Genomic DNA, 138665 nt, shown 5'->3' with positions numbered 1-138665 from the left:
CTGGTTAAGGTAGAGCGTTAGACGTCTTCCAAATCTAGGGTAGATTTAAGGTATTTCCGAGTAAGGTAGAGCGTTAGACATCTTCCAAATCCAGAGTACTTTAATTCTCTTTAACTGAAATAGGGCCTTTGTAAGGTAGAGCGTAAACGTCTTTTAAGTAAGTGCATATCTCCTAATTTATGCGCGCTTACTAATTAGTGTTAGTATGACTTTTATAACGTGTAGAATATATATATTACAATAATATGTACTATGCGGTGTTGTAAATGGATAATTAATTCTTTAAGATTTACGAGTCGCGAGAGGTAAGGCTTGTTACGTGTTCTCCTGTAACCTCTGTTAACTAATTACGATTTTCCATGCCCGGCATGGAAAATCGTCATTGGCTCGCTTACTACTAGCGCCTTAGCCGCCCTCACGATGTGTCTAACACTTCTAGCTACATTAAGATACTATATATAGAACCGTAAAATACTTTCTGTTACGGCTTAAATAAATGCCTCTGAACTAAAGCTTGAACGAATGCTGTATTACAAAGATACTAAGCTAAAGAGAAGGAAAAGGGGTTGCCAGGACCGATGTAAACAAATATATAGGGTGAGCCGCTAAGGCGCTAGCTTTAGGCGGGCTAATCGCAGGTCGGCAGAATATGGCAGAATTTAGCAGGTAATGTGCGATAGCGCCGTTATATTACCCCCCTCTTTAAAAGAAAGCCTGCCCTTAGGCTTAGTTAGAAAAAATAAGGTAGTACTAGGCTTATAAATGTAGGATTATAAAAATATAAGATGAGGAGATAAAGGGGATATGAGTCCGTCCTAACTAAGTATAAAGGGCGATTGTGGGCTAAGTGGAAGCACTAGGTTAGAAAGAGTAGCCGCTAAAAGTTTTAGTACGGATCTAACTAATTAGATAACTTTAACCGGCGGTTAAAGTTCCTGGATATCTGAAATTTTATAGTACTGGTAGAAAACGGCAGAATATGGTAGAATTTGGCAGATAGCTGTATTAGGGCTTTAGGGCGTTTTTGTCCCTATATTCTTCCGGTAACTTATTATCTTTATTATACTAGCATTTTATCTATTTATCTAGGTACTTTGGGGGTCTAGGTGTATTAGGGTATTAGTTATAGAATTTTTTAAGCTTTTGGGGGTAGCCTATAAAGTTCCATATAGGGTACTAGGTTAGGTTAGGATTGTAGCCCTTTTATTAAATATAGTATTTTAGCGCTCCCTATACTATCTTGCAGGCCAATATTTTGTTAACCTCCTATTTATTATTACTGTTTACTTAAACTGGTAGGGGAGGCTTATTCTTTTGTCTAGGCAATAGGTTGTTTATAGCTTTCTATAACTTATTTAGCGAGAAGATAGGGTAAACCCTAATTAAGTCTGGGAGCTTTATCTTATATAAGTTGCTTATCTTCTTAAGAACCTTATATAGTCCTGCTATCTAGTAGTCTAGCTTATAGCTAGGTTGTTTAGTCCTCTAATTCCTTATTATAACCTAGACTATATTACTAGGGGTAAAATTGGGCTCTTAACGGTGTTTGTTTGCCTGCTATTTTATTAACCTTTAAGCTTTTTTTAGGTTTTTGTGGGCTACTGTTTAGGCCTCCTCTAATTGTTTAGTGTACTGTTGGGCCTTAGTATAGGATAGCTTCTCTTATATAGTCTAGGGTTCTTCTAGCCTTTTTTAGTTAAAGCTTATATAGGGTAAGTATTCTATTTCTAGCTAAATTGGGGTAAACCCTATAGAGTTATGGGGTAGGGTTACTTGCGTATAGTCTATTAAGGGTAGTAATTTAGACTAGTTATTCTAGAAATAGTTAATAAAGGGCCTAAGCCTTTAGTTTAGGTACTAATTTATGATCTCTGTCTAACCGTCTGTTTAGGGGTAATAAGCCGTAGAAAGCTTTAGCTTAATGTCTAGGATTTGGGTAAACTTATTCTAGAAGGCCAATATAAACTATAGCCTATAATTGGATATAATAGTATCTGGTAGTCTATAAATTTAGTAGACGTAATGGATATATAGCTAGGCTGCCTCTTTAGTATTAATATTTTTATAATATAGAATTAAGAACGGGCGTTTACTAAAGCGGTTAACTATAACTATAACTATATTATATCCGTTATGGTCCCTAGGTAGTTTATAGAAGTCTATAAAGATATACTGCTAAGGGCGCTCTAGTATTAGGAGTGGCTTAAGTAGTCCTAGGGTCTTATTTTGTGGGATTATAGCTCTTTAGTAGTCTTCGTAGTTCCGTATATATTAATTAATATCCGTAACTATTCTTGGCTAGTAGTAGCGGCAGTTAATGATTTTATAGGTTTTATTCTTGCTAGGGTGTGCTATAGAGACTTAGTAATAAGCTTCGCGGATTAGTTTAATCTATAGATTATTAATGTTAGGGACTATAAGCCGCTTTTGGTATAGAAGCAATCCTTCCTCTATCTTAAAATTGGGGTCTTTTTTTACAGCTTATTCGCGGAAGGCTCTTAAGGTATTAGCCGTGCGGTTAATTAGCCCTATTAGCTTATCTAAGGACTCCTCTATTAATACTAGCTTGTTTTACTAGAAGTCTAGCTCCTTAAGGATTTATAGGTTAAGCTGTTCTAAATGGAGGAGGGCGTGTATCTAATATTAGGTCTTTAGCTTATCCTAGGGTCCTATATCTTGTTCTTTTTAGGTTAGGGTATTAGCCTTAGAGTTTTGCTTGCTAGAATGATATATAATTATAAAGAAGAATTAGGAGAGTATTTTAGCTTACTAGGTTTATTACTCTATAAGCTGCTTTATAGTTATAAAGTACTTTAGGGCTTTATAATCTGTATATATCTTAATCCAGGAGTTCGTACCTTTAAGCTTTACGCGCTATTAGAAGAGTAATTAAATAATAGCTAGCATTTCTTTGTTGTGTACTTCGTAGTTATACTTAGCTAGGTCTATTATCTTTAAGAAGAAAGCCATAGGGTACTATTCGCTATCTAAATATAACTGTAATAGGATTCCCGCTATGACCCTATTAAAGGCATCTGTTTTTAGCATTAATTTAAGGTCCGGGTTATAGTGATAAAGGATTAGGGAAGAAATAAGCCGATCCTTTACCTCTTTAAAGGCCTCTATACAGCTATTATTAAAGATAAAAGGCGTATCCTTCCTAGTTAGTCGTATAAGAGGTTTTGCTATAATTCTATAGTTATGGATAAACTAGTGGTAGAAATTATAAAAACTAAGGAAGGACTGGATTTCTTTTACTGTATAAGGGGGCTTCTAGTTATAGATTGCCTCTACCTTCTTAGGGTCGACCTTAATTTCTTCCGTAGTTACGATGAACCTAAGGTATTTTATACGTTTTACCCTAAACTTGCATTTCTTGATATTAACTTATAAGCCTGCGTTCCGTAGCCTCTTTAGGACCTTCTTAATATAAACTTAATGCTTAAGTTTATTGTTTAAGTATATGAGAATGTCATCTAGGTATACCATGCAGAATTCGTTGAGGTAATTAAAAAGAATGTTATTTATATACCTTTGGTACGTAGCCGGTCCGTTTATTAGTCTAAAAGGAAGAACTTTATATTTATAGGAACTATAGCGGGTATAGAACGTTGTTAAATCTTTAGATGTAGGGTCTATCCTAATTCGGTGAAAAGCTTAGCGGATATTAAGTTTAGTAAAGATCTTTGCCTAGCTTAGACGTGTAAGGGTTTCGTCAATTAAAGGAATAGGATACCGGTCCTTTTAAGTAATAGCGTTTAGCTTCTAATAGTTAATATAAAAATAAAGGCCTCTATTAGGCTTTTTTATAAATAGGATAGGGGAAGTAAAAGGGGCTTAACTTAGCTTAATAAACCCTTTATCTAGGTTGTTAATTAAGTACTACTTTATTGCTTTTAGCTTATTTATTAATTAATAGTAGAGGGAGCTATAGCTTAGCGAGTTATTGGCCTCTAATTAAATCTTATAATTGTATGTCTAGTGGGGGGGTAACTTATCTAAGGCCGCCTTTAAGAATACATCCTTATAGCCTATATAAATGGTAGGAAGAAGGCGTTTAACTAGTTCCTTATCAGTTTCCTTATCTGGCCTTTCCTCTCTATTATTAATAATTTGGTTAATCTTATATAGGCTCATTATAAAGACCTTATTGTCCTTCCGGTATATATTAAAGTGGAACGCTATAGCGCTAATTATGGTAATATCTATAGTAAAAGGGTTAACTGATAATAGGGGCGTATATAACTTTAGGGACTTTTAGGGTACTAGCGTTATTATTACTCCTTTTAGCTCCTATTGCATCTTTTAGAGGTTATCCCTTATATCCTATTAATACGTTCTTTTCTATAATGGTTAGATCTATATAATTTAGACGTTATCTATATTATTATCTGTCCCGCTTTTATATATAGAGTCCTCTTTAAATATAGCGCTTTAGGAGAGTATCTTTATTAGTACGGAGTTCTTTCTAGCTTTACGGCGGGCGTCCTCTTAGGTAAAGGCTAGGTCACGGGCCCAAACATCCTACTAGTAGGTAGGGTTACCCCTTACGGCTAGTGTCTTACGGTTAGTTCGGATCTCCCTAATAAAGGAGGGCAACCTTAGTCTATCCTCTGGCTAAACGAACTGTCTTTTTTATACGTTTAACTAAATATTAAAATAGGATATTTATTTTTGTCTAAGGATTATATTATGGGACCCTAGGTCTAGGATGTAAAAGGGGATGCCGTATTAGCGTCGTCTATTAAGAGCGATATATAACTTTAAGACGTAGGTAACGGGCCGACTGGCTTAGCCGTTGTAGCCCTTTACCTAGACAGGCTTCTTTAGTTAGATAGCTTCTGTATTTAGAAACTTGGCAATATTATTTACATAGGTAGTATTTATAAAGGTGAAGCTATTTGCTTTAGTGTTAATAAGGGCGGTTATATTAACTCTATATTTATTTTAAGATACTATATATAGAACCGTAAAATGCTTTCCACCCATTAACTAACTAAGATTAATCTCTTTAAGATTAATAGGGTACCTTAGGGGGGAGTCTTTCCCTAGGGTTCTTTTTTTCCTAATTTATTGGATATTTCTCCTTCCTCCATCTCCTTAATATCGCCTATATCCTTTAGCTTCGGGCAGGATAAGGCAAAGTAACCTTATTTATTGCAGTTAAAGCACGTAGCCGAGGTAGGGTTAATTGGAGTATTACGGCGAATACTAGTTAATAGCGTGGTATGTGGCTAGTTGGGCAAGGCTCGCTAGTGCGTAGTTGTAACCGCCTTTAGTATAAGAGTAATTATAACTTGTCTTTCTGCTTTAGCTCCTGTAGGTATAGCTAGCGAGTTCTAATTATTATAGAGTCGCTTCTGCCGATTAGGGCGGGTGTTAATCTGCTTTAGTTCTAAGTCTAATAATAGGCAACGAGCTGCAAGTCTTTTATAGGTTAGTAGGTTATTTAAGGTTATAGCAATCTTTTCTTATAGCTGGATTGTTAGCTTATTGTATAGGTCTAATTAGTAGTTCTTGAGGGGAACCTAGCCTTCTCCTACAAGGTGTAGGAATTAAGTCTGGAATTTAATAAAGGGTTGGTTTAGTTTTATTATTAGGTGATTATAGTTATAACGGGTATCCTATACTTTATTTAGGTTAATATAGATAGCCGCTAGGTGCCGTATTATCTTATTAATAGATATAAATTAGATAGGGGAGTCGTCCTTAAACTTGGCTTAAAGGTGCCGTTAGGCGTCCCTAGTGGTTTAACCAAAGAGGTAGAGTATTTTGGCTTCTTTAGAAAGGAAATAGTTATAGTTAACACGGAGCTTTCCTCGTACTTAAATCCTCTAATTCTTAAAGGTAGGGTCTATCCTGTTAGATAGTGGTGGGGGGTTAGGGAGCTTGACGGACTTTAATTGCTTTGTTATTGTATCCGTACTCCCTAGTATATCGTATTTAGTAGAGTAAATAGGTCGGCTAGGGCTTCGAGAAGGGGAAGCTAGGCTATTTTATAGGGCTGTAAGGCTTTCTAGGATCTCTTATAGGGTCTCTTGTATATTTCTCGCTTTAAGATAATTAGCTTCCTAGCTGGCTGCAAGGGCGCGAATCTGCTCGCGTATGTCTATAATATTATTATTGTCTTTAATTTCTAATCCTAATTAGATCTTAGGTTCCTCTCAGGTAGAGATAGCTCTCTTAAATGAGCTTACTTTAGGTACCATCGTTAGCTTCTTAAGGTTTATTGGTATTATACGCTTTAGTTTTGATTTTAGGGGTACAGGTCTAGTCCTGTCTGGCTTATAAGGTGGGATATTATCTAGGCCTTCCTAGGTAATGTAGAGTTGTTTTAGTGTCTAAGTATAGCGCGTTAATACGTTGTTGCAGACGAAGTTTCTTTGGGGTGGGATATTATTAAGGCCTTCCTAGGTAAGGTAAGGAGAGCTTAGTATAATGTCACGGCTTAAATAAATGCCTCTGAACCGAAGCTTGAACGAATACTATATTACGAAGATACTAAGCTAAAGAGAAGGAAAAGGGGTTGCTAGGACCGATGTAAACAAATATGTAGGGTGAGCCGCTAAGGCGCTAGCTTTAGGCGGGCTAATTGTAGGTTGGTAGAATATGGTAGAATTTGGCAGGTAACGTGCGATAGCGCCGTTACACTTTCCACCTATTAACTAACTAAAATTAATCTCTTTAAGATTAATAGGGTACCCTAGGGGGAAGTCTTTCCCTAGGGTTCTTCTTTTCCTAACTTATTGGACGTTTCTCCTTCCTCTATCTCCTTAATATCGCCTATATCCTTTAGCTCTAGGTAGGATAAGGTAAAATAACCCTATTTATTATAGTTATAGTATATAGCTAAGATAGGGTTAATTAGAGTATTGCGGCGAATACTAGTTAATGGTGTAGTATATAACTAGTTAGGCGAGGCTCGCTAGTATATAGTTATAACCGCCTTTAGTATAAGAGCAGTTATAACCTATCTTCCTACTCTAGCTTCTATAGATATAGCTAACGAGTTCTAATTATTACGGAGTCGCTTCTACTAATTAGGGCGGGTGTTAATCCGCTTTAGTTTTAAGTCTAATAATAGGTAATAAGCTGCGAGTCTTTTATAAATTGGTAGGTTATTTAAGGTTATAGTAATCTTTTCTTATAGCTAGATTATTAGCTTATTGTATAGGTCTAATTAGTAGTTCTTAAGGGGAACCTAGCCTTCTCCTATAAGGTATAGGAATTAAGTCTAAAATTTAGTAAAGGGTTAGTTTAGTTTTATTATTAGGCGATTATAGTTATAACGAGCATCCTATACTTTATTCAGGTTAATATAGATAGCCGCTAGGTACCGTATTATCTTATTAACAGATATAAATTAAATAGGGAAGTCGTCCTCAAACTTAGCTTAAAGGTGCCGTTAGGCGTCCCCAGTGGTTCGACTAAAGAGGTAGAGTATTTTAGCTTCTTTAGAAAGGAAGTAGTTATAGTTAACGCAGAGCTTTCCTTATACTTAAATCCTCTAATTCTTAAAGGTAGGGTTTATCCCATTAGATAGTAATAGGGGGTTAAAGAGCTTAATAGACTTTAATTAATTTGTTATTATATCCGTACTCCCTAGTATATCACATTTAGTGGAGTGGATAGGTCGGCTAGGGCTTTAAGAAGGAAAAGCTAGGTTATTTTATAGGGCCGTAAGGCTTTCTAGGATCTCTTATAGGGTCTTTTATATATTTCTTACTTTAAGATAATCGGCTTTTTAGCTGGCTATAAGGGCGCGAATCTACTTACGCACGTCTACGACGTTATTATTATCTTTAATTTCTAATCCTAATTAGATCTTAGGTTCCTCTTAGGTAGAGGTAGCTCTCTTAAATAAGCTAACTTTAGGTAGTATCGTTAGCTTCCTAAGGTTCGTTAGTATTATACGCTTTAGTTTTAATTTTAGGGGTATAGGTCTAGTCCTATTTGGCTTATAAGATAGGATATTATCTAGGCCTTCCCAGGCAATATAGGGTTGTTTTAGTGTCTAAGTATAGCGCGTTAATGCGTCGTTGTAGATAAAGTTTCCTTTAGGGTAGGATATTATTAAGGCCTTCTCAGGTAGGGTAGGGGGAGCTTAGTATAATATTACGGCTTATATAAATGCTTCTAAACTAAAGCTTATAGAATGCTGTATTACGAAGATACTAAGCTAAGAAGAAGAAAAAGGGGTCGCTAGAACCGATGTAAATAAATATATAGGGTGAGCCGCTAAGGCGCTAGCTTTGGGCGAGCCAATTATAAGTTAGCAGAATATGGTAGAATTTAGCAGGTAATATATAATAGCGCCGTTACATTAAGCTGTTCTTTATAGCTTAGAGTAGAAGGATATTAGAGATTAGGAGGCCTAGATTAATTAGGATTAATTATTGTATGATTATAGCACGTGGTACACCAAACGCGTGGTTACGCGTTTGGTGCACCAACCACTTAGGTGCTAACTAATTAGGGGGAGGCGCGTTAGTATATAGACCACGTAGTCTACCTTAATAGAATCGACAGTCACCACCATCCCAAAGAGCATACGATACTATACGTATTTCGTGCCCCGGGATATAACTTACTTATATCATTAAGTTAATATAAATACTAATTAGTGAGCGCGCACAGATCAGCAATCACTTGACACCTCCCCCCAAGCGATACACGACAGCGACTACCCGTTTAGACTCCTAGTACGACCTACTAGAAGGTCGGAAGCCGGGGATTACGGAACTATCACCAACTCTGTATACTTATTTAAGTCTTAGTACAGTTTACCAGAAGTTTATAAACGCGAATACAGACCCTTACAGAACCCCCTATCCTTAACCCCTTAAACCTTAAACCCCTCCGGACCTTTTACGGAAACCCCCTACCCCCCTACAAACTATTACGGACCTATTAATCGCCGTTACGGACTATTATAAGACCTCTCAAACTATTACGAACCCTTTAATTAATTTTACGGACCGTTATAAGACCTCCCCTACCTATTATAAGCTACTACCACCTGCTACGTATTATACTACACAGTATAGCAGATATAAGCAAGCAGATTAATAAAGGTCGAGAGAAATGGAGATAAGGAGTCAACCTTACGTCTATAGCTGACGTTAATAACTATATTAAGTACAAAATCCTCAAATACGGATATTTTAAGCTTATAAATGATGACCTGTAGGAGTAATATAAAGAAGACTTTACGGACTTTACGGAAGATATTCTTAAGACTTATAACCCTACTGCTATCCGTAACCTATGAACCCTTTTACATTACTAAGGTGTATAGGTTAAAAAGGATAAACGAGTTACTGTTGTATGGTCCTTATATAATATAATATAGGAGGAGGACCAAACGGAATGGACTAAAGAGGAAATCCTAGACTAGGTTAAAGTTACTAATAAACTCTTTGCTTCTCCTAAACTTAATAGCATCGCTAGCCTTATACCTAACCTACTTAACTAAATTCGTCCTATAAACCTAAGCGATTTTAGAATTAATCTTACGGGCTAAAGTATACCTAGTACTTAAGTTACAGACCGTAATACCCCCGTAACCCAAATTATAGACTATAATACCCCCACAAACCAAAATACGGACTAAAACCCTCCCGTTACCTAAGCTATAGATCTATAAACCGCCTAAGTTATAGATCCGCAACCCACTTAAGTAAAGACCTATGGTAAGGAACTAGCTAACTTGGCTAAGCTCTATACCGACAAATCCAAGTATAGCGGTGAAAACGATAACTTTAACTTTAAACTCACTATTTTTACGGACCTCTGTTAGAAGGCTGATATTCCTAAACAGGAATTCAGCCAAGCCTATTCCACTATACTGCGCGGCCTAGCCCTTAACCACTACTACACCAACCTTAAGAGTAACCCCCTTGGTGTCTCCTTTAATAAGCTATGCGAAGCTATATATAACTACTTTAAAGGGCTAGAATATAGGCGTGATATCCTTACCTAATGGAATGCGATTAAGTTACGGACCGTAATTGATAAGAATACCGAAAAGTTAACCATAGAGTGCCTGCAAATTCTTATTAAAGACCTCTGGCACCTATAGCACGGCCTTAATATTAAGCTTTAAACGGACGACTTCCTATATAATAAGCTTATTATAGCTTACTAGGAAGTAGAACCCTATAAATACGCCTACTATAAGCCTATAGACACTATAGCTAGTCTTATTAACGATTTACGGTCCTCTATTGTAATGTATGAAGTCTTAAACCCGCTAGATAGTACCTAAGCCTTTATTACGGACCTGTAAAACCCGTAAACTGACTTAAACGCCTACTTTATAGACCGCCGCTACCGCTAGCAGCACCTGTATCGACCAGGTCCTACCCGTAACCCCTATAGTAACTCCTGTATAAAAGTATACCCCCGTAAATAAACTAGCCAAAAGTGCTTTATGTGCGGCAAGGAAGGATATTAGTCTATAAGGTATACCTAGGAAGAACGTGCTAAGTCTAGGAAGAGACTTAATAACTATATTAACTAGTTTATTTTGGAATATAAAGGAAAGGAAGTAAAAGAGCCTCCTGATAAGTTAATAAAAGCCCTTATAATTAACTTTAACTTAAATACTTAGGAACAGGAGACCTTAGAGACGTTCCTAACTACTTTTAAACCTTTTATAGACAGCTAAGCCTTTAATATTACGACCGTATTAGCTAACCGCTCCTTTATACACTTAATTGCACCTAAAAACTAGCCCGTAAATACACCCGTTGGACCCGTTATAGATGTTACGGACCGCGAATAGGACCTATTTGCATATATTACTACTAAACGCTATACCCCCAAAGAATTCTATAGCGTTATAATTAATATAGGTGCCTCTAAGAAATCTACTGCAGGTTATAGATAATACCTTGTATATAAGACTACTATAAATAATAATACGGACATTAATACTATGTAAACTGGGGCCGTAAACGTCTAATTCGGCATCGGCTTAACTATATTAATTAGATTAGTGGTAGTTAAGACCCTAATTGGCCTAGTTAACTTCTACGTAGTAAAAGCGGATACCCCTTTTCTACTCTGTCTTGCGGATATGGATAGGTTATAAGTTTACTATAATAATGTTACGGACACCGTAATTGGCCCTATAACTGCCCTAGGAAGTAAGCATATCACCCTACTAATTGTATAACGATTTAGACACCCGTTCCTTATATAGGGAGAGACTTTACGGACCTATATTTAGGAATCTTTTGACTATAACCCGTACTACCTTACCAGTACTAAAATCCACCGACTGTACCGCCGCTTTGGCTACCTGTTAGCCGAAAAGCTATATAGAGTCCTTAAACGCTTTAGATATAATGACGTTAATAGGAAGGCAATTAACCACCTAACTAAATACTGCTCTTTTTGCTAGAAATACGGACGTTCCCTAAGTAGATTTAAGTTCACCCTTTGTAAGGACCTTAACTTCAACCACTTAGTATACGTGGACATTATGTATATTAACGGCAGTCCAGTATTACATATAATTGACGAGGTAACCCGCTATTAAGCCGCCTGTTAGTTGCAAAATATATCTATAAAATATACTTGGGACATTTTACGGACCTGCTAGATTAATACATACCTTGGACCTCCTAAGTATATTACCCATAACGCTGGTAAGAACTTTATTAGTAAGGAATTCTAATAGTATGCTATAGCTATAGCTATCTTAACAAAAGCCGTTCTAGTTAAGGCGCACTAGTTTGTTAGGCTTGTTAAATAAGCTTACCTAGCCCTATAGAGAGCTTACTAGATTATTACGGATAAGTGTAAGGATATTTAAAAGGAACTGGCTTTACAGATGGCCGTAAAAGCCGTTAATAACACCGCTAGCCCTAACGGACTAGTACCTACCCTCTTGGTTTACGGAGCTTACCTAAGGATAAGCAACCTAGGCTTTGCTGCCCCGTCTATTATGGAACAAGCAGCTGTAATACAGAAGGTAATAGCTAAAATAGTTAAATTACGGGCCAAATAAGCCGTTAATAGCGCTTTATATTACCGCAACGGACCTAACACAACTTTAGTTTATAACCTCCCGCTTAATTTTAAAGTCCTCGTATGGCGTAAGAGCGGCAATTAGACTGGACCTTACTGTTTACTGGCTATAGAAGACGAAACGTGTTATATATAACTCCCTAGCGGACCGACCAACTTTAGAAGCACGTCCGTAAAACCCTATTTTTGGTCTAAAAATACCTATGCCGTCGAACTAGATAAACTGGAAGCACCCGCCGAACCAGATGAACTAGAAACACCCCTACCTACTCCGGAAGTCCCCCGTAAACCTACTAAACCTGCCGTAAAGCGTGGCCGAGGATGCCCCTAAAAGCACCCTATAATGGAGAACCCCGTAATAGAGAACCACCTAACCTCCATAGGCACATCCGTAAAGTAATCTTTACCTATAGATATATTAGTTCTGGTATAGGAAACCCCTTTTACAGACTTATAACGCAAAGAGATTAACGGACTACTTAAGAAGGGCGTCTTTGCGGTTGTAACGGAGAAAGACGTTCTGTAAGGCGTCTGTATATTTAACTTATGCTTTATTAATAAGATTAAGCACCCTAGTACTGATAAAGCCTTTAAGAAGTTAAGGCTCGTTGTATAAGCCTATAATGACTAGGGAAAGGGCTTAGTCCTTACGCAATTGCCTATAATTTAACGAGTTAGTTAATAGATTATACTTGCACTTATGCCTGGACTACAGTAAACTAAGCCCGTAGCCCTCTACTTACGGGATATCTTATAAGCCTATGTATAATCCAATACCTACCTAAGTAGGGACATCTTTATACGACCACCCCTTGAGCTTAACTTATAACTAGAAACAATTTTATAGGTTGTAAAACCCCTTTATAGAGTGCTAGAAGCTAAAAACCACTGGTTTAAGATATACTACTAGTATTATATCCGTAAACTTAAAACGGAATAGTTGACCTACAACCCCTACCTTCTATATACACTATTAAACGGCCTTAGTATTGTTGGACTTTAAACGGATAATACCCTCTTTATAGCGGACCGGACTTTTGCGGACGCTAAAGAGAATAAATTATAAAAGGCTAAGTTCCTAGTAAAGCCGCGAAAGTAGTTAACTAAGTAGACCCTAGTTAAGTTTAATAGAGGCTTAATTATATAAAAGGGCAACCTAATCTAGTTAACTTAGGAACGCCAAACTTAAAACCTAAGGCTTGTTATAGTAAAGCCTATAGACCTTACTAGTTCCCGTAGAGAGACCCGTAAGACTATAAATACGAAGGACTAATACGTTGTATAGCGTGCAAGAGGCGCCTATATTACTATAGTCTGTTAACCCAAATCTGCCTACAACTTATCCTTTGCGGCCCAGGTAATAGATCTATAAGAGGAAGATATTAAGCAGCTAAATAAGCGTATTTAGTGGCAAATTAACAATGCAATAAGAGGACTTACTTTTGTACCACTGGACCTAAATTCCCTTAGCGTAATAGTATTTACGGATGCCTCCTTTGCCAATAATAGGGACCTATTATCGCAAATCGGCTTCGTAATTGTACTTACGGACCGTAATTAGGACGTAAATATACTATATTGGTCTTTAATTAAATATAAACGAGTAACCCGTAGCGTACTAGCTTCTAAACTATATATACTAGCCCATGGCTTTAATATAGTAGCCGCAATCAAATTAACAATCTAGAAGATCCTATAATTGGAGCAGCTACCCCTGGTTTTATGCACCGATTTAAAGTCCCTCTACGACTGCCTAGTTAAACTAGGTATGATACAGGAGAAGAGGCTTATGGTTGACCTAATGTGCTTACGTTAGGCCTACAAATGACGTGAGATTACGGAGGTTAAATGGATTAGCACCGAAGATAACCTAGCAGACGCTATAACTAAGGTAAAGCCGTGCTAAGCTCTTAAAACCCTAATTAATATAAATAAGCTCAACCTAAGGGTTATAGAATGGGTGGAACAAGACTAACAGAGCACTTACGGTTTATTTACGGCCCGTTGGAAGGCCGTACGGTCTACTTTACGGACCGCAAGTAGGACTTATGACTAGCTTAGAGCACCGTTTGGAAGGCAGCCCAGAAGGCACCTTAGGAGGGATTTCCTATGTATTTCTTTTGTGTTTTACGGCTCCATTAAAGCGATTACGGAGGTTAGATATAATTGAGTTATTTCTAAGTACCGCCAGTGTATGATTATAGCACGTGGTACACCAAACGCGTGGTTACGCGTTTGGTGCACTAACTACTTAGGTGCTGACTAATTAGGGGGAGGCGCGTCAGTATATAGACTACGTAGTCTACCTCAATAGAATCGACAGTTACCACCATCCCAAAGAGCATACGATACTATACGTATTTCGTGCCCCGGGATATGACTTACTTATATTATTAAGTTAATACAAACAATTATAGATATAAAAGTAGCCTAGTACTTAGTAAAAGCCGCCCTTAATTTAATAGCTAATAGATCTAGCCTTAGGGCTATTAAACTCTATAAGAAGTTATATATATAGCCGCTACCTTATACCTACATCAGGAAATTTTTTTTTAGGCACGTTGTCGCAAGCGAAAATCGGGGTCTGCAAAACCTGCGTAAGTCGCAATTTTGGCAATTTGCGGCAATTTGCGGCAATTTGCAGCAATTTACTATAAATACGCAAGTAGCCTGTGCAAATTGCTGNAAATACGCAAGTAGCCTGTGCAAGTTGCTGCAAATTGCTAAAATTGCTAAAATCGCGACTTAAGCAGACCCTAATTTTTGGCTGCAATAAAAATACCACAAAGCTCCGCACAAAGCTCTACTAAGGCTCTGCACGAAGCTCTGCACGAAGCTCTACACAAAGCTCTATATAAGCTCTACACAAAGCTCTACACGAAGCTCTACACGAAGCTCTACACAAAGCTCTACACGAAGCTTTGCACGAGGCTCTACACGAGGCTCTACACGAAGGTCTGCGTACAGAGGCTCTGCACGAAGCTCTACACGAAGCTCTACACAAAGCTCTACACAAAGCTCTACACAAGCTCTACACGAAGCTCTACACGAAGCTCTACACAAAGCTCTACACGAAGCTTTGCACGAGGCTCTACACGAGGCTCTACACGAAGGTCTGCGTACAGAGGCTCTGCACGAAGCTCTACACGAAGCTCTACACAAAGCTCTACACAAAGCTCTACACAAAGCTCTACACGAAGCTCTACACGAAGCTCTACACAAAGCTCTACACGAAGCTTTGCACGAGGCTCTACACGAGGCTCTACACGAAGGTCTGCGTACAGAGGCTCTGCACGAAGCTCTACACAAAGCTCTACACAAAGCTCTACATAAAGCTCTACACGAAGCTCTACACGAAGCTCTATACAAAGCTCTACACGAAGCTTTGCACGAGGCTCTACACGAGGCTCTACACGAAGGTCTGCGTACAGAGGCTCTGCACGAAGCTCTGCACGAAGCTCTACACAAAGCTCTACACAAAGCTCTACACAAAGCTCTACACGAAGCTCTACACGAAGCTCTACACAAAGCTCTACACGAAGCTTTGCACGAGGCTCTACACGAGGCTCTACACGAAGGTCTGCGTACAGAGGCTCTGCACGAGGCTCTACACGAAGCTCTGTACGAAGCTCTGCACGAAGCTCTGCACGAAGCTCTGCACGAAGCTCTACACAAAGCCTGCACGAAGCTCTACACAAAGCTTTGCGCGAGGCTTTACACAAGGCTCTACATAAAGCTCTGCGTACAGAGGCTCTATGCGAGGCTCTGTACGAAGCTCTGCACGAAGCTCTACACGAAGCTTTGCACGAGGCTCTACACAAGGCTCTACACGAAGCTCTGCATAGGGCTCTACACGAAGCTCTACGTACAGAGGCTCTGCACGAGGCTTTGCGCGAAGCTCTGCGTACGGAGGCTCTACACGAAGCTCTGCATCGGGTCCCCGCTATATTCCCGATAGCCTCTACACGTGCCTCTGCCAAGATACCCCTTATATACACCTAGGTAGCCACCTTATTTTCTACCCTTCCTTATATCCTCCCTACCTAGGGAGACACCAGAACGACAGCTAGNAGACGACCGTCGCCAGAACCAGACGACCACCGTTCGAACGACNATCCAGCGAACGCCACNAACNATTNAATCAACCGATNGATCGAATTGAACCAGAGCTTTAATATCGGCCCGTCGCCGAATCGAATCAAGGCCTCCTAGGTAGGCACCCCAGACGACCACTGTTCGAATATACAGCCAGCGAACGGCCGTAGAGAACGATTCGAATTAATACGATCAATCGATCAATCGAATCAGGCGGAGCCTTCGATCGGGCCGACCTTTCCCCCAAATTACAGACAGGTAGGCATAGACAGTAGCACAGACAGGAGGCACAGACGGTAGGCACAGACGGTAGGTATAGACAGGTAGGCATAGACAGGTAGCACAGACAGGTAGGTACAGACAGGTAGGCACAGACAGTAGGCACAGACAGGTAGGCACAGACAGTAGGCATAGGCAGGTAGGCATAGGCAGGTACAGACAGATAGATAGACAGACAGACAGACAGACAGATAGATAGATAGGCAGGCAGGCAGACAGGCAGACAGGCAGACAGACAGGCAGACAGACAGGCAGACAGACAGGTAGGCAGGCAGGTAGGCAGGCAGGCAGGCACTAGGCCTAGTTAGGAAATCGGTACACAGCCAGCAGATCGTCAGGAATACCGCCAATTGATNATTTGGAGCCTTTGTCTTAATTGCTTAATAAATAGCTCTATATTTTATATAGTTATGCAAAATATAAAATNTATAAAATATGCAAAATGTGCAAAATATATAAAATATATAAAATATACAAAACGTGTAAAATACATAGGCTCTGCGCGTTTGCTGCGAGTTGCTGTAAAATGCGTAGGCTCTGTGCAGTTTGCTGCAAGTTGCTGCAAAATACGCAGGCTCTGTGCAGTTTGCCGCAAAATGCGCAAACCGCACAAGACCATATACGACTGCCGCGACCGTACAGTTTGCCGCAAATTGCCGCAAACTGCAACAACGAGCCCGAAAAAAATTTTCCTGATGTACTACTTATATTAGGACTAAAAGTTAGTACTATTAAATAGGCCTATAAGCATATACTTTCTAAACAGATTAAGGTGGTGATATAGCTAGTAAGCAGCAATATGCGGGTTATTATTAAGATTTTAAGAAGCAATCCGGTAGCGCTAAGCCTTATTAATAGCCTTATATTCGTTAAATAGAGGTATATAAGAGTGTAAATTATACTAATATAGATTAGTAGCGCTAAGTATAAAGAATAAAGACCCGCTTTTAATATTTTTAGTATAAGCCGTAAGCTTATTTCTCTTCTGCCTCTAGTAAGGTCTAGTGCCCTTAAGGTTCTATATATACTATATAATCTTATTTAGTAACTAGCCACCCCTATTACTATTTATAATATTACTAAGCTTATTTAAAAATAGATTATTCTTATTTAATTGGCCGTAAAGGAAATAGGTAGCGTTAAGGGCTTACTTTCTTATAATCTAATTAAACACGTAGTAGCGAAATAAGGGGTAGCGGCTAAACTAACCGTCCTAATACTTAAGTATATGCTTAGCGTACGTAGCTAGAGTAACCGTACGGCTTTATAGTATGTTAAAATTGGCTTTGCTATAAGGAAATAGAGTAGGAAAGGCGCTGCGCATAGTAAAACTAGCTAATCGCTTAGAGAGAGGTGTCTATTATATAGTAGGAATCTCTAGGCCCGCTTATAGGTCTTATTAGTATTAAACCTCGCGACCTAAAAGCTCTAATTTACTAAGGTTAGGTACTAGATTAGGAACTAAAGTATCTAATACGTTATTATTAAATTCGCTATATAGTATATTACTGCCAAGCTTAATAGGCAGAGGATTAATAGCAGGAGGACGTTATATAGGAGTAGTAGGGTAAGCCGTTAGGCTACTAAAATTAGACTCTAACTTATTAATATAAGGTAGCTAATTTAATATAGAGCTATTTTTAGGTAAGCTAGTAAGCTAGGTGCTATATATTTTAATATCGCGATAATTAGGATAATTAACCTTTAGAAAGTAAAGCCACTATACTATAGTAGAGCGCCTTATAGTATACCGCTTAGTAAACCGCCAACTTAGGTATTTACCGCCCTCTACTACCATAGGCCTTACAACTAGTATATTAAGTTTAGTAGGTAGCCGCGGTAGCTGCCTCTAAGTCTTTAGTGTGTTCTAGCCAAAGTAGTAGACGTAGCTAGTATAGCGATGTTACTGGCCGCGTATACGCACGACTTGTAGATAAACGTATACGCGCGTAATTAGAAGCTCCTCTACTACGGTAAGTATAGGTAGGAAGCTAGAAATAGGCCCCGGATTAAGCCTATTGCTTTTACCAAATAGGGGAAAAAGGGTTAGATATTTAAGGCTATTGGCGTCCTTAATGTAGGCTTTATATACACCTATATTGTTACCCTCCGTAGCTAGGCCCATTTAGAACCACCGCTCCTTGTAACAACTGCACGTCTCTATATATTCAGCCTATAGTATACTCCTAAACTTCTTAATTCGCTCCCAATCGACAGCCAAAACGGGCAGTGGTGTGGCCGTAGTTGGAGTAGGTATAGAAGCTAGTTCCGGCAAGGACGCATTTAGGCCATTTAAAGTGCCTCTTCTGCTGTATGGAGCTTTATCTATAGTATATAGCGGAGGAGTAGGCGAGTGAGCTTTACCCCGCCGATTAAGAATGCGGTGCTCCCGTTGTATTATCCTAATTGTCTTCCACCGTTAAGCTATTTTAGGGGTATCTTGGCTATTCTGCCCGCGAGGTAGGAAGGTGTTCTCGGTATTATTTTTAGGTGGAGTACTTCACTAGCGCCTTATAGGATAATTCTTAGTAGTAGAATCTAACTCTATAAGAGCTTTCCGCTTATTTAAATTATATTTGGAGGCCTAGAAAAGTAAGCAGAAGTAGAAGTAATATATAGGGAAGACGCGCCTTTAACTGATATAACTAGCACAGCTTTAAAATCTTCTTTAAAGGGCCGTCTTTAACAAAGTTAAGGCGGGGCTTATAGATATGGCACTTACTGCACTTAATTGCAGTAGGATCTGCTATATTTATTATATATAGCGGTATTAATAGAGGTGTCAACAAAAAGGAAGGCGCAATACTAGGATATTTTGATGTTCATAATATTTTGACGTTCGTCACGTGGATTCTGCCATGACTTACCGCGCGCAAGTTTTTTTCTAACCAATTAGAAGCCAGCTTGGCGAAGTTTGAAATCTTAAACCCGAAAATATAGACCACTCGTACCTTGGGTCAATAAGGAGTAGTCCGCGTAGGCCCAATAGGGATCCGAATCGGACGTTAAGCAATGAATTATTATTATTACGACGTTATACCTAAGTCTTGCGTATCGTCTAAATTTGTATAGGAGCTATATATAATCTTTAACAAAATTATTAAAGCTACCTACGTAAGGTCTAGGGCTGTATATAGGCTTAAAATAATCGCACAAGCTAGGTCTATAAACGATTAATATTTGGCTTTTATACGTATACTTGTTATAATATTTTAGGTAATGTTACAATCCTTAATAACTATTATAGCACTAACAGAACTTGGCAGAACTACGCACCGGCAAGTTGCCACAGATTGCCGTATATTACGGTCACGTGACGCGAAGATCGTATATAGCTTTAAGCGGCGCTCCCCTTCTTCTCCTTTCCTTTCTTTAGCTTTAGATTCTCGTTTATAGANAATCNAATNNTANAGGCTTNCNCGNCCNTTNTNCNNTNCTNATGNCTNNATTAACTNAGTNGCTAANATTATCTAAAGCTNACTCTACTCTTTCTTCCTAAGAAGGAACTTAAATATATTTACGAGAACATAGAATAGGACCCTAAGGATATTACTAGGACTATAAGAACAGGACCTAAAAGAAAAGAACAGAACCCTAAGGAAAGGACCTATAAGATACGCATAGACTAGAACCCCTAAAGAAATTACCCGGAATTACCTAATACCCCTACTACTATGCTATAAACCACAGCAGCAGGTAAAGCAGCTGTAGGACCCTTAAATACTTTAGATAAAGAAATAATTAATGTTTTAACCCCCTAGGCGGAGCTTGCGGCTATTAATACTAAAATTAAATAATTATAAGAGCTACTTAAAGCTAGAGATACCCCTATATCTAATAATAAGTCATTATTAGACAACTAAAGACTTACTATAGTCCTTTAGGCCCTATCTTAGCGCCTTAGTAGATCTACTAAGGCCTATATAGCNCTAAAGCGGTTAGTAAAGGTCGCGGACCCCCTACTACTTATAGATGGAACTGACCCTATATTTAATAATTAGAAGCTTTAATTATAGGATAAGCTTAAAGTTAATATAGACTACTTCCCTAACGCCCGAGCCAGAATGGCCTATGTCTTTAGCTGTACTAGTGGAGACGCCTAGACGCATTTACGCCCGTAATATACTAAAGACTTAGCAGACCCCTTTATCTCTAAAGAAGAAATAATTAAATACCTGTCTTCTATTTATAAAGACCCTTTTAAAGTATAAAACGCCCGCCTTAGCTATAAAAGCCTAAATATAAAAATAATAGAGACCTTTTTAGCCTTCTAACCCCGCTTTCTATACCTAGCCGGACAGGCCTAGATCCCCTAGGAAGACCTACTACTAGACCTCTTTAATAAGCTTACCCTAGACCTATAACGGGCCGTATTACTAGCTTATACTACGGTATAGACGTTAAAGGAACTTATAGACTATTGCCTAGCTATTAACTAAGGCCTTTATTAAATTAAGGCACGCGCTAACTAGCTAAAAACTAGAAATCTTATAAACTAGGCCATAAGTACTGCGAGTACGGCCTATAGTACCCTAGTATAATCGGCAACTCCTATAACTAACTTAGCAGCTAGCTGCGCAGCTACCCCTACTGCGGGCCTAGTATACACCCGGCCTATATATAGCGACCCCCATATATAGGCCCTTAGCGATTAAGGAGCTTACTTCTTATATAGTTAAATAGGCCACCCTATAAGGAACTGCCTAATAAAGGCAAAGATAAACAAGGTCCTATTAATTTAGAAGGATAGTATAGAGCCGGAAAAAGAGAAACCCTAGAGGAAGACTCCTCTCTAGGGTTAAAAGGGATTAATATGTTATATATTAATCTGGGTTAGCTAGTTAGTAGAAAAAGCTACACTATCCCTTATACTTTATTTCGTAATAGATATTAAGTTTTAACCTTTACTTTAGCTAACTTAGGAGTAAATACCTTTACCTTAATTAATATAAAGTGCGCTGCAAAACTGGCTAACTTTTTAAATACACCCCTTAAAGAACTGCCTAAACTAATCCCTATTTGCGGTTATAACGGATAGATAGGGCTACCTATTATAACTATCTTATAGATCTACCTCCGCGTTAACGGACGAAGGTAGTATAATATCCCCTTTCTTATTACAGACTTAGGAAGCCACAATATAATCTTAAGAAGAAAATAGCTAGCCTATTTAGGCTTACAGCTTAAAGTACGGAGTAGATAGCTTATTTAGCCTAAAACTTTACCCCTAACCCCTTCCTTTATAAAAGAAATCAGTATTATAATAGAAAACCTTATACAGCCCTAGATTAATACTATTTACTAGGCCGATGCTATACATAGAGACTAGGCCTTTAAGAAGGACATATAGCTTAACCCGTAACGAATCCGTATACTACGCCGCCCTTAAACTACCTATATTACGCCACCCGCACTAAAGACCTAGAAAGTTAGTAATAACCTAGCTAAGTTCCTAATAGAGAACCCTATAAAGCCATAAAGGAAAGCTAGGGATATTAGACGCCATACTAAACTAATAGATAGAAAGGATAACTTATAGAAAATAAAACGTAAGCTAAGGAAGACTATAAACCCTATACCGTAAACCATAGCCTAATAGACGCCAAAGAAACCTACGGACCTCCCACCAGTTAATATCTGCTGTATTAGCGCTATAGAATTCTACTAGAACCTAGTTTAGCCTAATACTATTATCTTTACGACTAGCCTATACAAAATTAACTAAATAATTAAGGAAAAGGAAAGTAAGTTTAGTGGATAGGAAAGCGGGCTTATAGATAAAGAACTAGTAGAGTAAAAACTGCCCAATTAATACCGGAAATTTAAGGACGTATTCTCTAAGGCAGCGTCTAACATGCTTCTACCCTATTAACCGTATAACTATAAGATTAAGATTAAGTAAGACAAAGAAAGCACCCTTAGCTTTAGCCCTCTCTACCTATAGTCTATTGCCGAATTATAGGCTATAAAGTAGTACCTTATTAATAACCTAAATAAGGGCTTTATTGAGCCTAGCTAAGCCCCTTTTAACTTACCTATTCTCTTTATCAAAAAGCTAAATAGAGGACTGCGCTTCTGCATTAACTACTATAAGTTAAATAATATAACCTATAAGGACCGCTACCCGCTGCCCTTACTTAATAAGACTCTTCCCCAAATAAGTAGAGCTAAGGTTTTTATATAGCTTAATATCCGCTAGGCCTTTTACCAAATTAGGATAAACCTTAGGTCTAAGGATCTTACTATATTCTAGACCCGTTACGGAACGTATAAATATAAGGTACTTCCTTTTAGACTAACTAACAGACTAGCTACGTACCAGCGGTATATAAACAATGTACTCTTTAACTACCTTAACGACTTCTATACGGCCTATCTAGATAATATTATAATCTACTTAGAGAACGAACTAGAATATAAGGAGCATATCTATAAAGTTCTATAACGGCTCCGCGAAGCTAGCCTCTAGGCTAATATTAAGAAGTTAGAATTTAGTGTTAAGCGTATAAAGTACCTAGGTTTTATTATTAGCACAGACGGAATTAAGGCTAACCTAAAGAAAATAACTATAATTAACTAATAGACGCCCCCACGGACCATAAAGGGGGTGTAATTGTTTTTAGGTTTCTGTAACTTCTATTAACGCTTTATTAAGAACTACAGCAAAATTACCTAGCCTCTTAACCGCCTTACTAAAAAAGACCAGCCCTTTTACTTTAACGCTATATATATACAGGCCTTTAATAAGCTTAAAAAACGGCTAGTGTCGGCCCCCCTACTTACCTACTTTAACCTAGAACGGCCCTTAATACTAGAAACTAATGCCTTAGACAGCGTAATAGCTAGTATTTTTTCCTAGAAGCAACCGGATAGAGAATGGCACCCTATTGTATACTATTTAAAGACTATAATAGATGCTAAACTAAACTACTACATCTATAATAAAGAAATGCTGGCTATTATCTCTAGCTTTTAGTACTGGCGTATATAGCTAGAGGGGACCCCTAAACCTATTAAAGTAATATTAGATTATAAGGCCCTAAAATACTTTATAATAACTAAGGCCCTTATAGCCTGGTAGGCACGCTAGGCGGATATCCTATCTTAGTTTAACTTCTTAATTATATATAAACTAGGCGCTATAAATCATACAGATGCTCTTACTAAGCGCGAATAAGACCTAGGTAACTATACGGCTATAAAGATCTTATTATAGACCTAGACGCTACTATAACTAGAGTACCTTAACCCCCAGATATAGGCAGAACTAAGCACAGACCCCTTAGGCGCTAAGATGTATCCTATTAACCCTTTAGGACTTAACTTAATTAATAAATTGCTATAGATAAACCGTACGGCCCCTTCTCTACAGGAGTACCGTAAAAAGGTAAAGAACGTTACTAGCCTATAGTCCCTCAAAAATGGATTACTTAAGCATTAGGAACGGCTAGTAGTAGTAAAGAAATAGAACTTACGGACTTAGCTTATTACTAAAGCATATACCTAGGTCTCTACAGCTTACTCTAGAAAGAATAAGACCCGCAGAATTATTAGTAACCGCTATTACTAGCCCTAAATAGTTATGGATATCGACCACTATATACGGAACTGCAACGACTGTTATATAACCCTTAACCCGTCAGCATCCTACGTTATCAATAAGAATATAGTCCGTGCATAGAATAATAAAGCAGAGCGAGGGCGGCAAAGACTCTTTACGGCTGCAATATTTACAGGATTCCGTTCTGCATAAAGACAATATACTAGCAGCCTTATATTAATTAACTTAATATTNGGAATTAAACCTATATAGGGCTTCTGCAAAAGGGGGGTCGGGTATTAGGGACTTTAAATATCTCAGCACGACCAAATATCTAAGCTACGTNATTNGCCAGTTCTTATCGATAACGTAGGACGAAATTTGACGGGTTAAGGGNTANCCCTTAACCCGTCAAATTTCGTCCTACGTTATCGATAAGAACTGGCNAATNACGTAGCTTAGATATTTGGTCGTGCTGAGATATTTAAAGTCCCTAATACCCGACCCCCCTTTTGCAGAAGCCCTATATAGGTTTAATTCCNAATATTAAGTTAATTAATATAAGGCTGCTAGTATATTGTCTTTATGCAGAACGGAATCCTGTAAATATTGCAGCCGTAAAGAGTCTTTGCCGCCCTCGCTCTGCTTTATTGTTCTATGCATGGACTATATTCTTATCGATAACGTAGGACGCTGACGGGTTAAGGGATAGGTCTATAATTCTATAAGATAAGACCCTAGGACTATTAAAACCCCTTCTAATACCCGACCGCCCCTAGTAATATATCTTTATAGACTTTTATAAGCTACCTCTAGACCGTGACGGATATAATATAGTTATAATCCTGGTTAACCGCTTTAGTAAGCGCCTGTTCTTAATTCCCTATTATAAAAATATTAATACTAAAGAGGCAGCCTAACTGTATATCTACTATATTTACCAAATTTACGGATTACTAGACACTATTATATCTAACCGTAGGCCGTAGTTTATATTAGCCTTTTAGAATAAGTTTACCTAGATCCTAGGCATTAAGCTAAAGCTTTTTACGGTATATTACCCCCAGATAGACGGTTAAACGAAGATTATAAATTAATACTTAGACCAAAGACTTCGGCCTTTTATTAACTACTTTTAGGATAACTAGGCCAAACTATTACCCTTAATAAACTATACCTAAGCAACCCTACCCCACAACTCTACCGGATTTGCCCCTATTTAACTAGAAATAGGTTACCTACCCTATATAAGCTTTAACTAGGAAAGACTAAAAGGGCCCTAGACTGTACGCGAAAAACTATCTTATAAGGAAGCCTAGCAGTACGCTAAGCGCTTAGAAGAAGCCTAGAAAGTAGCCTATATAAACCTAAAAAAGGCCTAGAAATTAATAGAACAGCAGGTAAATAAGTATAGGCGCGAGCCTAACTTTACTATAGGCGATATGGTCTAGGTTATAATAAAAAACTAAAAGATAGAACGGCCTAGCCATAAGCTAGACTATAAAATGGTAGGACTATATAAGATTCTTAATAAAGTAGGCAACTTATATAAGGTTAAGCTCCCAGACTTAATTAAAGTCTACCCTATCTTCTTACTAGATAAGCTATGGAAAGCTATAAATAACCTACTACCTAGACAAAAGAATAAACCTCCCCTACTAATTTAAGTTAACGACGATAATAAATGGGAAATTAAAGAAATACTAGCCTATAAACTTATAAAGGGAACGTTAAAGTATTATATTAGTTGAAAAGGATATAACCTAGACCCTACTTAGTACCCTATATAAAACTTTATAGGTAGCCCCTATAAGCTTTAGGAGTTCTATAGCCGTTACTCTAATAAACCCAGACCGCTAAAGTACCTAGATAAGTGGATAGAATGCTAGTATAATAAAGACGATAAGCTACTAGAAGAATATAAGGACAAAAACGCTCTAGAAATTTCTTAGTTATGTAAGGTGTTAAGATATCTAGGAACTTTAACCGGCGGTTAAAGTTGTCTAATTAGTTAGATTCTCTTGCTAAGACTTTTAGCGGCAAAGCCTAAGGGCAGGCTTTTTTAGAGGGGGGGGTAATGTTACGGCACTAGCAGAACTTAGCAGAACTACGCACCGGCAAGTTGCCACAGATTGCCGCATATTGCGGTCACGTGACGCGAAGATCGTATATAGCTTCAAGCGGCGCTCCCCTTCTTCTCCTTTCCTTTCTTTAGCTTTAGATTCTCGTTTATAGACAATCCAATCGTACAGGCTTGCGCGACCCTTTTGCCGTGCTTATGTCTCGATTGACTAAGTCGCTAACAATAACGACTTTTTATTTAGCGAAAATAAGCACAGCTCTGGGGGGTTATGGGCTAATTTAAACCTAATATCTATAAAATATCGGGTCGTCTCTCTAATCGATGAACTTTTAGTAGTATTTTAAGTCATTATGGTTGAGAAATTCGACCGCGAGTATAGGGAAAATCTTAGACGTGATTCCGGTGGTTTCGCACAAATGTAGTTAGTCAGTAGAGGGGTTTCGATGAAACGATATATTCGTTCGATATTTAGTGTAAGCAAGTTAAGACGAGCGATCGACACGTACTAGCAGTATTTAGTTAGTTGTCTAAAATATTAAACCTAGGTCTTGGCAAATATCATTTGAAACGATGTTGTATAACATCGAAATCTTTAAATATTTATATGTTTTGTTTAAGCCGTCTAAATAGCCTTATATTTTCCACATTTTGTTTTTACTATTATGCCTTTTAATCCTATACGCGACGTCTAATCTACCGTTAATATGGTAGAGTAGCAGCGCCGCGTATATGGCGCCGCCCTGGTTGCGTTAAACTAACCTTTGCAGACACCTAATTTTATCTACTAAACTGTTAATAAAGCTATTTAGAGCGAAGCTCGTGTGGAGGATAGGCTAATATATTGTAATGATTCGCCGAATTTGAGTAGAAGTGAGGAAGGCGGCCGGAAGAAGAGGTTATATATAGGGAAGGCGGAAAAGAAGGCGCTGGCTCTATTAGCTACAAATATCTGTTAAGCTGAGCTTCGCCCTTAAGGAAAGGATGAGTTCTGGAGAACCCTTATAAGGAAACGCGTTAAAGAAGGAGGCCTAGAGTATAACTTCCATTTAATTAAGGCCCTATTTAACACGCTTATAAGTAAAAGGAAGAAGGAAATTGAGGAGGATGATACTTCCGGTAGAGAGATTTGCTATGGCGAGTTTTTTGCCTACCTTAATCTCCTTATTAAATAAGTTAATATTGTCTCGTAACCTTCCGAGAGGACTTAATAGGCCTAACGACGGGCGGCTTAAAGAGAGGTAATTTGGACGAATTTTATACAGAATCTAGGTAACAAACGGCGTGTAGATGAGGCTCTATCTGACTACGAGGACGAAGATACTAAATCTACCCGTAGAGTTAGTGAAAGAGGTGAAGTATCTAGCTATAGTAGAGCCTCTAGTTCTTCTACTTATAGCAGTTGGAAGGGACGCCAGAACGCCGTAATGATGTCCCGTGTAGTAGATAATCTAGCCGCGGCTACACTAGAGTCTGTGAGGGTCGTTGCTGCTGCTATGAGGGAGCCTCGTGCATTTACTTTTGCTTTATTAGCTGAGACCGTTACCCGTACAAAACTGCACGAAATTGTTAATTAGATGAGGGACGAGACTGGCCAACGCTTTATGGCTATGGAGAGAAAGCAGGACGAGTATCAGAACGAGGTGTTGAGTCTTCTGCGTGGTTTGGCAGCTAGGGGAGTAGGCAAGAGAGGGAGAGAGCAGCAAGAAGTTTAACTTGATGAGGAAGCTCGCGATATGACGTAGGTCTTCTCCGTTGACGACGGGGAATAGGAGGAAAGTCTTAGTGTAGTTACATAGAAAAAGAGGCTATTTCTTCTCTTCTTCCCTAATATTCACTAGAGAATAAATTAAGCTTATTTTAACCTTAAATCTATCTCAATCTACTACTGCGTTCGCCCTACTTCCTCCTTACTACCACCACCAGCTAAATAGTCCTCTAATGAAGGCGGCGATAGCTCAAACATTCTTGATATTTGATTGCCCCCTCGTAGACAGGTTTGATAGTTTTATAAGAAGGTAAAAACGGGCATATATAAGCCGATTGGGCATAATCTAACTTCTAGCACCCGACTATAAGTTAATAATTTAAACGTACTTTTAACACCTCCAAAGCCGTGTTCTACCATAATCCTCTTTATTAATAACTATTGATTAAGCGCTCGCTGACTTGGAGTTAGTGTCCTATTTCTAGATTTTTTATAGGGCCCTAAAACACAATCCTGTGAACCAAAAGCTGCGTTACCATATACAAATTAAGCTTAATCCTCTGGCAGATAGCTAAGCAAGTCCTTTAACCTCTCGCCAAGACGAACCTGGATGTAGAGCGTAGCGTTGCCGCTAGTAGCAGGTAAGCTAGTAAAGATCGCACCGAATAAACCGTTTGGAAGAACAATTGCTAAGTGTCTGTAGGTATGCTGTTTATAATAGCCGCTATAAAAGAGCTCTTGATCTTCTTTACCTGGACGATAGACACGAACTTCTATACCATTAATAAAGCTAAATATTGAATTGTTGCCTAGCGAACTGCTAATAGCCGTTGTATACTACTCGATTATTTCCGGCGTTATTATATGCTTATTAAGTTAAATCCTTACTCCAAACTTCTTCCATATATCCTGCAGAACACTATTCTAAACTCGCGATAGCTAAGGTTGGCTGCGGCCAAAGAATAATATTATATAGCTAAGAGGGAGAGGATAAGCTGAGCGCCAGAGGAAGATAAGTAGGGATTCGTCAGGCGAACTTATTAACGCGTTCGGCTAGCCAGAGCGTAGATCAGTTGTAAATTTGGTGGGTAGATTAAGCTTACGTGCGAGCTTTCTAACCTCGTCTTTAGTAAACCTTATAAAGAACTTAAATAAGTGGTTGCTAAGGCCTCCTTCGTCCTCCGGTTTCTAGATGTTAATTAGCTTGCGGATAGGGCTAAGTCGCTTATACGGCTTCTAAGGCCAAACTGGATTATCGTCGCTGTAGAGGGTGGTTGCAACTGCTAAGGCATTGCTGCTGTTTGTTTGGATCAGCTAAGAGACAGCAGCAGCGAACGCCTGGTGCTTAAGTTCGTCCATAAGGGTATCACGACTTCTGGTGTTAAGGAAGATTTAGTGAGGAACAGAATCTATTTTTGGTAATAACTACTCGTCAAATAATCTGTATTGAAACCCCTAAATAATAAATCAATATTTAATGAAGCTGACGTTAAAGTAAGCGCTAAATATTTAGTACGTCGATCTATCGAACGAATATATCGTTTCATCGAAACCCCTCTAGTACTAAGTGCGGACCGATTGAAAATCCGCACCAACGGAATCACGTCTGAGCCTGCTGAGGTAAGCCGGACCGTGATTTTGCAATTCGGAAGACGGCGTAGGTTATTCCGACGCTTGCTAAAAAATCACGTCTGAGCTCGCTGAGGTAACTGCGACTCAGCCTTAGAACAGATCGTAGCCTTCGAAATAGCAGGAACACCGAATGCCTCTGTAGTCTCTATTTCCCTCTTCTCCCTTATCCTCTCTGTCATTTTCCCTAGCAAAGTCGAGCCGTACTTCGTATCCCGCTTACGGTCTCCGCAGCGACAGAGGCTCGGCGTTAATGAAATTTCACAGCCTTTTGACGAGGGGTATTACTCATTATTTTTCGCTTCGAGTTCCTGGATGGGCCGTAAATCGTCCTGCACAGGCTCAAGTTCGTTGGGATAAGTTTTCATGATATTGCTCACTACTGGGGTTGTGTTTTTTCTCCTGCCATCCAACCTGGAGTTATGCCCGACCTTCCGCCAGAGGTTGTTAGGCTCACTGAAGAGTTCTGCGAGAGCCAATTTAGCGGAAAAAGTGGTATAAGAGTCGCCCGGGTTGGTTTAGGGATCTCGGATTTGCCTTGGTCATGTCTTCCGGATATTACGCCACTTCGCCGATCCTCCAGGAGGCTTGCTGACAAAGGAGACGGACTACTGATTACCGAGAACATGATCCAATCAGCAGAGCTTTCACTGAGTACGTTCATTGATCATTGTCACCGAATTAGGATCCGGCTCACCTCTCGGAGTGGCCTTAATTTTGCGGCTTTGTCAGGAATGGCCAGAATATGTCTTATCTTACAAGTCCTCGAGAAGAGAGAGCTACTTGAGCACTTTTTAACCGCGGGAATACTAGACTCTTCTATTCCGCTTCCACAGGCCAGACTAGAACAGATCCTAGGAGAAAATCGCACTCCTGAAGATGTAGAGCTATTCCTCGCAGAACAATACCGAGCGTGTCCGAGGAACTGGGAAGAAGGAGAACATCTAACACTAGAGAAAAGGGAACCTCTTCCTTTCTATCACTACCGATCCCTAGGCCATGGAGGTCAGGGTAGTGTCGACGAGATTAAATCTGCTCTTGATCAACGGATATTTGCCAGAAAAGTGTGGTCAAACATCAATCGGCAAGCAGAGCAAAGGTTCTTTGATGAAAGGGTACTCCTCAAACGGCTGGATCCCGCATACCACATCATTCAGATTACTGGAACATACACTCGCGGAAGAGAGCTGGGACTCATCCATCTTCCGGTTGCTCAATGTGATTTATGGGAAGCGCTTTCCCTACCAGAAGTAGAGAGACGGTCCATTCTACCTGATCACGCGCTTAGACAAGCTCTTGGCTGTCTCTCTGTTGGGCTTGCCCATATGCATCAGCATGGCATTAGGCATAAAGATGTTAAACCTCACAACATACTCATCAACGAACAGAGGTTCGTGTACACTGACTTTGGGCTCTCCAAGGATATCTCAGAGTTAAGCAATTCGATTACAGGCGGAGGACAAGGTACCGCTAAATACCGTGCTCCTGAGCTGGCACGCTACGACATGGAAGCTCACCAAGCACCAGCAGATGTCTTTGCCTTGGGATGCGTGCTAATGGAGGTATACAGCGTTTTGCGAGGCTGGACTGTCGATGATGAGCATAGTTTCTCTCACCTGGCTCCATTCCACGAACATTTGGAAGCAGTGTATGGCTGGATCGATACCAGGATCGACTTTGATGAACAAAACAGTACGTGGCTTGAGTTGTGCTCGAGGATGCTTCAAAAGGACCCCAACAACCGACCACGGATGAAAGACGTAATCACCACTCTCATAGCGGAGATACCGGAACCGTATTGTTGTGAAGGCTGCCTTCGACTGCTCTATGGCTCCCTAGACGGCGAGTTAGAACATGAACCACAATTAGCAACTGCCTTCGAGGGCGAGGCGGATGTTGGCGACACTCTAGAAAATCCATCAGGTCCGAATGAAGAGTTAGAGACCAATATGTTAACATCGACTTCAGATCTAGAGCAGCTGTCACTCGGTTTAGCCCTGCAAATGGCATTGCAAAGTGACTTTGAAACAGCTAGGCTACCTCTCTTACAACCAGGACCCCAAGCATGTACTCCTCCTGCCAGCGGAGAAACCATTGATACTACCAGGAATCACTTTGACGCTACAGAAAGTCCAGCTTTGATCTACCAGGACTGCTTCTCACGTCGCTTTAGATTCCCATATAATTTATGCAAGTACTGGAGAGTAAGCTAATCTTCCTCATCCCATTAACCAGCCTAGTCTTTAACCTTAACTTCTACTAATAATCACTGCACAGAATATGGAACCTCTCATCCGAGAATCTCTCCCAGCCACTGCGGACGACCAACTTCGTCATGCGATCGAATTCGGGAATTACGATCTCATGGCACCCAACGGTCCCATTCACAAGCATCTATGGGAGCAAACTGTCCAACCCGGCTGGACGATCAAACTATCTCTATGGCCGTCCACAGCTAACGAAAACGAGTTACTCCGACAGAACGAAGACCGCTCTCAACTCCTACCGAATTTCCGAAACCCTCGACAACCTCAGACGCAGCAGAGCCAGGAGAGATTACCTCAGCCCGACAATCGTAGTCCGGCCCAGGAACCGGCAGAGCAGACCGCGACGACCCCGCGGCTTCGATCACCTGCAGTAGCCGTGGTACCCCAACGCAGGCGGTCTCCATCTCCACGACGGCGAAGGACCAATCAGCCGGTTTCGCCCTTGACCCACTGGATATCTGCGAGCATGAGGTCAGGAGGCAATCGACGACGACCAGCCGGTTAAATGCTGTGCTGCTCTGATGCACTGTCCCTGGGCAGCAATACCAACTACCTTCAGCCATTTTCTCTGCTGCCCTTATGGCCCTTGACACCCGCTGGTTCTCGGTTCACTCCTTAAAGACAGTCAGGCATCCATCTCTTTCGATAGCTTGGACTTAGTGAACAAATGCGTAGGTTAAATACTGATTATCAGTATCCCCCACAGGAGTTTATATGCTAACCTATCTAGCAGTGCTATAGTGATCTGTCATATACATATACAGCCATTCCTACAATCTACCCCTTGACTCGTCAATTCGCGTCTAACGGTTATCGATAAGAACTAGCCAATCAATCGAGCAGAATTTAACGCCCGTACTGAGGAATATAAAGCTTTTGATATATAGTAATTTGATACACACGCCTAATTTTAGGAGTTAAGTCGCTCGATATGAGGTTGCTAGCACTTATCCTTCCTATAGAACCGTATTTGCATTGTAGTAGGTAATAAATTGATGGAATCTATATAGATACACGCGTTGTTTAAAACTAGTGTTTGCACACGGTCCTTACTCATTAGACGCTGACAGGCCAAGGGGTAATTACACATTTATAGAGCACGTACCATACAAATGTTCATACAGATCTCCGAGAAATGCCCTAAAAGCGCCGCTTAGCCTGTCTACGAGCCCGCAATGGGCCCACCGGCCGCCTGATGCGTCCGCCGACACCCGCCTTACTGAAATCGGCGACTTCAGGGAAAGCATCACCACTGTTCCGGTCCGTCCCGCGGGTAGCTATGGGCGATTCGGCGGCGGCGGCAGACGCGGCGGAGGATGCGAAAGCGCCTTTTGCTTCGCGGTATGTGCGGCCGCGCACAGTACGAGGTCGGTCACCACTCCACCCCCGTGCGTCGCGAGGTCTCTCGCCGTACTTCTTCCTCTCCTGTCTACCATCTCCGCCATCAACGAACGGATCCCTCACCACCTCTTCCTTTTCTCCTTCCCCGCCTTTCCCCTGCTCACCCTGCACCTCCCACGCCTCCTTAACCTCGACCTCCCCCTCCCCCTCCTCCAACCTCCTAAACTGATCTCGAAACCCCCTCCTCTCTTTCTTCTTCTTGTCCTCCTCCTCCCTCCGCTCCCCCCTCTGCCCATCCTTCCACACGATACGGTTAATAAAACTGCTCAGCCGCGCCCTCCTCGCCTTCCACATCGTCGCCTCCTCCCCCGCCACCTCCCCCCTCAATAGCAGCCGATCATGCAGTCGATAGACCATGCGCACAGCCGCGAGCGCATCCTCGCGCCTCTCCCCCCGCAACGCCGCCGTGCCCGCGACGCCATCCCAGCGCTCAGCCCCAAGCGTCAGCTGGGTGCGCAGACTCCTCAACGGGACCTCGAGGCGCTCGAGCGCGGCCACGACGGCGGCGCCCGCGCCCGCACCCGCGGGGGCGTCGAACGCCAGGCCCGCGTACATGGCGACGACCTTGGCGTCGGCGTCCGGCAGCGTCGCCATCATGATGTCGAGGATCGCGCCCGCGTGCGCCAGCGCGTGCGGGTTCAGCTTGTCGCGCACGCACGCGCTCATCGCGATGCGGAACGTGCCCGCGTAGGCTGCGATGCCGCGGCCGACGATGTCATGCTGCAGCGTCTCGAGCGCGGCTTGCGAGGCGCGGTTCTGGCGCAGGATGCGCAGCCGCATGTGCAGGTTGTTCAGGTCCGGGACGATGCCGTAGGCTTGTGGGTCCGTGAGCAGGTTCCAGTACTCTGTGGTCGCGTTGCGCGCGACGATCTTGAGGCAGGCTTCCTGGATCAGCGAGAGCGTGTTGTTGGAGGGTGTGGCGTAGGCTAGGGAGGTGGTTTTGGAGCCGCCGACCATTCTTGGGGTGAGATGGAGGAATTCTTCCCCGCGCGGCTTGTCGGCGCTAGGGCTGTCGTGCTTGTCCGGGTTGCGGTAGGCTTCTGGGACGGAGGGAGCGCGGAGGGTGGGCAGGCCGGCGGCTGTGCGGGCTTCGCTGCCCAGACGCGGGACGAGGCGGGGGATGTTCATTGTCTGCTCGACGAGGGAGAGCACGTCATCCCAGTCTCGAGGCCGGCTGCCGATGAGAAGTAAACGGCCCATGGCGCACACTAGCTCTTCATCCAGGAATATATCTGCTGCTCTCCACTTGCTGATCACGTCTTCCCATATCCGCCTGCCTTGAACAACGGCCTCTTCTCTCCGTGCTGCCATCTCTTCCTCACTCAACCCTACAGGCACCCCAACCAGCAAGCTTTGCCGTATAGCATTGAGGATCGTTGTAAAGGTGAGATTGTTCGCTGCGCCGGGTCCTCTTTCAGGGATCTTGGAAGCCACACCCCACAATGCGTCCATGTTGTTTGCACGCGAGCAGACCTTTAACATAGCATTAGTGTGGAGGATAGCAGGGGCGACTTTCGAATTGGGCGCCGACATGGAGTGGTATGTGGACAGCGCATGCGTAAGAGCATTGGTGTGGTGTGCATTGTTTGCTAGCCCCCGGAGGAGGATTAAGTAGGTATGAGAATCCGGAACCTGGGCGCGCTTCTTCATCTAGAGAGGCAGAGGTTAGCCAGCAGCCCGGCCTCCAAATCAAGCGATATATAGCTACCTCATTATATATCTTCAATGCCGTAGAAACCTGCCCCCTCGCCAACCGATCGTCTACTAAATGATTCCAAGCCACAGTGCATAGCATCTGCTTGCTCGCCAGCCTGACCAGATCCAGCATCTCCTTCTGCTTCTCCTGCTTCAGCTTGTCCCGCACGAAATCCGCCAGCTTCATAGGGTCCGGCAGGTACTTTAATTCCCTCAGACGGGTGGAATACTCGGTCGGCGAGATGCTCGGGTCGCGCTTGATGAGCCTTGTCGCCTGCTTCTTCATGCCCTGCGCCTTCGTCGACGCCTTCCACGGGTCTCCATGCTTCTTGATCGCCTCATCTTGAAATGGCGTCGCAGAAACTCGCGTCACTTTGCGCTCTGGGTTGGGTACAGAGGTGCGGAGGAATAGCCGCTGCTGGTGCTGGGTAGCGAAGAGAGTCGAGCTAGCAACAGCGCCGCGGCGCAGGTTGCTGCTGTACGCTATCGGAACATCATGATGGAGCAATCGCAAACACCGCCGTGGGCAGGTGCGGCAGTTGAGCATGAGTGGGAAGAATAGTGGTGGTGTTGCACGCGGCGATGGAATTATATTTGGGGGGGTTACGGGTAATTTTTTTTGGGTAGGTTGACTTTTTCAGCCTCATCATCCGAAAGCCGATCACGTGATTGCCGAACGGGATGAAAAGAAGGTTCCGAAATCTGATACCGTTTCTGGAGTGCTGAGGATCTCCAGAACCACTAGAGCGTCCATTGCAGGCAATTTTCTAGAAGAACACACGAGATGTACGCAATAGCCACTTCGCAGAGCAGCTGCACCATCACGGTGTGTAGTTGCTGTAGGAAAAACGCTTCACCGGTTTGCATGGCTCCTCCGTCGAGCTAACGGACTGGCGGACTCGTCCCCAGGCAAGGCCCGTCTTAGTCGACCCCATGCCGTCCTTAGCAAACCGGGCTGTCGGGTGCGGCGTAGGGCTGGCTTGCTGCTGGGCCGGCAAGCCCTAAGGCAAGGCATCCAGTCCAGTCGTAGTGCGGCCTGCGCCCAAGGCCAAACATGATGAACCCGGGCTAGCTAGCTAGGCCAGCGAGAAACAGCCCAGCGCGGGAGCAGCAGCCAGATCTGCCAGCGGGCGGGAGCGATCCCGTAGTCTTGTCACACTGAAGCTACCGCCATCACGGCACCCGATGATGCTTTGGGGCTGGCGCCCGTCTCTCTGGTCCGTCGTCCGTTCGAGTGGTGAGAGGACTGACCGGCCCTCTTGTGCGGCGATGGCGGGCGTGCGGCGACGGCGGCGGGCTTTCGCTGATCGAAATAGCGACCTGGCTTTCCCTTATGGCGTGCTTATGAGCAGCTGCAGCCGTCGGACCGCAGGCGCCTTTTTCATTTTACCTCAATGGTTATTAATCGATGGTCGCGATGTTGGACGTTTTGCGGCATCGTTTGACCGGCTTCCCGAGCGAAGAAAGGCAGCCAAGCTGTGCTGCGCAGGCCCAGTTCTTGCAGCGACTCGACCCGCCCTCCACCCCAAGCCCCAAGCCCCAGGCCGGCTCCCAGGCTGTGTAACCCACCCGTCATCTCATTGTCAAGTCACACACATTAGCTGCCGCCGTTTGCTTGCAGGGGCCATGCCCCGCCCCGAAATCTGCAACGAAGCCTAGTAGTGCGCTTCCCAGGGTGTGGATGAGGCTTGGTAGTTTGGGGGTAAGTGTGATCACTATTTGCGCCCCGGCGGCTGACCAGGTATTCGTCCACGACTGTCCCTCTCACCGACACACAAGAGACGAGCAGCGCAGCAGTGCAGCGCAGCGCAACGCGCACCACCGCCTGGGAGCAAAAAAAAAGACGAGCAGTCGCGTGACAGCTCCTCCCAAGCGAGATTCTGAGTCGCGCACACACGGCCCTGCTGCGTCCATCAGCGATGCATGCAAAAGGGCGGTGATGGGCCAGCTAAACCCACCACTCCCCCAGAGACTTCCCGCCATTGGATACGAGCCCCCCATGTCATGGGAGCATTGATTCATCATGTACTACCCGTCTTACCGAATGCTTTTCCGGGCTTTCCTCTTGCGCCCAAACTTTCACCATTGGCCGAGGGCAGCATTGCATTAGAAAATGCCGGAGGGGAAAGGCATGGCCGGCATTTTAGCAGGCAGCAGGTCGTCGTGTGGCGGCTCGAGAGGTCCTTTGGCTGGCTGTATGCTCTCGATTTGATATCGCCAAGTCAACTGCAACCCATGAGGCACAAGTATACGACTTTAGCCAGATAGCCGAAATGCACCCCTCGAGCTCATGTTTGTTCCGCTTGCAGGCTTTCCTCACGCGCCCATGATCGGCAAGTCCGGCGTCAAATTTGGACTTCGTTGGCTTTGTGAGCTCTCACTTTCTCACATGCAGAGTTTCTCACATGCAGAGCGGGAAGAGCCCATGGGGCTCGCCAAGGGGGCCAACGAACGGACAGATAGTCAGGCAGACACGGCAAGGTAAAATGTTGCTCTATTATCGTTCGCTCCACGTAGCAAAAGTAAAAGCACACTGACAGAGCACGGCTGGTAACGTAAGGTACGTACTGATACACGGTGAGAGTAAAACGGCCCGAAAAGACAATCCCTTTTGCCCCTCCCAGGAACCAGCACTGCAGCAGTTTTAAACAAGAAAAAGAATACGACACAAATTGTTTCAAAGCGCCGTGTACATGCATGATGTCTAAGGCCGAAGAATAAGAGAAGATCGCACCAGCTTTTGAGAAATAACAACCCTCCCCCCCGGGTCCGCCATCGAAAATGGGGGAAAAGGGTCGAATCCGCAAAGGTCGACGCAAACGTATCTTTTGACAAACTGTCAGTCTGATGAGCCGGCCGTTACCAGATGAAGGAACGGCCGTCACATTATGTCATCACCCTCCAGCCCTCCAGTTCTCCCCAAACACCAAGATATAGAGAGGAAAATAGATAGAAAACACATACAGCCACCCCGTGAAAATGCAAGTCGGAACAGATCCTTTCAATGCACCCCATATGCTTCCTCGCCCGATCCGATAATCGGAACCTTGAAATCCTCCAAGTGAAATTCGTTCGAAAAGCTGTGCACGATTGGAGAGGAAATGGAAGACAGCAGAGCCTTCTGAAGCGCTTATTGTTGGAAGCTGTTCGAGCCAGCGTCGGTCGCTGCTGAAACGTCAGCTTTGTGTCGTGACAGGGAAATTTGCTGGGGGGTTAGTGACCCTGTTGATAGATCTGAGTGTTCTGGCCGTACGGCGATTGCGGGTAGCTGTTGCTGTTACTACTGGTACTGTTGTACACCTGATTGTTGGCAGCGTACTGTGCCATTCCTTCCATTGCACCCGGGCTCTGAGTCCCATACTGAGGCGCCGTCGGGCCACCAGCCGCAGGTTGATAGCCTATAGGCGGGAGCTGAGGACCGCCCATCTGAGGAGGGCCGAGGTTGGTTCGCATTTGGCCATACACAGGAGTTTCAGATCCGTTGTCGTGGGCCGCACGACCATCAGCGGCACGCTGCCTTTCCTCTTCGGCCTTGCGCACAGCTTCCTCTTCCTTCTTCTTGGCCTTCCACTCCTTGCGGATCTCTTTGAATTCTGTAAAACAAGTATGTGTTAGCATCGTCTTGGCCAGTGCTGGTGGGCGTTGTGCCAAGCTAAAGTTAAGGCAAGGGTGCTAGCTTCCGCAAACCTGAGGCTATCCGAACCAACGGGAACACCATCGCAATATTTGCGACACCGACACGAGCTCAAGGGCGAACCTAGCTGGCTAGCTAGCAGGGCAAGGGCAAAACAAGCGATTGGGCCCCGTCCCAGAAAATTGTAAACACATACCTTCAGGCGTTCGCTTCGCGCCGTGCGATTGCATCGTAACGTGCGCATTTAGATGATTAAGAGTGCCGTAAGCCTTTTCGCATCCGTTCCAACCGCATTTGTACATTCTCTCGATTTCTTCATACCGCCGTCTGGGGCGCTTATGCTGCTGCGCACCTGGAATTGGAACAAACGAATATACGGTCGACAATGGATGTCCGCCCTACCAATGCATTAGCTAAAGATCACGAATAAAAACCCACGGAGAATTTCTGCATGTCCTCTTGGAAAACCCGTTGCAGAAGTCTATCCAAGCAAAAAATCGCATACCGCGGGAGGTCGCTGTACCGGTGAGACCATCGATTGCGCGGGCGGGCCCGATGACGCTGGATGGCCGTATTGGATGTTGTGAGGAGGGTATTGACCACCCCATTCAGGTCGCGCGCCGTACATTGGAGTCGCGGGGTGTCCTGGATAGTGTTGCATTTCGTGCTGTGGCGTGTACGGCGAGTATTGGCCGTGCGGTGGGTATGTTGGACTCGTAGCAGCGGCGATTGATGGATCTATAGGAACTTCGGGGTCAGACTTGATGTTGTGTGCGTGATGGTTATTGGCTTGGCCATCTGTCAAAGGCATGGACGGACTTGTTGCTTGCGCCATACCTCCAGCGTTCGCACCTTGCGCGCCGGATTGATATGATCGTTGTATGTATTCTGGAAACGAACCGGAGCGAGCAGACGAGGGATTGATCCCGTAGTCGGAGGTTGGGGTCGCAGACGAAGAGAAGTTGGAGGCTCGTGGATCTTGCCCTTGAGGGTATTGCGCAGCAGATGCTTGATCTGCAGAAGAAGAACCTTCAGAAGGAGGTTCAGGGAATGACGGGTAGGGCGAGCTCAAACCTGACTGCGGATAATCCGTCTGTCTTCCGTCCATAGACTGAGTCTGACCGTTGCGGTGGAAGGGTTGCGTTGCACCTCGCGTTGGAGGGCTGGTAGGGTGCGCGGAAGAAGTGGGATAGGCCGTGGACATATGACGGTTTAGCAATCGTCGCCAGGTGATTCGCCGCGGTCAAAAGAAGACAGGCAGCTAGAGCGCGAACGCAGAAGCGGATCCGGCCAAGAAGCTTGCCCAGCCGAAACCCCGGAGAATGGAGTGGTGTTGACAGGACGCGATAGCGTGCACCTTAAACGCGGATGATTTGCAGACGGTGCGGTTTCCAGCGTGCCCAGAAGAGGGGACAGGGCGTTCGGCAGATTTGCGCCGTCAAGATAACGCACGGGAGATGTAACTCGAGACCGTCAGAGGGATTAGCTCCTCCCGAGTCACGGATTTCCGGTATGAGTGCGACGCAAAGTTGCACGAATGCTCGAGCGGGCAAGGTGGAAAGAAGAAGCTAGCGGCAGGGAAGGAGTTACGAAAGCACGGTGGCGTGTGCCCTGAAAATATTGTGGCACCAATGGAAGAGTTGGGGAGGGCGGCGAGCGAGAGCCCAGCGAGAGCCAGCTAAAGGATGCGCGAGCAAGAGAAGGGCCCAAGAAGGTCAAGGGAGGGCCACTCGCGCAGCCTTAGCACACACGATGAGGTAATGCAGCCGGAGCCTTTCGAGACGGGTGATGGGTTGAACCGAGCCGCGCTGATGGAAAGCGTGCTGCGTCTGGGACGAGCGGCGAGCGACCGAGGGATGGGAGGGGCTGGGTGCGCGAGAAGAAGAGGAATGGTGCGGGGAGGGTTCGCGCAGCGCCTGGCAACTTGGGGGGGCTAGCACGTCCTTGCACCCTTTTCCCTGGCACTTCCTGGCAAAAAAACCTCGAAGCAAAAAACCTCGAAGCCAAAAAAAAAGAGGGCCTGCCTGAACCTGCCTGAGCCTGCTTGAGCCTGGACGAGGGGCGCCGCGGATCAGCTCAAAGCCTATGGCAAAGAAGGTGTGACCCTACGCTGGCCCTGGTGGGCGAAAGGGGCCCAGAGGTGAGTCGGCCCGTTGTCGGTGGGAGTGGATTTTAGCTTTCACTCCACCGAGCCACACCACAGTGACCAACCCAGATTTTGCACCGACTTTGCACCGGTTTTGCACGCTATTTGCAGTTATTCGCACTGCCAGGCCGTATCAGGCCGTATCAAGCCGTATCAGCACGTATTTTATTTCCCAACCCTGCTGCTTTGAGGATCTTCCTCCCTGTCTGACCGAGGTTTGGTTAGTAGTCTCCACAGGGCCTAGAGCACGCGCCTGGAGGATTCCTAATTCCTGATTCCTAGGCGATTTGATTACGCTCCCGTTGACGGGCGCGCGAGAGTGCGGGTGAAGGTCCGGCGCTGGCCCCAGGAGGGAATGGTGGGCGACGGGCGACGCGCTGCGGGCGATGCGCTGGGACGAGCAGTAGCTGGCGGCGGGTAGCACGTGTAGCACGCAGGCGTAGATCTGCTTAATGGCGTGGCCGTGGTGCGCTGGTTCGCCGGTTGGGAGCGTCGTGGTAGTGCTTGGAGCAGAGCAGATTCGCGATGTGGTCTAGGGACAGAGTCGGGAAGGTGGCAAAGAGCTGGAGGGCAGCGATCCGAGGCAAGCTGCCGCCGTTGTCGAATCAAGCACCTCGTCGCCCCGTCTTGCAGCTTCGAGACGAAGGAGCACCAAGCCTGCAGCAGCTAGCGGAAGGCTTGTCTGAATCGGCCTCTGCCTGGAGGGTCAGGAAAAGGCTGGGGCGCTGATGAGGCTGATAATTTAGCTGGCCACGCTAGAACCTCGCCAGCAAGGGCAGGGTGTTGGCCGGCGCGAGGTAACGTCGGGCGGAATGTGATACGAGACACAACCAGGACGAAAGATGGGAAAGTTTCTGGGTAAAGCTGAGAATGCTGGGACGGGTAGAGGGACCCACGGAGAATCAGCGCGCAGCAGCAGCAGCAGCAACAGGCGATGGGCACGGCGACGAGCGAGACGGGCACACTGGCAGACTGGGTGGAGCGAGGCGGAACGGCATCTGTCTGCTTCTAGGCTATTCTGGGAGGGGGCATTCAATTCACTGGGCAGCACGATGCGCAGCTGCGCCCGCCGAGGACGATGACTTTGATTCATTCGACTCTGCATTTCCCCCATTGTCGACAAATGCACTCACCGACAGAAATGACACGATTGCAAGCGCCCACCTGCCTCTCCCAGTATCAACACCATGATGAGGCCTGCGCGCCCATTTCCCCTCTCCACCCATTGCCGGTCCTGACACTTCTCTGCAAGCATCACTCCCGCACCGGCTTTTCCTCTCTCGGCACGTCCTGCTTATTTAACCCCCTCTCCGTAACACTTGTAGCAAAAGCATACCAGACATAGCCACAGAGTCAGCAGACTCAAACTGCACGCAGGGCCGTTTCCACGGGTCCTAGCAGCATACGCGACGGGGGACAAGGGGAAGGGGACTTGTTTTTCGGACAAATTATTGTCGGCGACATAAAGCGGGGCTGGGCCCTGTATTCACCCCCAATTTCCCCCCAATTTCCCCCCCTCAATTCCATCCATGGTGACTCTCTCCGACATGACTTCGTCGGCCGCCCCCATGTCGGCCCAGCGAAGGAGCTGTCACGCTGTCTGTGAAACATCAATACTTTTGCCATGTTTGAAGGCGCCCGTTTAAGCCCGAGTCTGAGTCTGAGTCCCGTCCAAGTGCGCGTAATAAGTGCCTGAGTCGTGCGCTGCTGTCTTCTTCAGCCACGTTCAAGGAATCCAAGTCATGCTGCTGTAAGCCGCTGAGAGCAGCGACATTCCCGCGCAGCACAGAATGGCGAAGAATGGCGAATTGGCGGCCCAGAAGGGCAATGCTGATGACTGTGGCGCTGGATGAATATTGCTCCAAGAGCCAAGGCTGAGCAGAACAAACTAGGTAGTAGCTCCGTGGGTTCGCTGGGTTGGAAAAGTGCCGACAATGATTTCCAAATACCCAGCTCCGGTTGCTTTTGGGTCGCTCTTAGGTCACTCCTGGGTCTCTCCCATCGACTTGTCGACCAAGGACGGGCCTCCGGTCTTCGAAGCTCTCTACGGGCTCGTGCAATTGGCGGGAACCCCGGCCTGACTCGACGCCTGCCGCCCGTCCATGACGTCTGCGATGCCACGCGGTGGTGTTGAGTATTGTGCCATTGGCTCAGTCGCCAAGGCATGCCCGGCCGCGATCTTTGGGACTGTGAGATGAGACGAGGGATTCAACAGCAGAAATTCAAAAGGGTGAACGGAGGCGACGGCGCGCTGCAGCAGCCGTGATTCGAGGAACGACACACGGTGCGTCAAGCATGGGCTTGGCCGCATGGGCTTGAGGCCTCCCGCGGACCTGTCGCCGGCCACTCTCTCTCAGCGCAGCGCTGCTGGAAAATGCTGGCTGAGCGGCAAGGGCCACAGCCTGGAATCCGATGTGCGATGTGTTGCGATGTGCATCCACCAGCCACAGCCCTGAAACTTAGTCAGGTTCGCGCACTCGTAGGCAGCGGGAGCTTGCGAGAGCGCGAGAGGCAGCAGGCAGTGGGTGGGCAGAGAGAGTGGCTCGCAGGCCAGGGGGGCAACCCCGGGCGGTGGCTTCGTGGCTTCGGCGTAATTAGCGTTGGGAGAAAGACCGAGCTGGCGCTCACGTGGGGATACGCAAGGGTTCCTGGGCAGATCAGGGTGGGTAAAATGCTCCCATCCGGGACTCCGGGCCTTCTGGCTTTGGCAATCCCGCAGCCAGCTGGGTGCTCATCTATCTTGCCTGCTCCCATGCGGAAAAGACGTCCTGACCGGGTGCGCTGCTGCAGGTGCCCACCTGGGCGTGTGCGTGGAAATGCATCGAAATGCGTCTGCGCGTTCTGCTTGTCTGCTCTCTTTGGCACCGCCTGGCACTGCCTGGCACCGTCTGGCACCGTCTTGCATGGTCGGGTACACAGCTGGGATACATGCAACCTGCCTGTTGCGGCCGTTGATGATGCTCCCAAGCCGTCTCAGCCATTGAAGATCATGCCCGCAGCACCTTTCTGCGCGTTTTTCCTTTCCGCTTTCCTCCCCTACCGCCAAGCCTATTGTGTCGTGTCAGCGCTGATGGGGCTGTTGGCCCTGGGAATATCGGATGAGGATCACCGCGGAACCACCGAGAGCGATCAGTGCAAATTAAACCCTCGTCGGGAATTCGCTGGAAGCACTCGAGTCAGATGGCGATATCTATGACAGACATCCCCCCACCTTTCCTCCGATTCAATTCACGGCCGCGGAAAATCAAATTTAAAAAATTAAAAATAAATCTTAATCCCGGGTCCCAACCCGCTTTTCTGTTTTTCTGTTTTTCTGTTGCGTCACCGCACAGCCACGTCTTATCCTAATCTTGCACTAATCTCGCGTCCAGCTTTGCCGTATTGAAATTTAGTCTAGCTAACTAAGAAAGCTTTTCTCAAAAACAAGCCCAATATCTATAAGTAAATAGCGTGCTTGGCGGAATATCGCCTTGCCCACAAAAGCCACCGCCATAACGTGACTCAAAGGCCACTCGAAAACATGCCAGTCTAATTTGATATCGAATCTCACGTCGAGCAAAGCCGCCTTTCACCTCGCAAAGAACACGTTGCAATGTCGCCAGACTGCTGCATGTTGACGCACGAGGCAGTCGTATCGGAGAAAAAGAAAAAGTGGATATGGAAATGGAAAAGCAAACCCCACAAATGAGATCTCTATGTCAGTACGCCGGAACCGCCAACACCAAGTTTGCTGGTATCGAAGAGCGCATGAAAGCCGAATGGGTCTAGTATCTGTCGCATGGGCAGTGACACCGTCTACCATCGGTTATTGCGAATCGGCGCGTTATTAGATCCAGAAAAGCCTGAAGGAAGGTCAGTTTTGTGCCAAAAATAGCCATTCGATATCGGAATACGTACCTCCACCTCCACGACCTCCTCCTCCTCCTCCTCCTCCACGACCACGTCCACCACCCCAGCGACCACCGCCGCCACCTCCGTTGTACCGCGCCATTTCATGGAGACGAGGATCAATCTGTTGCTTTGACTCTGTAAGTACTGACACTAGATCACGAGCCTGCTTCGAGTCTGTATTTTATTGTTAGCGTTAGCACCACAAATAATTCCCATGTGAAAGACTCACTCTCAGTGGTAAAGAACGTGATTGCGGTACCCTTAGCACCTGCACGACCGGTTCGCCCAATGCGGTGAACATAATCTTCCGAGTTATTGGGATAGTCATAGTTCAACACATGAGTGATGTTACGAACATCTTTTTTATATAAATTAGCAATCTTTGGGTAAGTGATTTGAGCAAAACGATCTAGCTGTTGATCGCGTGAAGCTGCAGTATGTTGCGTGCAATACTCTCAATGCGCTACGATAATAGGTCATGGCATCCGGGTCCAGTGGAAAGGCTGTGGAAATCTCGCGGTCCGGGACACCTTGGAAACGCAACTTGAACAATCAAGAAATGCTACTCCGCCTCAGTACCTTAATGATACCTGAAGAAGCGGATAAATGCGAAAGAGGGCTCGCAAATTATGTCCAAGGATCCCGAGAAGCAGACAAGAAACACGAAAAGCCCTGGACGATGTCATGAATGCAGGTAGAACGAGCGCACGAGACGTAGAGAGCAGAGCATCACTTCAGATCACGCAGGAGCAGACAAGCAAAGGGGAGGAAAGGGGTTATGTGAGAACGGGGGTGTTTCAATCATACCAATACCACGAGAAGCCACATCTGTGGCAACCATGATGGGGCTCTTGCCAGTCTTGAATTCATTGAGCACCCAGTCGCGTTCGTTTTGCTGCTTGTCACCGTGAATAGCTACATGCCCATTAGTTTTGTCGTATAAAACGCAGTCTAAACGTCACTACTTACAGAGTGCTGGCCAGCCATCTTGACGAAGGAATCGGGTGATATCATCTGCGACGCGCTTGGTACCTGTAAAGATTAAAATCTTATTGTTTTTGTCATCCATGATACGTTCGAGATGTTTGGTCATTCGATCACGCTTCTCGAAATCAGAGACGACTTCAACAATTTGGGTAATACGATGATTTGCTGAAAGGTCCATGGATCCGATATTGACCTGGATGAAGTCATTCTGGTAGTCAGATGCGAGCTGTCGAACTTCCTTGGGCCATGTTGCAGACCACATGCAAGTTTGGCGATCCGGGCGGATCTGTCCGATGATCTTCCTAATCTGCGGTTCGAAACCCATGTCTAGCATGCGGTCAGCCTCGTCAAGGACTAGATAAGTTACACGACGCAGGTTAGTCTTTCCAGATTCCAGCATATCGATCAGACGGCCTGGCGTAGCGATGCAAACCTCTACACCCCGCGCGAGGTCGCGGATCTGACCTCCTTTAGGAACTCCTCCGTACACACACGTGTTGCGAATACGGGACGATTTTCCAAATTTGCTAATTTCTTGCTGAATCTGGACTGCCAACTCACGAGTAGGGGCGAGAATCAGAACGATAGGACCGTCACCGGGGGCAAGGAGGGGCTGGGCATTGATGTGGACAATCGCTGGAAGGCAGTAGGTTAGGGTCTTCCCAGAACCAGTCTCTGCAATACCGACTACATCGCGACCGGAAAGAGCCATGGGCCAACCTTGGGACTGAATAGCAGTGGGCTTCGTGAATCCTTGCGCCTTAACCTCGTTCATGACATAGCTCGGAAATCCAGCTTCATCAAAGGTAGTGACAGGTTTTGGGACATTTCTGCCTTGGACGGATACCTGGAATTCTTTGCGGAATGCATCGACTTCAGCCTGTGAACGAGCAGCTACTGCGGGATTTTCATTGTAGAAGGATTTTTCGAACTTGGGGAGGGTGTTGAGATCTGGAGAAATAATTAGCTACGTCCTCCTCCGCGACGAATGCGTTTTCACTTACCCCAGTGCTGCTTCTGTAAACCGGCACCAAGGTTAGACATTCTGTCACCTCCGCTTCCACCTCCACCATAACCGTTGCTTCCACCTCCATATCCGTTCGCACCGTTGGAGTAACCATTACTGCCACCGCCATAACTATAAACAAGTCAGTCATCTGCACTATACTTGAGGTAGTCTGATGAGGAAACTTGCGACCACATCAAGTAAACTGCGCTTCCTGCGTGATGCTACAGCCACGCGAAAGCGAGCAACTCGGTGTGGACGCAGACTTCCGGGGAGAAAAGAGATGAAAAGTGATGCCAGCAAAACACTGCCAATGGCTAGACCTGAGGGCTTTCGCATACCCGTTGGAATAGTGACTGGAGTAGTCGTACGAGCCGTAACCACGATTCGAGCTACCGTACCCGTTGGAATACCCGTTGCTTCCGCCGTTGCGAGACCCGCCGCCATACCCGCCGCTGTAAGACATGGTGGACACGTTCAGTAGAGACGGTGAAAAGAGTGCGTTTCAGGGAGTGTAGGCGTTTGTCGTGAGAAACGCCGAGTCAGACTGCAGATGAACGATCGCGGCAAATAGCTGAGATGGATCAAACAAACAGAAAGGAGAGGAGTTGTTGTAGATGAGGTGAAGTGGAAGGTCGAAGTCCAGGCATGAGCGAGAAACAGAAGGAGGCGAAAGTCCAAATAATTTTCGCCGCTAGCCGGCTAACCGAGCTGGAAGTTGCCGGGACAAACGTCTTTCTAACAGCATGGCAAGCGCACTTTCGCCTAATTCAAATTAAATTTTCACTATACATCATCAACTCCTTCCATTACGTACTTCTGACTAAACTAATCGGCAATAGTGCTTCTACGGATAGCATATGTCGAACTGAATACCTTCAAAATTTGACTGGATGTTCCACTTTCACCGCCTCATGGCAACCACTACACATTCCAGGAAGTATAAAACATCTCAAGCTCCGCTTGATCCCATATCCCAGAATCCAGCTTCCATCTATCGAAAGTTAGTTATTAGAGTGAATCAGACTCACAATCACAAGGCCTATATGAAATGCATACCCTTGTGGCATGGATGAATATTTTCGCAAGTTCATCAATACGGCTGACTGATTGCTTCACTGCTTCCTTTTCGACCAGATCTTCCTTATGATTAGCTTTTATTTGCAACTTATGGAAACAACTACCTGAACTGTTTCTCATTGCCTCGGTGTAGTCCTCGGCAACATAGGTTTCCACCCATTTCCAGTAGATATTCCCTTCGTGCACGGTCTTCGGGTCATCATATAAGCGCCTAGCTATCATGCCGTAGCCAATCAGACAGGGCAGCAACGCAACTTGTAGTCCGAGCCAATCCTCTGACTGCCCAATGTCAAGTACATATCTGCAATCCTAGGTTAGCATGGCTTCAAAACTAAAAATTAATAAAGTACCTCGTATATGCCGTGCATGCTAACATTTATGTTAGCGAATGCTTAGTATTCAATAAATGAAGAAAACCATACCCTGGCTCTCCTCGTGCTTTTCAATTTCGTCAATCGAGATAGAAAAATCTTTGCAGTATTCTAAATGAAGCTTCAACTCTTCTTGGATATGGGCTACATTTTCAGCGGACTGCATATTTTGTTAAGCAGATATAGCGGATGGCATTGGAGCTCACTAACTCTGGTGATATCCTCCAACGACTTTGCCTTGTACGCAGCCAAGGCATTTGCTCGGGCGAAATGAATCTGCAGAATTGTGAGCCGATTCCTCTCTAGCAATGGGCCATACTGACGAGGAACAGGTAATCCTGTATCAAATAGTGCCTAAAAACCTGAAGTGGCAGAGTTCCATTGGCGAGGCGCTGCACAAATTCATGTTCGGTGTGATCCCTCCAAGGCCCTCGTACATCATCCCGATCAAGCAAGTACTCAATGAATCGGCCCCTAATCTAACGTCAAGTTTGGGTAAACTCTGAGAGGCTCCAACGTACGGTGCGAATGGTAGAGTATAGGTTGAATGGAAATGATTGATCGGACCACTTCCTCTACCAAGATCTTTGCTAAACTTAATTCCGGCCTCAACGTAATGGTTGGCCTTTTTGACAGCTCGAACCATATCAGCGCCATTAGCAAGATTACACGCGATCGCAGCTAAGAGTAAGTCAGTCCTCCATCCTTAACTCTTTTCACGGACTATATGGTTGTAATCGTGTCTACCCACATGCGAGCGAGCATCCGGTACCATGAGTATTTCTCGAATTCAAGTAATCTGTCTCCATAAGTATTGTTTGCCCATCGCCGTGTAGCACGTTGAGAACGATATTCCGATCTGCTTCCTCTTTTGAAACCAACCGATTCTTCGTCAAAGGGAGATGGCCTCCCTTTAGAAGTACATATTTGGGTCCAAGTTTTTGGACAGCCTTGGCAATGGCGATGACGTCTTCCACATCTTCTGGCTCTTTGAAGGATATACCGGAGTTCTCCAGAAGCAATTTTGCTTCAGGGATATTAGGAGTTAGAAGAGTAGTTAGCGGTAGAACTTGCCTGCAAAGTGTGTTGATAGCGTTCTCCTGAAGCAGCTGGGCCCCGCTGGTGGACGCCATGACCTGAAAGATTAGATAAAATACGTCTTCTCAAGCAATATTGGGTGTAAATACAGGATCTACAACAGATAGCGACACTTTGTGTTTTCGAAATGCCTCTGCGACTACTTCAATGGTAGATGCAGAAGCCAGCATGCCTTATCATAATGTTAGTGAGGTTTGAGCAGCTTTACGGTCTTTCAACTGCCAACCTGTCTTAACAACATCGACTCCGACATCTTCAATACATGCATCAATCTGCTTCTTAACGAACTCGGAAGGCGTTTCGTGAATTCCGTAAACGCCTTGGGTATTCTGAGCCGTAAGAGCTGTCGTTGCAGTCATTGCATAGCATCCATGCACCGCAATGACTTTTTGGTCAGCTTCCAACCCGCTGATTGAACGCCGTTAGTCATGGTAATTAGCCCTGGAATCTGGGTTCCATACGCTCCGCCAGAGCTGTCTGAGCCAGCTATCACTAGGATGCGCCTTTTATCCATGGAGAAAATCGGTACGATGGTATTGGTTGGATGGTCAGGTTTAGCAAGAAATTTCCCAAAGTCCCGCCGCTAGTTGGCGAAGCGACAACTATTGTCCAACTCTTCCGCGATTTAAATTTCGGATGATCAAGGAAACTTTTTTACTAGTCCCATTTTGATTTCATTAAACCTGCCTGTGCGAGAAGTAAGATTGTGGTAGGTGATATAGGCGGACAGGCAGAAAGATAAATACAAATCCAATCAACTATGTAGTTCCCAGATAGTATCATGCGCCGTTGAGGTGCCACGCAAATGTGGCCCGTGCGTGAACTCCAAAACATCAACACGCGTCTCAACCTATTAGGCGACGATAGAGTCAATATATATCAATTTGGACCTTTATTATCACGATACTAACGTGCAATTGCCTGATTAAATCTGCAGCTTCTTTTTGCCAAGGCGAGCCTTGATCTAGACGATCTGGTTGTTCGCTTACCGTAGCACCTCCATCAACGGTGCATAGGATAGCGCATGCTATGACCAGAATTATGCCACATTAAACATTCTCGATCACTATTCATAATTTTTGCGTTAGCCTAACCGACTTACTTTGCCTGTGAGTAGTCTGACGACACTGAATGAGCCCTACAATGTCGTATTTCTTTTATCCCTTAGCACGGTGGCGTCCACAAGATAGTGGTCCGTGCGGAACACTATATAGATTCAATCAATATATTATCGTCAATCATGCCTACTGATCGTACTTCTAATAATATAGACGTTGTTCCACTGACTAGGTATCCTGTTTTACCGGCTCGAAAGGCCAAAGGACGTCCCCCGGATCCCTAGCCGCCGCCCGCTTTCGCTCCTCTGCATATCACCGACCTCATATTTCTGAGCATGCACCTTTGATCCTATTAATTCTATTGGCTAATCCTTATCGATAACATGTGGACGAATTTCACTGTGCTAAGGGATAAAGACATATTTCGTTGCCAGAAGTTTCTTAACAGACAGCACGCAGCGTCAAAAAAAAATTTTTTATCCATTGCATTATACTATGTACAATACTGCGCATGCGGCCTCTAGGCTATGGCGCTATAGTCCTATATACATGAATCCTTCTAAGGCAGCTTAACATGTACTGGTAACTAAGTAGACACTCCAGCCCGTTTTTAAATGCTAGGGGAGGCTAGCTATTGGTGCCTTGTCCTAATATTTTGCTCTCTATTATCCAGTTCACACTAAGGAAATCCTGGCTCTTTTACCTATTTCTGCCGTGTTCTACCGTTCTTAGAGTAGGAAAAGCGCTCTAAAAGATAGATTTTTGTTAAATATTTTTGCACATAAGGGTAAGAGACTTTATATAGCTTGCTAGCTTGGAAGCAGCTACCAATCCCCCAAGCGACTTTTTATTCTATACCCCATTTCTCCTCCTTACTAAAGAAATGGGTAGGAAATTAGTAATTAGTAAGTACTCTCCCCAAAAGTAACCTAGTAATCCTAGATTTACGTTCTAGAAAACGGGTATTCTATAAAGGCGAACCTTGTTACATAAACCTGCTCTCACAGGGAAACTTTCACAAGGTTGTCTTGTATGGGGTATGAATACCAGCCCAACCATACACCTTATATTTAACGTGCTAAAGTAACACAGGCCGGCCCCTTTCCCCCTACTATAGCTACCCTAGCGGTGCATCTGCAGTATGCCTATAGTGTAGTGGTTACCCATAGCGCGACAGCTACGGTATGTTTGCGGTAAATTGGTTTTGTAGTATTGTGGTAGTGCGGTATTGTGGTATTGTGGTATATTGTGGTGGTGGTGGTTTTTGTCTGCGTCTGCGGCGCGCCTATAGTGTGGTAGCCGTCTGCAGCGATGGTAAACTGGCTGTCTACGGTAGATTGGCTGTCTGTGGTAGACAGGTTGTCTGCGGTAGATTGGTTGTCTGCGGTGGATAGGTTATAGCTGAACGGTTGGTTGGTTGCGGTAGCTAGCGTCTGGTGACGTGTCCTCAGGGGCTATTTAGCCAGCGGCGCCCAAGCGACGACGGCGGAGGAGCAAAGGGAGGCGACGGCAGAGACGAAAACGCAGCGTCATTCAAGAGAGTAAAACATGTATACCAGGCAACTAGTGGCATGTGGCGTAAGGATTAAGGACGGCGCTGTCTTCTGTGGTTGGGAAGCATGTGGCGTAAGGATTAAGGACGGCGCTGTCTTCTGTGGTTGGGAAGGGCCCGTTTCCGTCTTATGCAGGACACTCGAAATGTGATCTTTGGTAGAAACATAAGCATATCATATTGTAGCACATATCTGCCTACGAACACAAGCCTAGCCTCGATTTTGAATGGTCTCATACCTCGTATTCATCCGTACCAAGATATACCAAACGCCTTTGAGCTACTAAGACTTGCTTTTGAAAGGTCAGAATCCCCTTAGTCGGACTCACCTTCGAATTCGGAAACATCTGGGTCTATAGATTTGTCAGTAAAAAATGTGTGGATAATTAAATAAATAGTTTTTAGTTTATTGTGGGATATAAATTCACCTCTGAAAGGGGTATATTCAAGTCTTCCACCAACTTTTGCCGCAAGAGTTTCTCTTACGAGATCTAACTTTTCCTCAGATAGTAGCCAATTTTGCTCAGCCATCTCAACAGAGAGCACAATGCCCTGATTCCCTGGACCCAGCTTGGAGACAAAGTCTAGAAACCCGTAGACCGTGAATTTGCTGATGACGTAGAACGTAACGATTCTCAGATACTTGAGCTCGGCAACTTTTTCTAAGAGAGCATCTGTGACTTCTAAGCCGCTGATATAGAGGTCTTCGAGTAACTTCAAGTTCTCAACGATCGGAATGAACTGTTCATCTCTCATCAAGTCCGACACCCCCCTCAATTTAAGCTCTCTCAGTTCTGTCAATGTCTTGAGGGCATCAACGAAAATCTCAACATCATCGCGAAAGATATCATCGCCATCACCCTTAAGGTCGAGAGCTCGAAGTGAGGAACGCTGATGCGTCAGGGCCTGGTGGAACGCTCCGTTATCCTTCACTAGATATGAATCCACCTCGAGCCTCTGGATATGAATATTATCTTCTAGAAGTAACGGGAGGATGATGGAAGAAGCGGAGAGGAAATTCGTGATGCTGATATTTCGGAGATTGGTGCATTCCCGGAGCCAGGCTATTACTTCTAGGAACACGTCATTTTGAGTCTTCTCAAGGTCCGTTCGCTTATCCGAATCCTCTAATTTCAGCGTTTCAAGTGCGGTGCAACCTTTGAGTAATGATAAATGCGGTAGTGCCTCAGTCCTAAGGCAGAGTCTGAGCTCTTTCAAGGATTCGCTATGGCTGTTTAGCGCGAGAAATGTCTCGGCTCCAATGCCAGCATCACTGATTGTCTCCATATATTTTAGAGACTGAGCTCTAATACCTCCTACAAACTCAGAAAGTTTATGGTCACGATCATCTCCGTACCTGAACACAATTAGCATCCTTGGAAAGTCGATATTGGCAGTTCATCATGACAGACCATGAATAAATACTGAGTGCATCAAACTGGGGACAGTTTGTATGGATGGAAGCATAAACAAGTTCATTTTCAAGTGCTTTGCCGTCCCGGAGCTCTAAGGAATGCAGTCGAGGAAGTCGTGGGGCCCATCTGATAAGTGCATGGGAGAGTACTGTAGTTTGTGTTAAGGAATAACATAGTATGCGGTAACTAAAGCGAACTTACGTTGGCCGCTTATTTGCTCTAGCATTGGCGTATGTTGAGTGACAACTATTCTGTAAGTGGGTAAAATTATATGTAGAAGATGTTATACGCTTACCTTCTCCAATAGCATCGATGATGGAAGTGACATTAAGGCGAACCATACGCCTTCCGGATTTCCGTGCCGGTGTATCCATTGTAATATGGAACCTAGAGAGTTCTCCGGTGAAGAAGTTTCTGTAATTATAAATTAGCCAATGGAAAAAGAGGAGTTCTTATGGGCACGAGCTCACTTTGCGATTTTGCCTTTCAACTTATCATCCTCAAGCAAATATGATAAGTCCCTTAAGTCAAGTGTCTTGATATAGCGGCAGTACGGAAATAGAGTTGCATCCAAGCTGGAGGCGATGATGGACCGCCATAGGATGGACCATTTCTGAAAAACTAGCTCCTGGGTTGCGATCGGGATAGCCTCATCATCTCCCCCGTCTCTAACGGGAGCAACATGATGGATGCTTTAAGAAAGAAATATTAGTATGTATATACGAAATATTTAGGTGATACGGTGCCACAGTGCGCTACATCGATACAGGGGGGACGTTACCGATAGAGACTGGTTAGAGAGGGAACAGCTAAGCCACGATTTGCCTGCGCACAGTTGAAAAGAGTATCAAAGTCACGCTTTAGAGATAATTCTTCGCACAGAAGGTGCAAGATATCATCTGGTAGTGTAGGAACCATGATGCCCCGGCGTTGATTACCGAGGAAGCCGATGGAAAGGGAAGTTTTGGTGACGTCGTGTTTTGGTCGCGGACCGCGTTCGGCAACGGCACGCGACGGGAAAGCCTCGAAGCCAAGATAGATTCATCGGCGACTACTTTGTGAATAGCGTACTCTTACAGATGACCTTCAGAGCCGCTCGAAGCTAGAGGCGATTTTGCCTTTTGAAGAGCAATATGGTCACGCTCAATTTTACACTTACACCAGAAGCTGCCTCAAGAGTCCATGACTTCCTTATATGCCTTGCAAAGTTTAGTGATTCTGTTTCTATTGAAGCTCGTAGGGATAGAGTAGGTCTCCCATTTTTCAGCGGTCTCTGTCACGAAAAACTTTCTTATCGTATCAGTTAACCTTCACCGCATTGAACTCTTCGAAGTCTGCGTATGCCTCGTTTGCGTTAGAAGGAAATAAGTTCTTCTCGCAATATGAATGCTTGCCTAGCAATGGAGGCATGGAAGGACGTTTTACATGCAGTATGTACAGCAAAGTTCGTGAGATGTTACCCGTCTGGCAAGCTCCTTTTTACTAAATCTGATCTCAGGCCCTGCTTTCGGTATTCAAAGGACGGCTCGACGATGCGCGAGGCAAAGACACAGCAATCGACCGTTGCGAGGTTAGTGTCCAAGACCGACCGGACCAGACTGAGTGCCGATTTGTGATTAGGATGGTGTGCAATCAAGGTATGTCAACACTCACTCCTTGAAACGGAGATTCCCTACTCAGCATTGTGTCATTCAAGGAGTCACAAAAACGTACAAATTGACATACGAGTCTGTGGAAGTCATGCATGCACTCTTCGACAAAAATCTGGCAAACAACAAATGGAGCATACAGTCAGCATTACTCAAGGAATATATTGAGTACTTCGGACCAAAGACCGAGCAGCTTGACATTTACGCTGAAGATGGTCGAGCTATTTTTACTAGCTACACGGAGAAAATTATGAACGGCAAAGGTTGCGCCCTCTCGTACATTTTGGAAAATCATGCTAACGTAAATTAGAGATACTGAAACACCCCTTACATACTGCAGTCGCTGTAAATACTTCTGACTTTGAAGAATTTAACACTCAAGAGAAGATGCATATCATCATCAGTGTAAAGGACTTTAAGGCGATTGTCATCCATGCGGACACGCTCAAAACAAACCTGAAGGCATGCTACTCCCAACCGACTAGACCGCTGCAGTTCTGTTATACGTCGGAAGGAATGTACTGCGAATTCACTTTAATGACAGCAGGCGATCACTCAGAAGCGCCAACGCCATCTGCTGCGGTCACGCCCACCAGAGCAAATACGAGAGCGCAATCGGCTGTGAGTGAACGGTCAGGAAGCCGAAATAGGAGATTAGAAATGCCTCCCCCAGTTGCTCCTGCATCACGTGCATCTACTCGTCGTCTCAGAAATCCAGGTTCGGCAAAAAGAGCAACACCGCCGAAGCCAACTGACCCTGACCCGGAGAGCCTTTTTATCCCAGCGGACGAGGAAGATAATCGATGGGACCCAGTGGATTACAGGAATGACGAGGAAACACTTGGATGGGACGCGAGTGCAGACGATGTAAGCCTTGTGAGACTTCTATCTGTACTAAGTTGACGAGTTCGCAGGCCATTGGCATCCATCCCACATTCCAAGATAGCGGTAGTTTAGCAAGGTCCGAGACACAAGACAGTGCAGAAGCACTTCCGCCGACACAACGCATCTCACAGGTATGCGTGCAGTGGGTATTACTTAACATATCTCCACTGACTCGGGCTAGATCCAGGGGTTGTGGTGAATTATTGGAGTCGGAACTCATGCAGATGTCGATGTGGCAGTTCGTTGGCTACCAATGTGAGCATTTTTACTTCTTTAGGAGTGCAGGCGTTCCGCAGATAAGGATGCGCTGTTAGTATGCCTTGATGTAAGCCCACTAATTCTACTGAGCAAGGCATCTGGAATCGGGAACGAGAGAACACAGACATAATCATTCCTTAGTATCGATCCAGCTAGTAGCGCAGCCAGCTCCTACAATCTTGACACTTCCTTGAACTGGTATCTCATTCCAACGACCAGCGACATCCCCATTCGGTGCAATAGGACTTCCACAATTACCATGTTCTCCCCAGCCCCAAGCTAAAACCTTTCCTGTCTTGGCCAGCGCAACGACATGTTCACTACCTACAGCAATATGATCGAGCTCAGGCAGACTACTAGGGGATAATTGCCCGTGGTCGTTTCGACCCCAGGAAAGTAGAGCTCCTGATTCAAGTAGCACATAGATTCCGCCCCAGCTTGCGCCAATCTCTTTCCAAGCAGGAATTGTGGTTGGCGCTGCTGACCGGACATGAAATTTATCGGAGCCTAATATTAAATGCTCGCCATGGTCGGGCGAGCCGACAATATAAGTGAAATCTCTGCCGCAGACAGCTCGAACCGCCCGGAATGGGATGCCTTCTAATTTTCGAGGTGACCAGCAATCTGCTTTAGGCTCGCCAATCTGCCCTTTCCGTCCACTTCCCCAGCCATAAGCTTCGCCGTTGGACATGACTGTAACAAAATGATTCATGCCACCCGCGATATCAACAGGAGTGACATTCGTATGACTGCCTACCATCCCGAAATCGATTGAGCTGGATTTATCGAATCCTTGACCAAGCTCTCCTCTGTTGCCAGTCCCGCATGTTAGGATGACGGTGGCACTCTCTCTGGTGGTAATAATAGCGGAAGCTTCCCAAGTTGCTGCACATTGCTTGACCATGGAAGTACTGTACTCGAGCACAGTCAAGTTGTTTAGGTTCGCGGAGCAGCTTTGGTTCTCAGTCTTGTGAGGTAGGCCTAGATGACAACGGCCATCTGTGTTGTCTCCAGTCCCGTAGAGGACCCCTGACCTCCGCTGTATGAGGGTGTGATTTCCTCCTGCGGTGATACAGGCGATTTCATCTTCTTCACCAGAATTATGTTCAGCACGAGGCGGTGGGACTATGCAGAGCGTAGGAATCGATACATCATCTCGGTGGCCGATTCCGAGCTGACCTGAGCCATTGGAACCAAAAGCGAAGAGCATGTTTGATTGAAAAAACTATCCTTGTGATGTTTGACGGGGTTTCGGGAACGATGTCTAGTTTGGGGGATTGAATCACACGCAAAGAAAATTACGCATGATCAGTACTTGATGCCGAAAATTAGCTTTCTAATCCCTTGTTCGATTATTTCGAGGCAACATTTGGTGTTGTAGGCTACCATTTTCTTGATGCTTGGCGAGACTAAGAATTTGATGACATAATAATTATCCTCACGGCAAATCCCGTTCCCACACACCCGTTTTGCCGAGAGCGAAAAACGGCCAACCTCAACTTTAGTGAACAGACGACCAGCGACAATCTCGACGAAGCCCATCCCCTCCACAGCATACCTACGACAAGCCATACTGCCCAGCATGGCTTCTACTCAGAGTGTGCAATGCTTCGGAAAGAAGAAGACTGCGACTGGTATGCGCCTGCGCTCCCGCCTGAACAAGTCTTATGTGAATTTTGAGAACTAACACAATCCTGCAACAGCTGTCGCACACTGCAAGGTATATTAGCTGAAGAAACCAACGACGTGAAATAGAGAGCGGATCGTCTAATAATTGTAAAAACAGGCCGGTAAAGGTCTGATCAAGGTCAACGGAAAGCCGCTCGCCCTCGTCCAACCCGAAATCCTGCGGTTCAAGGTCTACGAGCCTGTCCTCATCCTCGGTATTGACAAGTTCGGTACGGCCCTATACTTACAACTGGCGGGGGATGTATGTGCAGATTGCTGACGGAATGGGTAGCGGATGTCGACATCAGGGTTCGAGTTTCCGGTGGTGGTCACACATCTCAGATCTACGCCATCCGGCAGGCCATCGCTAAATCAATCGTACGTTTACCGCCACATACGGCTACAGAAATATACTTGCTCTTATTTGAGGGCCATCCTAAAATGACGACATTTGGAAGGGTTAGCTGACAGAACGTGAAATTTGCAGATAGCGTACTACCAGAAATACATTGACGAGCACTCCAAGAACCAGCTGAAGCAGGCACTCGTACAATATGACCGAACACTCCTCGTTGCCGACAACAGGCGGTGCGAGCCCAAGAAGTTCGGCGGTCCAGGCGCACGTGCGAGGTACCAAAAATCCTACCGTTAAGTGCATGGTGTGGGTTGGAGTTGGCAGCGGAGGAGGAATATGGTGGCGCTGTTGCTTTACTACTGGAATATTTGCATCCCGTGAGATTGTTCTTTTCCTGGGCATTGCGGGCGACTGAGTAACTCGATTCGTGTGATACGATAAAGGGAAGAAAAAAAAGGTTGCAAGCATCTTGGAACCGCGCAGTGGGTGATGCTCATGAAATGTTGAACTAACCAATGGCTACGATGATTTGATGGTTTACCGCAATTAGCATCATCCAACGACAACAAACTCACAAGTCAACCTTATATCATATAGTGATCAGAAGCGAAGTACAGCACAATACGGAGACAATAAGAAGGCCTACATATAGCAGACAGCCTCAATTAAAACGCTCAATATCTTTTCCACCACCGGACTATACAACGTCGCTAACCATGCCCTCATCCGACCCATTCTAGCTTATTACAACATTACCTATGGTAGGTAACTTAACCGCTCAAGAAATGTATCGAAAAAGCAGCATCCCATCACTTTGGATTTTCAATGACATGGCCGCCAGCAGACCCTTAAGCTCGCTTCGCAACACATAAACCACTCACTAAGTTTCTCCACTCAGCCGTCACTCCCGCTGCTGCGAAACGCGGCGCAGAGTGCGGCATATTGATGCGTGAGGTCAAGCACGTGCTGCGGGAGACTAGTGCCCTGTATTATGCTACGAACCTTGACGGCGCCTTCTTCCTCGATGAGCTTGCGGATGGTGTAGAGTAATGCTGGCGAGAACTATTACCTCGTTAGTACGAGCCTTCCTTTAATATGAAACCAGTAAAAATCGGATAATGGAATTCACACTTACCTCAGAATACCACCGATATTGCCACGTAACCAACCTAATCAAAGCGCCACATGCGTCTCGCACGTTATGCCGCATCTCGCTCAGCTTTAGTACACCCTTCATAGCTTTTGGACTGAACCTGATGCTGAGGCAGCTTTCATACGCTTCGACGGCTTCATCGAAATGGTGGAGTCGCTCCGCTAGCTCACCTAAGATTTCCCATTCCTCGGCAGACTTCTTGTATAGAAGTTGCTGTTGCCGGTACTGCGCCATCTCGGTGCGCCAGATGGTGTAGACGCGCAGGTCTTCATAAAGGACCATGAAGAGATTGTCAAGCCAACGCTCGCACAGACGCTTGTTTTGAAACTGCGTGTAGGTAGCGGAGTGGAGTTGGTCGGGCTTGTGTCTTTCGTTAGTAGTGGGGCGGATATATACAGTGGTGGGAAATAGAAATGGTTGACATACTTCGTCGCTGCCGGCTTTGACGACTTCTGAGGCGACGGTGTGACCAGGCTTCTCTATTGAGTGCCGGTCATCGACCTCGGAGCTCGAAGGCTCGCCATTGGGGGTATCAGAGGAAGGCGAATTTAACTCTACTTCCCCATGACCATTGGTCTTTGGGCTGGGCGAGCGCAGCGCCGTCGTGCTGGCGTTGCGGGAACCGGGTTGATGTGAAATTGTTTGTTTCTCGTGCCGATATTCTTCTTCCATGACGAAGACTTGGCTTCGTATGCGGAGTAATTGGTCCCATCCAATCTTCTTAGTAATCTCAGTTAAAAGAATGTACGCTTTCAGAAATGTGCCTTTGAAACCTGCGGCGTGGAGTTTCCGGAGAGTGGGATGTACGAGTTCAATGTCATCTATGTTGCTATCGTCAATTTCATCACAGATCGTTTCCGGCATAGCTGGAAGATGCACTTTGAGAGGTTCAGGCATCCGCGGTGCATCCTTGTCCTGATATGTAAACATAGGACATGAATTAAGTGTTAGTAAAGCGAGATCCCACTGTTCCAAGCTGACATAAACTTCAGCAAGTCGTGCCCACGTGCCGAATTCGCTGGGTGCAGAAACAACACTTCGTTTTGCGATCTCGAGAGCAAGGTCTCCACGACCTTTCTTTTCGCAGAAATCCGCCTGGCAATCAAGTAAAGAGTAGTCCATAGGAAGCTCTTGGATTGCTTCATGTAACAACTGAACGGCCTTAACCTCTTCATCCGCAGAGATATAGACTCGCGCAAGCAAGGATGATATTTCGGCATCTCGTGTCCGGAGCTTTTCGAATAGATTAATACCGGACGCATATCTCCCGGTTGTGTGTATATAATCCAGAAGCCCAGTTGCCAAGTGGTTCGAGACGAGGTTGGGGACCTGTATCTCAGGATCGGAGCCAAGCTGCCAGCCTATCCCCACAATTAGAGAATATTTTACAAGAAAGAAGGGAAAGGAACTGACCATTGAAAAACAGGCGTTCGGCTGCATCTAGGAACTTGTGCTCGCTTTCCGTGCTTGTAATTGGATTGAATCTCCGCACACCCACAATCTTCTTGATTGTGTCACCTGAGCCATCGTCTGCATATGAGTATGCGCGAAGGACGCTACATAGATATGTTTCCAGCCATAAATCGTCTGTTGCTACCCGCTTGTCTCCCCGCTCGTCTATGCAGTAGCTCTCTACCGTTCCTGGTATAGCAACCTGGACGCGCATATCCAGGCGCGAAAAGGCATTGTAGCAACTGAAAGGTCAGTGCTCTGTTGTGAGTTTATCAGGGACAGTCATCCATACCAATATAGCCCAGATACCACTTTATGCGTCTTGTCGTGAGGTGAGTATGTAAGGGTATTGATGTAAGCTGCCAAACTGGCCGAAGAGGAGGCGTCTATGCCGGTGACATGGTGATATACTCCGACCTAATACAAATCTCAGTATATCTCCGAGTGGTAGGGTTGCGTTGAGGTGTGATCAAGGGTCTATAATCAGGACCTCCGTCGCACCTGCTTCGTGGTTGACTTGATGGGCTGCTTGACAAGATGAACAAGGTCAGGAGGACCTAATTCCCGTAATGCTTGGAGTGTGTCTGCTCGAGCCTCGACTGCAGAATGTAGCTCCTCTTCGAAGATCCTAGAGTGAGTGATGTATTAGCATGTTGAAGGTGGCTATTCAATGCGCCTAGCAGCAGCGCAGATACTGCTCCTCAGAGTAGAGCGCAATTGATATAGCGCAAGGCTGGGTCAGCAAAGCTGAATATAACATTCGAGTATTTATCATGAGTATATAGGGAATGAGCTTCAGATTCCAAAAACAAAATGCGAACCTACTCAGGAACAGCTGGAAGAACCATGCTTGAGGGCGCCGCACGGGGGGAAGCAGAGCAGCGCAATGGGTGTAACCTGCTTATTTAAAGCTTACTGGAATAATCCAGCACGTATTGAATGGTGGAGAGCAATGGCGTGGGAGGTGAGAGGTAAGACTAGCTAGAATCAACAAATTGGCCAGCGCTGGCTAAAGGACGCCAAGCCGGGCGATCTCAAGGAACGTGCGACAGCTTTACCTCCGCGCGAACGCGACATGCACTATATATTCACTTAACATGAACCCGGCCTCAATAGAGGCTACCTCTCCTATTCAGTTGTCCACAATCTAAATGTAGCCTCTTTCTTACTCCCAATCTTTTCTGGGACAACCTTCGCCTTTTCTGTAGCTTCTTGCAACATGGTACGTTTCAACGATAGATCGTTGAGTAAAGATGTTGAAGACAGCACGCTACGTGGATGTACGATCGCTGATGATTATTATCCGTAGTCAGCTTTCAAGGCTCTAAACGTAGAGTCTGACAATGAGTCTGAAGACGAAATCGACGATACTAAAGAAATCCAAATCGAGGAAGCCTTAAAACTATACCAAACAGCTTTGAAGTACCATTCCGAAGGCCCACAATCCTACGACAAAGCTACAGAAGCTTATACAAAGCTCTTCGAGTCCGAGATATTTAAATATACCGAATCTCTATCCGAGTACCGGCGTCATGAGCTTTACGGAGATAATCTAGAATATGATAATATTCTACAAGACGATTTTGTGCCTGGACCAGCACAGCTGGCAGGTGCTGCAGACAGTGCACCGAACACTCTGCCGCAAATTCTGCATCTTTCGTACAAAAACCACGGCCAATTCATGCTTGAGGTGATGCAATATCGCCTCGAGCATCATGAAGCGATCATCCAGGAACAGGGAACCCCGATTACCCCACCCCACATCGCTGCCGCGATGCCCTTACGTTATTTCGCAGAGGCTCTAGATAAGGATGATGCTGATTTGGATTTATGGTCACGGACATCATCAGTAGCAGCCCTAGTAGGCAGCAGTCGCATCACTAGATATTGCCTTGAAGCAGTTCTTGATGGAGATGATGAGGGGCTGGACAGTATACTTCGACTTCCAGGACTTGAAGAAGGGTTTGCTGGCCAACAACTAAGAGAAGTGAGATTGTATCACCCTTCTGCTACATGGGTACTAAGCTAACCATGTGTAGCTCATTGAAAAGCTACAAGATGATTTATCCCTAGTACAGGCTCCCCTTTCTTCTCTTAAACGGAAGAAATTATCAGCAGTTCTCAAGAAACGATTGAATCCATACTCCTTCGCACCGCTACCATCTGAAGTATCTAGGGAAGATGCACCCGACCCCATAATTGGCCGCCCGCCAACACGGTTCTCCTTAAATCCAAGCAAAAGGGACTGGGCCAAAATCGGAGAAGCAATTCTACATCAGTTCATGACGGAACAGAGTGGATTTATTGATTTAGGACCCGGTCCAGGCGTCGGAATCAATCTGCCTGTAGATGCCGCTGGCGACAACGACGACATAGAATCACAAGATACTTCACCAAAGGAGAGATCTGAGCCTGTCCAAAGTGTCAACGATATTTTACCTCAGCCACAACAGTCGGATCAGATTACTGAAACCCAGGTTGCAACTGTCTCTACTGAAGCTATGGGAGATGTCACAATGCAAGATGCTGAAGTCGACGCGGATCAAGTTGATAAGAAATCGGAAGATGAACCTCCACCTACTGAATCTACACCTGCACAGTCCCGCAAGCGCTCTACCGATTCTGCCGGACTCCCGGAGACGGCGGAAGGAGGACGCGTAAGGAGTAAACGAATCCGTGCTCGCGGGTCCGTTGTTGAAGGAACTAGCAGTGCTGAAACTGCAGGGCTGGATTTAGCCAAGCAAATGGAGGACCAGTTATCAACATTCACGTTTGCGGACCAATATCTTTTTGAGATTGTCAATGACTTATTAGCAAAACTTGATGTGAAGGGTCTTGGATCATCAAAGGAATTAAGAGATGCACTCCCGGATACTCAGCCAGAGTCACCTAACAATTCTGGTGAAGGGCCAACAAGAACTTCCCGTGATCTTTTTACCGCACTTCAAACAAACGGTCCAAAGACCGCAGCCGTACTGCTGAGCGGTGAAACAGTCGATCTGGGCGGCATATCACGAGAGGCAGGACTGAACGCTTTCTTAGGCTACGCGAAATCCGGGATCTCCCAGGCTTGTACCAAGCCAATATTAGGCGGAGAAGGACTGTCTAAATTCGCCCAGGAAATCAACTCCCAGTGGCTCTCTATCAAGGAAGTTGCGTTTACTTGGCTTGAATGCTTGCTTTTGCCAGGATCGTCCCCAACGTCAAAGAAAAGGGGCCAGTCGAGTTATATCCAGTACCGATGGCCCGAAGAACTCAAACGTCATGTTGTTCAGGTTATCGTCAATCTTGACGACTACATCTACCAACATCTGCAGGATCGCGCCTGGGATCTTGATTTCAAGTTTCTCAAAGCTGGAACTGTTGGAAAGGCATACAAAATGAGCGACCAAGAGCTCGGACTTATTGAAATGATTCAAACGCTGTTTGAACTCCATTTAGACATTTACTCTTTGATTAGGCACCCCAACAGTGGAGTAGATTCAATTACTCAGACTATCCAGAAGGATCGCTTGGAGAGGTGGGCTGCACTATCCCGAGACGTTCTACAGCTTCGATCGAGCGTTGGCAAAAATGCTGATCTTGACGAACTTGCTCTTCGACACATATGGGCTTCGGCTTTTCATATGAGTGTATGCGAAGCCATTTCGCAGGAGCATATTATCCACTGCATGGAGGACCTCAAGATCATTTTCAAATCGCGTGGAGAACCAACAATCGAGGTACAGAATAACGCCGTCATGCCTGAGCTATCCATTGCGGCAGCGGATCGCGAACTTGCTCGAATAAGCATGAAAGATTTCTTCATGAGAGTTTTCAACCATGACGAAAGGGATCCTGTTGCTGTCATTGAGAGCTTGGAGCCCATACTAGAGCCGTTAGATCACATCCAATTGGAGGCAGCACCTAGTAGCAACGAGACTGATCAGAACCAGCCTGACAGCCCACCAACCTTAGATGGTGAATCCACAGACGCTCCATCGGACTCAAGCAAATCAGCGAAACCTTCTCCTTTTCAAGAAATGAAGAAATTCCTCGATACCGCTAATGTTTCTCTCCGACTCTCACTCTGGCAACGCCTACGCGAAGCATATGAAGCGATTGAATATGCGCCGAAGGTCGTATCTTGTTACTTAAGAAGCATCGAGACGCTCATGAGAGAATTTAGTGCGACGACTTATGAAGAAGCCCAGGAGTCAGATCGGCAATACATGCTACTGAGTCGAATTCGGATCATTGACGAACTCCTCATTAAGATACTTCAGATGACCAAGGGCGATCCAAAAGCGTTTGAGTGTGTCGATTACGAGCACTTGCAATCATCGATGAATGCAGTGGCGGAATTCTTGCGGATAATGAGTGCTGTCAACGTGTATGAGGACATGCTCCGTGTTGGACAACTTCCACCACCTACATACGAAGGTTGTCCGAACGGGACATACCTTGCGGTCATAAACAAGTTGCACGATATGCACCTACGTGCATGGATGCTACAGTATCATTTACTTAAAGAAGGAATCGAGCAGAATGCAGCGGCTTTCCCTAGTCCTGCAGAAGACCGGTTCGAATTTCTCCGCCATGTTCATTATGCCACTGGCATTCGATATTACTGTCACTCTGCTGGAAGGACGTTTTTGAGGCTTATGAAGGACGAGCTTGTCCAGTTGCCTGACGTTAACGATCCTAACACCCGGGATACCGAGTTTGCCCAGGTCCTGTACGATTTATACGGGCTGAAGACGTTCACAAATATGCTTGACTGTATGGAATTTGGTTCTACAAACGAAGTGCTGGATAAGAAGACTGCCTCGCAGTTACTGTCATTTATTATGAGCCAGGCGCAGAAGGTCAACATCAAGGATCTACCAAAGGCCGAGCTTAAGATCACCATCGACAAAGTCCACGGTGCTCTCGGTAGACCCAAAGCCAACGACGATATGGCATTGAACCGCAAGGTCCTCACATCCTTTTTCAAGTCTCCCGTTAACCCTATCGCTTTGTACAGATGTCTTGAAGGTATTGGCACATTATCCACCAAGTACATCTCTCCAAAACGGGCCATCGCGGCTTCGAAGGGCTGGTATTTCCTTATGGGCAACATTGCATTGAATAAGTTTCGTTCACAGAAAAGGGTGGTTCCAGGTCCCACAGAAGATATCAATTTTGCAGCAGCATTCTTCATGCAAGACCTAGAGTATACCATGGATCGGTGGGAAACTTGGTATCGCTTGGCACAAGCAAACGACTCGCAGCTTGAGGAGGCGGTTTCATGGACTGCAGAGAAGCTAAACAGTAACAGTCTTGAGATTCTTCATTTCCAGAGATGCGCTATCCATTGTTTCACCATGGCCGTTGCATGCGCAGTTCGCGAAGCAGATTCTTCACCTCAGATTGCAGTAAAGGTCTCTGACATGTATACCGACTTTGGCAACCGGGTTTATTCCTCGTCCAGAGAGCCATTCAATATGCAAGCGTTCTCTTTGCGAGAAACCGAGCAGAAGTACTTCAGTGGCCAGACAGTTTATCAGGGAGCTCCATTTGTCCCCTTACGGCATTACACAGCCTGGAAATTCGCCAGCGTGCTATTTAAGAGAGCTGTGGCAGGAAAGCCGGACAAGTGGTGGTAAGTGAAATTAACTATATTTTAGTACTCTTCATCACATTGCTCACAACCCCAATAGGAACCACTACATGCTCGGCAAGTGTCTCTGGAAGATGCACCGGGCCGACGAAGCAACCCGCGGGAACAACAAGCCTCCAGGCTACCAGGAGGTCGTGGATGCTTTCGTACATGCCATCGAAGTCCTTCCCGAAAAGAAAGACAACCGCCGCGAACCAATTCTTGAGCCTCACTACAAGCTCGTCTCTATAGTCCACAAGCTGGTCCAGCAAAGGGAGATCGAGCCTGAAACAGGCAGCGACATCTTACAGAATACGCCCTACTCGAAGAACGTCCCTATATGCACCGATTTAGATGAATGGGAAAAGTATATCCTGCAAGTCTTAAAGGCTCTCCGCAACGCAGACAAATCAGGCTGGCACCATCGCATGACAGCACGTGCTGCTCACGTGGTTTACGATGAATCCTCAGAGGAGATATATGCTGNCATGGGCGCCAAACAAGAGCTTTCGCAGCAAATATTCACCAAGACAATGGCAATCCAGGTATGGAAACCTGAGAACGAAAGGCCCGGCAGACATTTCGTCTACACAACCCGCTACACGCGCTTTTTCATCAAACTACTCGTGCAGACGGGTGACCGGCCGAATCTCGAAGCTCTAGCCAAACGTGTCCGCAAGAAACCCCACGAGTTTTTTGAGCACGGCAAGCTCTGGCAGGAGCTTTGCCTCGCGTATCTGAAGCTACTGCGTCGAGTCGGCAAGATTCTCGAAGGCCACGAAGACGCGGTGTTCAAGAGTCTCAACCACGACGAGTTTACAGCGCGAAGTGCCAGGCTCGAGCAATGGTGCCAACAACTAGCAACGCAGAACCCGATTCTCGACGTCTTACGCGACGTCATCGAGCTCAAGCGGCTCAACAACGGCCTCATGNAATCGCTGCTTATCGACGACCTCATCGGCGACGCTTACGCAATGCTGTATGCCCAGATTGGCCCAATCCTTGATCCGCCAGCGCCCGCATCCCAGCCGCCGCAGCCACTGCAACCGCAGCCGCAACTGCAACCGCAACCGCAGCAGCAACAGCAGCAAGCTCCCCCTCCCCCTCCGAATGTCCCAGGCCCAACCTCCCAACCACCCCCGAATATGATGTCGCTCACCTCCCTTATGAATACGCAGGTGGACGGCGCGATAGAGGTGCCCCAGCGGGACTACTTCACGCAGACGATGTCACACGAAAACCTGCGCGTCCCGCACACAGATCCGACGACGCGTCCACGCGCCAAGGGCGTCGGCCGCCGCGAACTTCAGAGAAAAGCTGAAGCTGCCGTGACGAAGCCCGCCGCGCCGGCAATCCCAATCCGCTCACCGCCAACAGGAGTGCATCCACAGGTCGTGATCCCCACGAGGCCACTAGCGGAACGGCCGTTGTCCACTGATGCAACGCCTGCCGATAGCGCTGTTGGCGGGCAGTTGCTGGTTCCTACTGGACCCACGGCGCTGGCACTAGCGGCGGCTGGCAGCAATGTGGAGAGCAGCGCGCCGGGCAGCATGCATGATAGCGCGGATGATGAGAGTGAGCTAAGCGAGCCAGACGATGTCCAGGACGAAGTTGTCGTCAGGCCTATGTTTCCGAACTTGAATAAGACGGATGCGGGGCAAGGAGATAATAGCGTCGTGGGAAGCAGCGCCGCAACGCCAGAGCCTGGGTTGCCGGGCGAGAGGAGAGAAGGTGGAGTGAGCTTGGACTGAATAGCAGTCAATCAGATAGGGTGTGTGCATGTGGCGATATTTATAATCCATGTGGAATATTATCTCTGCATCAGTGTACGAATGGAGTCAGGCTAAACATGGTTAAAGGGGGTATCGAGTCTCGTGTTGCTATAATTGTGTATTTTTACTGGATTTTATAACAAAAGGCTGGGTATTGGTTTGTGGCATAGCGGGATGGATGGGATGTTGACAGGACGAGATATGGGTTTTTTATTGGCAATTAGATACCCATTTTGCTACAGGGTCATAGATGTAAAATACCGAATGGGCGTGCTGTTTACTTGTAGCTCCTTTATGCACAGTGTATTTCGAATGCGATAGAATCTCTAGTCGCCTACCATTTTAAATACTTTGTTCAATTTGCTCAGAAAAGGCAGAAATACAGTGCGTTACTCTACGCTTTCCAGCGGACATCGCCTGCAAGGCGAAGGCGACGACGGCTGTTGAAACCGTCTGCCTCCTCAACTATAGACAACCTTCTTACCAGTGTCTAGTCTTGCCCAAGAATAGGAAATGAGTAGGACGAACGAGTTTCCCAGACCGTCAATAGGGTAGTACAGAACGTGACAAATAAGATCACTACACATATCTCTCTATAACAGATGCGTTGGCGAAAGTAGTTCCTGCAGTGTTCGCGAGCGATAGGACTCATACAGTCTCCGAGCCGTCTACACAACACGGGTTTCAGTGCCTGCTTATGTCGCCGGCTATGTTCCAGATGACACGGAAAAAGGCACCTGAGCGAAATCTTCGAGGATGCCAAGACAATGTTGTGCCTCGAGGATGAAGCCTTACATGAGAGCAGTCGATGTCAAGTCTAGACCCTTCTTCGCTTCGAACTAGAACCAACCACAACGTCTATTCTCCAAAAAAATATGCGCTAACACGAATGTTACTTGCCCGCACTGGCTGTTTTTAAGCCATGTAACGAGCAAGAGCTTGAATCATGCTAGGCGTAACTGAAATATCCGCAGTCTTAGATATTTTGGATAATGGAATGATTCTACCTCGCGTGATATCACGCTATTAGTGTTTTTAAGGAGTAATCACCTACACTGCAGGCAAGCAGCAGCTGATGGCTCGTACCTTAGATTAATACCTACCTGTTAAGTTGGGATGCTAATCGGTGCACAAACATCGACGTAATTTTCCGCGAAAGTGCGGACCCGGATTAGTAGGGCATGAGTAGACTAAACTCTTAAGTCCCATGCCTCTAAACCTAAAAACCGGGCGATCCCTGCCCTAGGGAGATCAGTGTGAAGCATTTCTATGTGGCTATGGGGTCAAACTGATCGATTTCGAAAGCAAGGAGGAAATGATCGATATTAAGAGCGACCCAGACTTTCTTGCATACATTTAACGGTCACATCTTTCCCACGACCCGTTTAAATCGAATAATCCTTGAGCTGCGACTAATGCACTCGTGCTGAGTCTAGACGCGCAGAGCGTATTGCTATACCGAAAAAAAAGCAGGTGGCGCCACCCATCAGGCCATCTCAGCATCCCTGCTTGAATCACTGTGAGACTCGTAAGGCTTTGGTAGGGCTGCAGAGTGACCCTCATCTGATATTGATCCTTAGGTATGGAGTTAAGAGCAATTCGATTTACTCCTTGAGAGAGTGTTGTCCCGAAAAGCACGTCACCGCACAGGGAGCTTCGAAAGATGATCCGCAGTCCGTTGGCCACGATACAGATCACGAAGATAGTTGTAGAAACCCGATTATCAAACCCAAGATTTATCTTTCTGATTCTCGTATGTGCATTTAGCGTCCTGGATTGCCAAGTATTTTCGCAGCTGCCAGGAGTGCCTTTTTCGGTGGATCTGTGAAGCTGCTTAGGATCGATCGACAATAGCGTATTCGCATACCAAAAGATAGTACAACCGGTTGAAATGTCGTCTTTGTCTCGGCCAGCCTTTTCTAACTGTTGTAAGTGGGCCGATTTTTCCAAGTTTTGCGGACTTCCTTTGCCCCCAGACAGACTCTGAACACGATTGACAGCAGTGAGCCACGAGAAACCGAAGACCCTTAATGAAATTGAAGCAGCAATAAGACATTTAGAGGTTGCACTCACTTCTGCAGCAAATGGCGAAACTCATCACCCTGCGTTCCAGGCGGTGCACCATGACCGACTCGCCGACCTTTACTTTTCAAAGCATGCGATTACCGGAAATAGCGATGGCCTCAACGCTGTAGAGTATCAAAGCAATGTCGCAAGCGCTCTCGGGCGGCAAGCCATGCAAAGAATACCTCCAGGTTACTCCAAAGCTGCACAATGGTGTGCGCTTCAGGGAAGTCGGTTGACACTACGGTACGAGAGGTTCGGCGATCGGAAAGATCTTGATGAGGCAATCGATGTTTACAACGAAGCCTTAAGCTCGTTGACGGAAGAGTCAACACTACGATCGGTCATATTGATGAACCAAGCCAATTGTCTCTGCACAAGGTATGAAGCTGATGGTACTTCAGAAGACATAGTAGGCGCAATCGAGAAGGCCAAGAACTCGCTGGCAGCCGCTGGCGGAAACGCTGTAGCGGTACAAAATGACCTCTCCACCATGTACTTATCTAAGTACGAGAAAGAGGGGGAGGTCGGAGATCTCGAGCAAGCGATAGAACTTGCGAAGAAAGCTGTTGACGGTACGGAGGAAAATGATCCTAGGTTACCCACACGACTGCTGAACCTAGCCAATGGACTCAATGCAAAGTATGAACGTAACGAGAAGTTTCAACATATCCATGAGATGGTTCAAGTCTTGCAAGATGCCGAGCATGCTGCCAGACTGTGTAACGCTGAATGCATGCTCCCAATCTTATCCCATCTCGCACATGCCTTTTATGTACGCTACACGCGGGATCGAGAGTCTTCGGGTCTCTTCGCAGCGAAAACAAAGGCAGAAGAAGCGCTCGAAATGACGGGAGAAGTTAGAGAAGGCAGTGTTCATCTCGATATCCACAACAGTCTCACCAAACTCCTCTACACATGCAGCGAGGAAGCTCGAGATTTCGAAGAAGATGAGGTCTATGTAGAAGATATTTCCGTACAAGTATGAGAGACGGGCTTCGTTGTCTTTATTGGGGTTCGACGCGTCTCGACAGTCTCGGGGTCTGGTGAGATATCAGCGGATGAAACCAAGAGCTAATGGACAGGCCTGAGAATTCTCAGATGACGGCCCAGGTTTTTCGGCGGACTTTTGGGATGCGAAAAATCTCGTTTGATCACCGAACCCGTGCCTGGGGGGTTTGAAGAGATGGACAACATAATGGACAACAACCGAGATAAGACGAAAGGTCAAGTTATAACCAGTGATGTCACTGGTCTGGTTGAAGTTTTGGTTGGTTGGTTGGTTGGTTGGTTGGTTGGCAACCTTTGCAAAACCGCAACCGGTTGGAACTTTTTTTGGCTTGTAATTGGCTGGTTACCAGAAATCTTGCTCAACTGGTTAAACTCAGCCCTGCAACCCGGCTGCCCCCTGATCTCGACTACTCCACCAAATCGGTTACTACCACCTTAGAAGCTTAAGGTTATTCTAATTAATAAATACCTTATATAGATTTACCTAGGGTTATTTAAGGGTTACTAGGTAACCTAGAGAAACGGTACAAAATTCAAAAATCTATTAGAGAAGTAGGAGGGAGCCTGCTTTACATGCAGCAAAGTGTGAAATGTAATCACCTACTCGTCTATTGAAAATTATTTCAGGAAAACGGCCCGCTTTAACATGCGAGAGGTTTAGGGGTGAACCCCTACCGGTCGATTTTTGTCTTTTGAATTCACTGGGGTCCAAATATTTTTTGGGGAGTGGAGAAACCCGTTAAAGTTCGTTCCGGGTTGTGTGTAGCCAAGACTAGTGCCAAGACTTACGGAGCGGAGGATCCTCGTGGAAAGCACACAATCCGTGGAGAAGGACAGCGGCTAAAGATGAAGATTCGTTCACCTTCATTATGGCATCTTATTGCTGCTACTGTAGTCTGTTCGCTGGCAGGCACTGCTCAGGCATCGCTCGGCGACAGACTACCCGAATTTCGTGAATGTGTAAAGGTAAGTCTGTCCAGTTCAAGAGAACCCTTCAAGAAGGGAGCACGCACTCACCCCCGCCGCAGGTTTGCAAGGAAGCAAATTGCGAGAATGACCCAACTCCGATTCGTATGCAAAGCTTTATCAGCTTCAAACGAGCAAATCCTCTAATATAACATCCAGCCTTCCAGCACCGCCTTCTCCTCTGGGACTGCCCCTCAGAATGCGACTACACCTGCCAGCATATCGTAACAGACAAGCGCCTAGCCCGCGACCCTCCTTATATGCATCCCGTATACCAATTCCACGGCAAATGGCCCTTCTACCGATTCCTAGGCATGCAGGAGCCCTTCTCCGTTATCTTCTCTCTCTTCAACTACCTCGCACACGACTACGGCATGTCTCGTCTACGCGAAAGCATTCCCGCCTCCTATACCCTCCGTAAATACTATCTTCTCTTCGGATACTTTGGGCTGGCGAGCTGGATTTTTAGTATGCTCTTCCACACACGCGACTTCCCTCTGACGGAGAAGCTAGACTATTTCGCCGCGGGCGCAAGCGTGCTGTACGGGCTATACTACACACCAATCAGGATATTCAGGTTGGATAGGCGCGATCCGATGAAGCAAAGCGTGCTGCGGGTGTGGACGTTCCTCTGCCTGTCGCTGTACGCTGCGCACGTGATGTACCTAACACTATGGAGCTGGGACTACACCTACAATATGGCGGCGAATGTAGCTGTGGGCATAGTGCAGAACCTGATGTGGAGTGGCTTCAGCTATATACAGTACAAGAAACTAAACAGGACATGGGCGATGTGGCCCGGCTTGATTGTTGCGTGGCTAGTCATGGCAATGAGTCTGGAATTATTAGATTTCCCGCCTTGGTGGGGCATGATCGATGCACATAGTTTATGGCATTTAGGCACAGTTGGGCCAACAATAGCGTGGTATAGGTAAGTACCCCCTTCGAAACTTTGCCCTGGATATTTGCATTGACAAGTTGCTGAATACTGCGCAGCTTCCTTCTCAAGGACGCCCAGGAGGATTTGCAAGGTGCACGGTTGAAGGCTTGAAACCATTCATACAAAATTACGTTGTCCTGCAAATTGGACGATGGAGCATTGCGTACAATCGTTTTTTGGGTATTGTACTATCACCAGTGTACAGGGCGTAAGTGAATATGCGTTTCCTCTAGATTCAATACTACATTTTTATGTTCATACAACATTAGAAATTGTCAAATAAACGGAAAGTGATTGATCTATTTTCGGTGCCCGATATCATGCACCTCGCTATCGGAAGTCATGTGGACCATATAACCTCCAAAAGTGACATAACAGCAAATATAAAGAGTAATTATTTTGAAGGAAACACCACGCTTTTTTTCACGCCGGCTCTTATCGTTCAATCATTAAAGAGATGCATAAAGTCCTTCCGTAAATTGAATACCAGCTTCTCCGCACCCTCTAAGCTTAACATGCTTATTGGACAGAAAACACCCACATCCAAAGAGCCATTCCTGACTGTAGCCTCGACGTCAATCGTATGCTACAGTTACCAAAATTAGCACAATATTCCGCCAACTTCCCGATTTCGAACTTACCAAGAAGGCATCCTTAACTATATTCTTCTCCTTCAGCTCATCCGGTTCCACAAACTGCTGCATAGGCGGTTCAACAACCCGACTCCATGATTCGGTCAAGTCCGCACACTCTTCTCGAATTTTAATTCCACCAGTACTATCGTCGTCCCCTTCAGGAAGCTTCAAGAAATTGACAAATGTCTCGACCTTCACACCAGTCCAGTCTGCTATTTCCCATAACCCGACCGAAGAGTTTTCTACACTACCAATGTCCTGCAGATCACTCCGAATGCGTATCGCGGATTCTAGCAAAGTGTTCCTTAGAGGTACCTTCACCCGTAACGGAACTAGATTTACGGTGGGTGCTGCAACCCCAGAAAGCCCCTCGATGGCATGGGACCGATTGGCAAGGTATATCCCGATAATGACATCCCCATAACTCGGAGTCTGAAGCCCAGTTACGGGTTTAGAAACGAGAGCTGCATAGAGTCGAGCGTAAGCAGCGAAAAAGAGAGATTGTATGCTGAGACCATTCTTTCTTCCTAACTCATCAAGATCTTTGATATCCGGCAGTACATTTGGTAGGAAATGCTCAGCTCGCGCATGCTTAGCGTCATCTGGCTGAATCAAACTTCTACCAGAAATGCCTTGCAGATATGAAGTCCAGAAAACCTTCCGTTTTATTCGGCTTTCTCCCATGCTCATGGAAAGTAAGCTAGTAAAAGCTGAGGATTGGGGAGGCGGTTTTCTGGTACTAGTGCAGAGATCCTGGAAGTGTTGAACCAGTTGTGGAAGGCTTACACCATCATACAGGGCATGATGTATCTTCAGAGTTAAGAGCCAGTCTCCATCTGATCTTTGTACAAACAGAGAAGCGTAAGGCTGACGTTGGGAGTGTTGCTCAATGTAGTATCGCACGCCGTCTTGGGCGCTTCCAGTGATATCATGGAATGATTCATCAACTTCGCGAAGTACGGCTTGGATGAACGGAATGTCTCGGTTTCCAGTACCGAGAAAGCATGTTCGGAGTATAGCGTTCTGGGCGATGAGAGTCTTCCACGATTTACGAAGAGAATCCACACCTCCAGAATCAGCCATTCGATACTTGAACTCTGGATAGAACAAGACGCCTTGGGTGTTCTCCCAGGTAGAGAGCATGTAGACTTGACCAGAATTAGCTGGTAATATTTTCTCGATACTATTTGGAGAAATCCCAGCATGCAAGATGATTTCAGTCCTGTCGATTTTCTTCAATGCTTCGGAGAGAGTGACTTCGGGATCTGCCTCGCATTTTGCGGTCCTTGAGCTACGTTCATCGATAATTCGTGCCATCGTTTCAACAGTAGCGGCTCGAAGCATTTCGCTTACACCGAGTCTAATTGACCGCTTCCTTAGGAGAGCAGAGACTTTGATTGCGCTTATTGAATCGAGGCCTAGGTGGAACATTGTGATATTCTTTGAAATCTGGCTCTCAGGGACCTTGGATACTGTCGAAAGTACCTCACGAATAGTCCTCTCGGTAGGCGACCAGATTGAAGAGGGAGGAGCTACAGCATGACCATTGGAGTTATCATCGGCCCCTCTACCAGCATCCTTGAAATTGCTTGTGAAAGCGGGAAGGCCACAAATTATTGTGCCGTCTGAGCCAATCTCAAGAGTGGCAGCATCAGGGTCGTCCAGAATGTTTTTTAGTACCATATCCAACCTGTCCAACAGCTCTTCCGCACCATCGCATTCGAGAACCTCGTCTTTGCAAGCACACCGCCATATCAATTTATTATCGATAATCTCCATCTCCACGCAGACTGGATATTCTACATCGGAAGCACCGCCGACTGATTTGTACAAGCTTTCTGTACTCTCTGCAATAACTTCCGGGCGTTTCTGGTAGATGAAAAGCGTATCGAACAAAGCTGTCCCTGGGGAACCTGCCAACACTTGGGCTTTGCGGAGTGGGAAATGTTGGTACTGACGAATACTGGTAAAGTTTTCTTGTACATACTGAAGCATTCCTCCTCGACTACCATATAGAATGGTACGGATTGCGACGGTGTTGATGGTAGGGAAAAGGACATCAGCAGTTTCCGCGCTGTCCCTACCTGACAAGACGGACCCAAATGTAACGTCCAGGGTATGTAGGTAGGATGCAAGTACAAATGACCAGACCGTCTGCCCAAGCGTTTGTAATGTAATGCCATGCATTTTACAGAACGATCCGACTGTACTAGCCGGGATACAGCTGATATGTTCTTCGCGGTGGACCTTTTCATCCGATTGAGTTTGCAGGCGCTGTCTGTGAGGAAACGCGATGCTCTTTGCACCGGAAAGGAAACCCTGCCAGAAACTATGAGCTTCAGAGCCAGATGAATCTAGAATCTCTTCAAGGGCTCTCTCGTACGGCTTCCGACATATGGGGTCACCGACATAGGCTTTTCTCACGTCTTCGTGCAAAAGACTCAACGACCAGCCGTCGTAGATAGCATGAGCAATCGATAGCACCATGTACTTATCTGTGGGAGTATGAACAAGAGTGAGCTGGAGCAGTTTGGCCTGATCGCCTGCTCTGACAGTTCTTTCCCGAATATCTTCGAATAAATCAGTGAGTTCATTCAACTCACTGATATTGACCTCATTCCGGGTCACTCCAGAACGTCTGTAGGTAACCTGGGAAAATGGCCCTTCCACTCTTGGGTCGTCTATTCCGATGAACGAAGTTCGAAGTATAGGAGAATTATCTATGACTGTACTCCAGGCATTCCATAGATTTTGAATGTCAATCTGGCGGGATAGCTTTAGAACATCGTGATTAAAGTACCTTGTGAAATTTGACGAGATCATTCCGGCAACCATGGCTTCTTGAAGTGGAGTAACGGGGTAAATGCATTCAATATTGTCCATATCCCGACCGTTTTTGCGGAAGTAGTTTTCAAGTAACTTTTGCTGTGTTTTGAGGGTACTCTCTGAAGGGGGAGGAGTTTTGATCGAAGAGTGATGAGACATTTGCAGCGTCATCTTCTCGATTGTGAGATTCCGCATGATCTGACTGACAGAGAGATCGATGCCCTTTTTCTTGAGCCTTGAGGAAAGCTTTATTGCGTCGATACTGTCCAATCCTAATTTAAATATCGACGTGTGCGCTTTGACCTCATCGGATTCGGCGCTGGCAAGGATGGAAATTTCTTCTCGTATGCAACAGGCTTCAGCTGTCCATTCAAAATCAACAATACCGTTTGAGGAATTCTCAAACCGGCCATTCGTTCCTTCTGAGATACCGTTGCTCATGGTTGATCCACGAACTTCTCCTACAGAGTCCGAAATGAGAGAATCGGGGTTGTCAAGGAGGGCCTTCAAAGCCTCTTCGAACTCCTCAAGTAACCTGGAGGAGCTCTTCGAGTCGGATATATGACCTTGTGCAACTATTGTAAGATTCAAGGTTCCACCGTCCTTCTGCTCTACCTCAAAAGCGATTGGATAATCCGCTTGAGAGACGTCATCGATCAATTGCCACATGTCATTACTGGCAAAGCTCCTTATATCGTCTGTGCCTTTTTGAAACACGAATAGCGCATTAAAAAGTGGCTCACTTGGGGTACATTTTACCCACTTCATAATATCTCGGAGAGCGGTATGTTGGAAAGGGATTGTTGAAGTGTTGAAGTCGTGGCATCTTTTGACGACTAATGCCCACGTATCGGTATTGCTGAAACGGATATGGAATGGGATTGTGTTGAACAAAGGCCCTATGATGCGTTCTACACCATCAAAGTCGATCAATCTCCCAGATACCACCATTCCTTGCGTTACGGCACCGCCAAAATGCTTCTGCAGAACCGCAGCCCAACAACCCTGTGCAATAGCTTGATCTGTCACATTGAGTTTCCGTCTAACAGTTTCATACCCTTCGAGCTCGCCGACTTTCCTCGTGACAACGCTTTCAACTTGCTGGGGTTCAGATATCATACGTGGAGATGGTTGGAAAGACACGCCTTTCAAATGTGCACTCCAGAAAGACCTGGCCGCCTCAGCCCTTCGCAAAGGACCATACGCAAGGACTGATTGAAACGGTGGACCGTAATCAATTCCATCTTTCGAGTGGTATTCTTCCCAGACTTTCTCGAAGATCATTGGTAGGCTATTTCCATCGTACAAAGCGTGGAGAATATGTACGGCGAGGACTTTTCGTAGTGGCGATCTCACAATAACCAGTTCGAAAGGTCTGTGAAAATTAATCCTGTTCTGATTCGACCATTTATCTCGGCAAGTCTCAAGGAAACTATCCATTTCGGCGGTGTTGGAGATTGAGTACTCTTCCCATGGAAGAGGAATGTTGCGAAGGGCGACTTGAAGAAAGCCATCTTCAGAGGCTAAAAAAGACGTGCGCAAGATCTGGGTAGACTTGAAAACAGTCTCCCACGCTGCGCGCAATTTTGATTCTTCCACCTCATCGAGTAGCTGGAAGTGGAAAGTTCCGAAGTACAGCGGTTTAGAGGTCTCGTGGGACCTAGAGATAATCCCTTCCTGCAATGGAGTGCAAGGTGAAATAGCCTCAACATCGCCTTTCTGTATACCTAATGCCTTTATGACTGTGCTCTTATGCCGTTGCTGCACTGCAGTGATCGCCTGTCTTGCACTTATGATTGAGTCAGGATCCTGTAATTTTGAATTGCTTCGAGAAGCTAGATATTTAGCAAGGCGACTGATCGATGAGTCTATTCGCAAGTGTAAGAAAACTACTTTATGTTGTCACAATTCCACTTACTTTTCATTACTAGAGAAGCTTCGACGTTGCTTAGCCCAGCGTTCCTGAGCTCTCTAGAGAAACCAATGACGGAAATAGAATCTAAGCCAAGTTCAAATATACTTGACGATTTACTGATGCTGTCCTCATCGACTTGGACCATTTTTGCTAGGACGGTACGAATCTTTTGTTCTTCTTGAGACCATTGATCAGATTGGTCATTTGATAGACCAGAGAGAAGCTGAAGATCTTCAGTAGAAAGCGAATTATAAAGCCCTTTAAGCATCTTGGCGTCCACTTTATTGTTAGTCGACAAGGGCATAGATGTAAGCAGGACGAAATGGGTAGGAACCATATATCCGGGAAGTCTATCTTGACAGCGTTCTTTAATCATGGTCAGGTGACCTGTGTGCTCCAGCAAGATCATCGGCTCCTCCTTCAGCTTAGACGATGATGAATTGACGATAAAGGCAACAAGTTGCTCCTTCTGTTGCTTCGGGTGCTTGAGGACAAGCGTAGCTATATCAAGAATGGTATCAGAGCTTTGCTTGATGACGATATTAATTTCTCCAATTTCCAGCCTTTGTCCACGAAGCTTGACTTGATCATCAGCGCGGCCAAGAAAATCGAAACAATTGTTGTGTAGAATTCGGACTAGGTCTCCGGTGCGATATACCCGCTCTCCGAATCTTTCAAGGAAGGGAAACCGCCCCTTTGTGAGTTCGGGACGATTCAAGTAGCCTTTTCCTACCAGTTTTCCCGATACGCATAGCTCTCCGACAGCGCCACGGAGCACGGGAATATCTGTGTTGGGTTGGAGAACGTAGGACCCAACGTTGTCAAATTGTGGGCCAATATTAGAGGGCTTACCATTTTCTGGAACCCTCGGGTACATCGTCACTCCAATGGTTGCTTCTGTAGGTCCGTACCCATTGTATATGACGCCTTTGGGGCCCCAGACATCGAGAATTTCTTGTTTGAGTTGCTCTCCACCAGTGATGAATACTCCTCTGCATAAGCTAGGCACGTCATCTGGGTGCAGAATTCTCGCTAAGCTAGGGGTCAGATCGATATGAGTAATCTCTAGCTGTTTGATAGATGCTGGTAAATCTTCAAAGATCAGGTCCCGAGGTGCTGATACGACGCGAATTCCGACAGACCAACTCCAGTATTGCTCCAAAACCGAGACATCGAAATGAAAGGATGCGAATTGTAGCCACCGAGAGTTTTCGTCCCAGTGGGGAGAGAACAATCTCTGGAAAGATAGCATAGCCTGCACGGCATTCTCATGAGTAAGCTCGCAGCCTTTAGGAGTTCCGGTCGTCCCTGATGTATACAGACAGTAACTGCGATCTTGTGGGGAGATAATACATCCCAGTGCGGGCTTCGTTGTCAGTATGATTTCGGAGATATCGTCTAAATTGACTGTCGGCACTTCAATGTGGCATTCTAGGTCCAGGGATTGATTCCTCATAGACAGCAGCACATCTGCTCCTGAGTCTTTGATAATAAAAGATTTCCGTGCACTCGGGGATCCTGGATCCACCGCAACGAAAGCGCAGCCAGCTTTGAGTATCCCAAGTATGGCAAATGACGCCTCGGGACATTTATCGAAACATATAGCTACCAGCCTCCCTGGCTTCACTCCATTCTTCAACAGCAAATTGGCTATCTTGTTTCCTTCAGCATCGAGTTCTTTGTATGTCCAACACTGACTAACGAATTTACCTTCGTGTAGAGCAGAGGCAAACTCCAAAGCAATCTTTTGTGGATGCTTTAATACGCTATATTCGACGAATTGATGCAGCAACGTGACTTCCGAGTTGATCTCGACACTTTTCGCGGGAGTTATGGAGTACAATAGAGGAGTCCTCTCAATAGCAGTAACGATCTCTTCCTCGGCGCAGAAAATAAACTCGCTAAAGAGGGTCTCGATCTGGTCCAAAAGTAGCAATGCCTGTTCCCGAGGTAGGATACTGGAGGCGAAGGTGATGCGAAACCCAAGGTTGTTCTCTGGAAGTGGTTCCATTTCAATAGATATGGGATACTGTTCTGGTTAGCGAATACGTGAAAATTAAATCAGCTTGACTCACATCAACAGTTGCCCTCTCATCAACAACTTTCCATAGCGAATCGACATCGGTACGAGTCGCAAGTTTCTGGTACGCGAAAATGGTGTCAAACAATGGCACGTCGGGATGTCCAGCTATACGCTGTATTTCGGTCAGGGCAGTAAATTGGTGACTCTGAACTGACGAATTGTAGCTCATGATTTGGTCCAGGGTCGCGCGCTTGCTTTGATCAGTACGACAGGTCATAGGCACAGTCGTTATACAAGGAAAGGCAACCGAGTCAGCACCTTCAGTCGTTCGACCGGAAAGAACTACACCAAATGTGACTACAGGTTCACCAATGTATGCAGAAAGTACCTGGGCCCATGCGGCTTGTCCTGCAGCTTGCATAGAAATATTCGCGATGCGGCAGCCCGCTTCAAATTCGGATCGACTTCTAGTGCAAGGCTTGGAAACCACGTCGATGCTTGCTGACTTGGTTCTTAGGGGTAACATGTTTGGGAAACGATTTAGAACCATATCCTTCGTCTTCTCTTCCCAGAATCTGCGTCGTGCATCGCCGTCACCGTCCGCTGTCGCGGCATTCAATATTTCCCCGAGCGCTGGTTCGATTGGCTTTCGAGACAGCTTAATTTGGTTATGGTAAACAGCAGCTACATCGCGGAGGATAATGTGTATGCTTTGAGCATCATAAAGGGCATGGAATAGCGCTAAGTGGATAGAAGAAATGTTGCCATTCCGAACAATCCGTATGCGCCACGGTGGCTCATGAAGAGATTTCAACGCTTTAGCAGCTGAGCGCCGAATCCAGTGTCTAATTTCGATTTCCGATATATTATTTTCTTCGTCGCCGTCCCATGGAATATCTATGACCGAGTCCGAATAATGGATCATGGCGAAAGAGTACTGGCGATGGTTTATGTGAGCAAAACCGGTCCGTAACATCTCGTGTCTTTGGAGAGCAGATTTCCATGCAAAACGAAGTCTAAAAGCGTCAAGATCTTGCTCGATTCGAAGTCGCAGATAATTATGGTACAATCCTTCTTTTGAATGAAGAAACTTAGCGATCATGCCCTGCTGGAGAGGGGTGCACGGACGGATCGATTCAATAGACGTGGGCTTCAGATTGTAAGATTCGCAGATCTCATTGCGGAACTGCCGATCGAATGCCGCGAAATCAAGGGATTGACTGTGTTTTGGAGTTGAGGATACCTGCAACTTGGCAGCAAGATCCGCGCAATTAGGGTGCTCGAAGACGTCTCCAGCAGATACTTGGAACCCTTTCCTTCGGAGTCTTGACGCAAGCTGTACTGCGCTGATGCTATCCAGACCGAGCTGATAAATCGTTGTCTTACGTTTTATCTTCTCTAAGGGTATCCGCGAAAGCATTGAGAATGCCTTTCGAATCTCCTGCTCAACATGATTCCAATCGCTACCATGTTCCGCTGGAGAATTAGTAACTTCAAAGTTGATCTCTTCGGATGTTCGGAAAATTTCGGCCAAAGCTTTCTTATCAGCCTTACCAGCGGCAGACAGCGGGATGTTGTCGATGAAAATGAAAAATTGGGGTATCATGTATGGAGGCAACTGTTCCGCGGCAGCACGTCGCGCTCCGTTTTTAATGTCTTCTTTGAGTGCACTATGCTCCTGCACTCGTGTGACCAAGAATGCAACGAGTTGGCCTTTGGCACTTTCCGAACCGCGGATAATTTGTGTTGTAACTTTGAGGATCTTTTCATGGGAGCCTTGGATAACATGGTTGATTTCCCCAAGCTCTACCCGAAGCCCATGAATTTTAACTTGATCGTCTACACGCCCTAGGAATTCAAAGTTGTTGTTTGCTAGCATTCGAACCATATCTCCACTTTTATAGAGACGTTCACCATTTCTTTCAATGAACCTAGATCGCGAGAGCTCATCATTTGCGTAATATCCACGAGCAACTTGAGAGCCACCAATGTGTAGCTCGCCAACACCGAGAACTGGCACATCACGACCACCAGACTTGGAGAGGACGATGAAAGACGTGGATGGAAATGGTTTGCCAATGACAGCAGATTTTACTGCTTTACTGACAGGAAATATTGTGCAGCAAAATGCGGCCTCAGTGGGACCATAAGAGTTCACACATTTTCCTTCCCAGCGTTGTACAATGTCGGGTGACATTTCCTCGCCTATGCAGTATAGAAACTCTACAGAAGGAACCTCATCCTTCTCGAGACTCACGGCAACGGAAGGAGTTAAATCGAGCAGCGAGATTTCCATGGAATTGATGATTCCTGTAAGATCGTTCAGCATTGTTGATTGCTCCGCGCTACAGAGACAGAATCCGAAAGACCAAGCTAAGAAACAGTCATAATAGCACATATCGAAAGTTATAGCGGCATACTGGAGGATTCGTGACTCGTGCGTCCACGGTATAATCAATTTAGAACTTTCAATAGTCTGAATGGGATTGCGATGTTCCACACTGACCGCTTTAGGTTTTCCCGTAGAGCCTGAAGTGTATAAGCAGTATGCCAAGCTGTCAGGCTTTAGATTAGATATGACAGGATTTTGCTTCGAGTAATGGCCGAGTGTCGGGATGTTCAGACACTGAATATCTCCACTCCAAGATGAAGAACTCCCATCGAGGCAAAGAACGACTTTTGAACCAAGCTCATTCAACATGTATTTTTTTCTCGCTTCTGGCAGACGGTGATCAACGGGCGTAAATGCTGCTCCAGATTTGAGAATGCCAAGGATGCTAGCATAAAAGAAGGGGCACTTCGGCATTGATACTGGGACGACATCCTCGGGCTGGATCTCAAGCTGCAGCAAAGCATGAGCGACTTTGTTGGATACTTCGTTTAGCTTTTTGAATGACCATGATGTTCTGCTGCCGTCTTCATACTGAAAATCAAGCGCGATCGCATTGGGACGAATCGCAGCATGGCGCTCGAAATTGGAATGGAGGAAGGGGCCATCCGCAAGACTGGAATAACAGAGATCCGAATTACTGGTGGAAAGCAGTCGTGTCGGAAAATTGATAGCACCAATGGCCGATGCTGAGGGAGAAGTAACACATGAACATAATGTGTAATCATAAGTATCAGCAATGAGCTTAGCATCATCATCCAGAACGAGTGAGCTAGAGCATCACCATCAGAATTTGCACTGAGCAGATATAATTAGAATAGTCAAGGTGCTTACTGTTGGTAATGGAGTGTCAGTTCAAGAGAGTTTTGCGATTTATTTGGCGAAATTTCGCAGACCAATGGTACCTATTTTCCAATTAGCGCTCTATTCAGATGAATATGGGTTACTTACATCCATCTTTCCAACATCTTCTTTTAACACCCAGATGCTGTGGTCGAGTTCGGCGCGGGTCTGTTGCAAAATGAAAAGCGTATCAAAAAGGCGTTTTCCTCTATGAGATATATTCGATTGAATACGTCGGAGTGGTGTTAGTTGATACGGCAACGATGCTAGGTTTGACTCTTGCAGTCTTTGCATTAACTCCAAGTTATTGTTCTCCGGAACAATCTCGACTCGCACTGGAATGGTGTTGAAACATGGTGCCACAAGCCTTTCTAAGTCGTCGACGGGAATAGTGCGTCCACTGACAACATTACCAAAGCATATATCGCTCTCCCCAAGATAAGAGAGAAGCAATTTGGCCCAGGCCGCCTGCGTCATGGAGAGCAGTGAGAGAGACATCCGTTGACAACCCTCCAAGATATCATTGAAAGGGGTTTGTAGCGTTTTTGAGAGTACCCCATAAGTCATAGAACCCGTTCCGGAGATAGTTGATCTCCCAGTAAGATCAGGGAAAGATGATGGCTCAAATCCGCTCAACTTACTGCTCCAAAAGCGATCAGCCTCATCGTAGTTTAGCGAAATCATATGTTCCAAATAAGGTTCGTAAGGGACAGGTGGCAAAAGCTCTGAACAATAGTATAGTTCTTCGACCTCGTGAAGCAAATGAGCAATTGCGGCTCCATCGTACAGTGCATGATGGCAGCAAAAGAGCAGCAGCTTAGAATCGCCAATAGTAACGACAGAAAGGCGCACAGGTGGCTTATTGGAGCCCAAGCGAGCAGAAAGAGCGTCTGCAACATATTTCTCGATTTGCTGATCTAGGTTTTCGGTCCTCAGAGTGATCTCGCCCCAATCGGGATCTCTGTGTTGAAGAACCACTTGTGCGAACGCATATCGGGAATCATCGGTAGGAAAGAAACAGGTCCGTAATATTTCATGTCTTTCAAACATAGCGACCCAACATTTCCGGAGGCGCTTTACATCCCCAACGATATCAAATATCATCCTGTTGTAGTATGTTGAAGTTTGGACGGAATCGCCAGTATAAAGCATTGCCTCTTGTAAAGGTGTGCAAGGTAAAATCTTCTCAATATTCCGGCGATATTTGCCAAAACTGGAGTGGATATGTGAAAGTAGATCCTCGCTGAAGGCTTGCTGAACATCTGACCTAGACCTTTCATGAATTGGCATCTGCGGTACAGCAGGTGCTGAGATCTTGGACGCCAAAAGAGCAATGGTGGCATTTTGAAGTATAATTGGTACAGGCGCATCAATGATACCAAATTTTCTTAGAGACCGTGAGAAAGATATCGCTGAAATCGAATCTAAGCCAAGGCCGAAGAACGAAGAATTGCGTCCTATATCCAACTTTGATACCCTGATTACTTGCGAGAGAGCTGTGGCAATATTCTGCTCAAGCGAAGACCATTCTACAGAGTTGTCAATATCTGTGGTATGGTGAGCTACAGATTCCAGGTAAGCCGTGGTAAGATCCCCGTAAGCTGCAACAAGCCTGCGTTTGTCAACTTTTGATTGATGTGTCGTCGGAATTTTAGTGACTGGTACCAGGTGCACCGGAACCATGTATGTGGGTAGTCTAGCGATGAGGACTTTGAAAGTCGCCGAAATAGTTAAAGATATTTGCCCTTTCGAGGGCAGAACACAGAAGTCCTGGGACATCGAATCAGAAGGCACCCAGAACGTGACAAGCTTCTGTGGCATCTGGATCTGACCCTTATGATCAATCACAATAGATACGCAATCGCGCACATAATCAAAGTCCAGAATGGAGGCATTGATTTCTCCTAGCTCAACTCTTTGACCACGTATTTTCACCTGGTCATCCGAGCGACCAACAAAGAGTATTGAATCGTCAGGGAGGAGTTGTCCAAGGTCACCACTGCGGTAAATACGGCCATATTCCGGATGATCAATAAATTTTGCAACGGTTAAATCGGACATGTTGAGGTACCCACGGCAAACCTGATCCCCGCCGAAACACAGCTCACCTACACCACCTCGAGGAACCAAGCGGCTGCTATTTGGGTGGATTACGAACGCGGAGGTGTTTGCTAGGGGTGGTCCAATGTTGTTGATTAGATCTGCAGCGGCGACGTGCGGTCTGAGAGTACATATATTCGTAGTTTCCGAAGGTCCGTAGCCTTTTATCCAATCGTTAACAAGAATTTCGTACCTTGCTAATATATTCTTACCTTGGTATAAGCCATTGTTCGCCCAATGTCTTCTCACATGTTCAGTCAGGGGCTCTCCGGCAGTAACAAGGAATTTTACTGTTGGAACATTATCGGGAAGAGTGAGGCTGGCAACCGTCGGGGTAAGGCTTAAATGGGTAATCCCCATCTGATTAATGGCGCTTTCAAAATCATGAAATACGTCATCCCCGGTCGCAGAACACAGACATATGCCGACATGCCATGAAAAGAATATCTCGAAAACGGAAACATCGAACGCTTGCGAACATGACTGGAGCAACCTTGAGCCTTTTGGGGCTGGATATATTTGGTCGAGCGCGTGCAGATGGCTCATAAGGTTATCTTGAGTGACAAGGACCCCCTTTGGAGTCCCTGTACTCCCTGAGGTGAATACGGCGTATGCAAGATTGGATCCTCGATAAGGTATGTCAAAGTTTTGGTCAGAATACTCTGAGAGATCGAGTATGTCCAAATCTAATACCGCATACGATCCAGTGTTCGGAAGAAGACCTGAGGTCGTACTTTTTGTCAAGCAGACGACAGTCCTTGCTTCATTCAAGATCCACGTAATTCTTTCGAGTGGTGTTTCCGGGGTTATTGGAAGGTATCCTAGACCAAGCTTCATTATAGCTAGGATCGATACGTACAGATCAATAGATTTCTCCATGAAAACGCATATGAGTTCTTCAGCTCCAAAACCCTTGTCTCGTAGCATGTTGGCAAGCCGATTAGCTCTGCAGTTCAAGTCGCGGTATGTGAGGCTTTCTTTTTCCTTTATCGAACCCCCGATTATCGAGCTAAATTTCAGTGCAGGCCTTTCTGGGCACTCACTAGCCCACTTTTCTACAGAGAAAGCCGGACCATAGTCGAAGCAATACTTCCTCGGCTTCGGATTGGCAATAGAAAGACTTGGCTTACTGAAGCAATCTGTAACCTGATGTAGATCAGCGTCATCATGTGACATGAAGTATTCAACGAGTTCGTCAATCTGTGAAAATAGTAAATTTATTTGACTTTCTGGGATGATAGATGAGTTGTATGTTGCTTTAACCAGAATTTCGTCTTGAACTGGCTCGATTTCCAGCGTGAGCTTGAACTCAAGCTGGTCAGCGTTATTAATCAGCTTAACGGGGGACCTGTCAATTTCACGGCTATGCAGTGTTTCCTGCCAGACAAATAGCACGTCAAATAAATGGGTTCCTGGCTTAAGTCCACAAAAGCTCTTGATATCTTTCAATGGGATGGTGCAGTGATTGATCATTTCCCTGTTGGAATTGTGGATATTTTGCAATAGATTCTTCACTGTCCCATGGTGTGACGGTGAAACCCGAAGTGGTAGGGAAGCGATACATGGACCAACAATTTCATCAATTCCTGGGACCGGAATGGTCCTGCCTGACGAAACTGTTCCGAAGATAATATCTGTTGTGCCAATATAAGAGCTTAGAAGATATGCTAGACCAGCTTGAAAAAAGACCTGTGGATTTACGCTGAGGTCAGTTGCTCGGAGTTTTAGCTGGGTCAAGTTTATAACGGAAGTCCGAGCAGTGGAATGGGTTGTGGTGCTCGGAAGTAGCCTGCCAGTAAATTTAGGCAAAGCCATTGGGCGGTAATCACTCAGCAGCTCCTTCCAATATACCTTCGAAGCATCATATTCCTGGGATTCGCTGATTGCAGCATAGTACCTCGCTACTTCTTTGTACTGAGGCCGGTCGTCAAGGACTTTTCCAAGGGAAAGATTGCTCAAATCCCTCATGATCAGGTCGAAGGACCAACCATCATACAAGTGATGCGGTATCTGAAAGAGTACACGTGGTCTACCCCGAGAGATATCGATCTGAATTTTCAACGGACGAAGAAGCGATTGAGGGGATTCCAAGGAATAATTTCGAGAGAATAGAGTAGTTTCTACAATCTGAGTATCTTCCAAATTCTTCCAGATGATCTGTACGTAGGATTTAGTAAAATGTGGCACACTGTAAAATCCGGATCGGAGAATCTCATTCTTTGCTGCCAGAGTGTTTAGGAACCCCCTGAGATCTGCAAAGCTAAACGAATCTACGAATTCGATTTCCACCCAATTGCAGTATGAAGTATGGTCAATCGCGGTCTCCGCGATCATTGCCTCCTGAAGAGGTGTACAAGGTGCAACGTCGTCGATATGTTGAAAATAATCTTGGAAATCCGGGCTTTTAAGAACCGCTTCTTTCAGAGAACTGAAGGTATTTTGTATTGATTGTAGATGAGCCTCACTGTTTCGGATTTTTGACTGGGCTCCAAGAAGTGAGCGGAGTGATTTAACATCCGCAACGGACAATAAATCAGTTGCACAAACTGGATAACTGGAAGTCCTTAGAAGGGATGCTATTCGAATCGACCGAAGTGAGTCCAAGCCAGCAGAGGGCAAGTATGTTGAAGAGGTGATGCTCCTACCAAGAACGCTTCGAACAATATTAAGGATCTCATCTCTGGATCCGTCAGAAATTCCTTCCATTTCCATATCGGCGGCTTCTTTTCTTTGAATATAGTCCCGCTCTAGCGTTTTCTTGTCGACCTTCCCCGAAGGAAGTTGTGGTAACTCGGCAAGCAGAACAACATCTCCTGGAACCATAAATGCAGGAAGCCAGCGCTCACAAATTTCCATAACATCTTTTCGGGAGATCTTGGCTAAATCTGCGAGGCAAAACACCACAAGAATGTCATCAGTAATACTGGCGGCCACATTTAAGCAACCGTCAAGTTTGAATACAACTTGTTCCACCTCGCCAAGCTCAACTCGCTGACCTCGTAATTTGACTTGTCCAGATACGACGCGGCCTAGACATTCAAGAGATCCATTTGGAAGTACTCTGGCTTTGTCCCCAGTGCGGTAGAGACGACCGAAATGTTGGTGGTAGATGAACGCGGACTCCATGAGCACAAGGCGATTGAGGTATCCTTCAGCGATCTGTGCACCACCGATCACCAGCTCTCCGGTTTGACCGAGTGGTAACACTTTAATTTCTGGCGTAGCTGGAGACTGCTCAGAAATAGGGGCAACAACAAAAGCTGAGACCGTATCAAGTGGGAACCCAATGTTACCAACTCCAGAATCAGATTGAAAGCTTGACTGTAGGGTGCAGTGAATAGCAGCTTCTGTAGGACCGTACATTCCCCAAAGTATGCTCTGCTTGGTATCGTTGCCCCCAAAGTCTTCTACAATTGGCCGCGTAAGCATTTCTCCAATTGTGAGAAGCAACTTCAATCCTGGAACACTTTTTCGGCCCCGAAGCAAGTTGCCCACAACAGTAGGCGTAAGCTCAGCTGCATCAACATCCATTCGGCCAATTACGCCGGGCAGATCGTTAAGCATCTCCGGCCGAGTACAGCCAACGAGAGTGCTTCTTCTGAACAGAGGAAAAAATATCTCGAAAATAGATACATCAAAAGTTGGAACTGCAAATTGAAGGAAGCGCGAAAATTGGGGAATGTGACGATCATGGGCAAGGAGACTCTGAGTAACCGCAAAATGAGAGACTGCCACGGCTTTCGGAACGCCTGTAGAGCCCGAGGTATACAAAAGATATGCTAGCTCCATTGGGTATATGACAGCTTCATCAAAACTGGAGTCGATACAATTTTGGTGTAACTCACAATCAACGTACAACATCTCTAAGTTTGTCTTGCGAGGTATCTTAGCTTTCAGCGAAGATGTTGTGATCACAAGAAACGCAGAGACATCCTGGAGGATAAAATTAAGACGCTCCTCGGGAGCATCTAAATTCAAAGGACAGAATGCCCCTCCGGCTTTGAGAATGGCCAGGAGAGTGACGTAAAGCTCCGGCGACTGTGGCAGAAGTACTGGTATAACGGCAGTGTTTTGTTTTTGGTCTGGAAGAGATCGACGAATTCTCTTTGCTAAGGCATCACTCAGTTCATGCAGTGATTGATACGAGATCTTTCTTCTCGTGCCGTCATTTTCCAAGAAGTCGATCGCACAGTCACTTGACATGCGGGATGTCTCAACAAGCTGGTGCAGAAGCTGTGGGCCATCTAGGCGCACTGGATGCTCATTGAGTATTGAAAGAGCCAAATCTGGCTTCATCTCCATATTGGCTGGCACTGGTTTAGCTTTCAATACAATCGCCCAACGAATGGCATCTTACAGCTGTAGACGGAGCTTCTGTAACTGGGTTGGCAGAAAGCGATTCGGAGCCTTTAAACGGTCGGTTTTCGTCGTAGAGTCGTGGTCAAGGTGTAATACCAACGCACGAGTGCTCTGATTCTTAAGAACAGGTTAATGAGGCTTGATGTGTGACGCTAGAGCTGAAACAACATACTGACTCTAGGAAAACCCCAGTATAATTGCTTTTCCGGAAATTGACGGTCGGAAAGAGGAACGGGGAAGTTGTTGCACACCCCAGTTCGTACTATCGACTTTCACGTCGAAAGTGTCAGAAAGGAATAATGGATCATTGTCTCCAGTATGAGCTCGCGGAAAGACGGCCCACGAGACGGAAAGACTGTGGTCACGGAATTTGCATGAGCACGCATATCTGATCATCAGATAATCTGCGAGTGACCTTGGCATCAAAATCCTCCTCTAGCCTTCTGAATGGATTGGCCAACCATCTTGCGCCCTTTCTTCACCCCCCGATCACGGCGGATCAGATAAGCCCCACAATCTACCTTAATTGGGATCTGGAAGGGCACATTGACAGCATTTTCCAGACTTGCAAATCAATCAACGAGGCTTCAATATTCAATTGACCCTAACTATTACTCTTTTTACTCTATTAGCTATTATTTTACTCTTACTCTGATTTCTATATCTATTTTTACTATTTTTACCATTTTAACTACCGCTTTATTACCATTTTATCTATTATTTTAGCTCTTACTACTTCTACTACTACTCCCACTGCAACTCTTATTATTACTCTAGCTACTACTTTAGTTTATTACTCCGCCCGTTACTCTAACTACTACTCTAGTAACCACTTCTACTCCTACCCTACTTACTGTTCCCGCTACTGCTACTACTATAGCTCTAGCTCCAGCTCCTACTGCTACTCCTAGTGCTACTCATGCTGCTGCTGCTGCTCCTGTTTCCGGTACTGCTCCAGCTGCTGCTCCGTCTACCACTCCCACTGCTGCTCTGTCTACCGCTCCCACTGCCGCTCTGTCTGCTGCTGAGTAGAGCCTTATGCAGAGCTTCGGGCAGAGCCTTGTGTAGAGCCTTGAGTAGAGCTTTAAGCAGAGCGTCGTGTAAAGCTTTGTACAAAGCTTATCTATATAGAGCTTGTATTTAGGCTTGTATTTAAAGGCCTTGTAAACAACTTTGTATCCCTTCGCACGTTGGTTTGCGTCCTACGGTATCGATAAGGGCCTGGCCAATAAGAGGCGCCCGTTGGGCGCCCGTGTGTACGATGTTCCTAGGCTTGGCGCCAAGTGTAGGACTCCAACGTGCGAAGGGATAGAACTTTGTAAAGGCGTTTGTGCTTTGGAGCTCCAAATAGGGCTTTAAGCAGAGCTTTAAGAAGAGCTTTATGCAGAGCTTCGTGCAGAGCCTCGTGCAGAGCTCCGTGCATGGTTCCCCCTAAGCTTTGTTCCGCAGAGCTCTTGCAAGCTCTACGTCTACGTAATATAACTTATATAGAAAGATATATGTGATGGTTTCTCAGATAAGCTAGAACTATGCAGTGTTCTGGCCGCCCCCAGCTCCCGACATTTCCGATGCAGAGATTGACTGAATGTGCGTGAATATATGTGCGCGCTTTTAGCTTTGACTCTTTAGCTAGCCAGTGTGGTACTAGACTAGACATGCCGGTAGGAGAATTTCGGAAGCAATGAGCCGCAGAGTTGGGAATAAGCAAGCAAGCAGGCTTATAGCTCGTGCGTAATAGATCGTCGAACCACCTACCGCATTGAGGTAGTGTGCAAGTTAGTAAAAGGACGCCGTCGATTGAGGTTATACAGGCCCCCCTACCACCGTACTATACCTAATTCATCCAATATCAAGCCTCTCGTTGTGCCTTTTATCTCCATTCGGGCAGGTGTTGTAGCAGGTGGATTGCCAGAAAAAACGGTCTAATGCCGTGCAAGTGCTATATAGTGGTAAAAGCTCAAGTGAAAGATGCCCATGTTAATCTATGCACGAAATTTGCACGGTCCATCAGCTTGGCTTGCTAGCTCGTTCCCAACTCTAAATGAGCCCACAATGCATAGATCGGACGGGCTTCTGTGGTCTGGTGCTATGAGACATGGCTCAGATTTCAGGGGATCGGCGTGGCAGTCAAGGCATACCCAGGTACCCCTTGACCGGGCTGGTGTTAGGCACGAAGTATTATCGGATCTAAATACCTCCGAAGTTCGGAGGCGGTGATGACGCAAGCGACGGATCTGATAACTTTATCCCCATTCCACCATCCCACGCTAACGACGGTTTTTGCAACTTTGGTCTCTTCGGCCATGNCCCGCCATTGCTCTGTGGGGCACCCCAATAGAAAATTTCCAACATCATGACCATCGCCCAAGCCCAAGCCCAAACCCAAGCCCAAGCCCAAGCCCGAGCCCAAGTCCGAGTCCAAGCCCGAGTCCAAGCCCATGCCTAGGATAAGGTCCAGTTATCTGATCCGGAGATTAGATGGACAGGGTCCCACCGCGCCCTGCACACTTTATTCAGCAATTGTCACTTCATCTTCGCCTGCCACGCCAATATGAGGATTAACCCTCCATGTCCGCCTCCTGGCAGCCAACGTTCGGTGTCAGATCGAGCCGGTTGGACGTCTCTAGCGGACACCATCCGCTTTATTCATAATACATCCTCTGGACATTGATGTTTCCTGCACTGGACATCAATGGAAAGTCCTTCGTTGATAGCGTGAGCAGCATCTGTAAGCCTCCATCCACATCTACACCATCGCAAGCTCAAGAAGCCGCGTCTAAGGATAAAATGTGTCATCACTCACATGTATGCGCCACTGACAGGCAACTTTCAGGGTTGCACTTCCCTTAGCATTCTTTTTGCGCCCTCTCATCGCCATGCCTCCGCATTGACAGCGAACGGCTATACTGTGACACCTAGCCCGTATTCTCTAATTACGATTTATCATTAGTAAGCAATCTCCAATCTCCAATCTCTAGTCTCCAATCTCCAGTCTCTAGTCTCTAGTCTCCAATCTCTAGTCCCCAGTCCCCAGTCCCCAGTCTCCAGTCTCCAACCTCCGGACTTTGGAATGGCTTCGCTTCCTCCGCAGTCAGAACCTCTGCTGCAAGTTGTGAGACTGACGGATCTGGGAGCTACAGTAGCGTCTACCAGCCACAATTTCTTCGATCAAGACTTAACCATGACCCCTCATGCCGGGTCTCCATTTGTGAAGGTCAAGAGCTTCTCTATGGGTGGCACAGACAGAAGGGATGGAGAGGCCGCCTATGCAACAAATAGAATAAGAGTAGAGAACGGAAACACTCCAAAAAGGCGCTCGCATCTGCAACGCACGGCCCAAGACGAGTTGCACGATTTGGTCTGCATTGGGTTTGGCCCAGCATCCTTAGCCATAGCCGTGGCTCTGCATGATGCATTAGATATGACGGGCCTCTCTCCAGATCTCTCAAACCTTCATGGACGTCCACCCAAGGTTGAATTTTTAGAGCGACAGCGCCAGTTCTCGTGGCATGCAGGCATGTTGCTCCCAGGCGCGAAGATGCAAATCACGTTTATCAAAGACATGGCGACGCTGCGGAATCCACGAAGCGAGTTCACTTTCATCAATTACCTGCATGAAAACAACCGGCTTGTTGAATTTACCAACTTGAATACCTTTCTCCCGCAAAGGATAGAATACGAAGACTACATGCAGTGGTGCGCTGGCTGGTTCGAAGACGTCGTTGAATACAACCAAGACGTTTTCCAGATCATGCCAGAGAAATCACCCCGTAGCAACGGAAAAACCGACACCTTTGTGGTAATGTCGAAGAACACCAGGACGGGTGAAATCACCTCCAGGAAGACAAAACACGTCGTGATCGCTGCGGGAGGCCGCCCAAGCATACCGAAGCCATTTCCACAACGCCACCCGAAAGTCGCGCATTCTTCGCAATTTTATTACACCACTCCGAAACTACTCAAGGACCCTCAACATCCCTACAAGATTGCTGTCGTTGGAAGCGGTCAGAGTGCTGCCGAGATATTCGACAATCTACACTCTCACTACCCGAATGCGCGAACAAGCCTACTCATTAAGGGCGCAGCGCTTCGTCCAAGCGATGACTCGCCATTGTTAGTTTCTTTTGATATCTCAATTTTCAACTCGCTATCTTCGGGTTTAACTCTTTGCTAACCGCCACACAGCGTAAACGAAATATTCAACCCATCTCGTGTTGACTCTACCTACGCCCAATCGCCCCGTCTTCGCGCCGCTACCATTGCCGAAGATCGCAACACAAACTACGGTGTTGTACGGCTCGGGTTACTCGAGCGAATTTACGAAACGATCTACACGCAGCGTATTCGATATGGTAGTAGTCCGGCCGAGGAAGCTAAGTGGCCCCATCGAATTCTACCCCATCGGAGCGTCACGCGGGTTGAAGACCTTTCAGCCTCTCCAGAAGGTGTGAAGCTTTACATCCGAGATGAGAGCCCCCAGTATGAGTTTGGTGCCCCCGTGGGTGAAGAGAAAGAGGAGGTTATGGACGTAGATGTCGTATTTGTAGCAACTGGCTACACGAGAAATGTGCATGAAGAGCTGCTAAGTGATGCGCGGGGCCTGATGAAGGGCGGAGCTCGGGAAGGGGCGAAGTGGGAGGTCTCGAGGGACTACCGAGTCCAATTTGCCGAGGGCAAGGTTAGTGAAGATGCCGGAGTGTGGTTGCAAGGTTGTTGCGAGAGCACACATGGAGTAAGTCGTTTCATTTAAAGAAATTTTCACTTGAAAATCCTTTGCTGATTTTCCACAGTTGAGTGATACCCTACTTTCTATTCTTGCTACGAGGGGTGGAGAAGTAGTGAAGTCGATTTTCGGGAGCGAAGTCGACTAATTAGACCGGCAACTCGTTCTAGTAGTCACGTTGGCAACCAGGTTCGTTAGGTGAAGTCGCTGGTCGCTGGTTACTATTATTTGCATTCCACGGAGGTCTAGATTCGTCTTGGAATGGTCAAGGGAGGTGACTTCTTTCTCGAGCAGCAGGCATATACCCTTACCCTTGCTGTCGGCTTCTCAGGGGTGGCTGTTTTAAAAATAAAGATTATCTCTAGAGTCTGAACTTCCAAGGCATCGAACAGATTTTGAGGCAATGCCTTGATCTGACGAGGCTTGTGAGCGTTTAGAGGAATAGCGATGGAAGACTTGTTGCGTGACAAACTCATTTCCTAATCCCTTCAAGAAATTTCTCGCAAAGTTGAAACCCTACACTTTATCTTCTTACAAAGAAAGAACTTCAGTATTCTACAAATCATCCCAGGGAGCTGAAATTTTAGTGCCCTGTGCCCTTGGTGCTAGTATCAATTCCGATGGCCCTTGTGCAAAGCCAACATGCGGAGCTTCAAAAGCCCACCTCATCACTAACAACACTCGCATTATCGAGAAATGACTGCGAAACCCTCCGCCAGCTCATCGACCAAGGCTCACATCCCAAACTGCCATTTTCCGCAATCATCTCCCACCCCTGTTATCAGTCTCCGTCGCACTCGCCTCAGCACAGCTCCACCATCATCGCCATCAAGCTCCTCATCCGCAAACAGCCTCTCCGTCTCCATCTCCGTCTCCTCCTCCCGCTCCTCAACCCTCGTCCTCTCAACCTCCCACCCCCTCAACTCCCTCAACTCCCTCCCAACCCCGCTCTCTCCCACCCCTCCCCGCACCCCTCCTCCAACACCTCGCTCAAAAACCCCCGCTCCCCCTCCGGCACCCTCCTCAGCCCCTCTTCCAGCCCCGCCACAGCCACCACGGCCCTCGCCTCCACCGCCGCCCACTCCGCCCTCTCCCGCTCCACCCACACCGCGAGCGTTTGCACCCGCGCCGCGAACCGCGCCCCATGTGCCCGCTCGCCAACCTCCTACGGTATCGCGATGCGCGTCCACGTGGCAGCGCGGGCGGCAATGCGCGGGACATGGGTGGGCCGGAGGGCGCGGAGGGTCGTGTGGAGGGTTTGTGGAGGGTTTGGAGCCGGTAGTGCCGGAGGGGTTTGCTGATGGTGAGGGATTCGAGGAGCTGGAGAGAGGGGGAGGGGATGGGTGCTGCTGTTGGTGTTGGTAGTGGTGGTAGGGGGGTTGGGGAGGTCAGCGTTTAGGGGGCGCGTTTGGGTTGCGGGGGGTTCGGCGGATTATGGTTTGTTTGTTTTTAGTGTTGGTGTTTGCGGGTTTGAAAGTCGGGGATCCAGAGTATGATGGTCGGTTATGAGGAAAGAGGATGGGGATTTATAGAGGGATTGTGCGTGGATATTTATATTTGTGGCGTGGACTTAGCTTGTTTAGAAATTCGCCGAAACAGTTTTCTCTTTCAGTGCTTGCGAATTGAAAAATGGAAGGAAGAAAGTCACAATTGCTTCCATTTCATCACTTTGGCGTTCCTGGCTTCTTGAACTCATACCTTAGACTGTAACTCCTGTGCTAGAATCATGGCTGGATATTATCTTATGGAGGCTCAAACAATTAAATGAAGCCCGATCCTGCAAGAGTAAAGGCTTGGTATAGGATTGTCAGGGATTGATGGGAAGGAAACTGCAAGACAGTCATTAAGATTTTGGCAAACAGTGAATTGGACGGGATCAATTTCACGCTCATTCTGTGTATTGAGTTATAATAGAACGAGTAAACTTGATGCTTCATTGTGGAAGTAGTTGCTGTAAGGTACTCCCTTATGTCTTTTGTGTTTTGTTTTTAAGCTTGTCAATTTATCACGAGTCCTTTTCTTTTCTTGCTGGTTATTTGGAAAGGTCCTTTAACCTTGATTTATTCAACCATGGTATAATGAATCTTCCTAACGATGTGATTGCTCTACTGGCATAGTTGACTTATCCAAAAAAGAGGTTCTCTGTTCTCTCTGGCCTCCGTGCTGGCAAAGAACTTGTCCTCGATTTTGTCCACGCCATCACTGTGACTCTCTAGCAAGTTGTCGACTCGTTCCGAAGCACCTAAAGTATCGATTAGCTCAATGACGTTGGGCGGAAACAGATCCGCCACCTGTCTGACCAAAGCGAGTTCATCTCGCCATAAACTGGCCATGTCCACCAACTCCACTAGCTTTGTCGCCCTGTCCTCAGGTAAAGTGAGCATGGCTTTTTCCAACTTTTTTAATACTTTGTCACTTTGTCGTAGATTGGAAGATGCTGCGCTATGAAGTCTTCCGGCTTAGATCGTGAATTGGAGATTTGCTCTTGGTACTGCCAGAATCGGTTGATGTGATTCGCTTCTTGGATGCCAAAATGGACGGTAGCATAGAACTAGAAAATAGCGCGTTCGAGACTCTAACTAGGGTGCTACCAATGCACTGAAAGCACAAGATTGCGATGCTGCTCAGGAATTTGGTAGAACAAGGACTGGAGCATTGCTGTCCGCTCGTGGCGCCTTTGGCGCCGTTCTTCAAGAGGGAGAGTTGGATTTGAATCCCGTGATCGCCACAGCTAGCGATGAGTCCTCAGCACTTGTTCTGGGGACTCAAGGAGTTGGAGTGAAAGAGGGAGCTGGATTCTCGTCATCCAGAAAATCCTCATCTCCAGCTAGAGTCTGGACATTGCGTGTACGACACATTTTGATAAAAGGAAAGATCAGTTGAAGATAATAGTATTTTAGTGAGATTCGGGGCGTTCGATCGGGACACGAAAGGTGGAATTGGGGGATTGAGAAAAAATCACTAATCTGCGCTTGCGTCAACAAAGCTCTCAAGATGGAAGTGGCAGTGTGGACGGATGTCGAGAGTTGCCATTGCAACCGCCTTGTAGGACGAGAAAACACATCTATAACATAGATTAATTATAATTATCGAAAGAAATGAGTAGGCAGAAGTATAAATACTTTAATATAGTCAACCTAAACTGCCTAGAGGAATTAAGATCAATCTCTGTGTGGCGACTGTAATTGTTTCGAGTAACGCACCATTAAAGCAATCGTCTTTGCTTCCTCTAAACTATTGTAATACTCCTTCTCCGGGCTGGCACAAATGCTCTTAATTATTCTGGACGGCTGTGTTACTTCGATTCGGCGGAATCCGCTCGCTGTGAGCAATAGATTTTGCCTTCAGAAGTGATTTAGATTTAGATTCTCGGAATATACTTCTTCGGGCCGGGATAGGTAACGATCCCCAATTTAAGCCTGCCTCGAGACAGTCAGCTTCCATTTTAACAAAGAGGGAGCATGTTAGTGTCGATGAAGGGGTGTTGTAGTAATTTGCAATCCGAAAATCTCCGATTGGTTGTTCTATTGGGTGATTGCAACATTTAATATTTCACGAGACCATCAAATAAGAGCCCAGTCGGAAATGTTTTATTTATTACTGAAAAGCCTACAACCAATGGATTGTTTATATTCAGGGGTGCACAGGTGGAAGTGAAGGATTGCAGAGCTGCAACACGGGCCTCGTATGAAGTACGACTGACATACAAAGATAATTTTAGGTTGTTTTAAGGCAGAATTAAGTAGTGCTGAGGACCTATGCCAAAACGGCTTGGCCATATCAAACAAGTCCACCATCAGCCGGAAGAGGTCTATTCGTTGATGCGACCTTCTACTTCGGCAATACCTAAACGCAGTGATACCGAAAGTGTATAGGGTTGTCGTCGACATAAAAGCAATGGGGGAGAATAGAGGTTCTTGAGACACTGCAAATAAATGCATCATGGCGAGAAGCCACCTATCCTGCAGCGGGAGTGCCGCAGAGGCGCCCAACTATGATAGATCCTGCCAGGAGAAGCTGCGTGTTGTTGTACTCGTGTCTGATGGCGCCGCCAGTGTATGATGTATGATTGCCAGACTCGATGTAAATTACTATGTGCTGCAGGCTTCTCCTGGACACGCAAGAGTGACAATACGTATCTTGGATGTATATCGGAATCATTAACTACATGTATATGTATATGTATTATGTATATATAGTAGCAGGCTCGAGGTTTCGGGCATGAAGCCGTCGTGGTGCCTGAGTTTGCAGCTCGAGGGGCCTGGGGCTTCGTCGAAAGCCGCTAGCCGCACTACTGCTGCCCATCCCATACAACGCACCACTTCTCAGCCAGTCCGTCACTGACTTCTGATACTTTTTTTTGGCAAACCCGCCCAGCACGCCCGCCCGCTGCAGTCTTTTGTAGCGCAAGCCCTCTTCCCGCTGCTCACGCCGGCAATACGACTCTCTTTCGAGGCCCATCGCGGTCATCGCAGCCTCCTCGTCCATGAGGTAGCCCCTCCGCTCCACCAACCGCCAGAGCATCCTCACCCACTTATCGTGCCGTACTTGGGCGAGGCTACAAAATTGACGCTTCTGCACCCACCACGTGTCTTGCGAAGCTGGCTGTACTATCAGAGCTCTGCCGACACTAGACAGCAGCATTCTTGCTAGAGGACTCTCCTTCACACGGCGCCGCGGATTCGGCATGCGCCCCACGAATTAGCCGGCGTAACCAGCTGAATCGGCTGTGTACCTACATCCTACTTCGTCCCGACCTTCTTTTACGATTCTCTACCTATCATTATGGACCAGCCGTGGTCTCCTTACGTCGACAGCTCGGTTTCCAACCGCCAGCCGCGGTACGCCCCTCATGCCCTAGCAACGCCGCAACATTCACAGAGAGATCCCAACGCTCCCGCTACAGCTAAGCAGGAAACCTTCACATCTCCTACCATGCCGTCACGGACTGCATCCATGGCCTTGGCGTCACCAGCAGGACCGCAGGGTCGGGTTTCGGAGTATAACGGTGATGGCGATGGTGACGTGCCTATGGAGGATGCCGACCCGTACAATAAACCAAAATACGCCCCACGAGCAAACCACCAACACAGGCACTCCCAGCAATTTGTCCAGCAGGAAGAGTCTGCAGCGGCACGACGCTACTCTCCCATGAATCTTTCACCCACCTCACCCTACGGTGCAAGCCCCCAACAACAATCTCAAAACACCTACACTAGCTTCACTCCACAAACCCAAAGCAACAGACAATCGCCAACCCGTTCTAACCCTTACATATCCCCTCCGCAGAGCTATTACTCTCCTCCAGGTAAGATCCATGTGGGACCCTTCGAAGTTTCATATTGTGCTAATTAAAACACACCGATGTAGCCTCACGTCCACATGCTCCTCAACTTCCGCCAATTCAGTCCAATATGAATCCGGAGAGTTACTACCCACAATCCGCAAGCGCACAACTTAACGCCGTCTACAACAGGGAGGCGAGGTCACCTAGAACCACTAACCCAAACCCTCAACAGCTGCCCTCAATGGGTCGAGGTTCTGTTCCAAAGTTCACTAAGTGCAATAATGTTGCAGAATTGAACCCTAAAGTCAATTTGCAGCCCCCTTTCCGGAGAGCAAACCCAGAGGGTGGTTTTATAAGCGTGAGTAGACCCAGTATGCTCGACCTGGTAGGGTTTCTAACTTTGTGTATGACCACAGCCTTTACAAGCGTTGACAACCCACCTGCCCCCAACGTACAGGATATGCAATCCTAGCTTCAAGTATGAATCGTCACGGAACCCGCGGAGAGTCCTCACCAAGCCTAGCAAAGGGGTTAAGAATGATGGATACGACAACGAGGACAGCGACTACATACTCTACGTTAATGATATATTGGGGTCTGAAGAATCAGGGCACAAGTATGTTCATAGGACACGATTAGATGAAGGATGAAGCTAACGTGGGTGTCGTAGGAACCGATATCTTATATTGGACGTCCTTGGTCAGGGTACATTTGGGCAGGTAGTGAAATGCCAAAACCTTAAAACTCAGGAAGTGGTTGCCGTCAAAGTTGTCAAAAACCGAACTGCTTATTTCAACCAAAGCATGATGGAAGTTTCTGTACTCGATCTAGTAAGCGCTGTACCAATATACTTGCACCAAAGGTCTCTTCTCACCTGTGACAGTTGAACAAACAAATGGACAAGAACGACGACCACCATCTCTTACGGCTGAAAGACACGTTCATCCATAGGCAGCATTTGTGCCTGGTCTTCGAGTTATTGAGCGTCAACCTGTACGAGCTGATAAAGCAAAATCAATTCCGCGGGCTGAGCACAACCTTGGTCCGAGTCTTTGCTCAGCAATTAATCAATGGACTCGCTTTACTTGGAAAGGCAAAATTGATTCATTGCGATCTCAAGCCGGAGAATATATTGCTCAAGAAGTAGGTTAACGGCGGCTTGTATATGTCCGACAATGTCACTAATATCTTCTCCAGTCTTGAGAGTCCTATTATTAAAATCATTGATTTTGGTTCAGCCTGTGACGAGAGGCAAACGGTCTACACTTACATCCAATCGAGATTTTATCGGTCTCCTGAGGTTTTACTTGGTCTACCGTAAGGAACTCGCCAACCTTCGAGAATTTTTACTAACTATTATTTAAAGGTACTCTGCGGCAATTGATATGTGGTCACTGGGATGTATTGTTGTGGAGCTTTTCCTTGGATTGCCGCTATTCCCTGGTTCATCAGAGTACAATCAAGTCTCTCGAATAACTGAAATGCTTGGACTACCTCCAACCTGGATGTTAGAAATGGGGAAACAATCCGGCGAGTTCTTCGAGAAAGTGCATGATGACTTCGGTAGGCGAACGTACCGGTTGAAGAGTATGGAGCAATACTCGCGGGAGCACGGATCAAAGGAACAGCCAAGCAAGAAGTACTTTTCCGCAACGACTTTGCCGGATATCATAAAAAATTATCCAATGCCAAGGAAGAACATGAAACCTGCCGAAATTGAGCGAGGTCAGTAAGAAACAATCAAGTGTGGTGGCATCACTAACACATTATAGAAATGGCTAACAGAACATCTTTCATCGACTTCGCTCAAGGACTACTAAATCTTAATCCTCTGGAGAGATGGACGCCAAACCAAGCCAAACTGCACCCTTTCATTACTCAAGCAAAGTTCACTGGGCCGTTTGTACCACCCATGACGTTACGATCAGGTTCCAGCCGGTCTCCTGCACCCGGTGTTCAAGAGCAGCAACGGGCGGAAGCTCTGAGCAAACAGAGAGCACAACAAGCTGCTCAAGCTCAGGCTCAGGCCCAAGCACAAAGTGCTGCGTACGCTAATATGCAGATGAACCAGTATGCGCAACAGAGTCCGCACGGGCAAGCCCCGAACATCTATAACAACATGTACGGCCCAAATCATCAAGGGGCTCCCCCGCCATACCCTGCGCAACCTGGTTACGGACAACAAATTGGAATGATACAGCAAGGCCAGGCTCCTCGATACAACGCGCAGCCCAACCTTTACGCCCAAGCAACGACGAGGGCAGGGCGACAACGAGCATCTACCATGGATCAGCAGCAAAGTGGGATTCCGCCTGCGCTACAACGAGTAATCAGTCATCTAGATCCAAACGCTCCGATTCGGCTGCAGCCAAGTCCGGCATACTATCCCCCGCCGCCGGATGGTGCTCCCGATGTTTCTGCAGGCAGCGCCAGGAGACGAGGGAGTCGAGCTGGTGCAAATCAGCGCAATCGCGATTTCATCAGGACTCTAGAGGACCGCACCCTAGAGGAAGGATTCATGAATCAGACCCACTGGCAGTGAAGGGCATTTCAAGATTGAAGCATTCTATTTCAGCGACTGGCATTCCACCGACCGGGATCGTCAAAATTATACACGGCGTAGAGGGTCTTGGATATTCCCGGATTTTCAACCTGCGTCTCAGCATCCTCATTTAACGGACGAACAGTTTACCGTCTATCATGCCAGCATGGCAGGCACGCATTCTTCGGCCAGCATCAGCACCACCTGTGTGCAGAGCAGGCGGAAGGGCTGTGCCTGGGTAGTTTTCAACCAGCTCCACCTGACTCACGAACACGCCGAAGCGTGACTCGCGGCAAGTTGCGGTATTCAAATTTTCCGCCTTCACCTTTGCACGGCCGTGGAGAGACTGTCTACAGCTATAACATTCTGACCATCATTGGGTATCTCCGCAACTGCTTATGTTTGCGTTGACGGCCAAGGTCACGGCCAATCGTTCTTGGGAGTTTATTGGGCCTGAGCTTTTAGGTGACTGGAGGGCAAAACCCGAGCATGACACAATTGTATTCTAGCTTCACATAAAATATGTCTTACCATACCCTATAAAATGACTCTTTTGACTCAGTGGTGAGCTCTACGATTTCCAGCCTATTAGATGTTGATATTTCGTCGATACCTTAGAACGTGAATGAATGCCAAGACCTGAAAATAATTTAGTGTGTGGATTCGCTTGCGCACACTTGCAGTTGACGCCCCTCCATATCAAAATATCACCCGCGACAAGACAACGCCCTCTCGTGGTACTCAGAACCGTTCGCCCACATGCACAACCCACCATAGGAGTGAATATGTCTCGATTTTTCACTGCTAGCGACAGCTCTAGCGAGAGCTCCTCTGAGGAGGAACTCTATAGCGAAGAGGAAGAACAGTCAGAAGAAGAGTCAGAGGAACAGGAAAGCGAAGATGAGAGTGAGGAAGATGAGAGTGACGAGGAGGAGGGGAAAACAGGAGCTAGCAAATTCTTGAAAGAAGCATCGGATGAGGAAGAGAGTGAAGACGAGGAACGGGTGACGGTGGTCAAGAGTGCGAAGGACAAACGGTATGAGGAACTTGAGGGTACTATACGACTTATTGAGAATGCGGAGAAAATTAACGACTGGGCCGTTATTTCTTCAGGCAAGTTTAGAACACATGGTACTTGGGACACGGGCTGACAGTTACAAACAGAATTCGACAAGTTGAACCGCCAGATACCAGCGCTCATCAAGCAGAACGATGGCAAGACTCCGAAACTATACATCAAAGCTATTGCGGACCTTGAAACAGTCATGCTGGAGACAATCGAGAAACAGAAGGTTTCCCCAAAGAAGATGAATGCGATCAACACTCGAGGTCTCAACGCTGTTCGTCAGCGCATCCGGAAAAACAACAAAGACTACGCCAAAGACATCGACTTGTATCGTGAGGACAAGGAAGGCTTCATGCACGAAGAGATTGTTGAGGTAGTTCGGCCTCCGGTCGGGAGACTGCCTAGACCACCACCGAGCAACGGTGAGGCTATCCTAGGTGCTGATGATGAGGGCTTCACGATGGTCGGCGCTGGTGGCAAGGCTATGCAGTATACACCCGAGAGCATTCTCAAACATCTCCGCACAATCGTTGAGGCCAGAGGTAGAAAAAACACGGATCGTCTAGAGCAGATTCGGGTCATGGAAAGACTCCGTGATGTTGCTGTCAACGATTACCAAAAGATTAGGGTGCTGCTTACATTGATTTCAACCCGTTTCGACTTGACCTCTGGGACAGGAAGCCAAATGTCTCAAGAGCAATGGAAATTGTGAGTCCCTGACACGATCATTTGAGGATTGGTTGCTAATGAATATCAAGGGCCGAGCATGAATTCTCGGAGCTCCTCGAAATCCTCGAATCCACACAGGAGATTGTTGTGATTGAAAATGCAGAGGAGTGGGAAGACGATGAGAAGTTGCCGCCTATTGCGCCTGACCAAATATTCCGCATTCCCGGAAGCGTTGTCTCATTTGTGGAGAGGTTGGACGACGAACTTACCAGGTCTCTACAGCACATTGACCCACACACAGCAGAATACGTTGAGCGGCTAACTGATGAGGGTGCCTTATACACGAGCATTGTCCGCGCTCTTGTTTATGTGGAAAGGCTGAAGGAGAACCCGAGGCTCGATCAGTCGCAAGACAGCCTAAATCGTGTGGTTATGCGCCGATTGGAGCATGTTTATTTCAAAGTATGTATAGCTATGTTCAAAATCCACAGCCCGCTAACATTTTCTCTAGCCATCTCAAGTTGTAACAATCCTCGAGTCCAACACATGGAAAGCGATCCCGTCCGGTCTTGACTCTGCTATCACTCCTCGTGAGATCTCTAACGACACCGCCTCCCTCGTCCAGACTCTTTGCACATATCTCTTCCAGAACAGCGAGGGCATCATTAGGGCTAGGGCGATGTTGTGCCAAGTCTACTTCTTGGCACTTCACGATCACTACTACAAGGCGCGCGATATGATGTTGATGTCTCATCTTCAGGAGACAATCAGCAACTTCGACGTCAACACCCAGATTCTCTTCAACCGTGCTCTGGTCCAAGTTGGTCTTTGTGCTTTCAGGGCTGGACTCGTTTACGAGGCACAGAATTCTCTTCAAGAGATCTGCGGCAGTAATAGGCAAAAGGAACTTCTCGCCCAAGGGCTTCAGATGCAGCGATACTCCCAGATTTCACCTGAGCAGGAACGGCTAGAGCGGCAACGACAACTGCCATTCCATATGCACATCAATCTCGAATTACTGGAATGCGTGTACCTCACGTGCTCTATGCTCCTCGAGATCCCTCTCCTTGCGCAGATCGGCTCTTCTCCAGATATCAAGAAGAGAGTCATTAGCAAGACCTACCGTCGCCTTTTAGAGTATCATGAGCGTCAAATCTTCACAGGACCTCCAGAAAACACCCGCGACCACGTTATGCAAGCATCCAAGGCATTAGCTGCGGGCGAGTGGAGTAAGTCTGCTGACTTTATCAACTCGATCAAGATCTGGGATCTCATGACCAACTCATCAAAGATTAAGGAGATGCTGTCCGCTCAGATCCAGGAAGAAGGCCTACGAACATACCTCTTCACCTACGCGCCGTTCTATGATACCCTATCTATCGCTACCTTGGCGTCAATGTTCGAGCTACCGGAACGTAAGGTCTCAGCTGTCGTCAGCAAGATGATCTCACACGAAGAGCTTGCCGCCGCTCTTGACCAGGTCAATAGTGCGATAATCTTCCGAAAGGGAGTCGAGCTGTCCAGACTTCAGAGTCTTGCTCTCAGCCTGAGCGACAAAGCCAGTGGACTCATCGAGGCGAATGAGAAGACACTTGAACAGCGAACACAAGGCACTGCAAACGCCTTCGAACGTCAAGGTGGTCAGGGCGGTCGTGCTGGTCGTGGCGGACGTGGAGGCCAACGCGGTGGTCGTGGACCAGGGAGGGGCGGCGGGCAGGGGGGTAGGCCGGGTGGTCAGCAGTTCACTGGCGGCGCTTTGGGGAGAGCTATCCAGGCATAGAGTAATCCTTCTTCCCTCTCACTTCTTTTCATCTTGCATTGGAGTTTGCATTTAGTTTTACTAACGGCGGGTGAGCCAGGAAGATCATGTGTCTATGCTTGCTATGTGGGTATCATTGAGGAATCATGAGCAGGGCACAAAAATAGAATCGTAACTCCCCAAACACTCAATCCTCCAATCTTCCAATACCATCTACTAAACTTTCTACTGTCCACCTGTGTCATGGATAAATGTTGGCGACCAGTATTCGGTCTCTTCAGCCTGTTTATCCACCCAGACTAGTGAATCGGCTATTAGGTCGTCTATGGCAGCTATTGACCGAGCCCGCTCCCAGGATAAATTTATTTGCAGCATTGAGATGGTTACGTAGCCCAGCACTTGGATCGCTTCGAGAACAGTAGATTGGTCTATATTGAGTTCTTTCGGGACCGATCGAATCATCTGGTTATGACCTAGCTTCGTGATTGTAAAGCCAGAGCCTAAAGGATGGAGAGAGTCAACAGCGCGGAGGACGTCATCACTTATAGCATATCAGCATTTATTCTACCATTCTCGAAAACATGTATAGGTTGAACCATGCGTTCGAACTGTGACAAGAGAACCAGGTCTACATACTCCGAAACCTCCATGCCCCCTCCGATACCCTTCCCCTTCTGTACACGCTGCCGCACCTCTGCTACAGCAATCATGCCCCCATTCTCTGCACGTGTATCCCGACACACTTCAACAACGCGAACTGCGAGCTCGAAGTAGAAGTCATTGACACTACCGCCTAACATTTGAGCCCAGAAACTACCCCCAGACTCCGCCTTTCCTCCCCCAGCGTTGGATGAGGCGAGTGGGTCAACACCGATGGCATTGCACATGTGGGCGAACTCAGCGCGGAATGTAGGGTTCGAACGGATGTCTTTAGCGTGTGTGACGCTAAACTGGTGCAGTAGCGACTGGAAGACGGAGAGCTGGGTCTGCAGGGAGTCGGATTGAGCGCTACGCAGCGCATTGCCGTGAGAGGCATATTGTGCTGTGCTAATGTGGTTACGGGTGAAGGCGCTTAAGCCGACACCGCGGCGATTGGAGGACATATCAAATGTAAGATAGCCGCAGTCTTACAGGATACCCGCTGTGAGAATATGAGAAATCAGTGGAGAGAACTGAACTTCTCTGATCAAGAGAGTTGGAGGGGAGAGCTCCGCTGACGCCAATGTTGGTGCACGGGCTTCTGGCACGGAAAAACCCGCACAGCCGAAGCACACGAGAAATTGGATATTTACAAAACCTCCTGTTACAACCACCGCCGACTAACACCGCAGCATCAACCAGTCCTCCACAATGGCTCCCAAGACGTACGTGATCCTTCACATGTCCTTTCGCTGATACCCGAGATGAGAGTTCAGATGGTTGCGGTCCTTCTCGCTGGAATAGCTGCTTGCCAGCACCAGCTCGATTCTTCCTGGTTCTCAGTCCTCTCAAGGGCAAGCCTCAATGCTTGCCTTGTCAGAATATGAGTTCGGGGTCTTAGGGTTGAAGACTCTCTTCTCTCTTAAATCAATTTGCCGCATGCCTTATAATGGCTGTGTGCACTTCTCAGACATATTGTCTAAGGTCTTGTCGTTTGAGAAAAATTCAATTGCTGGAGAATCTGCGCTGCAGCTTCTCATATAACATTGACCCTTCTCATCGATTAATTTACATCATCGAGTTCGTCTCCAGTTGAGAATGCTGCACCTAGCTGCAGTTCTCTCCTCGGAATGTACACACGTTCGTGTTCACCAGACCATTCTGACATGACTTCTTGGGTATTATAGGAGCGTGCCGACTCATAATGACATTCTCGTCCCCGAGACGCTTTTGAAGAAGCGCAAGAGCCAGGAGAAGGAGCGCGAAGCGCGTGCTACTGAGCTCCAGAAGAAGCGACAGGTGGGTACACATATTTCATGTCAGATGTGTTTGGGAGGAAGATTGTAGTGATGATATCAACCAATTACGCCGACTAGACTCTAGGGTCGATGCTGTCGTCTTTGTTAACCATCTTTCGGGACTGAATTTTCAACCTCATCAAGCTGTTTCGGCATGGCTCTATTCGCTTGGGTCTTGCTAACTATTACCCTTGCAGGCAAACAAGGAGAAGCGCAAGGTCATCTTCAAGCGCGCCGAATCCTACGTTAAGGAGTACCGTGATGCAGAGCGCGAGAAGATCCGGTTGTCCCGTGTTGCGAAGCAGGAGGGTTCATACTACGTCCCAGCAGAGCCAAAATTAGTCTTCGTTGTCCGTATCAAGGGGTATGTTCAAATCAGGTCATGATACTCGCAAGGCACATACTAACAAATTCACGACAGTATCAACAAGATTGACCCCAAGAAGCGCAAGACTCTTCAGCTCCTCCGTCTTCTCCAGATCAATAACGGCGTCTTTGTGCGCTTGACTAAGGCCACCTCGGAGATGTTGAAGATCGTCGAGCCCTTCATTGCCTACGGCTACCCCAACCTTAAGTCTGTTCGTGAACTCATCTACAAGCGTGGTTATGGCAAGATCGACAAGCAACGCATCCCTCTTACGGAGAACGCTCTCATTGAGGAGCAGTTGGGCAAGTACGGCATTGTCTGCATGGAAGACTTGATTCACGAGATCTTCACTGTCGGACCCAACTTCAAGCAGGCCAGCAACTTCCTCTGGCCCTTCAAGCTGAGCAACCCTACTGGCGGATTCCGCACAAGGAAGTTCAAACACTTTGTCGAGGGTGGAGACTTAGGTAACCGTGAGGACCACATCAATGCCCTGATCAGGCAGATGAACTAGGTGGTCTCAAAGTTTGGCGTGACGATTCAACTGCTGCATGGCGCTTTTCTCTATCCTAGGTAGTTGGCTGAAATACCATGGGATGTGACACATTCGACGGCGTACGGGGTCCATAGTGAAATGATCAGATGATTCACGTGCAAAATGTATTGATTGAAGCGACGGGGGATGATGATTTGGGCTGTACCGCTCAACAAAAGTTATGCAGTTGAACGCGTAAAACCATTGAGCAGGCAACAATTCAAACCTCTCCACTGAGGGTGGAAGTGATCTTGTTGCCTTGCCAACTCTCCATTGGCGCAATACGCAAAGCATCCAAAAGGCCAGATTTCAGGCAGTCTGGGCTGACGATATGCTTGGCAAAGCACAATGGAATTCGCGGAGTTGAATTTTTCAGATGCAGATCTGGCATGGAGCGGTTGCCGGAGGGCATAATTTCACGTGCTAGGCTGTGCGGATAGCGTAGCTGCTAGGCCTCGTTTAGCGCTGGTGGTGTCTTCGTATNCATGGAACTTGGTCGCCACTGCCACTGACGGCTCCTGCGTTGCTTTTTGGGCAAAGGGATGGACACGAGGCACTGCTGTCTGACGCATCGGCCGTTTTGCCAGGGCTCACTCAGTGTGTGCTCTGTTATGGACCTCGATGGCTGCAGCAAAGTTTGCGAGCATTTCCATCTCCCTTGCTTGCTCCACACACGCTTTTGACGTCTTGCATCAACCGGCCGAACGGGCTTCGTGCGGCCATAGCGTGCACAAATCACACGGGCGCAAGAGGCTCGCCGCAGCCGCCGCTGGGTGACGAAGGAACAGAGAAATAGATCCTATGGACCTTAAGCCCACGAAACCCATATCTCGCACGCGCTAATTGCAATATGGTGATGGTGTTAGAGTCCATGGCAGCGGCCGTCGGACCAGGTGCTAAATTTATGTGCCTGCCGAAAGTGTCATCGTGACTCGTAAGACTCTGCACTTATGCTCTCTCCAAAACCTGGAGGCGGAGTTATGGCAAGGCACGATGCAAGGTCAGCTACCTTATGCAAACCCATTCCCAAACGGGATTTGCTTTTTCACTACCAGCCCTTGGCGGAGCCGGCGGTTGACGGGACGATGGGAATAAGGGTAACCGCTCATGACCTACGACGTGGCTCGCTCTCAGCGCAGCAAGCCATACGGATTCGTCCGCGGGCCTGTGTGCGCTCCACCAGAGTGGCCCTGCGACGCATTGGAAGGAAGGGAAGAAGCGGGCCCCCAAACGGGGGAGAGGATTGCTCATCAGCCCTCAGCAGCCCTCAGCACCCCCAGTGTCCCTGTCAACTGCCACGGGCTGGCGGAAGTTGAAGGGAAGCCGTCTAGGCCGAAGCAGGCGTGAAATTACAGGACATGGTAAATAACGGCTGCGGCGGGGATTCGTCTACAGATGCGATTTCTACGTGAACGCCTTGAGAGCCTCAGAACGGGCTCTGCACATACATACATATACATATGCGTGCACATAGACGGCTGCCTCGAGCATGGAAGCAGGAGCCGTTCAAGTTCTCTGCTCCGGTTGTTATTTGAGCTGGGTAAAGCGCCTCAGAATGTACATATATATTCCCAGAGGTCTGACTAAGAAAGAGCGCTGGCTGAGAGTGACCCGCGCTCGGGGATGGAGTGCACAAAAAATAATTTTACGGCATGTCTCGGACAGATTTCTCATTTGCTCAGCGTGGCCATACGGTCACGACCAAGGGACCAATTCTCCTCACCAAACTCCAACCTGACATTTCGCACCCTCGCCTCTCACCACTACCACCTACCTACCACACCTCCCCTTCCTCTTTTCTCCCTCCCTCCCTCCCTCCCTCATCTCTCCCACCGCCCCTTTTCGTCTCCACAGCTGTCAATCCTGCTGCACAACGGCAAGGCCAAACACCACCCCTGATCTCCTTGCCTGGGCTGCGCCTGCCGCCCTGACCTGTCGGTGCTCACACTGCGTCTCCTCGGCACCCTACCTCGGACTGGCGGAGCCCAAAAAAAGGACGAGTCTCGACGCTTCCTCAACATCCTTTACGGGTGCAACTAAAACCTTTGCCACAGAGTCGAAATAGCCCTCAAATTAACACAGCCTCCGTGTCTTACCGATTGCAATTTATTGTGTGCGTTAGCCAGGTGCTAAGGAGCCGGCTGTTGGGTCGGCTCTTCCTCCCTAACACTAAAGTCCGACCGCGAACCCGACCTTCAACCCTCTACCACCATCTCTCTCTCCGCCAGCTATCTCAGCGTTAACAACTACCATATTCTTTCGGAGTTTCTGACCCTGGTTTCTTCTTAACGACTCTTTTTTTCCGGTTTTGAGCGTTCTTGCGCGTCCTGTTGCCGTCGCCTCCATCGATACTTCGGCACCGTCAGCATTCCCGGTTTACTGCGTCATCGACCGCGAAACCATCATACGTGTCGTGAGCAGCCTTCAACCAGTGGCGATCTATTCAGTTAGACTTCGTCCTGGTTCGTGTTTGTGGTACTGATTCGGTCACGGTCGACTTTACAATTCGAGCTACTAAAGTTTGAATTTGACTGTACGATTTGACGCACTGAGCGTCCTAATCAGCACCTCTCAGTTTCCACGTCTACAACGCGTCTTTGCCGCCATCTTTGCCGTCCATTCAAGGCTTCAATCGATAACCAAATCACATCCGCCGCATTGTCTGATTGAGACTCTTATTACGACCATTACGACTCTTCACCCAGCTGCCCTCTACTTCTACACCTATTTTCACGAACAACTTTCTTTGTGCATGAGAGGAACTTACTAGGAAGCGTCCGCAGGTTCGCCCAAGAGCGTACGCTCAGACTTTCCCTACGGTCGGGAGTAGGAGGGACTGTGAGACCGCCACAGCAGCGTCACACTGCTTCAAACTAACGCGTCTCTCAGGGTGTCCTCGCACCGGTTCTTTTCTCGGCGACTGCTTCAAGGTCATGCCGTCCTTCTACCCTCGCAATATGCCTAGGCAGCTGCCTCTCACACCGCCAGAGTTCGTTCCAAGTTACAACAGCAACGGTTGTGGAAGCATGCAATACCAACAGGCCCCGTACGCCGGCCAGCCAGGCATTCGACAGCAGGATGAAGGATACGACTTTACAGACCGCTACGGCCAGCTTTCCATTGCCGTTCCGCCCATGTACCCACAAGCAGGCACCTACCTCAGCAATGCGCCCCCGAGCCTTCCGCCTCCGAGCTCATACTACGAGCCCCTAAGTACGACGATTCTACCGCCGATGCGAGTGCAGAACGGGTCTGCCATAGGTGATGCTGGAACGCATCAGCAGCGACCGCAGGACCAGAACCAGCATGTGACTCAGCAGCCCAAGGATGAGAAGCCTATCGGTGGAGTTTCGGCAAAACTGGACTACGACATGGACTGCATGACAGATTTCGTATGCGAAATGGCGCAGGGAATGTATGATCTTCTTAAGTCCCCCATCTGCCTTGCAGATATTGACCTATTTCGAAGCGTTCAACAAGGCAGACCCATGCCACCGTCTTTCCGGAAGTGGGTTCACCAGGTTTTGTGCGCTACCAGATTACCATCAGCAACAATCTTGCTTAGTCTTTACTACTTGTCCTCGCGGATGACGATGCTCTCCACAGGCAGCCAGTATAAGAACCCCGAGTTGCAGATTTATCGGTTGACCACGATTGCGCTGGTTCTTGGAAGCAAGTTCCTAGACGACAACACGTTCATCAACCGTTCGTGGTCTGAGGTTAGCGGGATTCCCGTCGCAGATCTCAATCGGCTTGAGACAGAATGGCTTGTTGCCATTGAGTTCAAGCTTCACCGCGATCCTGCTGAACAACAGGGTTGGTGCTCATGGCAAGAGCACTGGAAGGACTATCAGGCCCAAGCGGTGGCTCGGTTGAACCGGCCGGCCAAGCTGAACCCGATCGACACCAATGTGCAACGCCCACGCTCACTGAATCAGAACAAGCCACTGCCACCGACGCCTCTTCAGCAAGGATATAGCAAGCCTCCTGCTTATGAGTTTGTGCTAAAGCCTCAGCAATCTCAGTACAACACGCCAGCGTACTCGCAGTACGACCCATGGCTTGTTCCGCGATCTGCGACCGACAACTCTCCCGCATCGGCTCCTACCACTGGTCCGACGACTCCAGAGTATTACGGTGGTCCAGGCACGTGGGCACCGCCCGAAGGCTACTCGCGACGCACAATGTTCGGCTTCCCACCGCTGTCTCAGCCACCACCTCCGTCTCAGCCTCACCAGCAGCCATCAAACTATGGCCCCCCTGCGTACACGCCACAGTTCAATCAGCCAGTTTGGAACAATCATCCGGTAAACTGTAATTGTGTGTATTGTGCGCAGAGGCATCCGCCATACTTAATGGCACCTGGTTATGGCCCCCAGACTGTTGCTGGCTAGCTGTATTTGCAGGCATCCATTCCTCATTCAGACGGTACATAATATCCATGCGATTCTCACGGCATGCTTCACGACATATCTGGCTCATGCCATCCGTCTGCAACTACATCTCTTCTTATCAGTCACGTTTCCAGCGCGTTTTGTTGTTCAAAAGTTTCGGATGGGTTTTCAAAAATGCGGCTCGTTCGTCGATTTGATTGTTCATGATTCAGTCTGCCAGGTTACACCATCAGATGAAACCCGAGCGTGGCCACCATCGATTGCCTTGCTGTTTGAGACACCATTACTGTCTCCAGCAAGAGATGATCAATTGCACAAAATTCGAACCTGTGGCGGTTTCTAACGTGGCACACTCGGTCTTTCTTTGTCGCTATTTCGGACACATACGGGTACTATTCCAGATCTCATGACAGACTGATTATTTGTGGATCTTGCATGTTTAGATTTCCTTTTGTTTTTCTATTAGCTCAACTTTCCTATGCAACTGTTCTACCTATTCCACTAGACCACGGGTTTTTCACGGTTTTTTTGCGGGAGCACCGGAGGCGATTTACGGGGTTTGGAGTTTTCTGTTGGTTTCCGGAAAGCGACGCCCGATTTTCTTTTCTTTCGCTCCGAAGACTCCTCTTTTGTTGTGGGTCTGCGGCTTTTTTTTACGACACCCTATTTGCACAAAGAGCCAGAGAAACTGGATGACACTATTTTCTGGTTTTTCTCTGCTGCTTTTGCCGCCCGTGGCTGCTGCGTTTAGGGCAAGCTTGCTGCATTATTTTTTTTCCCTTTCTTCCATCACACGTCACTCGTTGAGCGAGCGAGGCACCCTCGGCATGATTAGACAAATTCTGCAGCGGGCGGTTACTCCTTTTTTCTTTCCTGCATTTCAAGTTTCCTTATTCACGACCATTTGTCCTCATTCGGTTATTTTTATTGGGGGGGAGGGCTTTATGGAGTGGAGGGGGCTTGGCGGGCGCTTACAGCGCTCTCTGGTTACAGCCGCTTCATTTATGGATTACGGTAGTTTGGTTGTAATTAATGGCATTACTGCGGACCATGGGGCCTTCGTTTCTCTTCTAGGGAGGATTGGGCTTTCTTAAGCACATTTTTTGCGATCCGACACAAAGCGCAGTTGAATATTGCCGCGGAAATGGAAACACTTTCATGGATTGGGCAAAAATTATTGCCCTCATACTGCTTTTGTTGTTTAACTCCTGTTACTTATTCTGCTTCTGTTGCTCTTGGCTGTGGCTTCTTCGCCCTGGGCTTGCATCATAGTGCGATCATTTTTATTTTTATTTTCTCTATTGGACTCAAAACATTACAAATTCTGGGTCTGGAGAGCCACAAAAAAGGGGGAGTTAGGCAGGAAAGAATGGGGTGTGTAGAAAGCGCTGCTTTGCAATTTTCTGCGGGGCATTTTTTTTTACCAACATTTCGCGATTTATGGGCCTGGTGATTGGGCTGCGGCTGGCGGCGGGTTCATGCAGGGCGGAACTTTTTTTCGGCAGGCAGCTAGAGAGGATTCTGATTAGCAGATGAAAATGGATTGGAGAAAGGCTGGGTTGGCCTGAGATTCATGACTGGATTGTTCTGCTGCCGCTTTGACGCTGTAATGTGATAACGGGTTTGTGATGTGAGAAGAGCGTTTGAGGCTGGTGCTGGTGTTTTGGATGCGCGTTGCAATGGTGGTTTGGTTTAGGTGACTGGAGTGATTGTACGGAAATCGACCAAGCTCGAATTTTGTAGTCAACGACAAAATATGACGTTGTATTCCCTGTCCATAATCTGCGGCGACTATGAAGGGCTTACAGCTCGGCGTGGTCCGAAAAAAGCTCGGCGTGGTCCGAACTTCAAATTTAACCCTAGACCACGTTCAGCTTTGGACCACGCTTAGCCTATATATATATAATATATATACAATTTAAATAAAATAGAAAATATATAGTTGTTAATCTTAAATTATAAATATTCTAGTATGCCCTATATATATAGGGTATATATAGGGCATATATAGACACTTTTAATATAATATTTAAAAAAGATTATAGCTATATATACCTAGTATATATTAGGCATATACCTAGTATATATAATCTATTAACTCATACCACCCTCTAAAGTATTGCCTTTATATTTTAATTAAGTAATTTATAAGGGAGTAAGGTCTTTTTAAAGTAAAAATAAAACTAAAAGAGTATAGAGTAAGTATATGCTAAGTATATACGGATACTATAGTATAGCCTACTTTTTAGAATAGTAAGTATATATATTATATATACTAAGTATATATATATATATCTATAAGAATATATCGCGGTAGTTAAATAGCTTTTTAGTAAGTATATAATATAGTAGTAAGTTCTTTGATTAACGTCTGATACGGATCCTATCTAGGCCCACGCAGACTACTCTGTACACAAGGGAAACTTATAAGTTGACAAGAAGAAAACCCTTGTTGATGTAGGGGACGGAAAAACCCTATGAGCCACCTCAGTAGGATGAAAAACCCCTGTTTTGCCATGTCCGTCCGTAGCGGCGGCCCTGCGGGCCTACGGCTACGTCCTGTCCTCCTTGGATGATTCGAACTCCTTGGGAACCACTGCTTCCTTTACCAGGACATACAGTCCTTGCCGGTTGACTGATTGCCGTGTTTTGTCTTACTGTTGTTTCCCGTGTTTTGACCATCCCCTGTGTGCTATCTCTTGTTGACCATTGCCATATACGCCTTGCCTCCCCCCCCCCTAGGGCCATCGAAGGCGTAAGGGGGATTCATCTATCTATAAACTACCACTACAGGTAAGCGGGATATGTATGCCTGGGTATCTTTTATGCCTAGGCCCCAGCTGCTAGGCCCTCTCTAAGGGTCACCACTCCGTCGAAAGGAGACAAGGAAAACCGTACGGTATTATCCAGGCTTGCAGGTAGTACTCAGTCGTTTTTCAATGGCGAGTGACCGCATGCTCCGCGGGCGATCGCCCTGGGGGTTAGGAGGGGCCGTATATTTGCTCGTTTGTTCGTTCGTTCGTTCGTGTCTTATTCGTCGATGTGAGGTCGTCGATGCTTTCAATTAGGGGTCGGGGGATGTTATCGAATGCTGCGCATCCACGTTGGATCGTACAGGTGCCCTGGATAGGAGAACAGCGTAGTAGTCGTCGTATTGTAGAGAGCCACAGTAGTGGTTTTCAAGATCTCACCATCCGAAAATTTTTCACCACCGCCCTCAACGCCCACAACCACCACCAGGTCCTGTCCGCACGCTGTGCGACGTCTCTGCGTTGGCTCTGAGAAGTCCCAGGTTCGTAGCCGTCACCACGTACAGGTGCAGAGTCCGTTTTCGACGGCCAAGTATATAATATATTAGTAGTATATATACTATATATATACTTAAGTAAATACTATAGTATAGCTTAACTTATATAAAATATAAAGGTAATACTTTAGAGGGTAGTATAAGTTAATAGATTATATATACTAGGTATATATAGCTATAATCTTTTTTAAATATTATATTAAAAGTGTTTATATGTGCCCTATATATACTAGGATATTTATAATTTAAAATTAATAACTATATATTTTCTATTTTATTTAAATTGTATATTATATATATATATATAGGCTAAGCGTAGTTTAAGGCTAAACGTAGTCTAGGGTTAAATTTAAAGTTTAAACTACGTTAAAATTTTAAACTATACTAAGCTTTTTTTAGACTATATTAAGCTATAAGCCCTATAGAGGCTTTATATAAAGCTCTGTATTAGGTCCCCGCTATATTCCTAATAGCCTCTATATATACCTCTACCTACCCTTTCTTTCTTCCTTACATTTTTTTTAACTTAGGGAAGTACTAGAACGGCAGCTAGTAAAGGACCGTTATTAGAACTAAACGACTATTACTAAAACTAGATAACCATTACTAGAACTAGATAACTATCGCTAGACCTAAATAACCATTACTAGAACTAGATAACCGTTGCTAAAACTAAATAACTATTGCTAGAGCTAGATAATAACTAGCCAGCCAATACTATAAACGATTTAATTAATTAATTTAATTAAGGTAATATAAATAGGTAGGCATAAATAGGTAGATACTAATAGGTAGGTAGATATAGATGGGTAGGTAGATATAGATAGATAAGTAAATGTATATTAGCGACTCAGTCAATTAAGGTATAAGTATAGCAAGAGGGACGCGCAAGCCTATACGATTGGTAGTCTATAAACGAGGATCTAAAGCTAGAGAAAGAAAAGGAGATAAAAGGTAGCGCCGCTTAACGTTATATATAATCCTCTAGTTACGTAATAGCAATTATTTAAAACTATATAAAACTATTTACGATTATCCGCTATAATCTAATAATATCCACTAGCTATAATCTACTAGTTTTTACCAGTTTCCACTAGCGCTATAATATTACCCCCCTTCTAAAAAGCCTGCCCTTAGGCTTTATATATCCGTATTATATCTATAAGGTATTCTTATCTTTATACTTAATAGGGAGTTTATTATCTTCGCTATTCTAGCACTCTATTTACTTATTAAGGTACTTTAGGGGTCTAGGTTTATTAGGGTAATAGCTATAAAACTCTTAAAGCTTATAGGGGCTACTTATAAAGTTTTATATAGGGTACTAAGTGGGGTCTAGGTTGTATCCTTTCTAGCTAACGCGATATTTTAATATTCCCCTTATAAGCTTATAGGCTAATACTTCTTTAATTTCCCATTTATTATTGCTATTAACTTAAATTAATAGGGGAGGTTTATTCTTTTATCTAGGTAATAGGTTGTTTACAGCCTTTTTGTAACGTGGCCCGCCTCCACGTCGCCATACGGCCAAAAAGACTGAGAGTGCTTGCGAACTTGTTGCAAGCGCGGCGGGACCTAATATATATACTCTTACACTTTTATAGTTTATTTAAAGAGAAAATAGGATAAACCTTAATTAAATCTAGGAGCTTTACTTTATATAAGTTTCCTATCTTCTTAAGGGCCTTATATAATCCTCCTATTTAATAGTTTAGCTTATTGCTAGGTCGTTCCGTCTTCTAGTTCTTTATTATAACCTAGACTATATCTCCTATAGTAAAGTTAGGCTCTCGTCTATACTTATTTACCTACTATTATATTAATTTCTAGGCCTTTTTTAAATTTATATAGGCTACCGTCTAGGCTTCTTTTAAGCGCTTAGCGTACTACTAGGCCTCCTTATAAGATAGTTTCTTATATATAGTCTAGGGTCCTTTTAATCTTTCCTAATTAAAGCTTATATAGGGTAGGGTTATGGGACAAGGGTAGTAGCTATAAAGCGTATATATTTAAGGAGTCTATAAGACGTTACGCGATCAATCGTAAGGGTCGAGGGCGTAAGGAGGTGATATACCTACGCGTAGCTAATATAAGCTATACGCAAGGTGTATATAAAAGCACGGGGCTCTCCTATAGAGGCCCCTATGGTGGGGTTTTATAACACTACCCCACCTCTTATAGAGGCGGAGCTCTGGCGATGCTATGGTTACTATATATATATAAAAGGGACACTTAAGGTATAGAAAAGAAGAAGGGGGGTATTACTAAAGGCTTAAAACAACGTTATGTAATAGGGCTTAGCATCTAAAAATCCGACTAATTAAATAACTTTAACCGCCGGTTAAAGTTCCTAGATATCTTAATAATATTCTAGTTACGTAATTATACTTTACTGCAATTTAACGGCAATCTAATGGTAATTTACCCTTACGTAGTAATATATAACGGTTTAACTCTATAAGGCCTCCTATAGAGGATTAGGTATAAAGTCTTTACTTAGGCCTAGTTTCTATAGGTTCGCGTAGTAAAAGTCGCTGATTAGATCCTTTGCATTTTTAAAGTTTTCCTATAGTTACCATTCTAGCTAATTTATATTAAATCCTATATATATAGCTCTATAGTAGAGCCGTCGTCCTCTATCTTTGCCAAAGTATTTAAAGTTAATAATTCGTTTAACGGTCTACTCCTTATAGTTCTCGTCTTCTGTTAGGACGCTAAGGTCCTTAGGGCATGTAGTAACATGATAATAGTAACGGGATGCAAAGAGTATCTGGTTCTTAATGGAGTAGAACTATAGAATAGAATTCTGCTGTTCTCTAATGCGGGGCGATTACGTTTTGTAGGCGCCTTGCCTACGCCTCGCCTGCGCTAAGCCGGTTACGGCCAGTGCGTCTTTATAGCCTAACAATTGCCCCCCTCTTCTTAAGCGGCTGTTCTTAGCTAACGCTATTATACAATAGGAGTGCTATTATTATCCTTCTCTAAATAAAAAGTTTTTAATAAATTTAAGTAAATTAGATAATGTAACGATAGGATAATATAACGATAGGATAATATAATAATAGGATAATGTAATAATAGGACCTTGTAGAGATCTATAAAGGTAGGAGTTCCCACCTAGGTAGGACACTAGATTTCCCTTCCTATTTAATTTCGATTCGTCTAGCCTGCGACTCGCCTTCTTCTTAACTTCTAATTAATTATAAATTATAAGCGTTAAGCTACCAGTCCGCCTATTAGTAAACCTTCCGTAAGTATTCTTTATACTAGCTTATAGCTATCGCTAACCCTACTAAGCGCCGTTAAAGCTCCTACGCCGCTTATAAGCCGCTTTCCTAGCCTTACTGGAACTAATCTGCCTCCACTGCGCTAAGCGTATAGCTACTACTGGGCGGGCCACTTGCGGCAAGTAGGCCAACCGCAATTGCGGGTACTACTAACGACTAAATAAGTCGTGCCAACCAGTAAGTCTAAGTACATTGGTTTAGGTTCTGACGGCTAATAAACTAGGTCCCTAAGGCCTTCTATAGCCGCCTAAATAAGCTGCTTGCCCTTATTAATAGGGCTGAGCGCCGGCGGGTTGCTGGCGGAGATACGGCTAACCTTAACGCTCGCGTTGCTGCCGTCCAGAAGTCCTTTACGAAGGATGTTGAGGCCTTAGTGCGCACTGGCGCTAAGCACGGTCTCCGCTAGCGCCTAAAGGGCGAAAACTTTTCCCTACTTTAAGTGCAGGAATTATAGGCCATCCGTTATACCCTTAAAGGAATTCTTAACGTGATACGCGCTTTAGTACGTATTATAGCGCAGGTGTTTCGCCGTTGTAGCGTATGCTAATAGTACTTGTAGGCTAATATGCCTCCTATTATAAGGGATAAGGAGGAGGATAAGGAGAAGGGAGAGGAGGAGGATAAAGGAGAGGAGGAGAGGGAGGATTCGTTGGAGCTGTAGAGTAGTTGTATTTCTATTAGCGTTCTGCCGTTGCTCTACCGTCGCTCTGCCGTTGTCCCGCTAGTAGGACGTAGTCCCAGTTATAATTAAAAGTTTTTTATTCTCCCACCTACTTTCTTTTCTATTTGCCCCTTAGGGTAAAGTAACTATTATACTTCTCCTTTACGTCCTTGTTAACGTCCTCTACTAGAACCTATTTATTATATTTTTCTAGCTAGCCTTTTTACTTAACTAGGTACTATAGGGTCTGGTTATATTCCTTCCTTCTATATATTTCTTCTACCTTATACTAATCCTCTTGGTCCTCTTTATCGTCTAGCTTAATAGGCCTAGGTAGAGGGTCTCTAGTAGCGCCCTTATATTGTTTATATGGCTTTAGTAAGCTAATATAGAATACTAGATGGATATAATAGAACGTGGGTAGATATAGCCGATACGCTTACTTTCTAACTAGTTTGGCTATACTAAAAGGTTTAATAAAGCGTGCTGTAAGCTTCTTACTTAGCCTTTTTAGTTTAAGGTTTTTAGTTAATAGTAAGACTAGATCCCCTACTTTATATGCCTATAGTTAGTAATAATAATTAGTATTTCGCCTACGCCTTAGCGGCGTGTTCCTAGCGCTTCGCCAGCGCTTCGCGTTTAAGGGATATTCTTTTAATTCTCTTAGAGGCGGCTAGAATAGAACTACTATTGTCTGCCTTAACCTTATATTCTAGATATGGGTGAAACCTATAGCAGGTATAGAACGGGCTTATACCCGTCGTGCTATGTTTAGCATTATTATAGGCGAATTTGGCTAGTAATAAGAGGCCTATTTAGTTGCTCTGCTTCTTGTTATAGAATATACGGAGGTAATACTCTAGGGTTTAGTTCTAGTGTTCTGTTTACCCGTCTATTTATAGGTAAAAGGCCATATTTAGCCTATATTTAATCTTCGCAGTAAAGCATAGCTCCGACTAGAACTTACTAGTAAAGATACTGCTATAATTAGATATAATCCCTCTAAGGGCTCTGAAACGGCGTACTACTTTATTAAGGAAGAGATCCGTAAGTTTGGTTATAGTAATAGTTTTTACTATAGGCAGATATAAGGCCATCTTAGTATAGCGGTCGACTATTATATATATCGCGTTATATACCTTATCGCCTTATCTGCTAGGTGGTAGGCCTATAATAAAGTCTATTATAATCTCCTACTACGGCTGATCCGGGTAAGGCAGCGCTTAGAGCTTGCTATAAGGGCGATATTAAGGCGTATATATACGCTGGTATAGATTATAGGTAGAGATATAGCTTACTACGTCCGCATTTATACTAGGCTAGTAGTACTTATATATAAGTAGATCTAGAGTCTTTTTCTTACTAAAGTGCCTAGCTAGGGTATTATTGTGGTGGATTTATAGGAGTTTTGTATAAACTGCTAGGTCTAGGGGTATATATAGCCTCCTGTGGTAACAAAGTAGTCTATTAGGATTAAACTGCCACACTAGCTTTAAGCGGGCGCGTTAACGGCGTCTCGCCGTATCTACGCTATCGCTGCGCTTTTGTAGTATAAAGTTATTTATAGTTTAAAGTCCTTTAATAAGCTCGACAACTATTTCCATACTAGACTTATAGGCACTCTCTTAAGCGCTTACTACTCTAACTTAGGTCCTTATTACACGCTGCTTAATGGTATACGTATAGGTTGCCTAGTTAAACTGTAATACTATATTGCCTAGGCGTACCTCCGTCGGGTTGCTGGCTTATAGCCGTAGAAGCAATACCTCTATAGAAGGCTTACTTTCCTATATACCTAATAGGACTTTTACCTTAAGTTGGTGGCCCTACATTCCTAAAGTCCTTTAGAGTAGTAGTAGCATAGTATCTTCTTCTGGCGGACCCCCTACGCCTAGGGGTTACCTTAACGGCGCGTCTATAGGGTTCGTTTTTCCTACCCTATACTTAATAATAAAGTTATAGGCAGCTAGGGTTATAGCCCATCTGGCTTGCCGTCTATTAAGGGCTTTTACTTTTATAAAACCCTTTAGATTGTTATAATCTGAGAGCACTTCTAGGCGGCTTAATAGCCCTTTAATATAGTGTCTTTAATGCTTAAAAGCCTCTACAATAGCTAGTAGCTCCTAATTATAGGTCTTATAATTACACTCTACTAGTAAAAGCTTCTTAGACTAAAAGGCTATTAAATGCTAAAGGCTATCTTTAAATAGCTATAATATAATTGCTGCTAGGCCTTATATAGAGGTATTAGTCTCTAACTAAGTTGGTAGGCCTAGCGTGTAGTGTTATAGGAGCGGCGCCGTTGTAAAGGCGTTGCAGAGCTAGCGTATCGCCTACTCCGCCTCCTCTAGCTAATTAAAAGGCCTAGCTTTACGGCCGTTCTTTACTCCTTTTAGGAGATTAGTAATAGGCTTTATAATGGCAGAGTATTTATAGATAAACTAACGATAGAAGTTGGCAAAACCTAGGAAGACCTAGATATCCCTATAGGATTAAGGGCTCTCCTACTTAGTAATAGCTTCTACCCGGCTAAGATCTATTGCTACGCCTTTAGGACTAATAATATATCCTAGGAACTTAACCTCTTGTACGCTAAACCTGCACTTCTTAAGGTTTATATATAGTTAATATTATCGCAACCTACGTAGCACTTTTAGTACGTGGCGCTAGTGTTCCTCTAAATTTTTAGAGAAAATTAGAATATTATTAAGGTAGACTATATAAAAGACGTTTACTAGTCCTAATAAGGCCCGATTAATATAGCCCTAAAAGGTCACTGGTCCGTTAGTTAGCCTAAAAGACAAAACTAAGTATTTAAAGTGGCCGTAGCGCGTGCGGAACGCCGTCTTCTACTTATTGCTATAACGGATATGAAGGCGGTGATACGTATACGTTAGGTTTAGCTTAGTAAAGATCTTAGAACCTACTAAGCGGTCTAAGGTTTTACTAATTAATAGTAGTGCGAGACGATTCTTAATTATTACCTTATTAAGGCCTTTATAGTCTATATAAAGCTATAGCTTCCTATCCTTTTTAGGTATAAAGAGGATAGGTGCCCCTATAGGACTAGTACTTAGTTGGATCCAGTCTTTAGCTAAGGCGTTATCTAAGTACTCCCTTAGGACTTCTAGCTCCTTAGTTAAGAGGTTATAGAGCGGCCTATATAGGGCCTCCTGTCCCTCTTTTAGGTTAATAGTATAGTCGCCCTAGTAGTATTAGGGTAGCTTTTCTATTTCCTTATAGGAGAAGATATTGCTAACTTCCTTTAACTGTAGGGGGAGGATTAGTAAGCTGCCGTCGTCTTACTTACTAGGTATTACTTTAGAAGTTAATAGGGTAAAGACCCTAGATTCTATCTATAGAGACTCCGCGAAACCCTTAGGGGTTTATAGTAATAGGGACGAGCTATCTAGCTTCTATCGCTATGTCTTCGCCTCGCAGTCGATAAGAAGTCGGGCCTTTTTTAACCCTAGCATACCTAGGGTAACAGTAGGGGATGCGTTAGCTATTTTATAGCAGATAAGGGTTACTTCCCTAATTTTGCCCTAGCTGTCCTTTATTTTTAGTGGTACCTTATAGGCCTTATAGTAATATGCCTAAGTCTTATTTAACTAGGAGTAGGTAGATAGCTCTACGTTTAGTATTTTAAAGTTACACTCTATAGCAAATCGCTAGTTAACTATATTTACTTCGGCACCGATATTAAGCATTACTAAGGTCTCCTTCTAGGTCTGCTTGAAGAGGACTTTACCTAAGATAGTAATAGCTTTCTTATAATCTAGTAGGAGCTTACACCCTAGGGCTATAAGGGTGCTTAAGGGCGCTTATCTTTTCCTGGTATAGAGGTAGCGTTTACGCTACTAGGCGGTGGTTAATTCTATTACTATACTTTATATTGTCACCACCAATATCCTAGCTGCCTACATTTGGTGCAGTTTCCTTTAGGCTATATTAAACCCCCAGCGGTATTACTTTACCCCGCTGTTAAGTCGCTAGCGGTAGTTTTGGAGTCCGCTTTTCCTAAGTTACCCAACTAAGTGGTTTTAGTATTTAAGTTTACGGCGCGCCTATTACTTCTACCCTATAGGGCGCTTACGCTCTTTTAGTTTTCCTCTAATAGGGTAGCTAGGGAAACTAGCTGGTTTTAAGTTTAAGGGAATTCTTAATAGTTGGTAATAGTAACCCGTAGCTTTGGCCGCAGCTTCGCGAATAGATATATTATTAGATGCTTTGCATTATAAGGAGGGTTAATTTACGCTTTTAAGGAGGTTAAGTAAGCAGTAAACTTATTTACTGGTTAATCGGTTTACTGTATTACCTTCGCGTAGGTTAGGGCTATATAGAGTTCTTAATTAATAGGACTTTTAATCTAATTAAGTAGGAATTCTATAAGCTCCTCCTAGGTAAACTACGTATCTAGATGGTTATCTTTATACTATAGCTAAAGGGTTCGGTTGGTCCCCTTTATATATTGTATAGTAAACGCGACTTTAGTATCCTTATCTATAAAGCCGTCGCATTCTAGGCGGAACGCTAGCTTTAAGCTATTACGGAAGTCTTAGTGCTCTTATATAGACTTACCATAATACGGAGCAATCTTCTCTATTTTAATAGCCTGTTTTAGCGGAGCGCCTAATGTATTAGTAGCCCTTTACTTAAGGCTTAAATGCATTGGGCTACCCCCTAAGTACTCTAATGGGACTGTTTAAGGTTATAAAGATAGGTTAGGAACGGGAGTCGACGTTACCTTGCCGCGTTAACGCCGTCTTAGCACTTTTACCTCTTCCCTAAGCAAGTATAGTTTTCTTTACTTTAGGAGTTATAGCTTCTCGTTCTCTAGCCGTTATATTTCTTTCTATATATCCCCTTCGCCTATGACTTCTGGTTCTGTCCAGGACGAGGGTTTGCCTATATTATCCTAGGGCCGATCCCTAGACTTGGTAGTATATACTGCGCTAGTACGCCCGCGTCTCGCCATTAGGTTAATAGGCTGTAATGTAGTTAATAAATATAGGTCGTCTTCTTAACAGAGGGTTGCCGCTATATAGTTATGGCCTTCGCAGACCGCTGTGTTATTGGGCTACTACCCCTAAAAAGGGATGAGAATTCAGTACTGTTAGGACGCTAAGGTCCTTAGGGTATATAGTAATGTGATAATAGTAACGGGATGTAAAGAGTATCTAGTTCTTAATGGAGTAGAACTATAAAACTAAATTCTACTGTTCTCTAATGCGGGGCGACTACGTTTTATAGGCGCCTCGCCTGCGCCTCGCCTGCGCTAAGCCGGTTACGGCTAGTACGTCTTTATAGCCTAACATCTTCGTTCTTATCTCAGATTAGTATTAGTAGGGGTTTAAGCTATATCTGCCCTAATAAGGGGTTAGGCTAATAGAGGTATAGTAGCTATAGGTAAAATATAGGCTATATCCTATAGGTGGCTAGGGTAGGTAGGAATTCTAGCTTATATATAGCTCTCCTATTAATAACTTATTTAATTAAATAGGGGCTAAGGTTTTTATAATTAAGTGACTTTATAGGCCTCTATATAGAGATATTATATATATTTAGCTATACCTAGTTACTAACACGCATCTCTGGTGGTGGCGTTATATAATAGTTAGTAAAGTAGGCCTACTTTACTTAAGCCTAGGCCATTTCTCCCTTATAGTAGTTAAGTAGGTTTTTTATATAGTCTGTATACTAGTTAGCAAGTAGTATTTTAAGGCGTTTTCTATACAATAGTTTCTTATTAATAGGTTCTGGTAGCTCTATACTAGATTAGGGGTAATAACCCTTATTCGCGAAGAACGGGGTAAGTCCTATAGTGGTTAAGACGTAGTTATTCGCTATAAATTTACCTAGTAGGAGGTAATTTACCTAGTTATCTTAACTATAGGCGACTACCTATCGTAGGTACGCTTTTATACTAGTATTAGCGTTTTCTAGTTACCTAATAGTTTTATAGTAAAAGGATATAAACATCTTAACGGAGATATTAAGGCGTTAATAGATTCGTCTCTATATATTAGAGTTAAATTATATACCTTAGTTAGACGTAATTAAGTTAGGTAACCTATATAGTTAGTAAACTTTATAAAGGAAGGCGTTAGTAATATCGCTAACAGCTACGCCTTTAGTTAGGATATAATGGCGCTCTTTTATAAGTCGGCATATTATTATAAGGATATTCTTATAGGTACGGCCGTGTCGTTTATAGGGTAGTAGGTTAATAATAAAATCTATAGCGATATCTACCTATTATTATATAGGTACTAGTAGAGGGTATAGTAGTCCTTAGTACTTTATATTAAAGGCCTTAGCGCGCTTATAACTATAGCAGGCACCTATAAAGCGTTTAACTAAGTCTATTATTTTTAGCTAGAAGTAGTATTAGCTAAGAAGCTTATAAGTTCCTCCTTTACCTAGGTAGCCGCTTAATTAGAGGTTATAGGCTATTTAGATTAATTGCTGTTATAAAATTTCTAAGTTAGGGATAAATAGGCGGCCTCTATAATAAAGCCTATTCTCTTTTACTTTTAAGGCTGCTATATTAATCTAGCCTAAGCTTTAGAGGTTAATAGNNAGCGTATAGGCGCNNGCNGTCTTTNNNGTAATAAGTTAATATAGTAATAGGTTAATAGAGGCGTTATATACCGTAATAATAAGCTTATTAATTTTAGAAGATAACTCTAGTTCTATAGTATAAAGCTAGGGTATAGTTAGCTCTATTATAGGTAGTATACCTAGGGCCAAATTTTATACTTTTAGGATTGTTTATTATTAGAACTAATTATAAGGGTTATTTTTAAACTAAGAAAGGTCTTACAAGCGGCCTATTAGGCTATTAGGTTTAGTACCTTATACTCCTAGTCTATATATAATTTTAAAGTTAAAACTAGAGAGGAACTTGTTTTAATATACTTAGTATTAGTTTAGCTACTTTGTGATTATAAAGTACTTAAAGTTGCGGTAGTCCGTAAGGACTTTAGTTAGCTAGTTAGGCTCTACTAAGAAAAGTTCTAGTTAGAATTCTTTAAACGCTTATATAATTATAAGGAGTTCTTTATTATAGATCTTATAGTTACACTCTTATAGTATAAGCTTAGATAAGTAGAATGCGACTAGGTAAAGGAGACTGTTATTACCTATTTAGGAGAAAACGCCTACATAAACGTGGTCCAAGAAGTTAGTTTTAAGGTAGAGTTATCGTCCTAGTATAAAGTAAGCTAGGATATATGCTTTAGTAAAGGCATTTTTAAGGTCTTAAAACGCCTTCTTATATTTAGGTATCTAGGTAAAGCGTAGATACGTTTTTCTTCCTTTTATAGAAAGGCCCTTTATTTATATTATTGCTATAAGTAGTACTACTACGCCTAAGATGTTATATATAAATTTCTAATAAAAGTTAGCAAAACTAAGGAAGGCTTATATATCCTTAATGTAGTTAGGGGCTTACTATTTAGTAATTATATATACCTTCTTAGGGTCTATATAGACACCCTTAGTGGTAATAATTAGTCTAAGGTATTTTACTTCTATAACTAAGAATTCGCATTTCTTTAAATTAATATAAAGTCCTATATCCCTAAGGCGCTATAGGACCTTTTAAATATATTTAGTATACTTAAAGGGGTTATTGCTATAAATAAGTATATTATCTAAGTACGCAGAGTAGAAGTTATTAAGATAGTTCTATAAGGCGTTATTAATATAGCTTTAAAAGGTGCCTAGGCCGTTATATACGCTAAAGGGTATAATTGTTACGGACGCTTTAAGTACAATATTACAACTACTAGGAGAGGAGTCGGAAGAAGCTAGTTAGTTAATTTAGGCACGGTCCAGAATGGAACTAGTAGAACTATGTGACGAGGAATAGTAACCAAGGTTATATAACATGCTACGTATTAAATAAGAGGAACGAGAGGAACTTACGTACCTTATATATAAGACGTATATTACGTACAAGAAGGATTTTATAGGAGTACGGTTATGTATTTAAGGACCCTTAGTCCCTACCTAGATAGTTCCTTCCTTATAGTAATTCTTAGAATACAATTAGAGTTAATCTATTAGGCAACCACTCCACTAGTTATTATTACGTTGTTAACTTTTATACTTATATTTCCTATATACCTAGCCTAATAACGAGCCCACCGTAGTTCTTACTACAAGATTCCGTTACACAATTACTACCTAGTTACGGTATTAATATAGAAAGTTAAACAATATGCTATTAAAAGCAGCCACTATAACGCTATTAACGGCGGCAACTACTTTGAGGTTAGGTAACGACACTAGTATGGCAGATACTAACTTATAGCAACCTATAACGGTCGGATAACTATAAGAGATAGTTAACTAGTTAACAGAAAATAATGCGATATTAGAAAATAAGATTAATGGGATAGGCGCAGTAAAGGTTAAGTTACTATTAATTGAAAGGTACTTAAAAGAGAGATTAAAGCTTAAAGGATTCCTTATATAAATGTACTTTAAGGTAGCATAGAAAGGAGCAAAGCTGGCAATACCTATAGATTAAATAGCCTATGCAGGACTATTCTTAATAGAAAGAGCACTTAAATAGTTTGAGCCTTATCTAATAGAGATATAAGTAAATGGCATAACAACTACTAACTAAGAGGTACGGTTTATATTCTTAAGCTGGAATAGATTTGTGGAACGACTTATATAAATATTTAAAGACCTAGAGGTAGTAACTACGGTAGAAAGGAAACTCTAAGATATTACGTAATAAACCTTAGCAATTAAGTATATAACGCAGTTCTAGACGTTAGTAATATAAGTAGAGTGGAATAATAGGGCGCTTATGGCATAGTATAAATAGGGACTTAAGGCTAAAGTCTAGGACGTAATTATCCTAATAGAAGATGCGGACACCCTAAGGGAACTAATAGATTAGGCGATTAAGATTAATAATTAGATCTACTAAAGGGAATAGGCTAAGAGAGGTTAGGATAGAGTTTTATAGTTATATAAGGCGCAGAGCATATAATAATAAAAGCTAAGTTAAAAACTATAGTATGGCGCAGAGCTAATGGACCTAAGTGGTACTAAAGAAGCCTATAAAAGATAGAGTAATAAACTGTAAAAACCTAGAGGTTAAAGATCTAGTGATTATAGGACTAGGGAGTAGAGGCTAAACTAGGGATCTTAGTAGTAGAAGACGTTTAGGCGGACTCTATAACAAAGTTAATGGTTTAAAAAGGGAGCTTATATAAATTGCGAGAAATAAGGTTATTTTGTAAGGGATTATAAAGATGGTTAGAGTTATTATATAATAAAAGAAACTAGACTAGTAGTAGAAGATATATATATATAGAGGGATAATAGTATACTGCGAGGAATAAAAGAATGTTTAATTAGAAGTTTCGCGTTTTGTTATAATAACGCATACTAAATTTATAAAGACGTTAAGTATAGCGTAAGCTATTAGCTATAGGAGCTAGCACCTATAGAATATAGAGGAACTAATGAACCAGTTCGCAGATCGGACATTAAGGATAATAAATTTAATGTAGGTAAAATATTCCGTGACGATAAGGTAATAAGGGCGGTTTACTAGGAATACGTAGCCATTAGAGATGTTATACTAGAAGTAGAGGATAATTCCACTATAAAATAGGGAATATTAGTAGGGATCAAGACCCTACTAGATATAATATCTATCGCTTCGCGAGACGTAAGGGAAGTAGGATAGCGAACTACTTTAGTACTTAATAAAGGCAAAAGGCTAAAGGCTTAAGATTCTTAAGACAAGATAAGAGATGACTATGATTCTTAAGACGAGATAAGGTAAGCTTAAGGACCTATAATAGACAATAACTAATAGAGTAGAGTAATGGCTTAGTTTAGTAATATACGAATAAGCTTAGGATAAAGTTTCCTAAAGGTATAAGACTCTTAAAATAAGATAAGTGAGATTTAAGACTTTTAAGATAAGATGAGAATACTAAGTAAGCCTAGTTAGACTAAGGCTAGAGTAAGGCTTAAGACAGAAGTAAGCTTAGGATTAAGAATCTAAAGGGGTTAGGAATTCGGAGTATAAATAAGGACACCCGTAGATAAGAGGTAAGGGGCTTCTTTATAGATTAGAGAATCTATAATATAAATAGTAATTAGACTAGGAGACGAATATATAAACCTAGAAGATTTACTAGTAGAATATAGTGTTTAGACTGAGGATTAAAAAGTTAATACTAAGATTAAGAAGTATAAGGACTTTAAGGATCTAAGCGCGAGATGTAAACCAAAAGAAACTATAGAAGAGTTTAGATAAAAAATTATTGCATAGTAAGAATAGAAACTAGATAAGAGATCTAGTATATTAGGATGTATAAAGAACAGAGCGCTAGTATAAAGAATTACTAATAGGCCTAGGGTAGGCATACTAAGAGCTAAGTGGCTTATTAAATTGGAAGATAAAGAAAATCTAGGAATCCTAACTAGGTTTAAAGAATGATATATAAAGGGCTATTATAATATAGTAATAAGAAGATACTTCCTTACGGATAAGCCGTATATACTCTAGTAGCTGTACTAAAAGTAGTATAGGCAGAGGCACAATAATGAGTGGGAAGATTTCTATATATGGTTAGACGAAAGAGTTATCTAGGACTACCTAATTATAGAGAAGGCCATAACATATATTAAAGGAGCCTTAATTATAATGTTAAAGGATCTAGAGGAATAATTAGAGGACTAGAGAAGCGAGAGACATATCTTAGTACCTATAAACAAAGTTATAACGTTTAGATTAGCACGATAAAGGTTTAAACTTAAAAATAAAGATAAGTTAAGAGTTAACCTAAAGCACCCGGCATATTACACGCTATTATAGATTGTATATATAGACGATATATACGAAATGTATAAAAATCTAAAAGAAAAGAATTGGAAATACCTTATAAGGATATACTAGATAATAGACGAGTAATAGTATAGGAATGCCAAATATATATATAGATAGCATCTAGTAGAAGTTTAAGAGGAAGGAAGCTTAGTACTTTAACTAAGAAGATTCCTTATAGAAGAATACTTAGACAGACAATAGTAGTAGAAATCCCTAGAGAATATGTATCTATAGTATATTGAAGATAAAAAGCGAACTAGGTATTGGCTGAAGAGCGAGCTAAGTGTATAAGGATTAAGCAGCTAATAGTTAGGAAAAGTAAAGGCCTATAGAACTAGAGGGAGCTAGTAGTAGAGCCTTAGACCCTTAAAGGAATTTAAGGACAACACCTAAATTTACGAGTTAAATAGTAAGATTAATAGTTTAAAGCGCTAATAGATAGTGGAGTAACGCGAAACTATATCTCACTAGTAGTAGTTAAAAGAATGAGATTACCTTATAGATAGAAGGAGGAACCTTACTTATTAGTGATAATTTTAGGAGATCTAATAGCCTATAGAGGAGGCATTATTAATCTTAAAATAGGACCTATTTAGTTAACTATTAAAGGAAGATAAATTAAGATATCTTTTAATATATTATTATTAGGGAATAATAAGGTAGTATTAGGAATGCCTTAGTTATAGGAATATAATCTAAGGATTAATTAGATTATAGGTTAGGTTAATATTAGAGATACTTAACGCCATAAGATACGATAATAAGCTAAGTTAGTATAGTACTAAGTTAGAGCGATATATAAAGAGACTACTAGAAAGCTCCTAGTATATCTAGGTATTACATTTAGGCTATAGGAGCTCTTGCTGCACCCAGCCCAAAAAGACCAAAAACAACTAAAAGAACCCTAAAAAATACCTAGAGAATCCCCCTAAGATGCATGCATCGCAGGGGAGGCATACGTCGAACGACGGTGGTTCGTACTCGCGCGCGCCCACTAAAACCACGCCCAGCAATGGCCCTCTATAATAAGAACGGGCAAATACCACACCACAAAACGGAAAGACCTTTATTAAGAAGGCATTTAATAAAATATAAAGCCTATTAGACGTGTCTAGTATCCGCAGTTACGGGGGAGTAACTGTCAACTATAACGAACTAATATAGCTAGCAGAATGGCTCCGCTAATCCAGCGTACCTTAGGCGCCCCTTTAGTAAACCCTTAACTAAATCCTCTAACAGCTAAACAAAATTAAAAATAAATAAAACCCCTCCCTACCGGTGAACCGTACCTAGGCCGCCGTAGCTGCGCCTCTATAGTATAGGGAGCCTACCCCCCTAAAGATAATATCCGGATATATAATTATAATATAACCAAATATAGAGAAAGTAGAGGGGCTTAGGGGATAATTAGAAACAGAAGTCCTTATAGAAATTCACAAAGAGGTTTATAACGCCGTTATAGTCCAACACCTTAGGAGCGGAGATATTAGAGTTACCCTAAGGGATTAACAGGTAAAGGAACGAGCTATAAGGGCAGGGGATAGGCTAGGAGAACGTATTGGCATAAAAGTGCTCCGTAAAGATTACCCAGTCAAAGTCCTAGCGGTTCCCCTAAGCCTTAGGGTAAAAAAGGGACGCTAGGCGGATAATACGGTAACTATATATAAGATAGTAAAATAAACAAAACGCCTTATACTAGGACTTAAGATTACCCAAATCTAATAGCTTTAATAGGAAAATGCAAACTAAGTATATAATAAGAATAATAAAAGAATATAAGGGTCGCTAAAGACTTACTAGGGAGACGCTAGTCGAACGCATAGCTCCCTTATTATTAGTATACATATACTAAAAATGTAAAAACTCCTTATCTAAAAAGGTATTATTATAAATGGCCTTATATACGACGTAAGGCTCTATAACTATAAATTCCGCCTAGAATAATACTACCGCTGCGTATAATAGGGAAATACCCAATCCACATGCACAGCATAGGTGTGCTACAGCTACTGTGCAGGCCCCTACGATATAAGAAACTGCTTAAATTAAGACTAAATAAAATGCGTAAACTACCACTAAAGCATACATAAGGCGTAGGAGAGAGGAGACTGCATTAAATATAGGAGACGGAAGGTAAGGGCTTAATAGCTGCGGGAATAACTATACGCTAGGTTATATAAATGGAAACAATAGGTAATAAGCTAGGGGGGCGCAGGTGCCTTTTTAGCATTTCCTACCTTTAATACCAGGGGGCTAGGCCAGCCATCCCAAGCCTTAACGGGCTAGAAGCGTCGCCGCGTAATATCACTAGACCGTATAGGGATATAAGGGTTATAGGGGATATAAGGGAGAGAACGCCCTATAGGAAGACTATTATAGATAGCTACAGCAAGCTTAAGACTAGGATAATTAAGAATTAGACTTAACGCGGCAAATATAACATTTATAGCCAACTCTTAAAGGGTATATAGCTAACTAGTAAGAACAGGGGAGAAACCGGAGATAATAATAGATTTAGATATAGAAGCGCTACTAGGAATATAAGATACGGGAATAGAAAGCTCTATATAAAATAAGTAGTAATTAGGATGCAGATATAAGAGACAGAAGCTCTAAATATCCTAGAGAAAGTGGAAATAGAGGAAGTAAGGAATAAAGGAGAGGCGAAGGACCCCCACTGGGGGTCCGCCACCTATCTATTATATAGTATAACTGCGGTAACACAAACCACTGTCTTGCAAGGCCCTTGCTAGACAGCTTAGACCTAGAGAAATACCACATCCTTACTATACAAGAGCCGTATTATAATGCCTACACATAATTAATATACTGCCCCCGAGGATTTTAGCTCCTATATAAACCAAAAGCAGCTATATACGTATGCTTTATAATTAGCAAGGCTATCAGCCTATCCTTATAGTTATAGCAGGCAGTTAACCTAGATATTACAGTTATAATAATCTAGATATATAGGGGACCGGTTTAGATTATTAATATATATAACCCTAGGGTCGAAGGGGTCCTATAAATAGAGAACATTATATTAGTAATAAGCTTACTAAAAACCAAAGATATAGAGTCTATCCTATTAGGAGATATAAACCTCTACTACCCGCGGTGGGGGGGTATCTATATTGCTGCCGAACGATAGGTAGAGTGCCTACTAAAAGCTATAGACACCTAGGGCCTTAAGCTAGCCACCCCCCTAGGAGCAATTATATGGCAACGAGGTACCGCTAGAAGTATAATTAACCTTATATTTATAGACGAAGGCCTATACCAGAGACTTAAAAGATGCAACCCCAAAGAAGAATAGGCACTCGCTTTAGACTATATCCCTATCTAAATATAGCTAGATCTGGATATTAAGGCATAATTAAATAGTAAAAGATATGTAATAAGAAAGCTTAAGACAGATAGCTTCCTTAATATAGTTAAACAACAACTTTAAGACCTAGAAGAAATCCACCTAATACTAAATAAGCGAGGCTTAGTGGCTACCCCTAAGGAAATTAACTAAAGACTAGAAAGGATCTAGGTAGCAATTAAAAATGGGTTAGAAGAGCACTGCCTGGTCTTAAAAGCGGGCCCCTATACGCGATACGTATGGTCCATATAATGCGCGGTTCTTATTACTAGCTAACGATAAGCAAGAAAAAAATATATAAGTAGCCATGATCCTAAAGACGAGAGATATTATAAAGATATAAGAAACCAGCTAAAGAATACCCTAAAAAAGAAGTAAGGAATAGCTGGAGACGGTTTATAAATGAGCATACTACTAACCCAAGCCTCCCCTATAATAAAGGTCTTTGGAGGATAGCGAAATAGGTAAAGAGAAAGGTAGGACGTCTAGTAGAAGACCTATACCTTCCGCCCCTGCGAAGACTAGGTAAATTACTAGCCATAAGCGACAATAATAAGAAGGCAAAAATCCTTATAGAAAGATTTTTCCCCTAACTAGCTTTAGTAGACCTTAGCGATATTACGGGCGAAGCACCGGTAACTCGCCTAAGGGTTAACAGTGATATAACAACCGAAGAAATAGCTAGAACTATTAGCCGCCTTTTAAATAATATAGTACTAGGACCAGATAGGATCCTAAATAAAGCCCTAAAGACCTGCGGACCACTAATAGCACCTTAGCTTACGGATGTAGCTAGAGTATACTTTATAATAGGTTACTACCTAAGACTTAGAAGAGCTATAACAACATTTATCCTATGTAAAGAAGGTAAAGTAGACTACTTATTTCTAGGGAGCTACCGCCCTATTGCCTTAGAGAATACCCTTAGCAAGATCTTAGAAAGGGTAATAGCGGACCGTATAGCAGACACGGTAGAGGAACACGCCCTACTACCACAAAGCTAAATAGGGGCAAGAAAGAACCGCTTAACACTATTAGCACTTACGCTACTCGCTATTACTATTAAATCAGCATAGGCGATGCGAAGGGACTTTATAGTATTAATGCTTAGCCTAGATATTAGTGGCGCCTATAATAATATACCCTATAAGCGTCTCCTATATATCCTTAGAGTAAAAGGCTTCCCAGAATAGATTATATAATTTATTTAAGGGTTTATAGGCTAAAAAGAAATATTACTAGTCTTTAGCGGATACTAAAGCCCCCCTATTACAGTTGCAACAGGAATACCATAAGGATTACCCCTCTTACCTATACTTTTCCTTTTCTTTATAAGCAACCTACTTAACTCCTTTAAGGAAGGGGCGACCTAGGGGATAGGCTTTATTAATAATATAAACCTAATTATATACGGGCCAACAGCTGTAGATAATTGCAGAACGCTAGAGAAAGCTTATAACACCTATATAGAATAGGCAAGACGATATAGAGTCTAATTCTCACCAAAGAAGTACCAGCTAATTTATTTTATAAGAAAACGTAACTAATCTATAGATCTCTAGTATATAATTTGCATTTAAGGCTTTAGGGGTTAGCTAGTTTAGGGCCTAAGAGTATTAGGAGTATGGGTAGATAGTAAGCTCTAGTAGAGCGTATATGCGGCCTAAGCGGCCTATAAGGGCCAAGCACAGTATATCGCATTATTTAGGATCGTTAATTCTATATAGGGCCTATGCTTCTAGAGGTTACGCCTACTATACACAGCAGTTGTCCGGCCAACCATAACGTATAGGTCTAGTATTTGGGCTATTAGAGAATCTAAGAAAGGCCCCCCTAAATCACTCCTTAAACCACTCTAAAAGGTCTAAATAGCCTACCTTTAGAGTATAATAGGCGGATATAAGCGAACGGCCACAGCACTGCTTAAGAAGGAAGCTAATATTCCCCCCCTACAACTATATATTAAAGCCGCTGTAATATAAAGGGCGTAAAAGGAACGTAACTCTAATGTTATAAAGTATATTAAGACACGCCTAAATAAACTATGGAGGGACCCTAGGGCGCCTTATAGGAGAACAAACCAACAACCCTAAAGTAGGGAAGATATATTAGAGAAACAGGTAAAGAAAGCAGAAGAAGAATGGTGCTGCTTTAGGGCCTAGGCCTATATAGAGGAGGAAGGGAGACGCGCAAGAGGCCAGTAAGGACAACAGTAAGAGAGAGAAAAGAGCTAAAGTAAAGTATAAAAAAACGCTGGGAAACTAACTACTATAATGTAATACTGGCTGGACTAATGCTGGAGAGGCGTATAGGAGTTAAAGGTATAGAGGTTAACTAAGGCAAGAAGAACCTAAGCCGTAGCATAGTTAACGCTATAGGGGGTAAATACTTTAGGGCTCCGAGAAGGCCTAATAAAGGCAGAAAATATAATGGTAATACTTTTAAGAACAGGAGTAATAGGACTAAAAGACTGGCTCTACTGGGTGGGTGTCCTAGTAGGTAGCCTAAGATGCGAATGTAGCTGGCTAAGACAGACACCAAAGCACGTAATACTGCTATGCCCCTTACGTACTAACCGAGAAGCAATACTCTTAGTAGTTGGCATAGAGAACTATAAAACACTGCTCTTAATATAAAAAGGCCTTAAGGCGGTTACCTAGTGGCTTATTAGCTAAAATATACTAAACCAGTTCTGGGTTATAAAGGAAATAGTAATAGAAGGTAGGGGGGTGAGTAACGGGTGCCCCCTAATGACTCTATAGCAGTAGAGTAAAGTTTACAATACTAGCGCGTCCGTAGGCTTGTTACGGCAGCAGTAGTTCCTAAGAAGGTTAAAAAGTAAGGTAGTAGGAGCACTATAGGTGACTCGCAGGCGCCTCGCAGGCGCCTTATAGGCAAGTCCTATAAGGCGGGGAGATGGATCACGGGGTTTTCTTAAATAGAGTTTTCTCCCCATATGTATATAAGGAGTAGTCCGCGTGGGCCTAATAGGGATCCAAATCGGACGTTAAGCAATGAATTATTATTATATAAAGAGACTAAGTAAGGCTTAAGTTATATACTAAAGAGATACTATAAGTATAGTAAGAAACTATGGTCACCGGAAAGTAAAAAGCTGTTAGAGTATATAGTATAGAACTATAAGATAGAATTAAAACTAGGAATAAGTCTAAGGTTCTTTCTAATCTATAAGCTTATTAAAGAAGAAGGTAGAGCACTAAAAGAGTTTATCTAGGAAAATTTATAAAAGGGATATATTGTTACGGCACTGTTACAGACCCTCGTCAGGGGCTCGTCTGGAGCCTTGGCGCCATGTATATAGACGTGTCCTTTCCTCGACCTTCTTCTAGTCCTCGTCTTGATATTCTCGTTAATAGACTACCAATCGTACAGGCTTGCGCGTCCCTCGTGCCGTGCTCGTGCCTCGATTGACTGAGTCGCTAACATATATTAGACTATCGCAGTTATTAGTAGGATATCTAGTACTGTTTATACTAAAGAAGAATGGCAAACTAAGGCTATGTATTAACTATAAATAGTTAAATAGCATTACTAGAAAGGATAGGTATCCTTTACCCTTAATTAGTAAGATCTAAGACAGAATAGGTAATGTGTAAATCTTTACAAAGATAGATCTAAGATAGGCATACTATTAGATTAGAATTAAGGAAGGCAATAAATAGAAGGCAGCCTTTAGGATAAAGGAAGGACTATATAAACCATTAGTTATATAATTCGGGCTTATAAACGCACTAATAATGTTCTAGAAGCGTATTAACAACGTATTAGGAAAGCACTTAAATAAATTTATTATGGTATACCTTAATAATATTATTATCTACTTAATAACTAAGGAAGAATACGAGGAATATGTTAAATGGGTCTTAAAGAGACTATAAGAAGAATAGATACTAGTAGCAATTAAGAAATGCGAGTTCTTTATAAGGAAGACCGATTTTATTAAATTTATTATTAAACTAGGCCAACTTAGTATAGATCTAAAGAAGATTGAGGCTATAGTAAATTAGTAAGAACTAGAGAAT

At 45.0% G+C, this 138665-nt stretch overlaps 24 protein-coding genes across 24 annotated transcripts; 15 read left to right on the top strand and 9 right to left on the bottom strand.

The window, feature by feature from the left end:
* Positions 1-28290: 28290 nt before the first annotated feature.
* Positions 28291-28539, bottom strand: K441DRAFT_553534 (uncharacterized protein; the record flags this gene model as incomplete). Its single annotated transcript, XM_067643188.1, has 1 exon — positions 28291-28539. A coding segment is annotated over one exon (249 nt), but the record flags the coding sequence as incomplete, so codon positions are not given.
* A 1562-nt stretch (positions 28540-30101) lies between these two features.
* K441DRAFT_676158 (kinase-like protein) lies at positions 30102-32139 on the top strand (the record flags this gene model as incomplete). The annotated part of the gene is made up of 3 exons (XM_067650924.1): positions 30102-31059; positions 31207-31571; positions 31645-32139. The coding sequence occupies 3 exons, from the start codon at positions 30102-30104 to the stop codon at positions 32137-32139; spliced, it is 1818 nt and encodes a 605-aa protein (XP_067505754.1).
* A 486-nt stretch (positions 32140-32625) lies between these two features.
* Positions 32626-35321, bottom strand: K441DRAFT_657647 (uncharacterized protein). The gene is made up of 3 exons (XM_067648219.1): positions 34744-35321; positions 32740-34685; positions 32626-32682 (listed from the first exon to the last, which is right to left on the bottom strand). Exons 1-2 carry the CDS (start codon positions 35275-35277, stop codon positions 32775-32777), a joined length of 2445 nt encoding a protein of 814 aa, XP_067505753.1. The 5' UTR covers positions 35278-35321; the 3' UTR covers positions 32626-32682; positions 32740-32774.
* Positions 35322-37943: 2622 nt separating this feature from the next.
* K441DRAFT_553798 (uncharacterized protein) lies at positions 37944-39472 on the bottom strand (the record flags this gene model as incomplete). Its single annotated transcript, XM_067643196.1, has 3 exons — positions 37944-38323; positions 38561-38762; positions 38870-39472. The coding sequence occupies 3 exons, from the start codon at positions 39470-39472 to the stop codon at positions 37944-37946; spliced, it is 1185 nt and encodes a 394-aa protein (XP_067505752.1).
* A 3412-nt stretch (positions 39473-42884) lies between these two features.
* Positions 42885-43706, top strand: K441DRAFT_676155 (uncharacterized protein; the record flags this gene model as incomplete). Its single annotated transcript, XM_067650923.1, has 1 exon — positions 42885-43706. The coding sequence occupies one exon, from the start codon at positions 42885-42887 to the stop codon at positions 43704-43706; it is 822 nt and encodes a 273-aa protein (XP_067505751.1).
* A 599-nt stretch (positions 43707-44305) lies between these two features.
* Positions 44306-49457, bottom strand: K441DRAFT_686183 (uncharacterized protein; the record flags this gene model as incomplete). The annotated part of the gene is made up of 18 exons (XM_067651965.1): positions 44306-44352; positions 44408-44575; positions 44631-44759; positions 45209-45316; positions 45371-46339; positions 46393-46526; positions 46736-46849; positions 47212-47213; positions 47454-47533; positions 47579-47783; positions 47892-48005; positions 48056-48121; positions 48169-48319; positions 48367-48526; positions 48597-48981; positions 49033-49115; positions 49170-49351; positions 49405-49457. 18 exons carry the CDS (start codon positions 49455-49457, stop codon positions 44306-44308), a joined length of 3150 nt encoding a protein of 1049 aa, XP_067505750.1.
* A 2026-nt stretch (positions 49458-51483) lies between these two features.
* On the bottom strand, positions 51484-53908 carry K441DRAFT_657639 (uncharacterized protein). The gene is made up of 9 exons (XM_067648218.1): positions 53750-53908; positions 53439-53660; positions 53264-53382; positions 53170-53214; positions 52966-53116; positions 51982-52910; positions 51793-51906; positions 51654-51706; positions 51484-51605 (listed from the first exon to the last, which is right to left on the bottom strand). Exons 1-7 carry the CDS (start codon positions 53884-53886, stop codon positions 51869-51871), a joined length of 1641 nt encoding a protein of 546 aa, XP_067505749.1. The 5' UTR covers positions 53887-53908; the 3' UTR covers positions 51484-51605; positions 51654-51706; positions 51793-51868.
* Positions 53909-54033: 125 nt separating this feature from the next.
* K441DRAFT_657638 (uncharacterized protein) lies at positions 54034-55918 on the top strand. The gene is made up of 8 exons (XM_067648217.1): positions 54034-54215; positions 54272-54412; positions 54467-54605; positions 54665-54880; positions 54928-55484; positions 55532-55633; positions 55684-55757; positions 55855-55918. Exons 1-7 carry the CDS (start codon positions 54102-54104, stop codon positions 55699-55701), a joined length of 1287 nt encoding a protein of 428 aa, XP_067505748.1. The 5' UTR covers positions 54034-54101; the 3' UTR covers positions 55702-55757; positions 55855-55918.
* K441DRAFT_657636 (RCC1/BLIP-II protein) lies at positions 55401-57127 on the bottom strand. Its single transcript, XM_067648216.1, has 3 exons — positions 55684-57127; positions 55532-55633; positions 55401-55484 (listed from the first exon to the last, which is right to left on the bottom strand). Exon 1 carries the CDS (start codon positions 56968-56970, stop codon positions 55891-55893), a length of 1080 nt encoding a protein of 359 aa, XP_067505747.1. The 5' UTR covers positions 56971-57127; the 3' UTR covers positions 55401-55484; positions 55532-55633; positions 55684-55890.
* A 215-nt stretch (positions 57128-57342) lies between these two features.
* Positions 57343-58080, top strand: K441DRAFT_676149 (40S ribosomal protein uS9; the record flags this gene model as incomplete). The annotated part of the gene is made up of 5 exons (XM_067650922.1): positions 57343-57394; positions 57464-57480; positions 57547-57658; positions 57721-57806; positions 57916-58080. 5 exons carry the CDS (start codon positions 57343-57345, stop codon positions 58078-58080), a joined length of 432 nt encoding a protein of 143 aa, XP_067505746.1.
* Positions 58081-58677: 597 nt separating this feature from the next.
* Positions 58678-61236, bottom strand: K441DRAFT_695225 (chaps-domain-containing protein; the record flags this gene model as incomplete). Its single annotated transcript, XM_067652795.1, has 7 exons — positions 58678-58845; positions 58919-59296; positions 59363-60297; positions 60350-60630; positions 60681-60805; positions 60890-61016; positions 61214-61236. The coding sequence occupies 7 exons, from the start codon at positions 61234-61236 to the stop codon at positions 58678-58680; spliced, it is 2037 nt and encodes a 678-aa protein (XP_067505745.1).
* Positions 61237-61607: 371 nt separating this feature from the next.
* On the top strand, positions 61608-67759 carry K441DRAFT_676147 (uncharacterized protein; the record flags this gene model as incomplete). Its single annotated transcript, XM_067650921.1, has 4 exons — positions 61608-61610; positions 61698-62375; positions 62428-66011; positions 66070-67759. 4 exons carry the CDS (start codon positions 61608-61610, stop codon positions 67757-67759), a joined length of 5955 nt encoding a protein of 1984 aa, XP_067505744.1.
* A 1928-nt stretch (positions 67760-69687) lies between these two features.
* Positions 69688-71105, top strand: K441DRAFT_657632 (uncharacterized protein). The gene has a single exon (XM_067648215.1). It carries the CDS (start codon positions 70017-70019, stop codon positions 70830-70832), a length of 816 nt encoding a protein of 271 aa, XP_067505743.1. The 5' UTR covers positions 69688-70016; the 3' UTR covers positions 70833-71105.
* Positions 70932-71433, top strand: K441DRAFT_57583 (uncharacterized protein). Its single transcript, XM_067644184.1, has one exon. It carries the CDS (start codon positions 71031-71033, stop codon positions 71292-71294), a length of 264 nt encoding a protein of 87 aa, XP_067505742.1. The 5' UTR covers positions 70932-71030; the 3' UTR covers positions 71295-71433.
* Positions 71434-71680: 247 nt separating this feature from the next.
* Positions 71681-73071, top strand: K441DRAFT_657629 (Per1-like protein). Its single transcript, XM_067648214.1, has 4 exons — positions 71681-71821; positions 71884-71926; positions 71981-72752; positions 72818-73071. The coding sequence occupies exons 1-4, from the start codon at positions 71702-71704 to the stop codon at positions 72870-72872; spliced, it is 990 nt and encodes a 329-aa protein (XP_067505741.1). The 5' UTR covers positions 71681-71701; the 3' UTR covers positions 72873-73071.
* Positions 73043-89806, bottom strand: nps5 (putative siderophore synthetase). The gene is made up of 7 exons (XM_067646371.1): positions 85705-89806; positions 83501-85653; positions 83384-83454; positions 80213-83321; positions 78141-80166; positions 73403-78090; positions 73043-73347 (listed from the first exon to the last, which is right to left on the bottom strand). The coding sequence occupies exons 1-7, from the start codon at positions 89792-89794 to the stop codon at positions 73204-73206; spliced, it is 16281 nt and encodes a 5426-aa protein (XP_067505740.1). The 5' UTR covers positions 89795-89806; the 3' UTR covers positions 73043-73203.
* A 3274-nt stretch (positions 89807-93080) lies between these two features.
* On the top strand, positions 93081-94722 carry K441DRAFT_553788 (L-ornithine 5-monooxygenase (L-ornithine N(5)-oxygenase); the record flags this gene model as incomplete). The annotated part of the gene is made up of 3 exons (XM_067643195.1): positions 93081-93964; positions 94037-94583; positions 94642-94722. 3 exons carry the CDS (start codon positions 93081-93083, stop codon positions 94720-94722), a joined length of 1512 nt encoding a protein of 503 aa, XP_067505739.1.
* Positions 94723-99359: 4637 nt separating this feature from the next.
* Positions 99360-102403, top strand: K441DRAFT_676141 (kinase-like protein; the record flags this gene model as incomplete). Its single annotated transcript, XM_067650920.1, has 8 exons — positions 99360-99882; positions 99945-100219; positions 100278-100477; positions 100532-100691; positions 100745-101004; positions 101059-101178; positions 101228-101586; positions 101634-102403. 8 exons carry the CDS (start codon positions 99360-99362, stop codon positions 102401-102403), a joined length of 2667 nt encoding a protein of 888 aa, XP_067505738.1.
* A 785-nt stretch (positions 102404-103188) lies between these two features.
* K441DRAFT_553068 (eukaryotic translation initiation factor 3 subunit C) lies at positions 103189-105918 on the top strand (the record flags this gene model as incomplete). Its single annotated transcript, XM_067643173.1, has 4 exons — positions 103189-103534; positions 103568-104177; positions 104228-104600; positions 104650-105918. The coding sequence occupies 4 exons, from the start codon at positions 103189-103191 to the stop codon at positions 105916-105918; spliced, it is 2598 nt and encodes an 865-aa protein (XP_067505737.1).
* K441DRAFT_657622 (putative ELL complex subunit Eap30) lies at positions 105829-107078 on the bottom strand. Its single transcript, XM_067648213.1, has 3 exons — positions 106534-107078; positions 105999-106438; positions 105829-105920 (listed from the first exon to the last, which is right to left on the bottom strand). The coding sequence occupies exons 1-2, from the start codon at positions 106998-107000 to the stop codon at positions 106123-106125; spliced, it is 783 nt and encodes a 260-aa protein (XP_067505736.1). The 5' UTR covers positions 107001-107078; the 3' UTR covers positions 105829-105920; positions 105999-106122.
* A 138-nt stretch (positions 107079-107216) lies between these two features.
* On the top strand, positions 107217-108972 carry K441DRAFT_695216 (60S ribosomal protein uL30). The gene is made up of 5 exons (XM_067652794.1): positions 107217-107491; positions 107654-107676; positions 107724-107835; positions 108032-108198; positions 108256-108972. The coding sequence occupies exons 1-5, from the start codon at positions 107486-107488 to the stop codon at positions 108713-108715; spliced, it is 768 nt and encodes a 255-aa protein (XP_067505735.1). The 5' UTR covers positions 107217-107485; the 3' UTR covers positions 108716-108972.
* Positions 108973-110298: 1326 nt separating this feature from the next.
* On the top strand, positions 110299-110786 carry K441DRAFT_57219 (uncharacterized protein). The gene has a single exon (XM_067644006.1). It carries the CDS (start codon positions 110389-110391, stop codon positions 110665-110667), a length of 279 nt encoding a protein of 92 aa, XP_067505734.1. The 5' UTR covers positions 110299-110388; the 3' UTR covers positions 110668-110786.
* Positions 110787-111669: 883 nt separating this feature from the next.
* On the top strand, positions 111670-113130 carry K441DRAFT_552948 (uncharacterized protein; the record flags this gene model as incomplete). Its single annotated transcript, XM_067643168.1, has 2 exons — positions 111670-112151; positions 112206-113130. 2 exons carry the CDS (start codon positions 111670-111672, stop codon positions 113128-113130), a joined length of 1407 nt encoding a protein of 468 aa, XP_067505733.1.
* A 551-nt stretch (positions 113131-113681) lies between these two features.
* Positions 113682-114440, top strand: K441DRAFT_57223 (uncharacterized protein). The gene has a single exon (XM_067644008.1). It carries the CDS (start codon positions 113823-113825, stop codon positions 114222-114224), a length of 402 nt encoding a protein of 133 aa, XP_067505732.1. The 5' UTR covers positions 113682-113822; the 3' UTR covers positions 114225-114440.
* The last annotated feature ends 24225 nt before the right edge of the window (positions 114441-138665 follow it).

The sequence above is a fragment of the Cenococcum geophilum genome, assembly GCF_001692895.1.
Source record: "Cenococcum geophilum 1.58 unplaced genomic scaffold K441scaffold_14, whole genome shotgun sequence".
Lineage (NCBI taxonomy): Eukaryota > Fungi > Ascomycota > Dothideomycetes > Gloniales > Gloniaceae > Cenococcum > Cenococcum geophilum.
Note: the sequence above shows the minus strand (reverse complement) of the source record. Positions and strands in the feature narration are given on the sequence as shown.

Excerpts from the sequence above, each read along its gene's own strand:
- K441DRAFT_657639 (XM_067648218.1), bottom strand. The coding sequence starts at position 53,886 with ATGGTTCCTACACTACCAGATGATATCTTGCACCTTCTGTGCGAAGAA. Across the intron at positions 53,661-53,749 it reads TCTCTAACCAGTCTCTATCG|CATCCATCATGTTGCTCCCG; the intron begins GTAACGTCCCCC and ends TCTTTCTTAAAG. Across the intron at positions 52,911-52,965 it reads GCACTCAGTATTTATTCATG|GTACGGAGATGATCGTGACC; the intron begins GTCTGTCATGAT and ends AATTGTGTTCAG.
- K441DRAFT_695216 (XM_067652794.1), top strand. Across the intron at positions 107,677-107,723 it reads TCTCCTCGGAATGTACACAC|GAGCGTGCCGACTCATAATG; the intron begins GTTCGTGTTCAC and ends TGGGTATTATAG. Across the intron at positions 108,199-108,255 it reads TTCGTTGTCCGTATCAAGGG|TATCAACAAGATTGACCCCA; the intron begins GTATGTTCAAAT and ends AATTCACGACAG.
- K441DRAFT_657647 (XM_067648219.1), bottom strand. The coding sequence starts at position 35,277 with ATGCTCAACTGCCGCACCTGCCCACGGCGGTGTTTGCGATTGCTCCAT. Across the intron at positions 34,686-34,743 it reads CATTGAAGATATATAATGAG|ATGAAGAAGCGCGCCCAGGT; the intron begins GTAGCTATATAT and ends CTGCCTCTCTAG.
- K441DRAFT_57219 (XM_067644006.1), top strand. The coding sequence starts at position 110,389 with ATGTCTCGGACAGATTTCTCATTTGCTCAGCGTGGCCATACGGTCACG.
- K441DRAFT_57223 (XM_067644008.1), top strand. The coding sequence starts at position 113,823 with ATGACACTATTTTCTGGTTTTTCTCTGCTGCTTTTGCCGCCCGTGGCT.
- K441DRAFT_657622 (XM_067648213.1), bottom strand. The coding sequence starts at position 107,000 with ATGTCCTCCAATCGCCGCGGTGTCGGCTTAAGCGCCTTCACCCGTAAC. Across the intron at positions 106,439-106,533 it reads GGGGGCATGGAGGTTTCGGA|TGATGACGTCCTCCGCGCTG; the intron begins GTATGTAGACCT and ends ATATGCTATAAG.
- K441DRAFT_657629 (XM_067648214.1), top strand. The coding sequence starts at position 71,702 with ATGAAGATTCGTTCACCTTCATTATGGCATCTTATTGCTGCTACTGTA. Across the intron at positions 71,927-71,980 it reads GAATGACCCAACTCCGATTC|CCTTCCAGCACCGCCTTCTC; the intron begins GTATGCAAAGCT and ends TATAACATCCAG. Across the intron at positions 72,753-72,817 it reads CCAACAATAGCGTGGTATAG|CTTCCTTCTCAAGGACGCCC; the intron begins GTAAGTACCCCC and ends AATACTGCGCAG.
- K441DRAFT_657638 (XM_067648217.1), top strand. The coding sequence starts at position 54,102 with ATGGTCACGCTCAATTTTACACTTACACCAGAAGCTGCCTCAAGAGTC. Across the intron at positions 54,216-54,271 it reads TTGAAGCTCGTAGGGATAGA|TTAACCTTCACCGCATTGAA; the intron begins GTAGGTCTCCCA and ends TTATCGTATCAG. Across the intron at positions 55,485-55,531 it reads GGGACGCGAGTGCAGACGAT|GCCATTGGCATCCATCCCAC; the intron begins GTAAGCCTTGTG and ends ACGAGTTCGCAG.
- nps5 (XM_067646371.1), bottom strand. The coding sequence starts at position 89,794 with ATGGAGATGAAGCCAGATTTGGCTCTTTCAATACTCAATGAGCATCCA. Across the intron at positions 83,322-83,383 it reads CTGACACTCCATTACCAACA|CTCACTCGTTCTGGATGATG; the intron begins GTAAGCACCTTG and ends GTGATGCTCTAG. Across the intron at positions 73,348-73,402 it reads TAGTTAAGGATGCCTTCTTG|CATACGATTGACGTCGAGGC; the intron begins GTAAGTTCGAAA and ends TGGTAACTGTAG.
- K441DRAFT_657632 (XM_067648215.1), top strand. The coding sequence starts at position 70,017 with ATGCAAAGAATACCTCCAGGTTACTCCAAAGCTGCACAATGGTGTGCG.
- K441DRAFT_57583 (XM_067644184.1), top strand. The coding sequence starts at position 71,031 with ATGGACAACATAATGGACAACAACCGAGATAAGACGAAAGGTCAAGTT.
- K441DRAFT_657636 (XM_067648216.1), bottom strand. The coding sequence starts at position 56,970 with ATGCTCTTCGCTTTTGGTTCCAATGGCTCAGGTCAGCTCGGAATCGGC.